The sequence below is a fragment of the Eublepharis macularius genome, chromosome 9 (genome assembly GCF_028583425.1).
Source record: "Eublepharis macularius isolate TG4126 chromosome 9, MPM_Emac_v1.0, whole genome shotgun sequence".
Classification (NCBI taxonomy): domain Eukaryota; kingdom Metazoa; phylum Chordata; class Lepidosauria; order Squamata; family Eublepharidae; genus Eublepharis; species Eublepharis macularius.
In genome coordinates this window covers 29,825,012-29,969,190 of record NC_072798.1, presented here as the reverse complement: position 1 = coordinate 29,969,190, position 144,179 = coordinate 29,825,012, and the positions used below count along the sequence as shown (strand labels likewise).

Below are 144,179 nucleotides of genomic sequence, written 5' to 3'. Positions count from 1 at the left end.
GTTGAAAAGAAGATTCCGTGGAACAAGGAGGCGACAAAGAAATACCCCTCCTTGCTATTTCCCTGAAACAGCCCCAGGGGGGCAAGTATGTGCTCCACTGGGGCAAAGTACTGACGCAGATACTGACTGAGCATGTTCTATACCATCGGAAATAGCCTTTAAAGGCATCTTTACATAGAATGCATTTCAACAGTGTAGGCCTGAGGTTACTAGACAGACCTACAGGAAGGTTCTTAGGTCTGAATCAGAAAGAAAAAAAAGTGATGTTCCCTATTCTAGAACTGAGGGCAGAAGAAGTATTGTGGTTACTGCTAAAGTCTCAGATGCCAGGCTCAGCAGTGACTCTCTGGAACAGAGTTCAGTGGTGGAAGGACAGGTTTGCCAGTCCTGAATTTCATAGGCAAGCAATCTAAAGAAAAGTCTTCCCTTGTTGGTCAGTCTGCCATTTAACCAACAGCATATGGTTTTTGTCTTGGAATCATGCAACATGTCACAAAGGAACTGTCTGAGAGTGGACAGTTACTAGGGAGCCTTTGTATGCTTTGGAGGGCAAGGGAAATGGTATTTTAATAGATTTCCCTGGAGACTTCTTAGAAAGGTAATCTAATTGCTTAAATCAAATTTTGAACCCCCATCACAAATAATTACCTTGTCTTTTCTCCATTTATCTTTCTGTTGTTCAAGCAAATAGCATAGGCACATAGACATCCATGAGTGCAGGGGTTTTTTTAGTGTGTGTATGTGTGTGTTTGTTTTAAACCTGTGTCTCTTGCTAATGATGAGTGACAAATTGTAAACAAAAAAGTAGTGAAAAGGCAGCTATTTTGCTCATCCTTAAAAAACGGACAAGGGCACCAGTATTTTTTTTATTGTTCAGCTTAACAAGGGTAAAAACTGAGTGCATGTATACAATTTTCTGATATTTTCTAATTTTGCAAATACAAGCAGAGGCCTGCAACGCCCCCGCCCTCAACACACACAGCAATCCTGTCCTGTTTGTACTTTCAAAGCTCTAAATATTTGTGATGATCAGACTGGCTCCATAGGATAGTCCCTAAAAGGCATGCTGCTCCAGCAGTGCTAACATTACATGGAACAGTCATGAAGGTCCATGTGAAAAAATCCTCAGTTTGTTTGCAAACCTGGCAGTTCTGGATTAAGAAGGCCCACTGCAGAGTCCAGTAATATAGATACATTTTTAAAGGCATTAGACTACTTCATGAAGAATGGATCTACCAGTGCTATATGCTATGGTATTTATGAACCTCTGTATTCAGAAGGTACGTTAGGCTATGCAAAAGGGAATGGCTATTTCCCAGTCTGTGTGCTACAACGGGATGTGTTCCTCTGCTTTGCTGCCACAATACGTTAGGGTTTACTGTTGGGTTCTTGGAAAAGCAGCTCTGTTCAGTGTAACTTCCCACTTCTTCTCCAAACAGGAACAGTGTCATAATACCATTGTTAGGGTCAACTGAAGGCTATACAATGTGTGACACAGGAGGATACATGTTTAGATCCCTAGACATGCATTTGAGGTATAAAATGCAGCCATGAGATGGGGGGGCGTAATATGGATGAGTGCCATGATGCCATCAAATCATAGCTGAATTATGTCAACCCCTGGTGGGGTTTTCATGGCAAGATACTAACAGAGGTGGTTTGCCATTGCCTGTCTCTGAAATCCTGGTCTTCGCTGGACGTCTCCCATCCAATTCCTAACCAAGGCTGATCCTGCTTAGGTTCTGAGATCTGACAAGATCAGGTTCTCCTGGGCTATCCAGGTCAGGGCTTAAAATGAAATTAAATCCTGCCCTCAAGACATAGCTGACTTATGGCGTCCCCTGGTGGGGTTTTCATGGCAAGAGACTAACAGAGGTGGTTTGCCATTGCCTGCCTCTGCAACACTGGTCTTTGTTGGTCTCTCACCCAATTCCTTCCAGGATCCAATGAGATCAGGCTTGCCAGGGCTATTCAGGTCAGGGCACTTTAAGCTGCAGGAGAGATGAAAACAGTGTAGGAGAGATGAAAACATACACATATTGTGTATGTACAGGGCTTTTTTTCAGCAGGAACATGGAGGAACGGAGTTCCGGCACCTCTTAAAAATGGTCACATGGCCGGTGGCCCCACCCCCTGATCTCCAGACAGAGGGGAGTTTAGATTGACCTTTGCACCACCAAGTGGTGTGGAGGGCAATCTAAACTCCCCTCTGTCTGGAGATCAGGGGGCGGGGCCACCGGCTATGTGACCATTTTCGCCGAGGGTGATTTAAACTTTAAAAAACTCCCCCCTTGTTCCAGCTGACCCAAAGTGACATCATTGTGTGGTCTTGAGTTCCACCACTGAGATCCACCACCTCTTTCCCCAGAAAAAAGCCCTGTGTATGTATGTCCTGCCTGGGGCTTAAAACATCCCCGAGCCATGTCTGACCTGGAACATAGTGTGAGAATAAAGAGTTAATGCCCCCCCCCCTCCTCAGCATGATGGTTCTGATTTATACCAACCCCCAGTTATCCAGATTTACTCCCGTCCACTCAGAATGTTACCAAGTTTTATTCAGTCCTAGAAACTGATCACGGACCAGGAAGAGCGCCTGAAATGAAGCTATCAGCTAAGCAGCGCAGAGAAAAATCTGATGAAATAAAAGCCAATAGAGCAGATCTTTGAGCAATTTTTTTCGGGGTCTTCCGGGGGAAGCATGAGCTGCCAAGCCATGGGTAGCTTAGGAGTTACCTGCCACTGAAAAAGACAATACTGACCTTGATAGGCTGATGGTCTGACTCAGTGGAAAGCAGCTTCATGTATAGCTTTCAGGAGCGACAGAACACTTGGGGCTCGATATGGAGCAAATGTGAATGTGAATATCAATATGAAAATGCGGAGGGAGAATTTGGTCCATAACCACAAGGCTCTGATTAGTCTAAAAGTCTGAGATAAATGTGTATGTTGCCCCACTAGAAACAGAATCATGGTTAGGACCGCCCAGAAAAGTGAAATGTGTTATTCCTGAGGATGCACTGGTTATTAGGAAAATAGGATATTTTTACATTTGGAAATTAAAATGTGAGATACAAAATATACCTTATAATAGAGGACAGCATTTCATCACACAGCAAGGATGGATCTACAGCATAGAATTTCTGCCACTTCTGTTTTGTTTCTAGGCATTAGAAGCATTAGAAATGTTAAGCATTGTAACAGAGACTTTTTTTCCTTTGCTTTTCTGTTTCAGGTCTGTTTTAGTTCCCCAAGTAGTACAGTAGACTGATGATTATTTTTGTACTGCCTGTATTGTTACCCACCTTAAGTCCTGACTGTAAGAAGAAAAGCAGACTACAGTAAATAAATGTACTAATAAATAAAGGGGGCGGCATTCAATTTGTTATGAATCAGGCGCAACTTCCTGCAAGCTGTTATTGAAGTCATGAAGTACATATAATTATTTATCCATTCATTTGAAGTCTTTTTTTATTATTTAGCTTGTGAGCCCTTGAAGGGCAGCCAGCAATTTTGTTTTCAAGCTTGTATCCTGCAACCTTGAAAAGTCCTTTTTAAATAAGCGAGTCTTTCCATATTTTATTATGAGCCTGATTTTAGAAGTAACTCAAAAGCTTGACAATTGGAAAGGGGGCAGTTGTGATTGTTGGGGGAGGGAGCTTTGGATTTTTCATTTTTTTAACTGTTCAGATGATACTGGTTTTTAATAAAAAGCTTTTCATTTGTCTCTGATGTTTTTATTCCCTCCACTGAGGTCAAATCCAGCGAAATCATATCCTCTTTTATTTCTGTACCAGATACCATAACATGAAATGGCCAATGGGTGCAGTAAATTGGAGAGGATTTACTGTCATCTCTGTGGAAGTGTTTGTTCTTGTATCTTTTCTACCATTTTTTTTTTAAATGGGCCATGGTGGGGGTGTGTGGATGGGGAGGGAACGAAGACTTCACAGTGGAGTAAACCTGAGACATAAATTCAAGAGCCAGACAGTTGAATGAACAGGATAATCGGGGTATTTTTGACAGGTGCGGCAGCCTGCCTATAGCTGGCATATAATCATTACCATTTTAATAAGGCTCTAATAGGGGGGCTGATAATTCAATGGGGTGTGAAGATCCTAATTCAACTCCCAATCCCACATGAATGTGCTAGAATTTGTGCTCTTTGTTTTCCTCCTTTGTACCCCTGAATGCCAATAATTACTGGCTATAGATTCAAAAAAATTCTTAGAACTGGATGCTAAATTAGCTCTCCTAATACTGCACAAGAATGTCAATACTCATAAAAAGGAGAGAGGCAAGTGGAGGTTTGTGTGTGTGTGTGTGTGTGTGTGTTAGTACACTTGTTGGTGCTGCAAAGGTTCTGCAGCTGAAGAGGTTTGGCTTAGTGCGTGAATAATACAACCCCTGTTTCAAAAAACCATCAGGGGCTCCCTTTTCTTCTTCCAGAAAGTGTTACACATGCATCAAAGTAGTTTGGTTGTGCAATAGTTCACATCTTATAAGAAAAAATGCAACTCAGGCTATTCCAAATGCCACTTTGTTTGGTCAGCTTTGATTCAACACCGCAGCCATTCGGAGAGTGTAGCGGGCATCTCTGAACTTCATGGTAAATCTATGCAAATCTTGATTGAAAGTGGCAAGACACCGTTTGTGTGGGCAACAGTCAGCCAAATAGAAGGACTATAAGAAATCATCCTTGCAAAATAAGCGTTTGCTATCCAAATAGGGTGTTAAAATCTATGGTGTGCAATTATGTTTCACTAGCAAAATGCCCATTATTATGATGGATGTGGTCTATGTATATTACAAGGATCCCTAGGGCGGTCTACTATGAATTCTTTGATTGTATACCCCTATGACATCCCTGCCAGTGAAGGTGGCTTGTAACTAAACATGGGCACGAACTCAAAACATTTAACGAAATAGTGGTTTGCGGTTCGATGCCAACGACGATCTCGAAGTCGTGAACCTCAATTAACATTTTCCGTTGCCGAACTGGTTTGCAGTTTGTGGTTCGTGGGGTGCGGAATGGCCCCCGTGGCACTTAGAGAGCCCATATTCCCGGGCAGTGTTTTGTAGGCTCTCCTACAGCCATCACCCAAGTTTGGACAAGATTGCAAAAGGGATCTTGGAGTTATACCCTCTCCAATCCAAGGCCCCCAGGAAGCTCCCAGAAAAATCCAAGCTCAATTACACTCTCTCTGTCTCTCCCCAAAGGCTAGCAAGTAGCAAGCAACAGCTCTGTCACCACTGCTTGCTGAAAGTGAAACCCAGCCTGGGAGCCCATGGCTATTTATAAGCACAGGTCCCATTGAGCAACGCAGGAGGTCTGTGTTTGGCCATCAGAGCTGCCTATCAGGGTTTGCAGGGATGAGATTGGAGTGCCCATGGCTACAGAACACCCCCTTCCCCCTCCTTCCCCTGGGTGTCTTCTCCTAACTTGTAACCGCTTTTTGCAGCTCCATGGTTGGAAGGAAGACCTGCCAATCAAGGTAAGCTGGGCTTCCATTCGGGTTTCCAGGGCGACGGAAAGAGAGCAGACAGAGTTCAGGCATTCCCCCGGCTCCGTTGCCAGGGGAATTGATTGCTGGTGCCTGACTGGAAGTGTGGGCAAAACCAACAAGGTGCAATCCAAATTTAATAGAAAGCACGCAATACATTTCTTAGATACTCTTTAAGGGGCCTTGGCCGAATCCACAGTTCCTTTTTGTTTCCACGCCTTTGTTGCAGCGCTGTTCAAGCAGATACTCACACGCTTTCCCATTCCGCGTGTTCCCTGCCATCAGCACTCCACAATTGCGTCTCCTTTCTGTACCACGTGATAATGGCAGAAATCTGTTTTTGCCCAGAGGCTTTCATAGCGCATTTGCACAATAAAGAAAGGTTGGTATACTGGAAAACCTACTTTGTGAGCAACAGGGTTTCTGGAGAATGTTTAATGTGACAAATTATTTTCAAATTTGCCCACCATAAAAACCAGCCAATCTGTTAGAAAGTGGTCTGTGACAAGCAAAAAATGGGCCAATCAAAGTTGAGGGGGAGGGGACCTTGCCATTTTTTAAAAGTCGGAATATCGGTATAGCGCAAAATTAACTTTTTTTTTAAAAAAAGGGAAGTGACATGCGCCATCAACGCTGACAATGGAGGAGGGAACTGTCCACTATAATGCTTTCCTCAGTGGCGTGTGGAGAACTGATTGCGCCACAAAGACGCACTGGGAGGGTGAATGTGATGATGCACAGCATGGTAGCGGAATGAACCCAACTGCCATGACTGCGCAAGATAAACAGATGGTGAGTGCATGTGGATTTGGCCTTTATCTTTTCTGGAGACACACATTTTCTATGACTTGCTGGAAGGAGAAGCAATGCATGTCTAAGTACTTGATAAATCTCCCTGAAGAAGATCTACAAAACACTTAGGGACATTTCTACTAAAGTACAATTTCATCTTATTGGCTTTACTCTTTGAAGTTTTAGTGTCCTCCCTTCTTTTTTGCACGTATGGAAAGCTCCAGGCCTCACTCATCCTGTCCAGTTCCAGAAACATACAAAAAAGGGATTATGGTTCCCTCAGTTGCAATGAATGGGGACCCTTTTATGCAAGAGAGAATTCTGTGACTGCATTAGGACTTACAGTTCCAAAAATAGCTGATTGGTCCGTAATAGCCTCATCTAACTGCACATGACACTGGAGTTCTGTGATTATGGTCTTTTCTGCACAGGTGATTTACTCCTCTCGTTTTGAGTGATCAGGTTCGTTTTGGCCACCCATCTTTCTACACACCAATTTTAATCCTGGTGTGGGTGCCATCTTTTTTTACCTGCAGTGCCATGAAATAAGGAGGGGTATGTGGTGAGATGTGGACGTCATTGCTGGTGTCACTCTCAGCATCACTGATGTGGTCACATCACCACCATCACCCTTTTAAAATTTTCATGTATGCCCAACAGCGTTATTATGTTATGATGTTATGACATTAAGATGACTAAAGGCGCCCAGCACTAAGGCATTAGTAGTAGGAAACAAACAAACAAATGAAAGCAAAAAGAAACCTAACATGAAGCACATGCAGTGTTGCCACAGTCACCCCAAACACAGAACATTTAACCCCCAAAGCATAGACACCTAAGAGATCCCTGTAACCACAACTCAAATTAACCGTCATTATATTGTTATGACACACTTTTTTGTGATGAAAACTTAATGATGTTATAACATCATAACATTGTGTTGTCCCACCCCCCGAGTTCCAGCCTCTGCCTCCCAACTAGAGATGGGCACGAACCAGAAAAAAAAGAACCGTGTGGTTTGTGGTTCATTGCATTTCACGAACCACGAACTTTCACGAACCTGCCCCAGTTCATGAACCAGTTCATTTGGTTTGTGAAAACGTCACATCCAGGTCAGCAAACCATCACTTCCAGGTCAACAGGAGGGCACTTCTGGGCCAGCAGAAGGCCACTTCTGGGTCAGCAGAAGGTCTGCAGGAAATCCATCCCCTGTTGCTTAGGAAACTGATTGATTGGCGCCAGGCTATCTGCAGTGATGAACCAAAAAAAGAACCAAATGAACCAGCCTAAAGTTTGTGGCAGTTCGTCAGAAATGGGCTCTGATGAACCGCCAGTTCACGAACCACAAACCAGCCTGGTTCGTTATGAACTTTGGTTCATATTTCGGTTCGTGCCCATCTCTACTCCCAGCTCTGCATTATAATGTCATTATGCTTGGTTAAAAAAAAGTTCCCCGCTATAGGACAGCTGTGCTCCCAGCATACATTTTTGTTTAGGATTTATGACACACACACCAACTTGTGGTCTAAACCAGAGAGCCCATGCAGGCTAACCCAGAGCTGGGAGGCAGAGACCAACCAACATAAATGTGATAACAATGGTGGGGTTTTTTTGTATTTTAATTTTTTATTAAGACAGAAAAGGGGATACAAAACAAAAGAGAGGAACAAAGGAAGGGGACAAAAAGAGTGAATACAAAGCTGCATGCTACAAGGATTATTAAAGTACAGAGTACACAAATCACATCCTTTAAAAATATTAGAATAGTATTTGAGACTATTTAAGGTATATATTTTCAAGTAAACCGCACATGCAGAATTCAAACCTATTTCTACTTATCTTTTAAAGGAAAAAAGAAAAAACTCATTATTACCCCTCGATAATGATGCTATGATGTTATAATGTCATTAAGTTTTCTTCACACACATAAAAAAGCATCTTGGGAAAGAAAGGGGATGAGTGGAAGGAAGAGGGGGAAGGGAGAGGGAGGAGCTGAGAGGAGGATGGAGAGACCAATCAGTGAGAAGTGTCCCACAGAGGGGGATAAGAGGGAGGAACAGAGGATGGAAGGGAAAAAACTGAAAGGAAAAATCTGCATGAATTGAAAAAGCCATCTCAAAACTGCATTGAGAAAAATATCAAGGAATAAGTGCATGCAGAAAAGCTAAAAAGTGAAATCTTGAAAACACCATACTGGGAAAAATGCCAGTTTTCTGGTACAGTCCCTTCCCCTGGTATGAAGAAGTTCAAGAGGCGAAGCTTCTTCCAATACATTGATGCAGCAATGAGGAAAACTCACCTACTGAACTTCTGTCTCTTAGGTAAGGAATGCTGCCTGGTGCATCAGAGGACCATTATATGTAAGTTCAACAATGGGATCATGTGCATGCTTCCTCAGAAATAAACCCACCTTGCTTCCAAATAAACATTATTGAGTCCCAGACTTACAGTGCAATCCTAAGCAGAGTTACTCCAGTCTAAGACCATTGATTTCACTATTAGTGCTACACTTGTGCAAAAATGCCCCAGGATGTTGTACCACTGCCACTGTAGCATGCAGTGCTTTGTATGGATTAGAAAGAGGTGGAGGAGGCATCTGAGAGAAAAAGGACACGGGTGTGGGGCTACTACACACTGTTTGCCTGAATGGTATCAAGCAATGCAACACCTCACTCACCAAATATGAGTATTAACTGCGCGGATATTAGCTGAAATTCATGTGCTAAGGATGTGGCAAGCGTGTACTACAACTATGCACACCAACCTATAGCTATAGATTCCGAGTGCCAGCCCACACAGTACCAATAAACAGTGATGCTATTTCAAATTCTGATTGGGCAGCATACCAACCAGGGCTGTGCACAGTTAGGGAGGGGCAGAAGGTCCCCGGTTCAGTGCCAGCATCTCCAGTTAAAATGGATAAGTAGTAGGTGATGCCCCTCCATTGTTTAATGCAGAAAGAACTCTGCTTGAGACGCTAGAGAGCTACTCTCAAAACAAGGCTGACATTTATAGACCAAGAGTCTGATTCCATATAAGGCAGCTTCATGTGTTTACTGGTCCAGATACCAGGGCTTTTTTTCAGGGGGAACGCGGGGGAACGGAGTTCCGGAACCTCTTGAAAATGGTCACATGGCTGGTGGCCCTGCCCCCTGATCTCCAGACAGAGGGGAGTTTAGATTGCCCTCCGCGCCGCTGAGCAATCTAAACTCCCCTCTGTCTGGAGATAAGGGGGCGGGGCCACCAGCCATGTGACCATTTTCTCTGAGGGCAACCCACTGAGTTCCACCACCTCTTTTCCCAGAAAAAAAGCCCTGCCAGATACTTTTCCATCCATGTGATCATGAGCAACAATGACAGTGAACGGGGAGCACAGGGCCCAATACCACAAACTCCAGGCTGGCTATCATAGATGAAAGGATGCAGAATAGATACGGGAAGCTGACCACGCGTGCACATGCCACCACGTTGGAGCCGACTTATATGGCAACCCCAGCAAGGGGCTTTCAAGGCAAGTGAGAAGCAGAGGTGGTTTGTCATTGCTGTCTTCCTTGGCAGTGCCACCCAAGCACCCTGTTTGGCTTCCAGGATCTGAAAAGATCGACCTACATTGGGCCACTTTCTCTCCCAGGAAGCTGATTAGCATCCTTTGCACCCCACAATAGTCCTTTGCACCACACAATATTGCATGCAATATGGCAATATTGCACATACCATTCAGGAAGATATGTAAAATGTTTGATTTTAGAGAGCATTTGGTGGAGGATAAATTCTTTTGGCAGATTTGGCCCCTTTAAAAAAATGTAATTCTGTGCATTCTTCCTAAATCGGTGCAAATTGAACTGTTGTGTTTTGTGTTTTTGCAGCCTGGTATTGCATTGTTATTGTGTCTTGAGTTTGAGGAGATAAGGCAGGATATAAATGCTTTCTATGAATAAGTAAAGACAATATGATCCAGCTGATAATCACTTGTCTGTCTGAATGGAGACGCTCTTCTGGCTATGTTAAAAAAACATTGTAATTGAGGGGATATGAAATTTATCTTTGGTACTGTAATTGTAATGGATCATTCTCATTGCTTGGTGCTGTTCAAGTGACAAAGAAAAACAAACCAGAAGTTTTGTTAACAATGGGAAGATCGTATCTGAAGAAGTGAGCTCTGTCTCACAGAAGCGCACACTGAATTTAATGTTGCCTTTAAGGTACCATTGGACTTTCACTTTGTTTGTTACAATAGACTAACAGGGCTACCCCACTGCAAGCGGTGAAGATGCAGCTGTTAGACATTCATTTCTCTAACTGCATTCTTAAAGATTTTCCCCATTACTAAGATTCTGGGATTTGACTGAGCTATCCAGCTACTTGCCTTGGTGTTTTCATCTGTAAAAAGTGCTTAAAGAGTTATACATAATGATTTGGGAGATAGCAGAATGATCAGTACAAATAGCATATAACAACGCCCTGGTGGCCTTGAAAATGCTTTGGGAAGGAACAGTTTGGAGTAGAAAAGCAACACAGAGAGAAAGAATTAAGTGCCAATCTCCCATGTGTTGTGTCTGCTCAAAATCCTCTCCTCTCAAAGCAGCTTCTCTCTTAAAAAAAAGCCGTCAGAGTGTTACTACCCATATTTTTATATAATCTTTAATTATTTTTGAATACTAATAATACTTATAATGTAAAGTGCCTTACATTTGACACTGCTTCACACTGAAACAGCCACATCGATACATTTTACTGTATGTACTTACCTACTTGGGATCATCCCAGTGTGTTTCCTTGTCACCATACATATGATGGAATGTAAACTTTTCAAACAAAATGTTGTGACCATGTGAATGCTATGCTTTTAATTCACAATGGCCTCCATCCTAAAGACACTCATTCCTAAGTACCTTTGAATTCAGCCACATTTATTCACAAATATGTGCATTGGAACAGATCACAAGTACCAGAAATAAAAGTTTGACCATTGAAGATACAAAGTGAATCAAAACTAACTATCTTCATTGTTTGCAGTACTAGATATTTCCCTTTGTTTGATGAATTTAGCTTATACACAGAAGGCTTTGGAAACCATTCACCTTGAAGATTGGCAAAACGGGCATATCGGTTGTGAAAAGTAGAACTGAAAGATGTGTTTTATCTGTGTTGTCCTTTGTAATTATGCTGCTGAATAAGAGAAGTATTATCACACCAGGGTTAGTGCCAGAGGATTACCCAAAGTTTTTTAAATGGGATGCTAAAGTGGTACAAACAGGTGCACAGACAAAGAGCAAAAAGAGAGGGAGAAAAATGAGAGAAAGAAAGCTTGGCCCTTCTACTTTCAACCACACAGTAAAATTAATGGTTTCTGTAAATGAATGGCATGGTTAGATTACCATTGAACTTGTAAAATTAGAGGAAGGAGTCAGATTCTTCATTACACTCCTATTTTAATTTAAGCAAAAGAGGCCAACCTTAATTGTGCTTTACCTCCAAAATCTTTTCATTGGCATAATTTTGCAGCAGGCAAAGTGACTCCTCAGAAGAATAGTGCTTTCTTAAATCTGTTCGTTCCCTTTTCAAACTGTATCCTGCTCACTGAGAGCTCTCTTTGAATAACCCACGTGCACAGAGAGAAAAAGGAGCGGGAGGGGGGGGATTTCTAATACTTGGTTTGAAAAAAAAACCCTCTATCTTTAAAAAAAACTAAGATGTGAAGGCAGACTCAAACACTGCTGTTGATGTTGTTACGTTTGTCAAGTCTCTGACAAGTTTTCATAGTGCTTTTTCCGATCAGCAGTATTTGCTATGAAGTACTAAATTTGTACACCTACATGGCATTGATCAAAACTATAAAACACGTGCTGATTAGATCTTTAGACATTTAGTTTTATATTCTAGTCAGAGACAGCCAAGCTGTTTGGTGATGGAGAGGGAAATGCGCTTTTGCACTTCATGGTTCTGGGTCAGTTCATCTCCACATTAAGCAATGGAGGGGCATTTTCATAATAACTTTCTGGAATGGGAGCAAACTTGATTCCTGTCTCCAGTGTTGAAAACTAGAAACTTCATCACTCCTTTCAGGTTGATAAACCCCTAGGGATTGATGATCATTCCTTCCTGTCAATATGGTTCCTTTTCCATACACACCTGCATAAACACATTGTGCACAATGTAAGCTGCAGGGAGGCATTGATACCTTAGGAAGACTCCAACCCTTCTCTTGGAGACCTTACTGCCTGTGAATTCTAATTATTGGGAGGCTCTATTGGTGGCACTGTTTTATTTCTTTGTAGCAGCCCATGTATGCATTATATGCAGGAGGGGATTTGACATCATCATGGTGCCCAGATGTTGCTGCTTTTTGGCTGATGATTTTCATGCAATAATAATGTGGGGTTATTATTGAAGACTACAAGACAGGCAGGCAGGCCAGCATCTGCCTTTCTTCCAGGCATCCCAGGAACAAGGTGGATGACAACAATGTAAAAACAATATAAAATGATATAATAAAACTAACACTGAAAAACCAATAATTTGCAGGTAACAAATTACTTTGAATATACATGCAAATTAACTTTTGTATGTGTTCTTTCTGCTTCCTATTTTCAGTGCAGTTTTACCCCTTGACAGTACATTCCCATAGTTTTGAACTCTGAGTACATATTTTTTCTATGTGCCTCTAGTATTAATGGTGGGGGGGGGAACAACTCATTTCCCTAGTATGAAAAGTTTAAGAAACATTGATTTAGAAAAGTATACAACAGTTAAATAATACAAACATGTAGTGGACCTCTGATTTGCAGTACATTTCACAATGGAACAAGACGGTTTAAAGTGTGAAGACCTGCCAGTAATGGGTAGTATGTTTTAATCTATATCAAATAGAAGCTTGTACCCCTGCAGTGACAGTTTCCTTGCAGAGGTGAACTGGTGACCTCAGCCTTAACATGGAGTGACCAGCTTTGGCAGGGGTGAAAGGTCAGATGAAGCCCTGGTTATGCTTGACCCTACTCCACCATGAGCTTCTGCACTTTCCTCCAGCCTAACAGCCTTATCCATTTCAGGTCCCCCCATAAAAAACTGGAGCTGCTAGGGAAGCAGAGAGACGGAGAGAAGTGCATTCAGGCATGAGCCGTATTTGCCTATTCAGACAACCAAGTTGGGGTCTGATTTCTTTTTCAGATCTATACAAGTTGCATTCTTTTTAAATTTTTAATATCATTTTAACAATACAAAGTAATTTTTAATGTAAGCCGTTCAGGGTAGGTTTGCAGGATGTTTCTCATCCATACTTCTTTGAAAGAACTCTAGAGAGGGTTACCCCATTTTATCCAGCATTTTCCCATTGCACTAAACTGCCTCCCTGGATTTTTTTAAAAAACTATAACTATGTAAATGAGACCCATGGGTCGAGTGGATATTGTGACAAACACACTAGAGCCCCTGGCTATCAATTGTTTGGGAAGGCTAGAAACCTTGGTTTGCCTTTTGCAGAGTGACCAAAGTTGCTGGATGTGCTTTGCACTCACATGGTGAGACCTGAGAAGACCCTTCCATGAGCATTAGCCATGAACAATAGCATCAGCCCTTTCCACACTGGCAATATCATCTGCAATGCTCTGTATGCTTGAAACCTGCTAACTAAACACGCCATTATTATTTTACAACATACACTAAAATATTCCTTTTCACTTCATTTTAATGATTTTATAGATGTGATTTATTTATCTTAGCTTACATAACTTTTTTTTAATCAAAAGTGCACTGTCTGTGATTTTCACTGGATCTAAAATACCTGCCTAATGCCAGTTCATTTTCTCTCTTCAAGTTCCTCCTCTTTTCCATGACTGTTTTGGCACAACCCCTTGGTCCCCGTCTCCTGCTGAACTTAAACTTGCCACTGAACTGAATACAAAACCTTCCCCTGTTCACTCCTGCCTCCATCTTCCTTGCCTCCCTTTGTTGTCTTCCCTATAACCAGGGCTTTTTTTCAGCTGGAACGTGAGGGAACAGCGTTCCGGAACCTCTTGAAAATGGTCACATGGCCAGTGGCCCCACCCCCTGATCTCCAGACAGAGGGGAGTTTACACTGACCTCTGTGATGCTGCAGCATCGCGGAGGGCAATCTAAACTCCCCTCTGTCTGGAGATCAGGGGGTGGGGCCACCGGCCATGTGACCATTTTCTCCGAGGGCAACCCACTGAGTTCCACCACCTCTTTTCCCAGAAAAAAAGCTCTGCCTATAACAAATTTTAGATTGTAAGCTCCTCAGGGCAAATACTTGACTTCTTGTTACTCTGTAAGGAACCTGCACATTGATGGTGACTTGGTGTGGAGATGTGCATGTTTATCTTGCTTCTGAATGCTTGCACGATAGGTGAGCTGTGCTGTTGATGAAGCTAAAATGGCCTTGCCATGTCAAAAATGTTTGTGAATATGAGAATAAAGCTCCAGGTTTCATTGGCAAGGAGGTACAGATCAGCATTCATACATGGAAATCCTGGACTAGGCAGGATTTCTTTGCAATACTTGAATTGAGTCTGAGATGCTGGCAAGTATATGGATGTATATTTGCTGTTCTATATTAGAAGATACTATTAGGGCTGAAATGTAACCAGTGATTTTGTTTAGGACTAAATGGCTGCTATATCCAAGCCAAAGCACCTTCACGCAGTCCTCTGCAGTGATAGACCCACGAGTTGAAACTCTTTCTGATGGCAGAGGGCATCAGCCAAGGCATGCATACAATAAAATATTGAAATATGAATAGTTAGTAACTATTCCCTGTAACTCTGGTCTGTAATTTCCTGGTTTTCCCCTGGATCCTTTTTTAAAAAATTAGTGTAACATATGCTCTTCTCCAGTGTTTTGGTACAGTGGCTGATTTTAGTGTCAAGTTACATATATGAGTGGTAGAGCTTATACCAAAGGATATCTGTATCCCATTTATTTTCCCCATCCCACCATGTTTCTGATACACCCACTATATCTAAATTGTCATTTAGCATCAAGCATTCCAGCAACCCATCTTGGCTCGGAGGCATCTAGCATTGGCATATAGACATCTATAATACATTTTTCTCTCCACAAACCCTTACCTCCCTCAGAGGCACACAAGCCTCCTTTGCCATTCTCACTCCCAAGCCAGCACGGGGTAGTAGGCTAGGACTAGGATCAGTTTTGCATTTCCACTCTGCTGTGGAAGCTTGCTGGGTGACCTTGGGTCAGTCACTCTCAGCCTAACCTACCTCACAGGGCTGTTGTAAGTATAAAATGAAGGAGAATGATGTAAACCACCTTGGGTCCCTATTAGGGAGAAAGGTGGGGGGTATAAATGAAGTATATAAATAAAATAAAAATAAATACAGTTTTATTATGCACCTACCAACTTTACCCTGAGTATTGTCAAAAGCTTTCACGGCCAGAGAACTATGGTTGTTGCGGATTTTCCGGGCTGTATAGCTGTGGTCTTGGCATTGTAGTTCCTGACATTTCACCAGCAGCTGTGACTGGCATCTTCAGAGGTGTAGCCCAACCCCGCCTTCCTGAGTAGATATAAATTACCTGCCAACATCTTTTCCACACTGTGACACTGAGTGATCTCGGTCTTTTGGTGCTACACCTCTGAAGATGCCAGTCACAGCTGCTGGCGAAACATCAGGAACTACAATGCCAAGACCACGGCTATACAGCCTGGAAAATCCACAACTTTACCCTGAGTGTTTACACGTTTGTCCCTTTGGGCTGAGTTGTCCCAAACTGGAGGCTCTCTCTAGCTCCTGTCAGCTTTCCCTCAAGGATTAGTTTAAAAGTTGCTCTGCCACCTTTTAGATATCAAGTGCTAGCAGTGTGGTTCCTTTTTGGTTCAAATGAAGTTTGCTTCTCCACCTGAAGCCTGCTGGGTGACCTTGGGTCAGTCACAGCTTCTAGGAGCTCTCTCAGTCCCATCTATCTCACAGGGTGATTGTTGTGGGGATAATAACATACTTTGTAAACCATTTTGAGTAGATTTTAAGTTGTCCTGAAGGGCAGTATATAAACTAAATGTTGTTGTTGTGATTGTTATTGTTGTTTGTACAGGTCCGACTTGTCCCTTAGGTTCCCCAGTGCCTAACAAAACTAAACCCTCCTGGTGCCACTTTCTCATCCACATTTTGAGACCCCTAATCTGTGTGTAACTGGCTGTGTGCGCGGACACCAGGGCTTTTTTTCAGTTGGAACGCGGTAGAATGGAGTTCCAGAACCTCTTGAAAATGGTCACATGTCTGGTGGCCCTGCCCCCTGATCTCCAGACAGAGGGGAGTTTAGATTGCCCTCCGCGATGCTGAGGGCAATCTAAACTCCTCTCTGTCTGGAGATCAGGGGGTGGGGCCATCAGCCATGTGGCCATTTTCTCCGAGGGCAACCCACTGAGTTTCATCACCTCTTTTTGCAAAAAAAAAGCCCTGGCAGACACATTAGTAATTCTGAGAGTGCTACATTTGAGGTCCTGGTATTTAACTTTCTGCCTAGTAACCTAAGTTTTCCCCCCAGGACCACAAAACTGCATTTCCACATGCAAATAAACTCTATCACAGTATACTCTATATCCATTGCATTTATTTATTTCTATATTGTTACAATGTTGGGTCTTTCTGCCTATATTTCTCCTTCTGTCCTTCCTCTACAGCTTCTAAAACCATAACAGGCCTGTGGAGAAAGACTTGGCCTGTTACTGGGAGTCAGTGTGTAATTCCTCACATATACACATTTAATCTCCAGACACTGCTAGATAAAACTGGTTATCTAGATGCATTTTAATTTGGTTTCTACCCCAGTTGTAAAGACGAAAGAGACAGGTGGAAAGTCAGCCAATTGATTCTTTTTTATCTCTCAGTGGTTTTTAAGACCATGTTATCCTTATGCATCTTCTATTGCATTTGAAAAATGAATTACAGAGGATTCTGGGGGCATGTTCTAGGCAAGGGCATGCAATTAAAACAGCACCAGCCAAAGCTATTGAGCTTCATGGTTCCTTCATTTGAACTGAGAATGTGTTTTAGACCACATTCAACATGGCTGTGGCTGTGTATCACAGGGGAATATTGTTAGTGGTGCATGAGGTGTCCATCACTATTTATTTCCTCATTGAGGATCCTCTGGTAAGTTTCAAAGAAATCCCAGGATTCTTCAAATTCTTCCTTTTGAATTTGTTACATTTTTATCCCATCCTTCCTCCAGAGGATCCTCAAAGAGGAAGACAGCATATGTCATTTCCCTTCCTCCATTTTATCATCTCAACAATCTTGTGAGGTAATTTAGGCTGAGTGAGAGCAACTGGCTCCAAGACAACCAGTGGAGTTCACAGCAGTGTAGTGATTCAAACCTGGGCCTTCCATATATGCCATACTCTTAACCACCTCACCATATTGGCTCTATAAATTAGGCTCTTCCTTTGGTGCCCATATTACTGGTATATGAAATCTACTGAGACCACCATGTTCAAGAACTATATACAAAGGAGAATCCAGAAAGAGCTGCTTTCAGTGATCAAATATTGATCTATTGACACTGCTCGCTAGTCATGTTCCTTTATCAGCTTCTTCTGTGGTGACTCCTAAAGTTGCACTAACTTTTGCCCTGAATTATCTCTTTTTCTACAAGCAGGTGGCTAATCTGTGACAAGGTGGGGATTATGACAGCAGACAGTCCCGGAAACCTTGCCATGCACCTGCCTTGAGCTATCAAGCATGTAGATAAAAAAAAAAGTTCAGTGCCCTGGCACTGCCACCGTTCTTTCGAAAACAAACACTTGAGCTGAGCTGTTAAATGAAATATAAAATAAGAGTTGCCACCACCCTTTATGGAGGACCGATTGAACTCCACACGCTCCTGTAAGGGAATAAGAAAGATTAAGAGATCAATTTCCATACAGGTGTTGCAAGCATTTTTTTATCCTTATTACAAGGTTGAGTAGTTGGATGCCTATGTGTAGTTTACTTCCCCCATCAAATGGGCTTAGCAAGGAGATGGCATTAGCTTACACTGTACATTCAAAGGGGGTGATTTTCAATCACCTGCTTAGTATTTCTAAAATGAAAGGTTTTTTAAATACTTATTAGAATGGTGGAGCGGGGAGGCTTTATAAGGATACGTATAACTTGAGAGGAAAGAGAACATCAAATGCTGAAGGGGAAATTATTTCTGAATATCTTGAAATTTGGAGAAGCAGACAGCATTAAAAGCACCAGAACGTAGGGAAATTAAAGCCACACAACCATTTTTTCTTCAGGATTCCTCTTCTGTAAGTAATAATCTTTTTCTAGTCACCTTGAGATTAGGAGTCTCTAACAATTTTGTCACACCAGTTCCATACATGCACATACTCTACAGGCAACATGCACAGGGAAAAGGGAGTTACAAGCAGAAGAAGGATGGTTGTTATTTCAAAGTGAAACCAGAGGGCCCAGGTATCCACAACCACAGTGTGTTGTGTTGCTATGCAAAGTTGGAACTTCTGGCCTCACTTTCAAATAACGTTCTCCAACCTATCCACTTTTTCTGTTTGTACCTACGTTTGTTTGTTTTACAAAATCTATACCCTGCCTTTTTGCCCTCATAAGGGCCACCAAGGCAGCTAACAAATTTAAAAGTTATATAATAAAAACATCTTAGAACCCATTGATACCAATTAAAAAACACACATCACTAAAACCACTTCTGCCAAGTGAGGGTAATATTCTATGCAAGTAGAAAAGTGGGGGGTCTGGCCCTTGAAAACATCCACCACTGAGAATCTGCAGGCCTTTAAGGTATATATATATATATTTAGCTGGAATATATATTGGACAGTTTAGGGTCCTAAGAACAATTAAGCCCTGTTTGATAGACCAGAGTAGGATTTTGAGTAGAATTAGAATTGCTCTCTAAATGGATGAGTAAATAAAATGAATGAATGAATGAATGAATGAATGAATGAATGAAACGTCTTGCTGCTCACAAGAGCGGCAACTTTGTAATGTAGCTAAATAGGAATAGTCCTTCAGAAGATTTCTCTGGGTATGTATTGATACCCCAGATTTGCAAAACTTACCATTCACTAGCTACTCACCTGGGAGGGTGCCTCCTTGCCCTTCCCTGAGCCAATGACTTCTCCAGTTCTGCCCAGTACTAAAAAGTTTTTCTGCCCATGCACACAATATTGCCTTTGAAGATACTTGTTGATGACATGCATAAGTATGGGTGTGAACATGCACTAAAATGTTTCTCTATCCATAGACATATCTTGGAATAATGGATTAGTCTTTCAGTTCAAAAGACATGGCTTTCAAAGAGAGCACGAGCTGTAGCACTTCTCTTTTTAGAAATTAGCTGCTACAAAAAGGCCATAGCCAAGAGGGACTACCAAGCCCACAAAACCTGCCTCCCAAGCCTTGCTTTCTTTGCCCTGCACTTGCAGAAACGAGGCAGGTGCATTTTCATTGGTGGTATCTCCTCTGTGGAATGCCTTTCCCCATTCAGCCTACCAGACATCCATCTTACTGCCCTTTAGGCGCCAGCCAGGCTTTTTATGCAAACTTTTAAGTAAGGATATTTTTTTTCTTTTTAGTTGTTTTATGGTCTGCTTCTGGACTGAGGATTGTTTTCCAGCTTTTTTTAGATTGCTCAATAGTTGCCTTATGCCCATTTGCTTGTTTTTACTGACTTGTTTTTATACTGATAATTTATGCTGTTGTTTTATAGTATTATGGTATTGTTTTTATTTGTGAGCGGCCTCAAGCAGGTCTCTGGAGAGGCGGAATAGACATTCCTAAATAAAGAAACGTTAATAATAAGTGACAGTCAGAGAAATCACATGACCCAGCATTGGAATCTTGTTAGAGCAAGTTCAAAACTGAATGGATGCTAAGGCCCAAATTAGAGGGCAAGGAATCTCAGGAATAATAAACAATAGTTTAGATATTTAATGGCACACCAAATGTGGGCCACTTTATTTTATTTAATGGGCTAACCAAAATTTCACTTTGTTGCAATGTAATGAAATGCAGTGTTATAACTGCAGCCTCTAACCAGGTAGTCAAATGCAAACAGGTTTATTTATTAACAGATCCTCAGGCTTTTGATTTTAAAAAAAGGTCGTCAAACCTTGAGTTCATAATCACAACCAGGGCTTTTTTTCAGCAGGAACGCGGGGGAATGGAGTTCCGGAACCTCTTGAAAATGGTGACGTCTGGTGGCCCTGCCCCCTGATCTCCAGACAGAGGGGAGTATAGATTGTCCTCCACGCCACTCAGCAGCGCGGAAGGCAATCTAAACTCCCCTCTGTCTGGAGATTAGGGGGCGGGGCCACCAGCCATGTGACCATTTTCTCAGAGGGCAACCCACTGAGTCCCACCTCCTCTTTTCCCAGAAAAAAAGCCCTGATCACAACCTAACACTAAACCTAACCTAATAGCAGGCAGATCCGAAGTCGAGCACTTCTTTGAACGGGACCCCGGTGCACTCGACACAGAACGGGTCGGAGACTTGGCCGGAACTGAGGGGGGCTTAGTCGGATCCGAGGATCTTGAGGCCACAGATGAGGCAGCAGGAGATTGCGGTTTCTCCCCAGACTGCTTCCCCGGTTGTTCCTTAGGAGGGAGAAGGTTAGACTCCCACAGAAAAGCCTTAAGGCGGGCATCCCTATCGTTCCTCGCCTTGGGAGTAAACCCCTGGCAAATAGAGCACTTGGGAACATTGTGGCCTTCGCCCAAACAGAAAAGGCAGAGATCATGACCATCCAACTGGGTCATTTTCGTGCCACAACTCTGGCACTTCTTTAAAAGGGAAGACTGAGACATTTTACCGATGGACGAACTTCGCTAGAAGGAACCTCTCTCGACGGCGGCGAAAGAAGAACTGAGGGAATGGTGGGGACGCTCCCTTTAACAACCGCGTTTTGGTGGGAACGCTACTGCGCGGGCGTGGTAGCCGCGAGCGTCCCCTTTAACATATCTAAAAGCTAGAAAAATCTCTCCATGGCCAGCCTGCGCGTGCGCAGTCCCAATGTGTGTCTGCACAGAAGATACTCGACGGACAACAGTTACAGGTAAGAAACTGTTTTTTTAGAGGTAACTGCAAAAGGCTGCTGCTGCTATCAACTCTTTCTGTGGCACCATCTAGATGGCCTTGAATTCCTAGTTAGCATCCTGTGGCCTGTTTGAGATGTGGGCTTTACTGATTATGTATTTTGGGGATAATGCATTTATATCCAGACTATTGTCTCATTGTATTGTCGAAGGCTTTCACGGCCGGAGAACGATGGTTGTTGTGGGTTTTCCGGGCTGTATAGCCGTGGTCTTGGCATTGTAGTTCCTGACGTTTCGCCAGCAGCTGTGGCTGGCATCTTCAGAGGTGTAGCACCAAAAGACAGAGATCTCTCAGTGTCACAGTGTGGAAAAGATGTTGGCAGGTCATTTATATCTACTCATTTATATCTACTTATATCCCAACCCCACCCCTCCTGAGTAGATATAAATGACCTGCCAACATCTTTTCCACACTGTGACACTGAGAGATCTCTGTCTTTTGGTGCTACACCTCTGAAGATGCCAGCCACAGCTGCTGGAGAAACGTCAGGAACTACAATGCCAAGACCACGGCAATACAGCCCGGAAAACCCACAACAACCATCTATTGTCTCATTGCCAATGATCCTTGACTCTGGGATAATTGTGCTCAGACACTTCTTCCATTTCTGCACCCTTGTCCCTCTTTGTCTGCCATGCAACCCCTTCCTCTCATTTAGCTACATTTTCCTGAGTTGCTGTGGTGGTCAGTCTCTTTGACCTGTTTAACACTGCAACTTGTGATGGTGCACTAATCATCGATCTTATCCACTGTTTGCCATGCACATCAGCTCATAGATTCATCTGTTCTTGTTAAAAAGCATAAATTTTTAGTAAAAGGTGAAAGATTTATGCAATCTGAAGAGAAACCAGAGTATATTCAAAATGAATATTATACCTCAAATTATATATGTTATATGTGCAATCCATTTTCATATACCTTGTATATAAAATACTTTGTTTTGGAAATATATGTGGGGTTCAACACCACCAAAGATTTCTTTAAAGAGGATGGAACCTTCAATGAAGGAGGATTTGGTCTTCAGGGCCTTAGCACTTATAATCATATTTGTTACCGTGTACAAATTATTGGGATCCCTCCCCTCAATTGGAGTATCCATCTTGACCTCTTTGGGGGGCCTATTTTTTGGAAACACTTTTTAAGTGGAATGCATTAGGATATACTTATACTAAAACGGATTTGGTTCCTCCAACAATTTCTGCAACTAGAGAAATATGGTGTATAATATCATGACTATTTCAATTCGACCCATTCTCACATGCTAAACTAACATTATGGTCAAATTCAGGATTAAAAATTGGGAAGAAATCTTTCTTATGGAAGCTTGGATAGATAAGGGAATTTTTATTTTAGATCAATTGATAGGTAATGATGATGAATTCTTGTCATTTTTTCACCTGAGGTCTAAATATGATTTGCCAACTTCTGCTGAACGACGTTATATGCTGACTGCATTGCCGAAATCCCTACCTCAAGCGATCCGCTGGCCTCAGCCTCCCGTGCTTAAGCACGGGAGGCTGAGGCCGGCGGATTGCTTGAGGTCGGGAGTTCGGCAATGCAGTCAGCATATAACGTCAGAAGACGACTGTATCGGTGAGTTGAAAGGGCCCAGGAGAAGTGGCCCGGCTCATACTAGCGGAGCGCAAAAAGCTCCAAGGATCATAAGGATCGCACTAGAACTTCTGCTGAATGGCATTTGTTGGTGTCCAAATATGGCCTAGCAGCTTTGAGGGCTTCAGAGGTTCTCCTGCTTTTAGAGATTCTTATTGACTCAATACAGCAAGTAAAATCTACAATATTTGTTTATAAATATTTGAGGCTTGTTAATAAATATGATACACAGACCCTTAGAGATAAATGGAATAACAATCTGGAGCATCTAATTTTGCTAAAGCAATGAGAGAAGGTTTTAGGTCATATCACCTGTTGCTGCTATGGATGTTAAGTTGCATTTTATTCAGCAAACAATTATGTTTTGGATATATTGGACACCACAACGTCTTTTTACTAAAGACTTAAGCACAGTGTCTAACTGTTGGTAGTGTAATTCACAAAGTATCTCTCTTAAGCATATGATCTGGAAATGTTTAGTCATTCAGCCCTTTGGGGGAGGAACTTATTAGTTATATTAATTTTGTGTTAGGAATCTCACTTATTTTTGAGGATATTAATGTACTGTTAAACTATTTGCCTGTCTCTTCGAATCTAATGGATGGTCAACAGAAATGGACCCTCCATGTCCTTACAGCTGCTAAAAGGCTTATACTTCAGCACTGGAAAGACAAAAACCCACTTTCTGTAAATCACTGGATTGACGACCTTATAAACTTATCAGTATTTGAACATATTGCATATAGAAAGTAATTGCATATGGACTTATTTTTAGATATGTGGAATTTTTTATAGATATCTATGTATAGATTTACTAATAGTGTTTTTGTAGCCAGCACTGTTTTCTTTTTTTCCTTTTCTTCTGTTTTATTTTTTATTTTTTCTGTTTCACACTAATAAAATAATTAAAAATTAAAGAAAGTATAAATCTTGAACTACTTTCTCTGGAGTACTATCTTGGAAATCCATCTGACAAAATGACATTTGAAAATCAAAAATGACAACCTTCAGTTTGCACATCACAAATCAGTATAACTCAAATTCCACTAAAGTAATTGAGGCTAGTTTAGAATTACTCCAGAATAATTCAGTTATGTTCTATCCCTCTTTGAAATATTCTCTGTAATGTCTGAAGTTTTTGTTTTTCCTTTCTGTGACACTGGAATCCAGTGTGCTGTCTGTGGTACTGAAAATGTCATGTATTAAATATTTAGTTATTCTATCCAAAGGCTTTTGGAGGCACATTGACAGATTATTCAAATGTTAAGAACAGCGTTGAAGGGAAGGAGAGAGGGGAGGAGAGAATCAAATGGAAATGAAATAATATGCCTATAGAACTATTTCAAATGACTTTTAATTATGTTTGTATAAAAACGTAAATTCAATTTCCTGTAAACATTTAGTAATAAAAATAGAAAACAAATTTTAATTTAATTGAAATGCTTTAATCTAGTGGAAAGCTCTATATTTCAGTTCTGATCATCATAATATGAATAATGAATAAGAAACATAAAAACTCCTGGTAATTGTTTCCTTATTTGAAAATTGCAGCTCAACATACATAGAAATTATTTGTATTACATATACAACCAAGTAATAGGTTCAAGATTAATTTATCCTCCTTTTTATCATCTTTACTGGACTGTCTATTGCTTCTTATGGACATTTCACTGATGAAGGCTTTCATACAAGCCATACCCTTGACTACTCAGGCCTGAAAAGGCGTTTCTACCTGGGGCTGTCTGTTGCTGCTGCTTGCCTGGGGAGACTATTCCGCCGGGGGGGGGGGCGTTCTTCCAGCTGCTCAGCCTACCTCCCTGACTGATACTTCTATTGCATTGTATTGTGATTTTGTACTGTATTGTGATTATAAGGTTTTTTTTTATTTTTTTGGTTTTTAAAGCCACTTCGAGTCTTGCTTTGAAAGGGAAAAGTAGGATAAAAGCAGTCAAACAAAATTAATAAATACATCAACAAAGGGGGGGCGGGATCTGCACACATTAGTGCACTCAGTCTGATGTGTGGAAGTAATGCCAGTACATGTTTTGCTAGGTGAACCCACTACCCACTTGGCTTCCCAGTGAACACCCAGCACCGTGAACACTCATGGGAACTCCCTTAGGGATGCTTGAGTACTCCCCAGTTTGTCTCACTGGATGTGACCAGGGAATTGATGTTCCACTGAGCAGTTAGGTTGTTCTTAAGCAGCTGGAGCCTGTTCAGCAGGTTACTTTCCACATATTTAAACAATGCAGTATAATGCAGTTGGTAGCCTTTTGTGCATATGTTTTCTAACACAGCCAGATGGGAGCCATTTCCCCATGTCATTGCTGGGTATCACTCTGCAGCCAAGAGTGAACAAACCACTCAGACAATTATTTATATATAAATACAGTATTTTAATGTTGGTTTCCTGTGTGTTTTATCCACATTATTTTGTATGTGCATGTTTTTGCACAGGCTTATGGGAGCCATGGTTTTCCTCCCCCCAGTATCATTTAATTACCTTATCCAACTATCCATAACTCTGGGAGAGAATTGATTCCATTTATTGTGCACATGTGAAAGTGTCCACAAGGCAAAAGGAAATGAAATGCCAACACCGCAGCTACTGCACAAAAGCAAAGCTGTTCAGCAGGTTGCTTGAGTTGGATGATCGGGCAGTGGGGAGACCTGAGGCTTAGGCTGTCCAAAATGGTATGTTTACCTGCTAACTTTGGTGCAAAGTTCTTAGTCTCCCTAATGTCTCTCTCCCTCTGTGTAAAATACCTTCAAGTTGCAGCTGACATGGCATTCCCACAAAATTTTCAAGGCAAGAGACAAACAGAGGTAGGTTTGCCATTGCTTGCCTCTGGCGTAGTGACCCTGGACTTCCTTGGTGATCTCTCATCTAAGTACGAACCAGGGCCAACCCTGTTTAGCTTCCAGGATCTTGTAAAATCAAGCAAGCCTGGGCCATCCAGGTCACGGTTTTTAAGGTCTACACATGACAGCATTTTGGAGGTTTTTCCTCCTATTCCAATGCAAAATTATATCTGTATCATAAGTGACGCAGCTCTTTCATATCTCATTTCTGTATAGTAAAAACAGAAGGAGTTTCAGCGAAAATGCTGCCCTCAGTTCAGGTCTATGGATATGAATCTAAGCACTTTAATTAATTAATGACTCTGATCTGCAGTATGTATCCCCAATCATGTGAAAAGACACATCCAATCATCCAATAGAGTCTGAGCTCGCACAAATACCTAGCAGCCTATGGTACTATTCAGGGGCCCACTCCTTCTGGTGTTTATATAACCAGGTACTGCCAACTGAATCCAATTGAGGTAACTGGAGAGTACAAAAAAAAATTGGCCTGTGAGCTTCTTTGGAACAAGGAGGACTGAAGACTGACAGTGGAACTACAAGTGACAAAAGGCACAAGTTGGACACTTGTCAGCTTCCCTCAAGTTTTGATGGGAAATGTAGGCATCCTAGTCTTGCAGCTTTGCTCTCTGACTGCTGTCCAACGGACTTTTCAACTGTCACTTGTCCATCATTCCACCAAGCTGCCTACATTTCCCATCAAAACTTGAGGGAAGCTGACAAGTGTCCAATCTGTGCCTTTTGTCACTTGTAGTTCCGCTCTGAGAGGGTTTTTTTGGGGTATGTGTGACTTTTTGTTTTATTCATTTAGTCCTCCCTACCTCATGGCTTCAAAGCAACTATAAAAAATCCTATTGATATCTATATTTAAAAAAGCCATGCCATTACAAGCACTTCAGAACTTTTCGAATTAAATTCATCTCCCTCCACCCAAGTCAGCTCAATAGAAAGGTCTCAAAGTTCCAACGTTGGTGGGTTTCATGGTAAAGGATGTTCCGTCTTTACAGGACAGCTTTCTGGGTGTCTGCTCCTGGCCCTCACGTTGCATATAAAAGATAACCTCAAGAAGAAAGACTGGAGAAATTTGGGGTAGTATGAATGAAGAATCTGCTACCTGTATAGTGATTAATTAGTTTCCCTTAGCTTATCAATACATTGTTCAAGAAGTGCTCAGGGAAACTGAGCCTTTTGTTTGTATTAGTAAATGAAAAGCTTCCATCCAGTCTATTGAAGCTAATCCTTTTTAAAGGATGGGACAAATTTATGAAGGAAAAATTGAGCTATACCGATTAATGATGATCTCTAAAACTGGGACCTCCGAGCCAGAAGACATTATGGGCTGGATCCAGTCAAAATGATCCACACATGCAAGAATGGGGCAATCCCCCCCTTACCATGCCAGCCCTCCAGCTCACCCTGATGCTTCTTTTTGGTGGGGTGCCCTGTCTCCCAGAGGCAGCATTTCAGGGAGCATTCTGAGCTACTTTGGAAGGGGGAGGCAAGGAAGTTGTGCTTCCATAAACAGAATATGAATGGGAACTGTAATGTTTTGCAATGTAAATAAGTTGGTGTGTTTTATTTCTGAGTATTCATGATGAAACTGAAGCAGTGCCAGCTGTGTCCTTGAGCTCTGGCATGTGATCGGCTCACTCACCTATGAGGACTCGCTCAGCTCAGCTTTGTCTCTAGGCATGCAGGCGCCTCACTCTGGCCTCCACCCTATGAATGCAGCTGCATGGCTTTCATTCACAGCCAAGCAGGAAATTTCCTGCATTGGCTGCCAAAGCTGGTTGAGGAGCACGGTGTCAGGCGCCCAGCCAGCACTACTATTTAACTGCCGCAGGCAGACCAGAGGGAAGACTTAGCCCTCAAGGTCTGCCAGCTGGGGCCTGCCCTACTGGCCAGCTAGCCTGCTGCTCATTGATTTGAACTTGGCGCTGAGCAGCAGCTCTGCTAAGGCACCAATGAGCCACTGGGCCCCCAGAAAGATGGAAGCACTATGAGTCCCTCCTCTCCCCCCACCACCACAAAGGCAGCCTCAGGTAAATACTTGGCTAGGTGCTTCTGCGTATTCATGGTGATTTTGAATATATGCTTACTGTGGTTAGAAATGCAGGCCTCTGAAGTAGGAAGGAGGGGGCTGGATGGGTGAGTGTGTCTGATCTTGAGGGAAAATATGCATTCTGGCTAAGTCAGGCAAACTGTGGAAGCCTGGGTCAGTCTTTGTGTATCTCAGAGAGATAAATTATTCTATCCAGGTCAGGCAAGCTGTGAGGAAAAGCCCAAGTGAAAATATATCTGTGTGTATGAGAGGAGTGTTTATTCTGTTAATGGAGATCTGGGGAGAAATTAGTCTTTGTGACTAAGTCTGTGAATATACCATTAAAAATATATAACTAATTTGTAACCATCAAGTTTATGAACCTATTCTGAAACCAATATGCTTATCAATACTCTGTAACCTTGCTTGTTGTTTTACACTGTTATCTTACTGTATTTTCATAGATTTTACAGTTTTAATAAAAATTTTCAAAAAAAATACTCTGTAACCTTCGCACATATGTACTTATAAATAAATTCTATTTCTGGCTAAGTGAAAAGCCTAATTCATCTGAAATATAGGATCCCTTTTTACCTCAAAGCCACCTGCCATATGCTGATCATTCTATCATACTACTATCTATAAATAAGCCTTCCTATAATGTCAGTGAAACTGAAAAGATCTAAGGCAAAAGCCTTTGGTGGCAGTGAAAACCTTTTGGGAGGCAGAAATATATAGGTCACACAAACAGGGCAAAATGTCATAGGTGATGTTAGCAGTGGGATTCAAACCCCAAATGGAAGGTATTTTTCATATAAAAGCCTGAATAACATAGAGAACACCTGAAACTCTGTCTGTGTATGTGGAGAAAAAAAAAGGTGTTAGTTGTGATCTGAGGCCTCCTGAGGTAAAAGTTTACGGTAACATAGAGAAGCTATAAAAAAGGTTCAAGGTAGTTTAAAATAAAATTGTTATAGGAACAAACCTGAGTTCTAGATGCTGGGGAAAGGAACAGTGTTGACAAAAACTTTCAAATCTGGCTTATGAATTTCTCAGGGGCAGCTGCCAAGAAGAATGATGGAATCAGTGGTCTGATCCATCAAAACGATTCTCATCTTTGTATGGAATCTTGGTTGCACTGAAGCCTAGACTATATGATAAACCTTTTCAGACCACACACCAACCACTGATCTATCAGCTTTTCCCATATACAAGAGCCTGTGCACATTAACCTCTGGTACAAACAAGTGCTTCTCCATAGCAGTTCTGTGTTGTGGCGACTCTGCATACAAAATGGCACAGAAGGCACATTGCTGTCCCTGACCATGAAGTGCATGGGTAGCTTTAAAAAAAAACATATAGGAAATTATTTGTTGGAAATCCCTGATTGCTTGGAAATGAGTCCCCTTTATTTTAGGGGAACTCCCTACCAAGTACATCTCAGATTGCACCCATTTGTGTCAAGCTAAATATAGCAATGCTGAGCCATGAAGGCCAATGCTGCCTCCTTCTCCTCCAGACTAGCCTCTCCACTTGCTTTTCAGGAACAAACAAGGCTTTGGCAGTGAGTCCCAAGTTCCAGGCTGAGACACACATCTTTTGCTTCAATATGGCCTCCTGTTCTTCGAGGCTCTGCATTGCTATTTGTGTGTCTACTTTCACTATTCAAATTCCAGGAGATGTCAATCTTCCTCCTCTCCCTTTAGTACTTTACTAAATGAGTGTAATTTCCCTCTCCCCTTAATGCCTCCCGACTCCCTCCAAGCTCCCTCTTCATCTACGAACAGCATCACTAATTGCTTTTTAGGGTCCCTTTTCTACTTGCTGTTCAAAATTCACAGGGCATTCCCTAGTTCTTTTATGCTCCTTTTCTGAACCTTTTCAGCTTCTTTTACAAACTTAGCACTTTCTGGGCCTCCCTTAGTTCTTTGGGGGGGAAAAAAGTTTGATTTTTTTTTTTTGGCAAAAAAGCACCCACCCTCATCCAGGCCTCCTCCTTTCCCCCCTCTCCAAAAAACACATGCATTGTCCCGCCTCTTGCTGAATGGGGGGCTTTGTGTGTGGAATTTCCGGAACACAGCCCTATGCCGAAGTCTCAGTGTGAGTGGAGGGGCTTTGGGCAAGCAGCCTCCCTTAAGCCCACCCCATTACCACGGTCACTATTTGCCCTGGACCCTCTAAAAGAACCATTGTTGCTTGTTGCCAGGTATTCCCTAGCAACATTTAAACCAAACGGCCTCCTCTATTTATGACCCAAACTTTTCAATGGTTTCCAAAACACGTGCTTGTCAACTCAGGAGAATACGTTTCAAACAGACACACAAGGGAGAGGAATAGCCCCCAGGGCCTTTGCTTGAGTTGAAATATGTGTGTTAGGAGTGCTTTCTTTTTTCTTTAAAAAAAAAATTTGTCATTTACCTAGGCTCAGCAGCCCAAACAATTGCAATTAAAGCTTTGCCCACATCTTTTCTCTCCACCATCCATCTCTAGTCTATAGCTTAATAACGAAGGCCAGGAACTTTAGATGATGAGGATACAGTAGGAAGAATTTTTTGGGGAAGGGGTGTATTGTTTTTCTTAAAGGCTTTATTGCACTTCTCAAGAGTTTTCTGTAAGAAAAGATGCTGCTTCGTTCTTCCAGGTTCCCTATCTTGGATCTCTGTCTACCTCAGATTTTCAGTATTTGAGTGGAGTTCAGTGCATAGCTTCTGACAAAGAGAAGCAGTTGTGCTCACTCTGTGGAGAAATTTATAATACAGCAAAGAGCAAGCTGAATGAATGAGCTATTTCCCTTGGGGCTGAAAGTGTGCCCTGCCAATCTTTCAAATACTTTAAAATATTAGAACTGAGGCAAGTATATTCATTAATCTCCCTCTATTTCTCCCCCCCCACACACACAAATGAGTGAACAAACAAAACCACTACAAGAATTGCTGCTGCATCTGCAGCTCTGGAAGCTGCCATGGCTGTTGGTACCCCAGAATTCTCCATACTGGGCAATGGCACCTATAAATAATAATAAGGGATTGTAAAGTGGCTAATAAGTGTCCCTGCTAGAAACCATGTGACGTTGCCTGTTCACATTTGACAAAAATCAAATTTCTAATATATAGCAAATAAAGTCATGGGCTTAATATAGTGAATCCCAGAATTTGCGGATGCTAAATAAAAATGCCAAATCTTTTCAGTGCCAGATTGCAAACCCCATTACATTTCTAGACATTAACAGTTGTGTCTATACAGCTCATAGGCTTTTAGTCAATACAAAGTTGCACAATTATATAAAATATTGAGCCTGTAAACCCCAGTCTTAAACAGTTATGAACAAACACTCCAAAGGCTCTTGTGTGAAGGAGTAAGCTGTTTTTACTTATTTGAATTTCCCCGTAACCTGGAATATGCAATTTCCATATTGCATATTTGTATATCTTTACCGTTGATTTCACACTCCAGTTATGAATATGTTGACCATTTCAAAATTCAGTACCCACTTGCAAAACTGTAAAAGCCAGTGCTCAAGACAGACAGCCTACATCACAGGGCCACAGGTATTGTGACTCTGAAATCACAGCACACAAATGAGTAATTTGAGAGACCTCATGATGGGGAGTAGTTAGTGATTGGGCTAAAATCCTCACGACTATCCAACTGAGTGACCTTGGTCTAGTTACTTCCTCCCAGACTAATCAAATTTTCAAGCTTGGGCTAAGGATAAAATAGAGACATGGGAAACTGTATGCTGCTGTCAGTTGCCAGGAGGATGTTAAGATACAGAATTTGGTACAGGATAGGAAGTGGTGTTGCATAGTAGCAAAAAGAATTAACTGTGAACTGGGAAGTCACTGGTTCAAGTCCCACTCCAGTCACAAACTAACATTGCATCCTACGTAGAGTTGCACCCATTTAAACTCATTTACTTTGACAGACTTCAAAGAGTGTGAGTTAAGACTGCACTGTAAGTGGCCTCCAGCAAGCCACTATATCTGCTTTGTGAAATATGGATACTAATATATAAGGACTATTGATAATATGGGCAAAGTACTTTGCATTTTAAAGCACTATTGACTGTTTTTTATGTTGATTAGAAGATATTACTTCTCTGATGTTCAGTTTATTACTGTTTTGATGTTTTGGTTTTGTTGTGCAAGTCCTTGAATACAGGTTTTTATACTCTGCTGCTGATATATTTACATATTTAAATAAATTATATTTTAAATATAAATAGATATTATTCACCCAAATACTGTGTGTCTGTGTCAGTCCATGTTTCATTCCTTGTCACTTCCTCAGATCCTCCTGCAATTCCTTTGTGTACCCCTTTCCTCATAGAAAGTGATCTATATGCCTATAATATATTACACTCTACATTTCTCCAAATGGTGCATTTTAACATTTTCTTTTTCTTTTCGATGTTCGAAGTGCATCAGCACTCTTCTTTGATGACTTTCAAGCTGTTACTTTCAACCCAGTACTCCAGTCTAGCAAATCAATGAAATATTGAATTGTCTAGACTGGTGTCTCCAACCTTTTTGAGCCTGTGGGCACCTTTGGAATTCCAATATGGTGCCACGGGCACTGCTACAAAATGGCTGCCACAAAATAGCTGCCACAGGAAGTGGAGCCAGCCATAAAATGGCTGCTGCAGCTTACCTTCACTCAGACAGTGAAGATCCTTATGCTATTGTAGCAGCACCTGTCAAAGCAACATTTTTAAAAATCTGCATAGCCAATCAAATCTCTAATAGCCCATCAGAAGCCTTGCTGGGCAAAGCCTCTTCTGACCCCACCTACTTTCTAAAAACATGTGGCGGGCACCAGGAAAAGTGTTAGTGACCACCATGGTACCCATGGAGACACCTAGTCTAGATTGCTGATTCTATCCAGATGTAGATCATCTTTCAAAATTGGAAGAATGTGCTTTTCTTCTTCCAAATCATGGAGCATATAGATCAATAACTATAGTACAGTCAGAGACAGTGGATTGTTTAATATCAGCTCCTGTGGGCCTGTGGGGTGCAGAGACAAAGAAATCTATTATAATAACCAGTGCAAAGAAATAGAAGAGAACAACAACAAAAGGAAGAACAAGAGATCTGTTCCAAATGATCTGAGAAATGAAAGGGAAATTTAAGCCATGGCTTGGGATGCTGAAAGATCAACAGGGATATACAGTATCTGACCAGGACAAAATAAAGGAAAGATGGAAACAATACACTGAAGAACTATACAGAAGAGATGGAAGGATGACAGATATTTTTGAAGAAGAGTCCTTTGATGAAGAACCAGAAATCTTAGAGAGTGAAGTAAAAGCTGCACTCAAGGCAATTGGGAGAAACAAAGCACCTGGAGTAGATGGAATACTGATAGAGCTATTTCAAGCTACGGAAATGGAGTCCATCGAAATCTTAACAAGAATCTGTTAACAAATATGGAAAACAAAACAATGGTCCACAGACTGGAAATGCTCTGTCTACATTCTGATTCCAAAAAAGGGGGTGCCAAAGAGTGCTAATTGTGTTAATTCCCCATGCAAGCAAAGTGATGGTCAAGATTCTACAGCATAGACTCTTACCATTTATGGAACAAGAAATGCCAGATGTTCAAGCTGGATTCAGGAAAGGAAGAGGCACTAGAGATCAGATCACAAATTTACAATAACTAATGGAACATACCAGGGAATTTCAGAAGAAAATCAGTGTATATTTTATAGATTACAGCAAAGCTTTTGATTGTGTGGATCATGAAAAGCTATAGAGAGTGTTTAAAGAAATGGGGGTGCCACAACATCTCATAGTTTTGATGTGCAATCTGTAATCTGGACAAGAGGCTACTGTTAGGACAGAATATGGGGAAACAGAATGGTTTCCAATTGGCAAATGTTTCAGACAAGGATGCATATCGTCTCCTTACCTGTCCAACCTCTTTGCAGAGCATATAAGAAGGAAAGCTGGAATAGATCTAGAAGAAGCTGGAGTAAAAATTGGAGGAAGGGAAATTATCAATTTGAGATATGCAGATAACACTATGTTACTGGCAGAAAATAGTGAAGACATAAAACAACTACCGATGAAGATTAAAGGAGAAAGCGCCAAAGCAGGATTACATCTGAACATCAAGAAGACAAAAGTAATGACTACTGAGGAGTTACACAATTTTAAATTTGACAATGAGGAAATTGAAATTGTCCAAGATTTTCTATTCCTTAGCTCAGTCGTCAACCAACAGGGAGACTGCAACGAGGAAATCAGGAGATTGAGACTTGGAAGAGCAGCTGTGCGGGAACTAGAGAAGATCCTTAAAGATAAAGATGTCTCTCTGGAAACCAAGATCAAAGTAATTCAAACAATGGCATTCCCCATTACGATGTATGGATGTGAAAGTTGGACAGTGAAGAAAGCTAACAGGAAGAAAACTGATTCATTTGAAATGTAATGCTGGAGGACACTTCTGTGGATACCATGGACAGCCAAAAAGACAAATAAGTGGGTACTAGATCAAATCACACCTGAATTCTCCCTAGAAGCTAAAACGACAAAACTAAGGTTGGTGTACTTTGGTCACATCGTGAGAAGACAAGATTCTCTGGAAAAGTCAATAATGCTAGGAAAAGTAGAAGGCAGTAGGAAAAAAGGAAGACCTAAAAAGAGATGTCTTGACTCAATAAAAGAAGTGATGTCCTTCCATTTGCAAGATCTGAGCAAGTCTGTTAATGATAGGATGTTTTGGAGGTCTTTCATTCACAAGGTCGCCATAGGTCGGAGGCGACTTGACGGCACATAACACACACACTTGTGGGGCAACCCCCAGGAAAAGCTATTGCCTTCAGGTTCTGGGGAGCATTCTCTGCTTGGCCACCATTTGGTAACACCATGCAGGACTGGATGGCTCCCCGGCTGGATCTAGCAGGGCTCTTCTCATGTTCTTAAATCATGAATTAAAATGCAGAACTCCCCCACATGCCATTTTCTTCCCATTTGATGAAGAGCCTCTAGTTCCTTTTGTCTAGACATTTATGGACAGGGTCTGTTCCACAACCCCTTGACCCAGTGAAATGGCTGGGGAAACAGAGGCTAATGTTGAAAGTAGCAGCAACAAAACATATACGGAAGGGAAGATGAGAATTTTGCCCTGACCTTCATAACCCAGGCTAGCTCAACTTCATCAGATATCTGAAGCTAAGTAGGGTTGGCCCTGGTTAGTCCTTGGATAGGAAACCACCAAAGAAGTCCAGGATCACTATGCAGAGACAGGCTATGGTGAACCACCTCTGTTTGTCTCTTGCCTTGAAAACCTCATGAGGGGTCACCATAAGTTGGCTGCAACTTAACAGCACTTTACACACACAAATTTAAGTTAGCTCTGAAAAACTGTAATACTGAGGTGGATCCTCCCCTTATTCTACCATACCAATGAGCAAAGTTTGTTTGTTCATTTGTTTATAATAATATACTTATATCCTGCCTTTACTTTTAACTCAAGTTTGAAATTTTCTGCCAGTCTCAGGAGGCTTCCTGCAAATTTAGTGGCTCTTCCACTGCAAGATCCACCCCACTGAAATTAGAACATCTTGGCTACAGCTAAGGAGACCTGGTATGAAAGCACTACACAGCCATGAAGTTGGTTGGGTGATCTGGGGCCAGTCACTTGCTCAGCCCACTTCACTTCACAGCTGTTCTAAGGATAAAATGGAGGAAAGAAGAACCACGTGTGCTTCCCCGAGCTCCTTGGAGGAAGATGACAATAGGCAGAAGCAGGAAGTAGAAATCTGAGGGAAGGGAAGAAGGGATGCAGAGTTGCCATACTCTTGGATAGGGCTGACCCTGAGATGCTCTACGTAGACTCATTGTTTGCACACACACGCATCTGCACACACACCCATACACACCACTGGTCTCACCCCATGCCAGTGTCACCTTTTTCTCAGCAGGAAAAAAACAGGTATCTTTTTTTTAAAAATCACATTTAAAATTAATACAGCTCTATGTTAACATTTTATTCCTCACCCTGAGATTCACTTGTAAATGTTATTGGATCCATAGTACTCCTTTTGCAAATACTTATTTAAATTTATTTAAAACATTTATTAGCCGCCTTTCTACCTTGCAGGAACTCAAGTTGGCTGCAGGAATTGAAACAGGGTCATCCCATTGTTTATGGAGTTTTGGACTTCAAATTTAGTAGGATCCTGACCAAAAAAAAAAAAGTTGGCAGCACTGCTTGTCAGAAGCCTGCATTGAGCTAGTAAGTATTCCTTGCTGATATTGTCTGGGGTGTTGGCTTCTTTGCCCCACTCTCCAGCGGGACTATCAACCAAATGATGGGTGTTTCTAGGGCTGTAAGGGAAGAGTAGGACTGGCCCACATGTTTGATTAAATTTGTCTGTCACTTGGACAATGAACAGTTATCTACTGAATGCCGTGACCCAATACATGAAGCAAACGGCAAACCCAAAGTCTTGAAATTATGGTTCACCCTGAAGTTATATTTTTACTGACCAGTGTCACTGCCTTAGAAAGAAAAGGGTTTAATCATTTATTACACTGAAACATAGCACTGATTTGTCAGTTTTTATGTGGCTCCCTCCATGTGTGAAGTGCAATTTTCACCTTCTCTTCCCTTTGAAAATTAGACCTGCTTGATATCCACCTCTGTTGCATCCGTGACAACCAGAACACCGAAACTCCTCCCTTCAAAGCAAGATGTGGGTTTAGGTGTGCTGCTAGAGAGGTACTAAATGGCAAACTGCTTGGGATATCCCCAGAGAACACAGATCAGATAGAGCCAAGAATAGCTGTGAGTGCTGAAAGTACTCCAGGAAAAAGCTTGGTTAGGAAGGCCTCCAGCAGCCATATATAAAAGAGTTCTGTGTAGGAATTGTTTTCTATCCATTTCCTGCAGCTTCCCTTCCTCAGTGGGAGTGAATAGTTGCAGGTCTCTGGCAGGGTAACTCCATGGGTTCTTCACTAGGCTTCTGAGTTGAAGGCAAGCTCTCCGTTGCCCCTTTCTACCCCCTGCAGCTTCTCTGCCCAAAGCCACAGGCTATGCTTCCCTGTCTGAAGACAGCTCTTTTGCTCCACTCCAGTCCTGAGCAGGATGTCAAGATCAGGGGAAACATACAAAGCAGAAAGCTAACTCTCTCTGTATGCAGAGGTGGTAGAAGGAGCCAGTGTTTCATCTTCTTCTCAAGAAAATGAAACAATATCTGAACTTAAATCACACTAAGACTCATAACATGCCATGAAACACCATACATAGTTATATTCAGATCGAAGAGTATGATTTTTCTTTGGACAAATATCTATCTGGCAAAAATGAGGTCTGTTTCTTATTTTATGTATTTTAGAGGTCTGTTTCTTATTTTATGTATTTAGTAGTTTAAAGTTTAGGGAATACAAAGATATTTTAAATATTGGTATCAGTCTGAAGCCTTCTGGGGTGCAAATGTTTAAACTAGGTAGGTAGGTAGGTAGGTAGGTAGGTAGGTAGGTAGGTAGGTAGGTAGGTAGGAAGGAAGGAAGGAAGGAAGGAAGGAAGGAAGGAAACTGTAACTCCTCATGCCTCCCTCTTTCCTTTTTCGGTAAAGCAAGTTCCGTTTTCCTGAACAAGATCTTTACAACTCAAAGCATTTTCATCTGATGGTACCAAAAAATGTAATGATATGGTACAATCCTTCTTTAAGATTCCTGGATTGTTTTTTTCATAGAAACAATATTTAAAAGCTGGTTGTTGATAAAATTAAATGAACATTTTAATGAAATTGTTACAACCTACTCAAGTATTAAAAGTGAAATTATAATAAAGCTCATGCATTTTGAAATCTGCTGAGATTTTCAGTTTCTGTTGATGCCACAGGCTTTGAAAGATTAACTTTTCTCTTTCAAATGGCATTAATAGCATTAGGCCTCAATTAATCAGATTTGAAATTTGGAAACAAAGACAGTATTTTGTCGGCATAATCACTAAGAGGCCATACACCGGGGTCTTTTCTTACCAGCCTTTTAAACAATTATTTCAAGTCCCGATTTTGTTGGGGTTTTTTGTGTGTGTTTTTTTTAAGCAAAAGAAAGAAACCACTGAAATCTGGGGCTTTGAATTTTGTAAATGAGCTTGCTGCCCAACACACTCCTCAGCAAGATAAGGGCAGAATGGCATTTGCTGAAATGCTTAGCTATCTCTCCAACAATCCGTCTGGGCTGTGGGCCCCTTGGTAACAGCTTGGCAAATCTGCAAAAGGAATGTGACTATATAGTTTGTGTGTGGATTGTCGAGTCATTATAGGCTCCAAATTGCACAGCGGATCATTAATCACAGGCCAAGATAGGCAATCTCTGCAGAAACCTGATGAAAAGCCTTCCCCGAATAATGCCTGCTAAATCATGTTTAACATGCAGACTCTGCCTGCACAGATATGGAAAGAGCTAAGGGGAGGAGGAGGGGGGAAATCATCCCTCTTTTAGGAAAGAAAACTTCTACTTATCTTTGATTTGCATTCAACCCTTCCCTCAATAGTCTTTAAGCCTGTTATTTAATTCATTTGGGTGCCAAGCCCCATCAGAACGCAGAAGCCCCACGCCAGGCCTATGCGCTCTTATGACCATCCCCCCTCCCTCCACAAACTGCCTGTCTTTTCTTGTCAGTTCTATGTCATTTGTGGCGTTGAACTCCACCAATTTGAAATGCTGACCTCTTCCATAGACAACCTTATTCTCCTTGAGTGAAAGAAAGGGCCGAGGCCTAGAAACCACTCAACCGAGAGATAGCCAGAAAAGAGGAAAGTGGTTGACTCGTAAATCAATTTCCACAGGCCACCCAAAACCCACACACACACTCACACACACAAACATGATGAGATGTTGAGCTGGAAAGAAAGAAGAAGCCTTGTGTTAGTGGCGGGGAAAAAACTTTTCATTTTGAAGATCTTTTGTGCAATTTCTTTAATACGGTAAATAAAATGGATATGTGAACACCCATTCTGTTATAGTCCTCAGGATATATGTATGGGTGTGGTTGCCTGCAGCAGATTCCACCTGTTGTCAGAAATCAAAAAGGAAGCAGTCATACAAAATGCATGAATGAGTCTTTGTTGAGCTCTGCAATGTTGCTAAGAAAGCAAAGTAAATCCAGTGCACAATGGTGCTGATCATAAAGGATGGGCTTGCTGGGGGCAGAGGATAGCTAGCTAGCAAAATAGACAGACAGACGTGCTAGACCTACATAGTAGTATATGGGCGTGTCACAAAGCCCCTGATGCTGATGCATCGCAGACCTCCAGCACAGTGCTGGCATAACCAGTTGGCATCCTACCTCCTGGGGCAGTGAATCCCACAAGTTCATTAACTGCAAAAATCCTTCTTTTTGTCTATCCTGAATCTATTGCTCATGAACCTCTGTGGGTGCCCACAAGTTCTAATATTGGAGGGGGAGAGAGAAAACGTACTCCGTATCCATTTTCTCCACCTCATGTATAATTTTATACATCTCGATCCTGACCTTCCATAGATATATTTTCTCTAAACTGAAAAGGCCTAAACTGCTTAGCCATTCCTCACAGAAGGTTGCCTAACCTATAAGTCATTTTGGTATTGGCCTTTTCTGTAACATTTCCAGTGATAAGATTTTATCATTTCCAATAATAAGGTCACTTTCCTGGTCAGTCACTCAATCAGTTCAATACCCATTAGCATATATTTAAAGTTAGGGATTTTTTTATGTGCCTCTTACTTACATTGAACATCATTTACCACATTGTTGGTTAATCGCCCAGTTTGGAGAGATCCTCTTTGATCCTTTTACCATTCTAAATAATGTGATATCATACACAAGCTTGTCTTAGTCTTTGCGCCTCATATCAGACTAACTTTGCAGAAGCTGCGTTCTCTTCTCCATCCTTCTGTCAGCACTCTCATTTTTATTCCTTTAGGCAAGGAGTATCTTGGGATAGCCTTGCCACCCCCACCCCTGTCAGGACCTGTCCCTTCTCAGAAGAGCCCCCCACACACACCAGACCAAATCACACCCAACACAGAAACCTCAGGGGTTCCAGGCACTCCAAAGGAAGCCCCTGCAGTAGACCACTACCCAGAATGAAGCTCTGCACAGGGAACCAGAATAATCAATGAATCAGGAGAACTTCAGCTGGACCCATCCACTTCCAACCCCCACATCCCACACCCAGGGCCTGAAGAGCAATGACAGCCATGTGTTTGAGCCAAGGCCTGGATTAGAAGATGCAGATGTCTGCAGCCTATCATGCTTGGGAGGAGGGTGTGACACACTGTCAGAATCCAGGCCCTGCTAGCACACCAAGAAGGGTGGAGCAATTTGACAAATTATAAGAATATTCTGAAGAAGCTGGGAAGTGCTAATGCAACAATAATAAACCAATTGTCTGGACAGCTCCTTTGCTAGCCCTTATTTGCCAGTGGTTAGCTTTGGACTAGCTTCTAGTACTATTGGACAGCTCCTGTGCTGAACCATGCATTGCTTGCTAGGCCCTGCCTGAGTCTACTACATGTGCTTGACTGGGGGGAACTGTATGGAGCAGGACTGGGAACGGAAGGATCCCCCTACCCTTCTTGCTGTGATTTGGTCCTTCCAGCTTTTTTCTCCACCTCCGAAACATGCCATCTGAGCTATATTGTGCTTGCAGTCTAATTCTGTGTTATCTTAGATAATTCTGTCAGACTTCTTAAGGATGTGTTTTCTTGATTGTTGAGGTCTTGTTTCTCTAGAACATCTTTAAATGCCACATGCCCAGACTCCTACCTACAAGGTAAGACAAGATATCTCCTCCATGGCTAAATATACTTGTCAACAAGAACTGCACATACTTTTCTAACCCTCTTAGAGTGACTAAGCAGAGCAGCCTCCCAAGCTCGATGCAACCTGTCCACACTATCCCTCAACCTGGTTGGCTGCTGCAAGCATACAACCAGACCCTCCAAACCCAGATTTCTCCTAGCTTTTAACAGATTCATTCACTTGCCCTCTTTTCACTTATACTCATCTTGCTTCTATCTGTATAAGAGTTATCCTGAAAATGACATTCAGTGCCCTGTTCTGCAGATACAGAACATTATTACATTCATTCCTAAATGAGAAAATACAAAATACCATTTAACAGCCTGTCATTATAGCAAGGTATAGAGAGACATTGTAAAAATCCTGCACCTCCTTCATTGCACTCTTTTTGGGATCCTTTTTGGTGAAGGACAGACCACCTAGTATTAGGGATGGAGGGTAGATTTTGTCCGTACTACAAATGTGTCTCCAAATATAGTGTTTGCAAATGAATTGCAACCATGTGAGGAAATAAAGGAGTGCACTGGGGTGAATGCCTAAGCCTGCTCTCTGGTGACCCAAACCTGCTCTTATCTGCATAACTACAACCTGAGTTCTATTTTGGTCACACCAGCATATAACAGAATGCAAGGAACAGCTTTAAGATATGTATAATGTTGTCATCTAGATAAAGCAAGGGACATTTATTTATTATTTTATAATTTTGTACATTTTTAGCCTATCATTCTTCCAATGAGTTCCGAGTGACATACATTTGTCTTCTGTCCTCCATTTTATCCTCCTAGTAACAAACCTGTAAAGTAGCCTTAGAGAGAGTAACTGGGCCAAGGTTCATGGCAGAGCAGGGGTTTCAACCTGAATCTCTCAGACTCTAGTCTGACACTCTAACCACTACACCAAGAAGGCTTTGTCACTGGCCTTGTTAATATTATAGTTCTGACTCTGAGTTGTTCTCTGAACAAACAGGTAGCCTTGCTTTTATTTTAAAATGTCATCCCCATTTAATTAGCAATGCTTTGGAACCGGAAACAAAAAAATTAAACCAACCAAGACCAACTGACAGAGTTTTAATGTACCCCCTCAGAGTTTAGTCCTGACAAAATGGCTTCCGTTTTCATTTACATCATTTCATGCTTTTCTTTTTTATCTTAGATAGAATACGGATAACTGAGCACAGTGAAACAGAACTTTTATCGGAGCGTGGGGAGAAACAAAAGCACAAAGACATGTGGGAGATAAGAATATTTAAAAAATAAATTCTAAACAAAAAATCAAGAGCGTTTTCTTTTGAAAATATTCACATGCTTCAGAGACAAACAGTGCAATCCTAAACTGAGTTACTCCAGTCTAATCCCATTGATTTCAATGGGCTTAGACTGGAGTAACTCTGTTTAGGATTGCATTGAAAATTCAGTTTGGTTAAGATTTCAGCATAACATGAACTTTTCAAAAGACGAAAGGCCTTGTTTAAATGCAGTTTTCCTCCTTACTACAGCCCCCATCCCACGCACTCCACACAAATCACATGAACCCCCAAACACATTTTCAATTGTCAAAAAGGGCTTCTTCCTTTTTTACCAGCAGAAAAGCTGGTAGGATTTAACCTAGTGACTTCAGCAAAATATAGACTGCACTGATTATTGTTGAATAGATTAAGCTGCCTTCTGTCAAGTCAGACCACTAGCCCATCACTGATTCTGACCAGCAATAGACAGACTGGGCAGTCAGAATGGCCCAAGAGCCGCTGTGCTGGAAGGAGCAATACTCATTATTAGTGCCACTGGCCAGGTTTGGGTCGTGTGGCCCCTGAACCACTGGCACAGCTACTGAGTCTTGGCTCTGCTTCATCCTGGATTCCACCAGCAGCCCTGCAGGACACTGCCCCCCGGGGGGGGAAACTTCCCAGAAAGATAAATGGCCAGTCTGCCCCTGGCAGAAGTTGACCAGACCTCTGGCAGGGAAGCTCTTTCCCAGGAGCTGCTACTGGAGACCCTTTCAACTAGAGATGCCAGAGACTGGACCTGAGGCCTTCTGCTCTATCTCTGAGCCACAGCCTCTTCCCAACTGGATAGGTAAATCTGTGCCACTGATTCTCCCATCTCTCCACCTGCACACTCAGCTCTTTGCCTCCGTCTTGCCTTCTAATGCTTCCACAGAGGTGGAGGCGCGATTTGTTATGGCAGTTTTTCATTTCCAGCATGCTTGACAGGCTGGGAGAGGAAGGCGTTAATGTTTTCTGACAAGCGACCCCTAATTGTTGCCGCTTTTCTTCTTAGCCTTTAATGTGAAATTCTGATGTAGACAAGGAACAGCATAACAAAATGCTCTAGCACTGAAATGGGAGACTCCTCATCTCTTCTACCAAGGGAAGGGGCACAGCACTATTTGTGATTTTTTAAAAAAACTGATTTTTGTCTTTTAACTAACCTTTGAGTTGGATCAGAAGACTAGCTGGGTTTTTTTCTCAACAAATTGCAAAGCTGGCAAGCAGACAATGGAACAAACTGTTTTATTCTATGAAAGAGATAACTTTCATCACGTTGAACATCAAGAAAATTAATCTTTGGACCTGTATCAGTGATGGGTGCACAACTTTGGGGGGTAATTGTTCAGATAGGATTATTATTAATCCCACAGTCAAAACATAATGGAGGACATTGGAGTGGGGGGGGCATCATTTTGAGCCAAATTCTTTCTTGAATGTATGGGAAAGTGTGACTCTATTATTTTTTAAAAAAGCAAAACTGAGCAAAGAGTCAGTTTAAAATCTAAAGACATAATCCAGCCAAAGTTAAGGGCTTTTAAATATCTCTTTGATTTCAATGGAAGGATTAAATCTGAGTTTAACTATCCTGTTTGTTTGTTTAGAACATGTCAATGCCACCTGTCCAGTGAATCTGCCAGAGGCAGCTCAAAAAAATCAGAACATAATAAAAGCATAACTATAACTATATATATATAACTGAAACCCAATAGTAGACACTCAGCCAGGGCATAAAACCAGCATAAAATGAGCAGCATAAATTGACAAACAGAGCAAAAACTCTTAATTACAAGCCTGCAAAATTTAGCACCTAGTTTGGAGAATATTTATTTCAGTGTATATATGCTAGCCTGGAGTAGTGTGGGCACTAGGCAAACCTCAAGAAGGGCATACCACAGGCAAGGGGCCACTGCTGAAAAAGGCCTGTCACTGGTTGTCGGCTGTGTCATCTCTAATGGTAGGGTACAGAAAGTAGGTCTTGGGAGGCAGATTATGATTGAGGGCCCTCAAGGTAAAAGCCAGCACTCTGGATTTTGCCTGAAAACAGAGAGCTAGCCAGTGCAGATCATTCTGCACCAGGGTTCTACAATCCCTGTAACCAATCCCTGACAGTAGCCCGTCTGCCACATTTTGAATCAGCGGAAGTTTCCAGACCATTTTCAGTCTCATATACAGCACATGAGAGTAATCTAACCTGGATAAAATCAGAGCATGGATCTCTGAGGCCAGATCATGCTTTTTGAAGAATGGCCATAAATGAAATATCAGTCCACGCTGAAAAAAGGGACTATGTGCCAAAGAGGAGATCTGGGCCTCCAAGTGTAAGCCAGGATCAAGAGCACTCCCAAGTTATGAACCTTCATGGTGAGTGCAACTCCCTCCAGAACAGGTGGACTCTTCAGTCCTTGAGAGGCTTCCCCATTGACCAATAGCACCTCAGTCTTCACTGGCCTGACCCTCAGTACCTTCCCATTACCTTTCCAAAGCCTTCGTTCAAGATTTCCACAAAACTACTCAACTCAGCAGTTAAGAAGAAACAGAATTAGGCATCACCAACAGGTTGGTTGCACTTTACTCCAAATCCCCTGATGATCTCTTCCAGTGGTTTCATACAGTTGTTAAACAGCATGGGGAACAAGATGGTTCTCCACAGGACCCCAAATGCCACAGAGCTGAGCAGCAATCTTCCAGCACCACCTTCTGGAATCAGCCACTCAAGTAAGAGCAGAACCACAATATCTCACACTCCCAGCTCAGCCAGCCTCTCCAGAAATCAGGGCAATTTAGAAATGCTTAACTTTGGCTGGTTCATCCTCAAACAACTTTCTTCGGGCCTAAATGATCATAAGACATAGACTCTTTCACTGAATGCAAACAGACATAGATGCATCTGACAAAGCTCAGACACAAGAGATGTCTTTATCTTTAAGATGCCACAAGTCTCTTGGCTAGTTGTGCCTCAAAAACTACCATGGATATTTCTCTGTAGTCTCATTTTATGGGATTTTGGATTAGAAATCAAGATATCTAATTCTCTACCAAACCAAATCTGAGGATACTTAAATCCAGAGACTGGAGCTGTGAACAAACAAGACAGATCTTTCTACAAACCTGAAAAATGCCCTAGGTTGTAGAAAAATCTGAAATTAAAAAAATGTTTTTAAAAGAAAAACTCAAAATAATAAAAGAAGCACCTGTAGTTTTAAGAAAAAGATGCCCTCAATGGCTTTTGCTAGGCAACCACAATAGCTTTGCCAGCCTTCTAGGCTTGGTTTCTGTCAGTAACAGGAAGGGGGAGGGGGCAGGGCCCTTTACAGGGCTGTTTTGGATTTTGAGGGAGGACTCAACAGGGCCAGGCCTAGCAGGAACCATCAGGCAGCTTGCTACCACATGACTTACCTGAGAAAGGTGGGTATAAATACAATAAATAAGTAATAAATATAGCTAAAGAAGGGGGGACAGATAAAAGTTAGGTTGGTGGATAGAGGGGAAAGCAGGGAGAGAAGGAAGCAGAGAAAGATGATGATATGTGGATTGCCTGGAAGAAGGAAAGAGGAAATGCTGTGGGGTGCGAGATATGCAGAAAATGAGTACCTCAAAAGTCCTTGTAGGTTCCCAGCTGCACAATTGGGTTGGCCAAGCAACTGGCACCATGCAACTAGGCCGTAGTTTTCCTAGGTAGAAGCTGCCAGAGCCTGAAGATGGGAGGGCAGGAGATAAAGGTTGGTTGACTCATGGGTGGGAAGGAGAGGAGGAGACAGGAAATGAGAAGCTATGAGGCCTTTTAGGAAAGGATAGAAGGAAACAGTGGGGAGGCACAGCCCACAAGTCTTTGTGGGTTCCCACTTGTAGAATTTGAATATTATAGAATTTGAATTCCGGATGATTAACTCCCTCTTCAGATTTCAATGCCCTGTTTCAAGGATTCTCTTCCGCAGGCAAAAAACTCGGAAGAGAACTCTTGAAACGCAGCATTGAAATCTGGTGGGAGAGTTAATCACCCGGAATTCGGAAGAAAACCCGGAGAGGTATGGGGCCAAACGCGACAAAAATGGCTCCTGCAAAAAAAGCCATAGTCCACCCTCCAAAACAACAATTTACTCCAGGGGAACTCATCACTGTAGTCTAGAGACCAGTTGTAACTCCGGGAGATCTCCAGGACCTACCTGGAGGCTGGCAAATTCGCTTCCGGCAGATGCGCCCTTCCCCGCCTTCTCCTCCCCCATGAATCCCGCTCCACCCAACAAAGGCAGCAAATCAAAGGCTGGACGGAATCCACTCGCACTGGGTCCGCGCTTTCCTAAAGCCCAGTGGCGCTACACGGCCCGTGCAAACTCCCAGCCTGGGCGCCTGATCGCGCCACTTCAGGGCGTGATGATCACCCGAGGCACCCTGGCGCTCGCGCGCTTCCCCATCCCGCAACCGCCACCTTCCTTTCTAATAATCGGGTCAACAGATCGCCGTTATCTGAAGGGCAGCACTTAGACGGGCGGGGCCGGGGCGCGCGCAGATGACAGTGGGCGCATGCCTGCAACCAATCAGCGCCGAGGACCGGCCGGGATGGGATACAGCGCGAATAAAACATTACCCACGACACGTGCTCTTGCTCTGCTTGGGCGCAGCGGCACAACCCGTTGCCTGCTGTGCCTGTTAACCTGCGCCAATTGACTGTTGCCACACAAAAAGAAAAGACCGAAAAGACCGTCCACCTGCATCAAAGGGAAGGGAAAGGGTGGGGAGGCTCGGAATCCAAATCCTTGTTATGATTCGGAGAGGCCGGGCCAGCCCCGCTGCCCATTGGCTCAGAAATAAGTCCTGAGCATCAAAGGAGCGCAGCCATGCAGTCTGTAGGGAAGGTAACGAAGTAATCAGGGTCTCCGAGAAGGCTGGCAAGGAAGTATTGCTGAAGGAGAGAGAAAATTTACTGGTGTGTCTCAGGCACCCGGTGGAAAGGTCCTGCACGGGCGGCAACGTAGCTTAGAACGTAGACACTTATCGAGCATCTCCAAGCGTTCTAAGGGCCAAGCTACACATGACGAATGACACTTGAATGGCAAGTGTATTTCTCCCTGTTCACTTGCCCTCCACTCAATCCACTTGCCGTTCAAGTGTCATTCATCATGTGTAGCTTGGCCCTAAATTGTAGCTTGGCTCCAAGTTGGGAAATTTCTGGAGATTGAGGGTGGAGCCCGCAGAGGGTGGGGATTGGGGGGGGGACCTCAATGAGGTATAATGCAATAGAGTCTTCCCTCTAAAGCAGTCGTTTTCTCCAGGGGAACATCTCCGAGGCCTGGAGATCAGGTGTAATTTCAGGAGCTCTCCAGCCATCACCTGGAGATTGGCAACCACCTCTGTTGTTATTAAGGTGGTTGTCAGCCACTGAAAGATGTAAAGCATCTCCATCAGATCATCTCCTGAAACATCACTGGAGACTGGAGCTGGTTCAGACACAGGGGAAAGTGCAGATGTCAGATCAGGAACAAAATTGGCTTCCACGTCCAAGTCTTCAACACATGCACTCCTTGCCTTCTGTAGGCAGGAGGCAGTCAGCTTTGTTTCTGCCCTGCAAAGCTAAGGAAGCCAACTAAAGAAAAAGCAACCTGCAAAGGAGGAAAGGCTGAGGCCTAGAATAGTTATTTCTTGTTTGTAAAGCACTGCCATTGTTGGGGGGGGGGGAAATGCTGAGGTGCACCAGTAACATGGGAGCAATGGATAGTATTCCCAGAAAGAAACGAGGGTCCCCTTCACCATTGGAGGGGTGCTTTGGTTCTTACAGGCCTTGATATATATAAACGATTTATTCCCAGCGCTGTGTAATGTGTTCAATGCGGCTTAAACTGTTTAACTAAAGCAATAAAAACTCATTAAATATATAATAATCTCTTTTAGGTTAATTCAGAGTGGCAGACAGCCTTCCTGGCATTTCCAGGCAAGCTGTCAAAGAAATGCATGAGAAAGGAGTGATTTCCTCATAACAGAAAGTTCCAGAACCCAAGCCTGCTTTTGATTTCTTTTGAAGGGTTAGCATCTGAAAGGCACACTCCAGACAGCTAGTGGAGCATACTGGTTAAGTGGCTGGGCTGCAAGTCAGTACTATACTAGATCCAGAGGAGCTAGCTGTGTTAGTCTAGTTGCAAAATAGTAAAAAGTCTAGTCGCATCTTTAAGACTAACCAATTTTATTGAGGCGTAAGCTTTTGAGAACCACAGCTGTTTGTCAGTCGAACTATACTAGTTCAGCTCCTACGTTCAGCTCCTACTACTGCCATGAACTCTGCAGACAGTTAAGCCACTCCTAAGTTGTATTGTGGGGGCAATAATAATAATATTGACTTTCTTCACTGCTCTGAGTGTGGCACTAATCTGTCCAGAAGGGCGGTATATACGCATGCTGCTACTGCTATTGTTATTATTACTACTAACTTCCAAAATTTGTATCCTTTTAGAATGAAGACATTCCCCAACTAAACAACTTCATTAAATTATCCCTTTACCCCCTTCCAGCATCACTGTCCTCTTAAAAACAACAACCCAGAAATGCTCCTATTCTTTTTAAAAGTTCAACATCTTTAATAAATCCCTATGACAAATGTATGTTGTGGGGTGGGGGTGGGGGGTTGACATACTCAAATGTCTTCCAGCTTTATTCACTACCTCAAGCCAAATTCCTACAGATCTCTGGGTAGTCAAATGTTTCATTCTAAAAAAAATGTTTCTGGTGACAGAAGTCAATGCCCATCTCAGATGCCTGGCTCCAGATGCACACTTTCACAGGAGGTGAGAATGTTTCTTTTGTTTAGATTCTCCCCCTCTTTTGCATGTTTAACAACTTCCATCATTCTGTGCAGCCTGGTCCAGTCATCTTAAGGGGGTGGGGTCTTCTCTCCCCCAGAGCACTTAACTCTGCTTCCCTGGGCCACCATTTTCTAAAGAAACTCGTGAGATATTTTGTCATACTTCTCCTTGACCTCCACCCCCATAAATTCTGTAAAAGTGCCCGAAATTACAAATTCGGTTGATTATGTGGGGTTATTTTATCGGCCTGGTGCTTCACAGAAAGGGTAAGAGGAATGACTTTGAGGACCTGGTTACTCATGCACAAGTAACAGTTTCCTAAGGGGGGGGGCAGAGCCACTTTATGCATTCTGCCAACAGCAACAAAGAGGTGAGGAGGAATTTTATGGCAGAGAACTGGTCCATGATGGCTCTCCGGGCACAACATAGGGAGAACCAGGTACCCACTCCGAGCTCCTTGGAGGGAGGGCAAGCTAAAAATGTAATGAGAACGGAGCTGCTTGCTTTCCCCAAACTACTTTGATGGCGCCCTGCACTCCACGCCCTATAGTACTGGGTTAATTTAGCCCCTGTTATTGCTTCAGGATTTATAACCAAGAAGAAGAGAGTTGAGATCCTTTCTTTGAGACCCCAAACTGTTCCAATCGGCTGAGGCTCTCTCTGAAGTGGTGTGTACACATCACCCTCCATATAACTTCTGTTTCGCTTTTGTCACACACACATACACACAAAAGTGCTCGGGACGACTCAGACACAACAAGCCATATTGCTTGGCTTTCTGTGTCTCTTTTCGATGGTCTCCAAAAGAAACGCACAGGGCTTTAGCCGCGTGCGGTGGCTCCTGTCGCCTATTTTCTAGCTTCGACTCGGATCCTGCACACCCAGTTATACAACCTCCGATGTCTTGTGTGAAACGCTGCAGCCTCTGGGCTTGCGCGGGATCGTGTTTTGTTCCTGCATTTCAAAGAGCATTTATTGAATTGCTCCATCTTTGTTAGCACAGCCATTCTTTAGAAACGGGATTAAAAAAAAAAAAAAAAACATGGTCAAGATGCATTGCCCGCCTATAAAAAGGAAAAAAGCACGGTTCCCCGTTAAACCGCCAAACAACCTCCACCTGCATTGCTGCGTTGCTGTTTTTTTATAGCACCGGTTGAGTGGTTTCAAAACTTAGAGCGTGATAAAGTAGATTCTCCTGATTTATGGAGTTTACTAATGCTGAATTCGGCTTGTCAGAGCCCCTGAATAGCTTGCCTCCTAGCACAAGAAAAGGTTTCGTGTTGCTAAGCGATTAGAGCAGATGTAATGAGATTTACCTCAATCCTGCTTTGCCCTTTCCTAGCTTCAGTAAAATTGCTCTGTATGTGTATGTGTTTCAAGCAACAGTCACCCCACAACTTTCTCCCTTCTTTCAGTAGCCTGGATATTTACTATGCACGGGATTGGGGGCGGGGGGCGGGGGGAGAACACCTGTACACACAAGGAAAGGAAATTCATCTTATATGAAAGATTATGCTAATGGTATATTCCAGCCATAAATTGCTGGTTAAACTTTCTTTGCATACCTTATCTCTACACCCTTGCAAAAGTGGGCAAACAAACAAAAAACAGAGCCGCCTTGGGAGAAGGGAGGGGGCGGCGCGAAGGGAGATAACCGTTATAATTTTCATAATCAAACAATACTTTCACGACCGGTTAAAACAGTGAGTATTTGTATTGTAGTAATGGGAGATCAAGGGATTTCTTTTTTGCTTCCCTTCCCAATCTTACAGCATATTATTTGGGGAGGCGGGCTAATAGTCTGAATGCATGATGACAATGGAATTCTGACAAATTAAATAAAATTCCGCTATAGTAAATGCATGGAGACGCTCTGCTTTAATTAATCGCGTGCAAATAAAAATAGGATTGCTTTTTTTAAAAAAAAGCAAACTACATTTGAAGATACGCACGATGCTTTTAGCTACCTCCTCGCTCTCTTTTTGTTAAGATTCATTTTGCGCTTTGCTTTCCGCTTGGTTTGGTGCACGCAAACTGAATTTGCAAGCGACGCGGGAGGAGCTAAGCACGGAAAGGGAGAAAACGGGGGGAGGGGGGATGAACCAGAGGCGAATTCTGGTCACGTCTTTGCTAACTGACAAGGAGGTTAGCCAAAAAAAAAAAAAGCCCAATTTCTTTTTGAATCTTGGTAATTGGGTACTTTTACAAGCAGATCACGCCATTGGGGAAGAGTAAAAAAAAAAAAGTCTAAAAGATCCATGTCTTCAATCTCAGACATACATTTCTGCTTCATTACTTAGTTGAGTTCATTTTTCCTTCCCGAACCACTTATCTTACAAGATTTTATGTGTATTGGTTCATAAACATTGAGAGTATGTTAGACAATTAAGCAGTTCAGTGACATGAACTATGTGCTTCCTCTCCCCATGAAACCCCTCCCTCTTCTCTTGTGTACACCCTACGCGATCAGGTGGATAGAGTTCTTAGAAGACGGGGGAAAGAGCGCCCTCTCTGTTAAGATTCATTCTTTAGGGGAAATTCTTCAAATGTGCAGCAGTTAACAGGAAAGACAATGAAACGTGGGCCTCTCTTAGTACCAGTTTGCAAGACAGAAAGGCAGGGACTAACCATTGCAGGCTTGCATGTATTAAATCCTATCCATCCAAATATACACACATAGAACAGGCCCTAAAAGTGGTTCTCTCCACCCTACATTTGGCTTCTCTTATATATGATTAATGAATGGCAGAAATAAATAGCTCACAAGACAAGCAGAAGAACCAGGAATACACTGTTTTAAATGAACAAGTTTTATTACCAAACTAGTTTGTATAAAACATGATTATACAGGATTTTTGTAAGTTTGTAATAAAACAGCATGAAAAGGCAGTGGCAAAAGTATTTTTTTTCTTCAAAAGGCAGCAGCTTGTAAAATAAATAGCTACCATTTTGCGTTTGGACAATAGCTGCATAAACTTTGTTCACTCTGAACATTGTTTAATAACATTATTAATACATTAGCAAAGTTTCTATAAAAAAGTAAGACACATTGGTGCTAAAGTACATCTGGAGGCATTTCCAAGTCCTTTACAAAACCATATAACAAAAACATGGCAATTGTAAGGTCATGTTGACTACGCATCTAGATATGAAGAGGTAATAAGCATTACATATTTTAAAAAGGTATCAAGATATACACATTTTAAACCATTTGTACAAAAAAAGTCTATAAATTTCTCTCTCTTATATACAAAAATAGCTTAATATATCCCCAAAATTGGTTAGGAATGATACAAATAGATTTTTATATAATAAAAAGTTCACAGGAAAAAATTGGAAGCATTTTCTGATGGGGGTGGTGGTAGGAGGGAAAGTCAAAGGTAGACAAAGGGTGAGGGAGACACATTAAAGGATTCTTTGAATATAGCATAAGTTTGATTTTCAAAATCTTCAAAAACGTTAGGCAACCAAAGCCACAATGATACTTGCGATTAAGTTCCACTGAATTTGGTAAGCATCATTAGAAATGGGCTGCATGGCTGCAATCCTAAAGTCACTTACCTCAGAATAAATCCCACTGAACTCAATGGGGCTTAATTCTGAGTAAACAAGCTCATACTGCAATTTCTGTTCAGAGAAATGAACAAACCAGTCTATCAAAAAAAAGATGGGGGGGAATACTGAATTTATTTCATCAAGAAGGGAAGCTCATCATTGCTACGTAGAAGATTTATACGATACAGGCAGTGCTGTTTTGCTTATGAGATTGGGACCAAGCAGATAGGTGCTCCCTCACTTCCTGGCCCCCTGCAGCTTCTAAGCCCCATTGTACAGCCTTCACCTACGTGTGTTTACATGGAAGTAAATCCCAATGCGGCTTACTACCAGTAAGAGTGCATAAGATTGCAGTCTGGGTCTCTTGGAATGGCCTGGAGTGCAAAGGCAGAATCAGAGTGCTTCAGTTTTCTTGGAGAGACAGTCCAACCTCTTGTGCTTTCACTGTATGACTTTTCCTTTTCCTTTCCATATTGGGAAGGGGGGAAAAGTAGTAAGAGGCAATAGTTTTGCAACCAGTCCTGTAACAACATAAGGAAGGGGAGGGGGAGAGAGAGAGAGGTCAGCATCACTGCTTAAAAGAAAAGAAAGGAGGCAACTTCCAGAGAGAGCAGTAAATGTCTGGCTAGCATTCAGATAGGGTCAACTGACTGGTTGGCAGGCACTGCCAGCTTCACAAAGGAGTTAAAATGAATTATTTGAAACTGTGTAAAATATGACACAACTTACTTAGAAGTAAAACTTCCACTGACTTCAGTGGAACCTATGACCAATGAAAAGCTTCAGTTCTATGCACAGCTCCTAGACTATAAATTAACTCACTGTTGATCAGCCAGTGTGCTTATGACCCCAAGTCTTAGCTCTATTGATGTCGGGTATGCCTGCTATCAGAACAGGGATGGAAACAAGTCCTCGTAGATATAATGTACGGGTCCAAAGTTCTGTTAAAAATCAATGGCACTTCCTTTGTAGTGAATGGGTATTGGATTAGGCTGCTAAGCTGGGAGGGATCCCAGTGTATCCGCTTATGCAGTTTAGAGTGTTTTGCTCTATATATGGTTTTTAAAATATTGTTGTGCAAGCAATATGTGGAAGAAGCAAGACAGAAATATTTGTAACAGATTACATTTACGGGGCCTTAAACCACAAGCCACCAACTAGTTTCTCTGAGATTCTTGTTAAAGCCTATAGAATTTTCCTGGCCTACTGTAGATTAAGTGCTTTCTTAAGAGCATAAATCCAACTTCAAATAAGGTTGTAACATACAAACCCATGAGATTAGTGCAGCCTCACTGATGCTCCCGCCAGTTGGCTGAATGGTGGGCTACTTCTAGAGTTTTTGGTGGTTTGCAGCCCCACCTCAAATGACAGTGTGATCCTAAGCAGTGTTACAGTCTAACAATCCTATCCTAAGAAGAGTTACTCTAGTCTAAGACCACTGAAATCAACAGGCTTAGCCTGGAATAACTTTTATGGATTGCACTGACAGTCTTCTGAAGTCAATGGGTGTAGAAGGATGTAACTGCTTAGGGTGGCACTGTAAGATTACTCCAGAACACTCCTCCCTTCCCTGTCCCATCATTCAGATGTCAGGAGGACAAGCTACAATCTAACCTACTGAGGTTAGTTTCCACAGGGCTATCCCAGAGAAGGTGTTCTGTGACTTGCTGCTCAAACATTTGGTGCACAGCCATTCCAATCAAGGGGGAGATGTGCCACTGCCTTCAGTGGGTTCTGGATCTCACCTCTCATTCATGTGAATGGAATATGGTCCTTAGCGCTTACTGAAACAGCCACCTACTTGCATCCCCTGACTCTTGCTTCTGCTGTCCTCTTTTTTTCCCCCTGTGGCTGCTGAATTTTAGACTGTAAGCTCCTTGGGGCTGGGACCTTTGCTGGTTTTGTGTATGTCACTCTTCTGGAGCAGCCCTGCGCAGCTGAGAGCGCCATTGTGAACATGCCACAAACTCTTCCTTCCTTTCCATCTAGAAAGGAGCCAAGATCCGTTTTCTCCCCCTCCTCTCCCCGGCTCCCAGCCCAGGGTGCACCCGCCCAGCACCGAAGCCAGTCCCACCTGCAGCAGAGCCAAGGCCAAAGGCCAGCGGGCCGCGCGCCTCTCAGAACCAGTTGGTGAAGTCCAGCAGCTCCTGCTCTTCGGGGCTGAGGGGGTCGTAGGAGCCTTCGTCGGACGAGTAGGAGGAGACCGGCGAGCCGGCCATGGAGTTCATGTCGTTGGGGTAGTTGGGCGAGATGGTGGGCGAGAGGACGCCGGCCTGGAAGGCGGCGCTGACGGCGTCGTGCTCGTCGAGCAGCTGCTGGAGGGCTCGGATGTACTCGACGGCCGAACGCAGCGTCTCCACCTTGCTCATCTTCTTGTTGGCGGCGCCGTTGGGGACGTGCTCGCGCAGCGTGGCGAAGCCCAGGTTGACGAGCTTGACGCGGTTCCTCTCCCGCTCGTTCCTTCGAGCCACCGCCGCCGGCTGCTGCTGAGGGAGGCTGTAGCCGAAGCCGCTGAAGTTGAGGCGCCTCTTGCAGCGCATCAACTCCGGCGAGGACGAGCGCGGCCGTTTGACCTGCGGCTGCTGCTTCGGCGCAGCCGCAGCGGGCGCTTTGGAGGCGCCTGGAGAGGGCTGGCCGCTCGCCGCCGCCGGGCTCAGCTGCTGCTGCTGCTGCTGCTGCTGCTGCGCGTTCTGTGAGGCGGCCACGGCGGCCGCCGCCGCGGCTGCAGCGAAGAAGCAGGCGGGCTGCAGGAACGGCGGGGGAGGCGGCGGCTGGCTGGCGCTGCTGTCCATCTTGGCGGGGCTGCCGCTGGCCATTGGGCGGCCGCGCGTTGGAGGAAAGGCGCGCGGCGGGGCTGGAGGGGGGAAAAAGCCTCGCGGAGGTAGCTCCGCTCCGAGGGCACCGCCGGCTTTCCCTCCTCCCCTTTCTTTGGAACCGAAGGAGGCTCGTGGCGCTCGCGTGTGCGCAGCCCGCTTGGCGAAGCCTCTTGTGCCAAAAAGGCGCGCAGAGCGTCGCTCTTATAAGGGGCGGCCGGAGCTCCGCTGGCGGCCCCCTCCTTGTCACACTATTTCCCCCCCCCCCGCCTTCTTCTCCTCCAGCTGCCACCGCGTCCCCTCACGCACACCTTGCGCCTTCCACACTCCCCAGCTTTGCGGTGAGTGGCCGCGAGCCGAGGAGCGCTGCTGCCTTTTCAACGCGCGCGGGGCGGTGGGGGGGATGGATGGATGGATGGAGGGGAGAGCGCAACGCGCACACCCGCAGACGGGGAGAAACCCCCACGCACACGCGCTGGACCCAACTCCGCCTTTGCGCCGCCCTCCCCCCGTCGCTCCCCTTCCAAGGTTTGTTGTTGCAAGTGCGTGCGCCAGGCGCGTGCCGTTGGCCCAGCCGCTGAATAAACAATTGGGCCGGGCCACCTCATGGGGCTGAGGGAGGGGAAAGAAACCAGACAGCGCGCAGCCAGCGCTGATTGGCTGAGCTTGGGAGGAGGCGGAATGGATGAGTGGGGTGCGGAGGAACGGGTGAGGGGCTAGCCTCGCGGGGAAGACGCGGGAAGGCGTCGCTCGCGCCAACAGTTAAGGAGTTGGCGTGAGGAGAACCCGTGGCCGCTTCTCCTAGCGCAGACGGTGGGTGCGGAGGGATGTGGCCGCACCTGAGGCTAGACTTTCTTGAGGAGAAACATTGGAGTAGGGAAGCAAAGAGGCGTCTAGGCTGGGGTGCGGAGGGAGAAAAGTCGAACCACATCTGAAAGCGCTGGGGGATATCGCAGGAATGTGCTGAGGTGGTGCAGCTGTTTGGAGAACTCTCCGCGGTTCCCAAGTTCAAAAATGAGGGATGCTTTGCAAGCGGAGTGGACTCCTTTAAGCTACAGTCTTTTCCATGAGTTGCATTTGTAGTTTTTCTAAACCTTTCCCAGGCTTGCTAATTCTAATATGAAACTAACGTTGGCTGGAAAATAAGTCTTTCCCTCCTACCGCTCTTGAATAATTCTCTGTTGATACATTCCTGCTTTTAAAAAAGAGAGGCTTCCTTAGCATCGCATATGAAATTGCTATCAGGAGGATTAGTTTATGTAGTGATGGTGACTTGCCTTGGGTGTGGAATTATCTGCTCAATATCTGATGAAGGGTTTGGAGTTTGTGGATGACATTAGGTACAAGAGAATATCAGGGTTACTACCAACCAATGAATGGCATTTGTAACAGAACAATCTTTCCCCAACCTCCATCTCTCCCACCCCCCATTCAGCCCTCTTCTTCTCTATCTTCCACTGGTTTCAGGTTTCTTTTTCCCCATACCATGCCTTTCTGTCTTTTCAGCTAGATACATACCATCTTACCCTTTTCTCTTGTCTGGTGCATGCCTATGCATACTTAATTTTGAATTACATCTTATTGAACTCAATAGAACTTATTTCTGAGAAACAGGATTGGAGCACCTCCTCAAATGAGACCCAGAGTGGCTTACATCCTCCTCCTCTCGTCCATTTTATCCTCATAACAACCCTGTGAGATAGGCTGTGTCTGTGTGTGACTGCTCCAAGGTCACCCAGCAAAATTCTGTGGCAGAGTAGGGATTTGAACCTGGAGTCTCCTGGATCCTAGTCCAAGACTCTAGCCTCTACACTTTGCTTGCTTTCAGATAAGTGACTGAAAAATAGTTACTCTCCCTCTTCTTTTGTAACCTCACTCATGATCTAGTAACAGCAGTATCATGAGCTAAGGATTTCCTTTGGGCCCAGAGGTGAGTTCTGCCAAGGATAGTATGGTGTAGAGGTTAGTGTGAAAAGGGGCAAGGGGAGGAGAGATTCACAGTGCAATCCTGGGTGGTGGGGGAGGTTGCTCCTTTCTATGGGGAAAAAATTCTTCTACATTTGAACTCAGTGGAAATGTTGGCATTACACCATCGTTTGCCTGAATATATTTCATGGAACTACTAGTTCTTTTCCTACTTGAAACCTATCACCTGCGCATACATTTTTGCCATCCCCTGCTTTTTAAATCTGGGGCTGGGGGCTGGCATACTGGGTCCAGGAGACAGTAACTGGCATCCTGAGAGAGGGAGTGGCCATTCCTGCCTTGAAGTGGGCAGTGGTGTGGAGGAGAGTTGAATAATTACTGTCCAGTCTCAAATATTCCATTCTTGAGCAAGGTGATTGAACAAGTGGTGGCTGGCCAACTTCAACGATTCCAGAATGAAGCCAGTTGTTTGGATCCATTCCAATCTGGTTTCAGAACTGGTCAGGGGAATCTAGAATTGCCTTCGTCACCCTGAGGGATGAACTATGCCAGGAGATGGATGGGAAAGTGCGACCCTGTTACTTCTGGATTTCTTGGTGGCTTTTGATACCATAAATCATGGTATCCTTCTGAACTGCCTTTCAAGATTTGGACTGGGAGGCACTGTTCTGTGGTGGTTTCAGGGTGTAGTGCTGGGGAATTGCTGCTCTGCCATGTGGCCTCTAGACTACGAGGTCTCACAACATTCTGTCATCCCCTATGTTTTTTAATGTGTACAAAAAGCTGCTAGAAAAGGTTATCCAGAAATTTGGGCTGAGTTGCCACCAATGTGTGGGTGACACTCAGCTCTACCTTGCACTTTCAGCAGCTCCCAGGAATGACATAGAAACTGAACGGGTGCCTGGAGGTGGATGAGGACTAACAAACTGAAACAAGCTTGATAATATGGAGGTGCTACAGGTAGGGCAAAAGTTTAATATCTCCTCTTTTAAATGGGCTTACACTCCCCATAAAAGAGTAGGTTCGTAGCTTAGGGGGGCTGCTGGACCTGTGCCTCCTGTTGCATAAACAGGTGGCAGCAATGGCTAGGGGTGCCTTTCACTAGCTTCATCTGGTGAGCCGGGGTGGCCCTTCTAGGGGATGAGGGGCAAGAGATACTTCCACTGTGGTACATGCCCTGGTCACATCTAGATTAGATTACTGCAGTGTGTTCTATTTGGTCAGCCCTTGAAGACTGCCTGGAAGCTACAGTTGGTACAGAATGGTGCAACCAGAATGTTGAGTAGAGTAGGTCATAGAGACCATATCACTCCAGTCTTGTTCCATCTACACTGACTCCCAATTTGCTTCCAGGATCAATTCAAGGTGCTGACCTTTAAAGTCCTATATGGGTTGAGGCTAGCATACCTGAAGGACTGTCTTTTCCCATATGAACCCTCTCATCTATTCAGGTAATCTTCAGAGGCACTGCTCGCCATCTGAGGTTAGACGGGTGGCAGCAGCCATTGAAACAGCCTTCTAGGTCATGGTGCCAAAACTCTGGAATCCTCCCCAGGGAGATTTTTCTATCTCCATCTATCATTGTCTTCCACCAGCAAATGAAAACTTTTTTTGGTTTGCTTGGAGTATCCCCAGTAACTGTTACTGGCTCTCCTGCCTGGTTATGTGTTTGTATGTTTATATATTTTTAGCAATTTGTTTAAATATTTTATATACACCTCATTTTAAATGCTGTTTCAGTGTTTTAAATGTTTTAACACTGAAATGTTTTGAAGTTTGCCACCTAGGGAACCCTATTTGGGCAGAAGGGCAGAACAGAAATGTTTTACACAAAACCTAAATAAAATAAAGAATAGCCTCAGTGTTATGGCAAGTATTGTTATGACTTAAAATGCACATTCCAATACGTTTCCCACCCTTGGAGAGCCAATGTATAATATCAGATAGTGTTGAGTGCCTGGTTATAATTCTAATTTTGTTATGAACCTTTCTGGGTGTCCGGGGTCCAATTACTTGGTGATTTTTTTCCTAGTCCTGCTACATGTCAGTTCTTTTTAATGGAAGAGTTTCATCTTGGGATCTTTTAGGTGCAAAGCATGTGCTATACAGCTGAACAATGGCCTTTCTCCACTATTAGAAGTGGAAGCACACTGTTAAAAATCCTACTTAAATGAAATGCTATTTGCTGCAAAAAAGATTGTTCAGTTTATAACTCAAGCAAAAATGCCCACTTTATTCTGGCACTTTAGAGAGCCAGTTTGGTGTAGTGGTTAAGAGCACGGGACTCTAATCTGGAAAGCTGGGTTTGATTCCCTACTCCTCCACTTGAAGCCAGCTGGGTGACCTTGGGTCAGTCACAGCTTCTAGCTCTTTCAGCCCCACCCACCTTACAGGGTGTTTTGTTGTGGGGATAATAATAACATACTTTGTAAACCACTCTGAGTAGATGTTAAGTCATCCTGAAGGGCGGTATATAAATTGAATGTTGTTATTATTTATTATTATTTTGTATAGATTCATTTAATCATTATTGAATTAGAATTGTCTTAAAGCCTCCAAGACAGGAGGGCAGGAGCCCCCCCCCCCCGGCAACATTTTGTGGAAGGCTGTACCAGAAGCATCAAGCAGCCTCTGAAAAAACCCAAGCCCAGACCATGATCGGACATGATTAGACAATGGGAGTACAAATAATAGACCTTGTTGGGAAGAATGGAGCTGCCACATGGTGACATACAGCAAGAGCTAGTTGTTCAAGTATATGGACCCCAAATCAGGAAGGGCTTTAAAAGTGAGCACCCACACCTTGAATTGGACCTGGAAAATAATCGCCAGTCAGCTAAGGGACCTTAGAATAGGAGTGGCATGGGCTTGTGGGTTAGACCCTGAGGTTCTGATAACAATTGGTCTGCGGCCTTTTGGACCACCAGCAGCATCCTGGTCTTCTTCAAAGGCAGCCTAGTGTAGTAATGTAGTGCAGTACAGTATTCTAGCTTGAGCTTACTGAAACATGAAGGAGCATAGCCAGCTAAGATGCCTGTAAATAGAGAGTCCGCCTGCTAACTAGATGTAGAGGGGGGAAAAACATAAGAAATATGTTGGAGAAATAATACTTGTCCTGTGCCAACACATTTGGCAAAAAGTCCCAGTTGTTGATTGTATTGACTTACATTGTGTAATCTGCCTTGAATCTCAGTGAGAAAGGTGGACAATAAATAAATAAATAAATAATCGCTAGTGTCTTTATTTGGAAAGCTCAAAAATTTAAGCTAAGTGAGATGAGCGAAGAATAATAGGTCAGAAAGGGAACAAGGTTTTCACAGAGCCAGTGGCCCCATAACTGTGAACCTAGCCCAAGTGTGCTGTATTTGTTTCCAGTTCAAATTTTCATTCATTTCCAATTAGAGGACATGATCATAAGTACAAATGTACCACCAGTCAGTAAACCTTTGTGTCTCACTCACCTGTCCGTAAGTATTTATCCATTCACTTCACAGGAAGAGGCAGGTCTCTGCTCATACTTAGGAATGTGCAAACTCTCCACTGAAGTAAATTCAAGGTTTTTTAAAAAAAGTTTGATTTAATTGGAACTTAAAATACAATGTTAAATATGTAATTCACATTTTAAAGGAACATTAAATATGTTAAGCCTTCTTTAGACAGTCACTTGGAAATGCTTTGCAATGCCTTACTTACCTGCATTGCTTACATAATCTAGGCAATGGGTACTGTGGTGTAATAACATAGAATTTTATCCAGCAAAAAGTTAAACCCTTTTTTTAGCCCATCAATTTCACTTGGAGAATTAATCATGCATTTAAGTAGCTCCAGTAGACCTAAGTAGTCTTTTTAACTTTGGGTAGACAAAAACTGTGTGATTTTTGACCTTATATTAGCCAAGCAGCACTGTCCTTTTGGCTCACCTAATGCAGTATCTTAAGAGTGGGTTATTTAGTTCAATCACCTTTTTAGGTTTTATCCCACAATGGCCACATTTATGTTACCTACTTCCTTTTTGCTTTTTGTTTCACACCTTGCTGATTTTAAATGGATTCAAACATTTAAACTCCATCCCCAACACACTTCATTTTAGCAAAACTGTTTCTTGACCATGATGGTAGATTCATTGGATTATCTTCAGTGGAATTCACATAACATTTAGGGCATACTTCAAACTACTTTAATAATAATAATAACATATGATTTATATACCACCATGTAGGACAACTTAATGCCCACTCAGAGCAGTTTACAAAGTATGTTATTATTATCCCTACAACAAAACACCCTGTGAGGTGGGTGGGGCTGAGACAGCTCCTAGAAGCTGTGACTGATCCAAGGTCACCCAGCTGGCTTCAAGTGGAAGAGTGAAGAATCAAATTCAATTCTCCAGATTAGTGTCCTGCTGCTCTTAACCACTACACCAAACACCATTGAGAGTAAGGTTGCTTCATATAATACAATTTCAGGCATATACCTAATATGTTTCCAAATGTAATATGTGAGTGCAACGTTTTTGGAAACGTGGATTTTAAAAAAATGTAAATACTCATAACCCACATTTGTCTCAAATGGGTTGCATCCTACACATTGCTAGAATTTAAAACAGTTGAACTCAACATCCTTTAAGCATCAAAATTGTCAGCCTTAACATAGGCTCACTGCCCAGTAAATAAATCCAAAGGATGGGTATCCATCTTAATGTCTATCACAAAGAGCAGTGAGCATAGGAATATAAGAGGTGCTTTGCTGAAATGGCTGTCCTGCCACATAGGCCATAGACCATCTATCCAAATATTCTGTTTGACATAGTGGCCACTCAGTTTCCCCGGAGAGCCAAGAAACAAGAGGCGAAGAACTGAATCGTATGATTGTCTTCCACCACTTCTTTCAACAAAAAATACTTTTCTCCATCAGAAAAAGTAATTCACCATTGGAGAAAGTGCCTGTCTTGCCAAATACTGTCATCTCAGTCTGATTAGACTGATGTTTCCAACTTGACCTTGGATTGGACTGGACAACCAAAGATTTCTTAACTCAGATAACTGCTTAAGGTGTTAAAGTCAAAATCCATGACAGAGGTATAAGGTTTCATTTACTCTTCCAGGCTTTTTGAGACATTTCCTAGCAGAAGCCTGAATCCATCTTGGGGCCAGCCTCAGAAAACAATTGACACAGTCCTGGGCAGGTCTGCCAAAGGCTGTGCTGCCAATGGGTTAGATGCAAGGAAGGAAGGTTAACCCTCAGCGCCTGCTTAAATATTAAGGGTGGGAAAGATAAAAGTAGAAGGCCTAGGTCAGACTAGGATCTGGGAGACCCAGGTTCAAATCCTCGCTCTGCTATGGAAACTCGCAAGATGACCTTGGGCCAGTCACACCCTCTCAGCGTAACTTTCCTCACAAGGGTGTTGTCAGAATAAAATGGAGGAGAGGAGAATGATGTCAGCTGCTTTGGGTCCCTGAGGAGAAAGGCGGGGTATAAATGAAGTAAATATATTAAAAATAATTTAAAGCTATCCCCATAAATCCAACATTCTGCAGTATTAAGCGTAAGTTTTTTAAAAATTATAACAGCTATGTGAAATCTGTTCCTTAAAAAAACCTGATCTTACTATTAGCTTAAAATATTTGATAAGGCTTAGAAATGTAATAGTGGAGCATCAGCCATATGATGGCAGGCAGTTCCCTCTCTCCCTCTGTTTAGAGGAGGCAGTTGCGGGAAGCCTCTGGCATCCTCTGCTTGGCTGTCACAGAGCCAGAAGTAAAAGGGGAAGGGCTGGCTGGCTGGCTTGTGGAAGATCAGTGGGGGAGAAGAGCGCCTGTGCGTGTTGCTTGCAAGGTGGCCAGTCCACCTACTTTTAATTTTTCTAGCGGCTCTGTTCCAAAAAGAAAAAAAATTATAATAAGGCAAGGAAGCATTTCTTCCTCATTCTATTTCTGCACCTGCTAAATCTCTTGATATCAGACTGCTTTTAAAAGGCACAGGAGCAAAGTAAGGGCAATCCTTTTCACAGGCACACACAGAATGTGCCCTTTTAACAGCCAGTTCATATATGATTAAACTGGTGTGCTTTGAAGGTGGGATAGTTGGATTTATGCTGCAACTTGCATAGTCCTCATAGCATTTTTATTAATTGTATTTTTATTGCCCCCTTTCTCCAAAGAGTTCAGAGTTGCATACATGTCCCACTCTCATTTTAACCCTTGAAACAATCCTGTGATAAAAGTCAGAGGGCAAAATAACAACTGACCCAAAGCCATTCAGTTTACTTTGTGATTAAACAGGCACTCATAGCCAACTCTCCTCAGTCAAAATCCAACTCTTGCAATGTATCCAGTACACATCTATCTTACAATTTTGCTCATGCTGGGTAATTAATTTTTCCCGCCCTCCCTGCAAGCAGGCTCAGGGCCAGTCACAACAGTAATAATAATACAATTTGATAAAAAATACAATACAAAATAAGATAAAAATATAATGACAATTCAAAAGTTAAAACCAAATTATCCAGGATGTGGCTTTCAGTATTCACAGACAATACACCCCAATTCACCAAATATCATGCGGTAGGGCAGGCAGATTACAAAGCACAATAACAGCAGGCGGACCAAAAGGTACTCCATCCACTTTGCCAAGCCATTGAAGAACCTGCCCCACTAGAGACCAACAGGTTTTTTAATGCCTTACCTAGTCAGTGGGAAGTTCTTCCCTATACTGTTCCCTGCTGAGCCTTGGAAAGTGTGTGCCAGGACATGGAAAAGAAGAAAAGACTCAAGCAGACAGTAACATGCAGTTCAAGGCCACCATCAGCAGCGACTCCAAATGAGAAGCAGTAAGGCTATCGGAGGAGGGGATGGGAATCTGCCCCAGCGGGCAGGGCCAAGCTCAGTATGTGAGAAGGCCCTCTTCTTCACAGGTCTGCAGGGCAGGTGGACAGGTGATGGGTAAATCCAGCTGCTGCTGCTGCATAAGATAGGAGAATCTCAGCCCAGACTTGAGGCTCAGTGGGACAGGCTCTTCATCTGGTGGAGTGCACCCCCTGTACACCCTTTATGCAGCAGACAGTTTTCTGGTGGAGGGGTTGATTTGCATGCTGGCAGTGTGCTGAAAATCTACGGAAAGCTATAATGTACTTGTTTTCCACTCCCAATGAATGATGACAAGCCTGGGGGAAGCCTGGGCATCTACCATCTGCTACTGCAAAGTAATGGCCAAGGGTGCTTGGGGATGCCTTGTGCTCATCTGTGTGGGCCAGTAATAGGTGGGGTATGCCCAGTGTTCACCTGTGCAGGGTGATGTTGATCCATGCCTTTGAAATGCCCTCCCAGATGTACCATCCCTACTGGCTTTTTTTGGTTGCTGAAAACAATTCTCTTTGGCCTGTAGCCTTTTAACGTTTGTTTGATACAACTGGGAAGTTGCTGTTTAACATTACTGACTTTCATTTTAATCTGCGGGAGTCTGTTGTTTTTAAAGTGATGTTTGTCTCTGCACCGAAATGACTGTTATATACTTTCACTAGCCTGTGTCTTATCTTGCAATTCCACTGATGGAAGAGCATCTGAACACATTAAGCTGCCTTATACTCAATTAGATCCTTGGTCAATCAAAGTTAGTATTGTCTTCTCAGACTGGCTCTCCAGGGTCTCCGATTAGAGGCCTTTCACATCACCTACTACTATGGTTGTTATGGGGAAGGGAATTTCTTTTTCCAAAAGTTCACTTTTTAAAAAAAATACATGTACCTACACAGGGCCATCAAAGTGGTTAACAAAATTAAAACATACCAATGAAAATCTCATCTTAAAAGTCATTAAAACCAACACATAAAACCATCTAGAACCAAAACTTAAAAATAAACGCAAAAGATAAAAACATCAGTTAAAGTATTGAGGAGGGAGGGGAATCACTGAGGGAATGCCAAGTGAAACAAAAAAAGTCTTTACCTGCTGGCAGAAGACGGCAAGAGAAGGAGACAGGCAAACCTCCCTGGGGAGAGAATTCTTGAGTTTTGCTGCCCCTACTGAGAAGGCCCTCTCCAGGGCCGCTGCCACCCACCTTACCTCAGAAAATGGGGGGTCCCAAAACAGGGCATCAGAAAATGACCACAGTGGTCAGGTATGTTCATATGGGAGTAGGTAGTCCTTCAGGTATGTTGGTCAGCACCAGCCCCTTAAATTATCCTCTGAAATAGATTGGGAACCGGTGTAGATGAACCCAAGACTGAAGTGACATGTTATTTACAACTCACTTCCATCAACATCCTGGCTGCAGCATTCTGCACCAACTGAACACATTTCAAGGGCATCCCCACATGGAGCACATTACAGTAATCTAATCTAGATTTGACCAGGGTGTGAACCCCAACTTCTTCCCTGCCTAGTAAAGGCCACAGGTGGCTAACTAGTCAAAGCTGGTAAAAGTCACCTCTGGCCACAGCTGCCACCTGCTTATCCAGCAGTAGGCCTGGGTCCAAGAGCACACCCAACTATGGACCTGTTCTTTCCAGAGGAAACCCACAAGGCTTCTGCACCATGAAATTTTCCTGATGATCACTCAGTTGAGGCAACAAATAAATGCATTCATGCATACACAATACTGGATCTACTTGTGATGCAACTTCTGAAGGGGGTGGTTACGGGACCTTTTCAGTGCATTAAAGATGTTTTGTACATTAATTTGGCTCATCTTCACAATATATCAGTCTGTGCATGTGAATTGAAAGTATATGGATCAGTTCCAGCTTTCGAATCACAGACTCATAGAGCTGGAAGGGTCATCTAGTCCAACCCCTGCACAATGCAGGAAATGCACCAGCTACCCCCCCTCCTCTGGTGACTGCTGCTTTATGCCCAGAGAAAGCCCCCCCCCCCAAACCCTCAGATCCCTAGCAGATCTGGTCTGGAGGAAAATTCCTTCTTGCCCCGAAGTGGCAACTAGCATTACACTGGGCAGCCTTTTTTAGGAGCAGCAACCGACACATGTTTAAGTGGAGTTTGAATGGGAGTTTCTGAATATTGAAAATGTCGGTGAGATAACCATCTTTGAAAAAGACCCTGAAATGGGACCCCCCCAAATGAACCTGTCTGCCTGTTAGATGGTATAAATTCCAACCTGCATGTACTTGGACCTATCCTTGAACTTTGATCCTATGAACTTTTTGAGTGATCTTAATGAATACTAATGGACTTTAAAAGTATCAACTGTTTATAGGTAGTATCATCATTGCTTTGCACTAGCACTTTATGTATAAGTCTGTATACTGAAGCCTGTGTGTATTGACATATATTAAATGGCAAATTGAACTATGCAATAAAAATAAGAATATTTTTGCAATTGTTGTGTTTATTTTGTTAGGTTGTCATGATTATTGTTCTCTATTGCTATCTCTTCTCATGATTCTCTGCAATTGGTTAGATTCATACTGAGTCATAGAATCAGCATTACTACAGATAGCCATTTAGCCTCTGCTTAAAATCTCCAAAGACGGAGAGTCCACCAACTTCCACCAAGTTCCTTCCACCAAGGAACTGTTACCCATCAGGAAGTTCTTCCTAACGTTTCTCTGGGCTAGATGTATTCCAGTAGGGATGTGCGTTTCGGCATTCAGAATGCCGAAAGAATGCCGAAACAAAAGTGTTTCGGCTTCTTTCGGGGAATGCCGAAACGTTTCGGGGAATGCCGAAATGTTTCGGGTAGCCGAAAGAAAAAAGCCGAAACGTTTCGGGATTCTTTTGGCTTTCTTTCGGCTTTTCAATGGGAAAATGCCTCCGTCTTCCCGGACGTCTGGGGGAGGCATTTTCCCACCGAATAAGCCCAGAACTGGTGGGGACCTTCCTCTAACCCTTCTCTAACAACCACCCAAGTTTCAGACAGATTGGACTTTGGGGGGCCATGTTATGGCCCCCCAAAGCAGGTCCCCCCATCCTCCCATAAGAAAGCGAAGGAGCAGCATATTGTTAGCATGCTGCTACTCATCTTCTTCATTATTTCCTATGGGGAAAAAATGAAGAAGCAGGCTTCCTTTGCCAGGGGTGGCATTTTGCATGCAAAATGCCCCCAAGCCCTCAGGGGCCCTTCTCCCACCCCTCCTCCCACCCCCCACCAAGGCTCAGACTGCTCCCACTTGGGGGGGCCATTTCATGGCCTCCCCAAGTAGGTGCTCTTTTCTCTACCACTGACAGCTGGGGAAGGCTTGTCTTGCCAGGGGTGGCATTTTGCATACAAAATTCCCCCCAGCCCTCTGGGGCCCTTCTCCCACCCTTCCTCCCACCCCCCACCAAGGCTCAGACTGCTCCCACTTGGGGGGGCCATTTCATGGCCTCCCCAAGTAGGTCCTCTCAGCCCCTAAAGTCCACCCCTTACAGCCCCACACAAACCCAATTCCCCCCCAGCTGCCACACACAGACCCAAATCCCCACATTAGCCCCTCACAGACCCAAATCCACCCCCACCTGCCCCACACCCATAACCCCAGGAACAGGCTGGCAAAGGCCAGCCCTCTCCCTTTGTTCCCTATGCTGGGAACTTCTAAACTCTCTTTCCCTGGGCAATTCTGCACAGCCCAGGGGTGCCACAATGGTGGGCACACTTCTGAGTGCCAGCTGGTCCCTGTGAAAGAGCACCTGAACCACAGACACCCTCCCTCAAATTCCCCCACCACCTACAGAGATGGCTGGCCAGCCAGCCCCATTGTTCCCTATGATGGGAACCAACTGCACAACAAAGAATAAAACAAGAACAAGACAAAATAAAGTTTTAAAAAAATATTTCTCCCTTCCAAAGTACAAGTAGGCAAAGCATTATGACACATTACACCAGCAGTCCCCCACACAGAAAAATAACACAACTCACTTAACATCAGAGAATCACAAAGCATGATTCCTGTCAAAAACACTTTATTTCTTGAACAGCTTTAGGTTACACAGCAGGGGGGAACACCAAAGGGCATGGCAGCACTATCTTACACAAAAATAACACAACTCACTTAACATCAGAGAATCACAAAAGCACAATTCCTGTCAAAAACACTTTATTTCTTGAACAGCTTTAGGTTACACAGTAGGAGGGCACAACAGGGCATGATAGCAATGTACTACAAAAAATAATACAACCCACTTCACCGTTTTTGACAGCAATTGTGTTTGTGTGATTCTCTGATGTGAAGTGAGTTGTGTTATTTTTGTGTAGTACACTGCTTTCCTGCTCTGTGGTGCCTTCCTACTGTGTAACCTAAAGCAGTTACAGAAATAAAGTGCTTTTGACAGCAATTTTTTGGGGTGATTTTTTAATGTGAAGTGAGTTGTGTTATTTTTGTGTAAGATACTGCTTCCATGCCCTTTGGTGTTCCCCCCCTGCTGTGTAACCTAAAGCTGTTCAAGAAATAAAGTGTTTTTGACAGGAATTGTGCTTTTGTGATTCTCTGATGTTAAGTGAGTTGTGTTATTTTTGTGTAAGATAGTGCTGCCATGCCCTTTGGTGTTCCCCCCTGCTGTGTAACCTAAAGCTGTTCAAGAAATAAAGTGTTTTTGACAGGAATTGTGTTTTGTGATTCTCTGATGTTAAGTGAGTTTTGTTTTAATTTTTCTGTGTGGGGGACTGCTGGTGTAATGTGTCATAATGCTTTGCCTACTTGTACTTTGGAAGGGAGAAAATATTTTTTTTTAAACTTTATTTTGTGTTGTTCTTGTTTTATTCTTTGTTGTGCAGTTGGTTCCCATCATAGGGAACAATGGGGCTGGCTGGCCAGCCATCTCTGTAGGTGGTGGGGGAATTTGAGGGAGGGTGTCTGTGGTTCAGGTGCTCTTTCACAGGGACCAGCTGGCACTCAGAAGTGTGCCCACCATTGTGGCACCCCTGGGCTGTGCAGAATTGCCCAGGGAAAGAGAGTTTAGAAGTTCCCAGCATAGGGAACAAAGGAAGAGGGCTGGCCTTTGCCAGCCTGTTCCTGGGGTTATGGGTGTGGGGCAGGTGGGGGTGGATTTGGGTCTGTGAGGGGCTAATGTGGGGATTTGGGTCTGTGTGTGGCAGCTGGGGGGGAATTGGGTTTGTGTGGGGCTGTAAGGGGTGGACTTTAGGGGCTGAGAGGACCTACTTGGGGAGGCCATGAAATGCCCCCCCCCAAGTGGGAGCAGTCTGAGCGTTGGTGGGGGGTGGGAGGAAGGGTGGGAGAAGGGCCCCAGAGGGCTGGGGGGCATTTTGCATGCAAAATGCCACCCCTGGCAAGACAAGCCTCCCCCAGCTGTCAGTGGTAGAGATGAGAGCAGAGCACCTACTTGGGGAGGCCATGAAATGCCCCCCCAAGTGGGAGCAGGCTGAGCCTTGGTGGGGGGTGGGAGGAGGGGTGGGAGAAGGGCCCCAGAGGGTTGGGGGGCATTTTGCATGCAAAATGCCACCCCTGGCAACACAAGCCTCCCCCAGCTGTCAGTGGTAGAGATTAGAGCACCTACTTGGGGAGGCCATGAAATGCCCCCCCAAGTGGGAGCAGGCTGAGCCTTGGTGGGGGGTGGGAGGAGGGGTGGGAGAAGGGCCCCTGAGGGTAAGGGGGCATTTTGCATGCAAAATTCCACCCCTGGCAAAGGAAGCCTGCCTCTTCATTTTTTCCCCATAGGAAATAATGAAGAAAGATGAGCAGCAGCATGCTAACAATATGCTGCTCCTTCGCTTTCTTATGGGAGGATGGGGGACCTGCTTTGGGGGGCCATAACATGGCCCCCCAAAGTTCAATCTGTCTGAAACTTGGATGGTTGTTAGAGAAGCGTTAGAGGAAGGTCCCCACCAGTTCTGGGCTTATTCGGTGGGAAAATGCCTCCTCCAGGCGTCCTGGAAGATGGAGGCATTTTCCCATAGAAAAAAGCCGAAATAATGCCGAAAGAATCCCGAAAGCCGAAAGCCGAAAGAGATTCTTGTTTCGGCTTTCGGCTTTAACGATAGAGAATCTTCTTTCGGCTTTCTACTTTCGGCTATAGCCGAAAATTTTTGGCTTGCACACCCCTATACTCCAGTATGCCCTTCCCTTACTAAACATGCCACCATGCCTCATTCACTGTATCTGCTCTCCCCGCACAACATACACACATGCACACCCTGCATAGCTGTTTCTAGGGTTGTGTGTGAGCTGAGGAGAGCAGAATGGGCCAAGATTCTGAAGTTGGTGTGTGACCTGTGATCAGGGCTTTTTTTCTGGGAAGAGGTGGTGGAACTCAGTGGGTTGCCCTTGGAGAAAATGGTCACATGGCTGGTGGCCCCGCCCCCCGATCTCCAGACAGAGGGGAGTTTAGATTGCCCTCCACACTGCTCCAGCGGTGCAGAGGGGAATCTCAACTCCCCTCTGTCTGGAGATCAGGGGGCGGGGCCACCAGCCATGTGACCATTTTCAAGCGGTTGAACTCCGTTCCCCCTGAAAAAAGCCCTCCCTGTGATGTGTAGATGTTCCCACCAGCGTGGCCCTTGATGCAGGCTTTAGGGAGAGCTTCTAATCATGCAAGATACATGTTTATTTAGAAACAAGTTACTCCCAGGTAAGCATGTATAAGATTGCAACCTAATTCTCAAAAATATACAGGCAAACAAAAAGAAACTGACAAATTCATTCCCCCTTTTCTTAAACCTATGGAGACTTTAAACCAGGAACTGGCCAAGCTCTCTCTTGTTAAATAGAGAAATATTCAAACTTACACTTTATGTTGGAGCCCCTACCTATGCTCATGTGTAATGGAAATCTTTTTAAGGGTGGAGGGAGGATGTCTACATTGGGATTATCGTTTTATAGGGCTGTTTGCTCAAATTACCAATCTGAGTATAGAAAGTTATAGATGCAAAATGTGATTCACCCACACACCCTTCTTTCATTAGCTCTGCACCTGCAGTTAAGAGTCCTTAATTTCCTCATAATGATAAATATTCCTTTCCCCCTCCTGCTTCTCTCCAGTAAAATCCCCTGCCATTATTTTATTGTCGTTTTCTGAGGGTAAATTGCAGTCCCAGGCCCGAGTTCTTTCGACACCCCCCTCCCCACTTTTAAAAAAATGTTCTCTGCTTTTGATTTTGTTTTGAAGGGCTCCCCTTCAACTTCTAGCGCCTTATGATGAAACGCTGGTCTTTCGGATAAGCAGAAAGAAAGTCGTTAATCTATATAGATCTTCAAAAGAATCAATACATTTGGAACTTTTTTGGGGGGGAGGGGGGGTACGATTTGTTACACTCTGTTTTGTTACAGTAGGCGATCTGGCCCGGGGTCTTAGGCACATGTGCTTTCTTCCCTTCCCAAATAAAGTAGAAGGTCTTTCATGGTAAACAAAACCAGCTTATTCTCTGCGCAGAAGCCCTGAATAGCTGGAAGGGTGGGGGAGAGGGAGACTTACAAAGCACGGGGCATTTTCTCCGTCCCTTTCTCTCTCTGCTGGGTATAGCATTCAAGACCGGGCCGGTATTCAAGCCGCAGTCTATTTTTTGCTCAGCAAGAGAGTTTAGAAAAGAAGCGTGGGGTCTATTCAGGGATCTTTCCCCCCTTCGCAATTGTGGGGCTTTATGAAACCTATCTTCCATGCCTTGTCAGGGTATTTTCTGGGACCAATTAGTGCTTTGTTGAAAAAGCTTCTTTGCCGAATTTTTAAGCAGGCAGAAAAGAAGGAGGACAAGAAAAGGGGGAGGGGGAGTGCTCTCTCGTTTCTCCCCCTTATTTTGACGATTTCAGTCATTACTCCGTGTAATAATTAATATGACAACTGGACGCTGAAGTTTGTATAGAAACACCTCGGTAACAGGAGAGAGCGTGCGGTGGGTGGTAACAAGCTCGAGATCAGACCGTCCAGGCATACACACACAAGGGAAGAATGGGCGCAAAGAAAAGAATAAAGATAAATAAATAGTTGGCACAACCCGCAGGAAGATAAAGAGGGCCTGGAAGGGCGAGGGGGTGGGGGTAAAAAAGAACTTCGAGGAAGGGGAGAGAGAGAAGGGACAAAGCCCACCGAGAAATTAACTTATTTTGAATCAGAATTCTGAAAAAAAGCAAGCCTGAATTCCAAAATAGTGTTAATTAAGTATATGTGTGTGTGTGTGTGTGTGTGAGAGAGAGAGAGAGAGAGAGGAGGGTGGAGAACTTTGTGACAGGCTTCTTGCCCCAGATTTAGAAGCAATTTTAATTCTAGGCAAAGTATTCCTCAAGTTTAATTTTTTTACACAGTCATTCTAAAGGGGCATATAAATCCAGGGGAGTTAGCCGTGTTAGTCTGTAGTAGCAAAAATAGAAAAGAGTCTAGTAGCACCTTTAAGACTTACCAACTTTACTGTAGCATAAGCTTTCGAGAATCACAGTTCTCTTCTTCAGATGCATCTGAGGAAGAGAACTGTGATTCTCGTAAGCTTATGCTACAGATGCATCTGAAGAAGAGAACTGTGATTCTCGAAAGCTTATGCTACAGCAAAGTTGGTTAGTCTTAAAGGTGCTACTGGACTCTTCTATTCTAAAGGGGAAGACTTTCAGTGCAATCCTAAGAAGAGTTACTCCAGTCTAAGCCCATTGAAGCCACTGGTCTTTGACTGGAGCAACTCTTCTTAGGATTGCATTGTTTGTGTTCCTGTGCAGCATTGGAATGGAGTGAGAAGGTGCCGTCCCCTAGTACAGTTAACTCCATTGAAGTCAACGGGATCATGAAGGGTGCAACTCCCTGTAGGATTGCAGGGGAAGTCCTCCTCTTAGGTCCGATTTCCAAGGGTTGTCGGGGAGAGACGAAGAAAGGGGTTAGAAGAACCAGTCGGCGAAATTATAGCAGCTGGAATTTATTTACCTTTGTACGGGCCTCAACAAATGTCCCTCTGTCCATTTGTACCCCGCCTTTCTCACCGAGACCCGCCTTCAAAAAAAAAAAAAAGAGGAACTTTCTCTGGGAGATATAAACTTTTTTAAGAAGTGTCTTGGGAGCTCTCCCTTCACCACCTTATTAGGCCATAATAAATAATTAGAGCGGTTTAAGCATATTAGCTACAGCTCATGCTAATGATCGGCCGCGGGGCTCAAGCTAACCCGAAGTGACAGTTTGCATATAAGGCTGCAGAGGGAGACGGAGGACGGGAGAGAGAAGGCGCTTCCTCCCATCTCTCTGACAGAGCTGGCTGCCACGAAGGAGGCGGCGGCGCTGAGACCAGCCGGCGAGTCCCTTTGACCGGTCCGGGCCTGTTCCTCCGCAGCAAGGCCTGCTGACTTTCCGCGGCTTTTGCGAGGTGCTCCGTCCTCGCAGCTGAGGCCGGACGGCGGTGCAATCGGGCTGGGGGGCAAAGCTGCCGTCCGGCCAGAGCCCTCCTTCCTGACGCGAGGGATGCCGGGACGGGGTCAGGGGCAGTTTGCCGACTGGGCCTGAGGTCAGGCGTGTGTCTCCATTGTGCAGCCACGTGTCCCGCGTCCATCAGCGGCCGAGCCAGGCGGGCTCCTGGCTGCCAGGACCGGCGTGGCAAGAACGGCTCGGCTGCCCTCGGCTGGGCTGGAGCCTTCGACGTTCCCGGACTCCCGCCAGACCCTTAGCAGGTCACAGGGGGGCGTTCTTTTCCAGGAGATGCCGAGGCACAAGGGGAGGTGCTGCGGGGGGGAGGATGCCCTAACCTTTTCATAGAGACAAATTTTATTTATTTTTGTCATTTATAGTCTGCCTTTCTCAGGGAGCCTCAAGGCGGATTACACAAAGTAAATTAGTACAGTCAATTTCAAAGGACATTTCAGTAAACAAAGTAATAGAATATATAAATGCAAATTTGTGAAGATATTAAACCAGCAGAAATCCAATACACACAATTGAAGAAATGCTGAAACAGAACAGTGGCAATTCTGACATATTAAACAACATAGAATTATCCAGTTAGGGTCATACTTAAAGCAGCAGATAGTACACAGTAGTAAAGTCTATGGTTACTGATGCATCTCTTTAAAGACTGTGTAGAACCAGGCAGTTGAGGCTTTTTGTGACATAGAGGTGAATAACCTGTTAAAAACACTGGACATTTTTTCCTTCAAGGGATTTTTATTTTATTTATTTATGTCATTTATATTCCACCTTTCTCACTGAGACTCAAGGCAGATTACATAGTGTGGGATTAGTACAATCAGTGGCAAGGACAAGGGCAGGCATCTCCATAGAGTGTCAAGAACATTTCCATAAACAATGTCATAGGGTAGATGAATACTATGTCAAGAATCCAGTATGGGGTTGTTTAATTGCTGAAACAGAACATAATCAGTTCTAGGACTTACACTAAACAACATGAAGCACAGGGAGTATATAGGAGTACATATTTAAAGCAACAGATAATATGTAAGGCAACATAATGGTGACATCTATGGTTCCTAACTCATTAGCGAAACATCTGGAACCCCTCCGCCTTCTTAGCTGAGAAAAAGGCCTTTTTGAATAATTCAGTTTTGCATTGTTTGCGGAAAGCCAGGAGGGTGGGGGTTCTCCTGACCTCCTCAGGCAGGCCATTCCATAGGGTAGGGGCCACCACAGAGAAAGCCTGTGTACAGGCTGCTGTTGATTTTGCCCATGTACAGACTGGCACCTGCAAAGACCCTCTTCAGATGAGCAAAGAATTTCGAGGTCACGTAGACTAATCTCCTGCTCTAAATCTTAAACCCTGTGCACAGTAACTGAAACCCACTTAGAAATTTTGGCCAGTGTTTTTAAACCTCATTTTTAGGGCTGCAGTCTGATTCATTAGGTAGCAGATTTTTAATTAGTCTAATTGAAATTAATACTGGTCAAGCATGCATGTGATTGGTTTGCATGCCAGTATGCCAACTCTGCCCCCATATTTGCTCCAACATCACAATCACTGGACCTAAAACACCAGCTATACTATCTTATGCTCATTCACTCATTCATCTTCCAATATTATATATGCTATCAGGGCTGGCACGCCCATTGAGGCCAGATAGGCAGTTGCCGCAAACACTGGGGTGCCGGAGGGGGTGCTGGGGCGGGGGTGTGCACCACGGAGCTGGTGGCGGCAGCACTGGTGGCTGAGCAGGAGGGATGGGAAGCCACAGCTGCTGCAGCCTCCCAGCCTTCCAGCTCCGCATCACTGCCAGCACACGCCCCCAGTTGGGCACAGCAGCTGCGGGCCAGGCGTGACAGGTGTCTGGGGCGGCGCAGGGCAACTGAGCAGGAGAGCTGGGAGGCCACCCACACACTGTTCCAGCTGCCCGCCGCAGCAATGGGGCCAGCTCACAGCGCACACTTGTGTGATGATGTCACATGTGATATCATCATCACGCAGTGTGGTGTGTGTGTGCCCGGCTGCAGGCGCCAAAAACCCTGGCGCTGCCCATGTATGCTATCACCTGTCAGCAATGCCCTTCAGCTCTCTATACTGGACAAACAGGTCAGCTCCTTTGTAAAAAGAATGAATGGACATAAATTTGATATAAAAAAATGACAACATTCAAAACTAGTGGGAGAACATTTTAATTTTCTAGGACATTCTATTGCTAACTTAAGAGTAGCAGTTCTCAAGCAGAGAAATTTGAAAGGAAATTTCAATGCAAGATTGCTGAAACTTAGTTTATTTGCAAATTTGAAACAATGGATCCCCCAGGGTTGAATTGGGACATAGGATTTTTCTCACATCACAGATGATAATTTTCTGTACTTTGTACCCCTGCTCTATTAAGCAAATTACAACACATATTGCAGCTAGCTTCCTGGCACTCTATTGACAATACCCCTTCCACCCTCTGCCTGGATTATAAAGACTCCTTCCTTTTTCCTCTCCATGTATCTGATGAAGGGAGCTTTGACTCTCAAAAGCTCATACCCTGGAAATCTAGTTGGTCCTTAAGATGCTTCTGGACCTAGAGTTTTCATACTTGCATTAGATCAAACTATTTGTAGGCAGTCCTATTGGGACCTCAATAAACATTCATAGGATGGTTTTAGGTGGGTAGCTGAGTTGGTCTGTGGTAGAACAGCAGGGTTTGAGTCCAGTGGTACTTTAAAGACCAGGAAGATTTTCAGGTTATTGAGAATCAAAGCTTCCTTCTTCAGATATCTGATATCTGAAGAAAGGAGATTTGACTCTGGAAAGCTTATACACAAAAAATCTTTCTGATCTTTAAGATGCCATTGGACTCAAATCATGTTATTCATAGGATGATGTTGCTTAGGGAATTCCTTCCCAACTTCAGTGTGATGATCCATTACCAGAGTAATGTACAGGTAGCAGCAGTGGCCAGGAGTGCATTTTATCAGTTCAAACTGGTTAGTTGACTGCACCCTTTCCTGGAGAAGGATGACCTGGTTCCAGTAAGTCTTACTAACAGGGCTGGTTCTCTGCTCAAGCCATCTTGCCATAGTGCAAGTAACACAGACAAAGACAGGTAAACTCACTGTGGGCACACTGCAATTAGTAATATACATGGGCAAACACTATTTTGGTCTCACTGCAGTCATGCATACAAGACAGACAAAACTTATGCTGAAATCAGGTAATTGCATACTGAGACAGACTGATTAATGAAACGGTGATCACTAAATGAGAGGGGGGAAGTTAGAAAAGCAGGGGTCCCAACATGGTTGAGTTTGGGGGGCACTTTGGGGGATTTTGAGAATGTGTGAGCTGGCCCCATCACCCTGAGAGGGCACAGCTAACCACGAAATGGCTGCAGAGGACTGAGCCACTGAGTCAGAAAGATTCCAAGCCAAGTGTTGTCCTGTCCTGTTTCTGAATGGGTGCTCCTTGCAGGCACAAAGATAACATCTCCTGGGCTCTTCTAGAGGGGGAGGAGGAAATGGGCCCCAGGAAACAAATTGGTGGGCACCACAGGGCCCGTGAGAGTCACTGAACCACACACTGGCTGTAACAAAGGGCTGGAATGAACCTGAAAATGCTCAGTGTCAAAGAAAACAGAATTAGTTCAGGCAAACCGAGAACCTGGAGCAACCATGGCTCCATGGTTTTTTATAGAATCAAGAAAGCCCTTTGCAAACCACGGAAATGGTCAGCAATGATAAATGGAAATACCGTAGAAAGACCTCAGCAGACTACATTCCTGTAGCAAGATCAGTTTCACTTCCAGGATGTCAATTTTAGATCTTCTGACTCTTTCCCCTCCTCCTTAATCGGCTCGCTTCTTGCTCTCCTTCTGACAGAGATATGTATAACATTCAATTTTTATTCCCCGGCCCCAAGTTTAAAAACAAAAGCTCAACCCTAATGAAATGGCCTCACACACCAAGTCTCTCCAGTCCAATTAAACCTAGTTTCATTTAAGTTCATTGAAATCACAGGGATGTGTAAGTAATGTCGAACTTAAACCCAGCAGATTTCAAAAGGATTTGAGTATGAACTTGGTTATGCCAATATACTTTTATTACCAGCTACTGTGAGAGGCCCACTTCTTATTGTCAAGAAATCTAGAAGAAATTCAAAGTGTGTGACTCTAGCAACCCCTGTGTAACACTTTCTTTTCTCTCAGACCTACCCTAATTATAACCTTTCAGGTAGCATTACATTTTGGCCTTGGTTGCTGCATGGAGTTGTGATGAGGGACATCATACATAGAGATGAGGGTGGCAAGGAAGGTTTTTTTTTCTTTTGGCCACACTTGTGTCTGCTAAATCTCGTCCAGCTCAATTGTTTAATGTTAATGATAACACCAAAATCCAACCCCACTAATGATATTAATTAGGCCCCTGTGTGTGTGTTTGTGCTGCCCTCAAGTCGTAACTGACTTAAGGTGACCCCTGGTGGGGTTTTCATGGCTAAAGATGATCAGAGGTGGTTTGCCATTGCTTGCCTCTGTAATCTTGGTCTTCATTGGAAATCTCCCATCCAATTACTAACCAAGGCCAACTCTGCTTAGCTTTTGAGATCTGACAAGATCAGGCTTACCTGGGCCATCCAGGTCACAGCAATTGGGTCTCTAGCTATGATGTTTCTGTGAGGAACTTTGCTGATATAATCTCCCTCAGCCATTCCAACTTGGAGGCCAAGTTGAGAGTAGATCCAGTATTTGAGGTATCAGAAGCAACTGCTTGTCCTTTTGTTATGGACAGATTGACAAGGGCTGACTGGATCCTGGGTGGGGTGGTGAGAGCCACCACTTGTGCTCTTGATCTGTGCCTTTGCTAGCTTTTAAAATCATTCTAGGAAAAGGTATTGGAGTGTTCAAATGAAGCCATTAACAGGGGCTGTCCCTAGACCTTTGAAGTTAGGAAGTATTAGACGTCTGCCTTAAAAACCTTCATAGGCTAAGGAGAAGGTGGCCAATTATAGGCCAGTCTCCAGGGAAAGTGGTAGAACATGTGGTGTGGAAGCAGCTCTAGGGATTCCTGGATGGCACATCTACCTTTTTCCCTTTTGATCTGATTCCAGATCTGGATTTAGAACCAAGATGGTTTTATTTGGACTGGTAGATTATTTAAAGCTGGTCAGGGGACAGTCATCCCTGAAGATACCATTAGATCTATCAGTGGCCTTTGACACAGGTGACCTCTCCATTGTTATCCATCAATTGCAATATGCAGTTGTGTTATGGGAGTAGCCCTTCATTGGTTTTATTCTCTTTGTTTCATTGGATACAAAGAATTTCTACTGGAGAAGCAGACTTCAGGGTGGGATTTGTCCTGTGCAGTACCAGAGGGCTCTATTTTCTCCTACATGCTCTTCAATATCTATATGAGGTCTTTAAATGAGATTGCCCAAAGCTTTGGGAGTGGATGTCATCAATATGCATATGACACTCAGTTCCATCCAGATCTCATTATTTAAGTCTCCAGCAGTGCTTGGTCAGCAGAACCAGCTGAATCCTGACAAGATGGAGGTGATGCTGGCTGGGAAGGCTGATGCTCTGGAAGGATTATATCTACTGGGTTTAGAACGAGTGAAGTTGGTGTTTGCAGAGCAAGTTAAAAATGTGGTGATTCTCAGTGATACAGCCTTGGTTTTTGAAAAGCCAGTTAGAGCACTGACCAAGAATCTTTTTTATCAGCTACATCTGGTTCACCAGCTCTCCCCTTTTGTAACCTCACAATTACACTAATGTTCTCTATTTTGGGCTGCCCTTGAAGACAATCCAGAATATGCAGCTGGTACAGAATATGGCCACTCTATTATTTTGCCTGTTTTAAAACAGCTGCATTGGCTTCCAGTTTGTTTCTGAAGGTGCTGGTTATGACCTTTAGCCTTTAAAAGCCTAAGGAGCCACCTTTCTAAAGGACTGTCTTGCCCCATGTGCTTCAGTGCACTAGGTGTGGGCTTCGGACTGCCGCCTATTGGCTGTTCTTGCACTTGGGATGGCCTGCTTGGCATCCACTAGAGCCCATACTTTTTCCATCATAGATGCTACTCCCATGGAACAGGAGAGGTGGTGCCTTCTCTAGCGGTGTTTAGGGGGCATTACAATATTGTTTTACTCGCTGTGGTTTTTAATGTGGGGTGGCGGCTGAATGTATTTTCATGGGGTGGGGTTTGGGAGGATTATTGTGTATTTTAAATTTGAGTGTGTAAACTAGCCTTGAGACCTGGGGAAAGGCAGAATATACATATTTTACTGAATAAATAAGTGCAGCCAGGAACAGGCAAGTGACAAGGATTATATCGACCAAATCACTTTTGGGATTTTTAGTGTATCTGGACCTGCTTTGCCCCAAACACACATATTGTACATTCTTTCAAAGTTTCCATTTTAGTCATTTGATTGACTTTCTCACAGAAGAAAAAAAGTTGTTCCAGAAATGGCCGTAGGACATACGCTTATGAATTGTAACCAGATATTTTGACTCTGTCTCTGCATAGAATTGATCCCCTCCCAGCAAGATTATTAAAAGTGAGGTCCAGAATTTCTGCATCCAAACATTTTTAAGGAAGACAGTGGTGTTGGGGTTTTATAATCTTTTCCTTTTTTGTTTTGTACCTGGTACCAGCCCCAGTATCCTTTGATGCTGTTTTCAGCATGTCTTTCATTCCTACGTGATCCCAGCCAATCAGGGATCATGACAACATCACAGCACCACATAGCCAATTTTAAGTGGCAACCATATGATAGTAAATGAAGCTTTTATATGGCTTTTCCTTTGAATCAGAGGGGGAGCCCATCCCTGGTCCAGGGTTGCCAACAACCTGGAGAAAATAAATGTTCTGTCCTTGCATTAGAGGCTTAATTTGTTGAAATGGGGAGTGGGAGCTTTCGCTATGATCTGGTTGTAGTCATGCATATTTATTTAATAATTGATACCTTGCTCTTCTCTCCAGAGAGGATCTAGAGAAGCCTACAACATCATTCTCCTCTCCTCCATTTTATCTTTACAACAACTTAGACTGAGAGAGAGGGACTTGGCCAAGCTTGCTCAGTAAGCTTCCACGGCAGAGCGGAGATTCAAAGCTGGGTTTCCAAGGTCCTAGTCTGACATACTATCCGCTACATTGCATTGATTGTGTACACATTGACTACACACAACTACTTACAGCAGAAGGTAGACAGAGAAGGCAATCCTAAGCAGAAGGAAGTTTCATTTTATTCAGAGGGGCTTACTCTCAGAAAAGTGGTCTTCTAAACGGGGTTGTCATTCATCTTCATTGAATTACCACTTGTAGGATCACCTTGAGAAGCTCATCCAGATATGGTCCCACTGCACAGTTTGCTGCAACAACACATGACTGGATTGGGCTGTCCTAGTAACCTTGCTGATAGAGATGCATTCTCTGTCTTTCTCTTGCCCCAATGTGAATACCGTTTGGCAGATTCCTGAACTGGGAAAGGGTCGGTTGTTCCAGAGATGAAAGAGCCTCCTCTTTCAGCTCTGCGTTATTTAAGTTGTTTATTTCTCTCTGAATGGGATCCCTTGCTAAGTAGTGAAAACAGAATCATTTGAGTATTGACCAAAATTCCTGGAGAGTAGCAGCACTTGGGGTTGTTGCTACAAATCAATCAAGTTAACTCAAGTTAACTAGAATGAAGAAAAGGGCAGGTGCTGGATCCAGGTGCAGAGGAGACGGAGTTCCCCATAGAAAAACTGCCTGCCTTCCATTAATTAATTTGCACTCGCCTCCCCTTTCCAACAGTGATGAGTCTGAGTGCTCGGAAAAAAGATAAAGCACACACTACACAGTCTGCAATCCCATGTGGAGAGACCGCCATCTAGTGGCTAGTTAATATGATGAAGAGGAGCAAGCTTAAAACTCCACTAAAGGAGACTGCAGAGGTCTGTGATGGGAGGTCTGGTGAAATATTTGATTTTCTTTCAAAGCAGTTGAAGAGGCAATTTGAATCAGGGCTGGAATGCTGAAGGCAGATTGGTCGAACTCTTCCCCCCCATTCATACTGTTTCATGTTTAGTAATCCTTCCTTCAAAAAACTATTATTCCAGGAGGAGGTGGAGCAAGGATGGAAGCAATGTGTAATAAAATAACAAGAATAGTACCTCCTATGTACTGTTTTGTGTAGGTTTGTTTGCTTGTTGAAAACATTTATATGCTGTCTTTCTACCCAAAGTAGGTGGTGAACAGCAAATATTAAAGCATTAAAATAACATTTAAAATGTATATAAAAATAAAAAAAAAAATATAAACACACACAAATCAGAGAGGAGGCCAATAAGAGTTTACTGGGGGTATGCCATATAAAACAACAACAACAAAAGTCACCTGCTGGTGAAAAACAATGACAGAGGGAGAAAGGCGTATCTTCCTGGGGAGAGAATTGCAAAATTTTGGTACCACCACAACCAAGAAGATCCTTTGGTTGCCACCCATCTAGCCTCACGTGGCAGGGACACCCAAAGCAGGGCTTCCCAAAGTGACCAGAGTGGATGGGAAGGCTCATATGGGAGAAAGTGGTCCTTAAGGAATCCTTCCTTCAAAAAACTATGACTCCATCCTTGCTGGTTCCAAGCTGTATAGGGCTTTAAAGGTTAATACCAGGCCAGCACCTTGAATTGGGCCCAGAAGCAAATTGGGAGCCAGTGTAGATGGAACAAGACTGGTGAGGTATGGTCTCTGTGACCCACTCCAGTAAACACTCTTGGCTGCAGCTTTCTGCACCAATTGCAAATTCTGGACAGTCTTCAAGGACAGCTGCACACGGAGTGCATTGCAGTAATCTAATCTAGATTTCGTCAGGGCATGCATCACAGTGGCAAGATACTTCCCATCCAGTAAAGGCTGCAGCTGGCTTACCAGCTGATAAAAGGAGCTGGCTACTGCTTCCACCTGTTTATCCAATAAGAGGCCGGAGTCCAGCAGTACTCCCAAGCTAGGAGCCTGCTCCTTTAAAAGGAGTGCAGTCCCACCTGGAATAGCAGATATCCCCATTCTTGGGTCACCCTTCTCCCCACTAATAGCATTTCTATTTTGTAAGGATTAACTTTCAGCGTGTTAGTCTTCATCCATCCCAAACTGCCTCCAGGTACCTGCTTATGCTTCCCACAGCCTCTCTGGGGTCTACTGGTAGCATGAGACAGAGCTGAGTACCATCCACACATTGGTGACAACTTAATCCAAATTTCTGGATGACCTCTCCCAGTGGCTTTACATGGATGTTGCAGAGCATGTAGAACAAGATGGAACCTTATGGAACCCAGAGGCCAAGGGATGGAACAGGCGCCCTCCAGAACATTCTGAAACCTACCTTCAAGGTAGGACTGAAACCACCGCAAAACAGTGCCTGACACTCCCAACCTCAAAAGGCAATCCAGAAGGATATCATGATTGATGATATCAAAAGCTGCTGGGAGGTCTAGGAGAATTAACAGGGTTGCCCTCACTCTACCAATTGTCCCAGCCAGGGCAGCCAAGGCCATTCCAGTTCTGTGACCAGGCCTGAAACCAGATTGGAATGGATCCAAACACTTGGCTTCATTCAGAAATCCCTGAAGTTGCTCAGCCACCATTCATTCAATAACCTTGCTCAAGAATGGTTCATTTGAGACTGGGCAGTAATTATTCAGCTTTCCAGGTCCAGAGTAGGTTTCTTTAGGACTGGACACACCGCTGCTCACTTTGAGGCAGGGGTGGCCACCCCCTCTCTCAGGTTGCCTGTCCGGTCCCTTTTTCATAGTGTTTTAATGTGTGGAAATTGGTAGTTTGTGCTTTTCATAGCACAGAAGTAAATGGCATCATTTGCTAAATGGAGAACCAAACGTCTAAAGTTTAAAAATATCTAAGACATTTTAAAAAAAATTTTTGGAATCATGTGGCAGATTGGACTTTAAAATAGAAAGTTCAAAGGTCATTGTCATGGGGCCTCAGCTATTCTTTAAAAAATGCCTGACCCTAAAAGCCAGTGTAGTATTTTAAATAGGATTTAAAAGGTGGTCACCTGATTTTTTCAGATGTTTTAAAACACACGCAGAGAGAATGAATCTCCTGGAGAGAAGAGAATGGAAAGAAACCATCCAGGTGATACCTGGACGGCAAACAAATGGAAGTTTTATTTACATTGCATGCTGATCCATTGAAAGTCAGTCCTCCTGCTCGAGCCAATAAGCACAGTTTGCAAAACTGGTGTCTGTGTTCATAATATTACTGCAGGCACTTCTGACGTGATGCTGTCATTTATGTTACAAAGACTCTTAAAAAGGAAAGAAAAGACATAAACTAGAATGGTGAGTGTTGATTTGTTTCATCTATATTTCTCCTTCTTATGTAAACATGTATTGCATTTCAAATATAGCTATATTTGCATATATAATCTCCCTGGATGAATTACAGCAACTAAAGCTCAATCGGTGATGTCCCTGGGCAGGCATTAGAACATGAAAGGGAAATGGGACCTGTTACCCTAAATGCTTATTAAGGTGTTTTATTTCTAAAATCTCTTCCTTGTTTAGGCTTGTTAGTTCCCTTATCTTATTTTGCCTATCTGCTAGTTTTCCTTTAGGGACATTTGGGAAAGTTTTTGTTGAGTTCTGGGTGAGATTCATCCCTCGAGTGTTTTCCTTTTGCAGTTTGAGTTAATTTTAATTCCCAGAGGCCTGCAGCTAGCTTCAACCTTTAGTCAGGAGTCTAAATGGTGTAGTTTTTGAAGTGCTTCCAGCCTCAATGGCAGAGACATCATTGCTGGAACCACACATGTTAGCAAGATGGGAAGACTGCCATCCAGGAATACCCAGTCTCTGCAATTGTCTTGGGTTCAGTGACAGACCAATGCACAGTTTCTATAACTTCCTCCCTTTGTGGTGCACCTCTGTTAGTAGTCTTCTCTATAACATTGGTTTTAACAGGCACTACAAGGGCATTTCTCACATACTCTGGATTATGGAGGTATTCGGCTAAGGCATCAGCAGGCAAGCTGGTCAAGAGTGTGGGCTCCGGCAAATCACTGAGATGGATAGAAACAATCAACTCTCTATGCAAATCAAGTTGTCTCTTTAGAGTCTCTATCCCAACATGGCTGACCTTGACCTTTTGGGTTTTAACTTGGGCGCCCAGAAATTTAGCAGCCTGTCTGGCTTCCTTTAATTGCTCTTTCAGGGAAGCTACTCTGTTCTGGGTGGCTGTTGCAGTAGCATTGGCCATTTCTAATTCTTCTTGGGTCTCTTTAAGATTGGAGGTTAAATTTCCCTTCTCCAAAACTAAATCATATTTCTCTCACACCCCAGCAGACTTGCATCTAACTTAATAATAATAATAATAGTAGTAGTAGTAGTAGTAGTAGTAATAATAATAATAATAATAATAGCACTTGTATACCACTCTTCTAGACAGATTAGTGCCTCACCGAGAGCAGTGAACAAGTTCGTGTTATTACAGCTGGGGATCTGGGGCTGAGAGGAGTGGCTTACCCAAGGCCGCCTACTGAGCTCATGGCAGTAGTGGGATTCAAACCAGTAGAGTGCTGATTCACAGCCAAATCACTTAACCACTGTGCTACAACAGCTCTTCCTTTTTACTCAATGTCAGCCACATGTCTTGCCTATCTCAGGTTCTAAATCAGAGTTTTACCAGAAAAAAATCAGTCCAAGATAATACAACGAATAAGACTTTGCTGGCAGCCACTAGGTCTGAGGACCTAGCAAAAGGGGGGGGGCTAGGATGAACTCTTAGCAGGGGAGCTGTTGCACCTAACTGTAATCATATTCACCCTCTAAATGCACACACTAACTTCCCCAGCTACTGAACTGATCAGAAGTTCAGAGCAGAGGGAGTAAATCAGTGCATAACTCAAGTTTCCCCAGTACCAGGGCTAAATCCACACGTCTCAAGTTTGCCGCTATTTTCCCGCCATTTATGCGCTTCTCAGAGGGCTGTTCACATACTCTCACCTCAATCCCGCCATTCTTTTGCATCTGTTGCGCTGCGCCTCAGGCGAGTTTGTCATGCTTTCCAATGCTTCTCTTGTGCAGTTCTCACCAGGGATGTGAACAAATAGAAGTGGTTCACAAAGAGACCACCCCCTCTTAACCACCCCCACTTCCTTGTTTCTTGCCTCTCCGGAACACCGTCCCTCTTTGCCAAGCAATTCTTATGGTCCCAACTCTGTCTGAGGCATGCCCACACCCTCGTCCAGTTTATTTTTTTTTAAAGGGTGCTTTCCTAGTGCTATTGCACAATCCCATTTCAATTCCCAAGCAGTTTGGGAAGTGGCATTGTAAAAAGCCCGTGGAGGCATAAAGGGGGGAGGTGTCATTTTTATTACAGTGAATAATGTTTTACTTCTGACGGACAGCCTAGGTAATTTCCAATAAGTGGATTGTGGCTGCAAAGGTTGACTCTTTCCGGGAATTTTTTAAAATTTAAAATTATTGGAATAGCGAAAAATCGCTATCCTATAAGTATAGTTGAGCAGTAGTCTGTGGTAACTGGCCATGCGAACACCTGTGTCCCACCAATGTCCGCAATCTTTTTCAGTGACCCTTTGTGTTCTCCTGGGGCTCTCCGACAACAGAAAATGCTACTTTGGTCTCGGTTGTCTATGAATCAAACGTATTTGCAATACAGCGGAAAACCGATATAGCGGAAATCTCTCATTAAATTAAAAAAAAAGTCATGCCATCATCGGCGACGGTGGATCTAGACCCACCCCTTATCCTGCTTTTCTCCCAGGGATTTGAACGAAGCATAGCGCAATGCTGACTCAGTAAGAAAGGGAATGTGAACACAGCCTGGGATATTGCAAGATAGAATCCAGCTCAATAAATGCACAGGAAAACCGGAAGGTAGGGAAGTGTGGATTCCGCCCAGGAGTTAGCACCAGGTTACAAACTGTGTCCTGGGCTGTCTGCCAGTCTACCACCCAGCCTGGAAATTGCCCACAAAGTACAACCCTTCTGAAGAAGCCCAGTGTGCCTTGAGGAGCAAGGGGCCCTTCTTACACATGGCTCACAAACACACACACAAACAGAGGGAAGAGATTGCAGCTGCTACCCCAGCTAGGTGGCAAGATATTACTTCCTACAGCTGTCCATGCACACAAATACAAAATTACTTACACAAAATCCTTTTTATTTCCTCTAGGTTTAAAATTCAAACAATACTCTTCAAAATTCTCCTTTAGGGTACCCAAGGGATCAAGAGTTCTAAAGCACTTAGGATCCCATGAGTTCTTTCCTTGCTGACTTAACCGTTTCTCCAGCTTTCCTACACTGTCATCTTTCCTTAGTTTTTCTTCCATGTTACTACTTTTATAAAAAAGGTTTACCTGTGCACTAGATATTCTAAAATCTAGGATATTTAAATTTATGCAGGGGATTCTACAGTCCATTAGGTGTGAACTTTAATTAAGTTTCCAAGCTAGGGCTTCGCTTGAACATTTTCACAGCTTTCCACTGGGGGTAGGTGGGCTAAGCTGGAGAGGACTTTTGCACCTGGCCAAGGAGTTCCTATTCTCACTCCAGAGAGTCCTTAATGGATCTGTACAACACCGTTAGTTAACCCCTAACCATAAACCTAAAACGGGGACATAGCTCAGGAGCAGGGAGGATTTGCCCTAATCCTTAAAGAAACTTTGGCTCTGCTATCCAGTAGAGTGGCAAAGAGGGGAAATGAACTTGCTGGAACTTACAACTGGCACTCTGTTGGGGATATGCTGAGTGGCAGGGAAAGGAGGGGTGAGGAACCATACTGAACTACTTCATTCAAATGCCAAATTTTTCAGAAGGGAGGGGTACCTTGCTCCACAATCCAGGAAAATTGCTAAACCCTAACAATTCTGTCACCACGGCAGATGCACAGAGTTGTTCTTCCAAGGGACACGAATCCTTTGGAACTTAAAGGCTGTGGCATGGGAAGGTCTCTCCCACTACCAAGCGTAAAATGACAGCTAACAGCCAATTCCGAGGACGGGGCAGGGGAAAGCTGGTCTTAACTTCCAACCGACCCAAAATAGACCAAAATATGGAATAGGTCCCAGGAAAGAACCACGTGTCGTGTCTTTGCATTCTACTTAGCCTCACGGTTGCAGGCGTGAGTAGTAAGTGCGGCTGGATGACACAGGCCAAAGAGTTGAAACGGGGGAAAAGATTCCAACTCAGATAGTTGCTCTTGTAGCATCAAACACACAAGATCTGTACTCACACTCACACATACTTCTGCGAGAGTTTCTGTCTGCACGCTAAGGCTTGTGTGTCGACTCACGATTAGACATGGGCACGAACCGCATTACGAACCAAAAAAACCCCACGAATTGCCTGATTGTCTGTTTGTGAACCGGCAGTTTGTGAGGGTCCATGACCAATGAACCAGCATTCGTTGGAAGCCCGGTTCATTGCGTTCACCCACGGTTCGTGAAGCCAGACAGTCAATCACCATCAATCAATTCCCTTGGAAACGGAGCTAGGGGAATGCCTGAACTCTGTCTGCACTCCTTCTGTTACCCTGGAAACCCGAATCGAAACCCAGTTTTCCTTGATGGGCAGGTCTTCCTTCCAACCATGGAGCTGCAAATTGGTTACAATTGGTTACATGGGAGAAGACACCTGGGGGGAGGGAGGGGGGAGGGGGTGTTCTGTAGCCATGGGCACTCCAATCTCATCCCTGCAAACCCTGATAGGCAGTTCTGACGGCCAACCCCTTGTACGCTGGGCCAACGTCAACTGGTGGCTCTAATTGTATTGAATGGGAGTTTCCTGGGGGCCTCGGATTAGAGAGGGTATAACTCCAAGATCCCTATTGCAATCTTGACCAAACTTGGATGCTGGCTGGAGGAGAGCCTGCTAAACACTCCCTGGGAATATAGGCTCTCTAAGTCCAACGAGGGCCATTCTGACGCCCATGAACCATGAACCTTGAACTGGTTCGTCAGCAGGAAATGTTCGTTGCGGTTTGCTGGTTCGGGTTCATCGTCGGCACTGAACCATGAACCGCTGGTTCATTAAATTTTTTTGGTTCATGCCCATGTCTACTCACAATACTCAAAGGTACAGGATGATGCCCGCATAATTCACTATTGATCTGTTACCATAAATAGGGGGGTTCCTTGTGAGTTGGGGGGAATTAGCATACAAAGAGAAGCTTTGAGATGGGGTAACTAGCAGGATCTCCACCTATGTATGCCAGGATCACTCCCTCAGAGAACTCTCTAGTAAACAGGCTGGTGTACAACAGGAAAGGTTTCATTATTAACAGAGAAGTAAAAGGCAAGCATACCGAAAACACATACAGCATACACATAGCTAACTAGAAAGCAGGGAGGAAAATGGAAAGAGTAATTGGGATGGTGTGATACTTACCAGTCCTGGAGAGAGAACAAAGTCCGCAGAAGTAGTAGTGAGGACAGCCAGTGTTTCATGGAAGGGGAAGAGGGGCTCAGACATAATCTGAGGGTGCGTGAAAGGACCTAGAACACACACTGAGCACATGGCTGAGAGCCCAATTGTATTGCCAAACATATTCTTGGGCAAAAATTATATCTTGTTCCCAAAGACAATGATTTGATGGCTGTCTCCAAAGGTGGGGCAATAAAATGGGAAAGGTTTGGTTGATTATACCTGGGTGGAACTATAGGTATAATGACCAGTGATTGTTGGATAGGAAGAGTTATCAGGTCCCCAATTAACTCTGATTAGGGAGGAGGAAGGGAGGTAAGATCGTTTCATAATTTTTCTCTGGCATGTATTCCACTATTCCCACATTCAAGTTTAATTTGGAGAGTTTCTAAAGCTAAGTAAACTGCAGTTTAGGGCCTCAGATTGTGAGGGCCTCAGAACACAAGAAACTTACTAAAATTGCTACATTATCCTTTTTATTGGGCCTCTTAAACTGGACATTGCTGAGAGCCTCAGAATGTTTTAATCCAGCCCCTGCAGAGAGGCCCCTTTTTGGAGAAGGGTGGAGCACAACAGGGAGAGTACTGCACAAACCTAAGAGCTACATGGTAAAGGAAACAAAGTTGTTGAGTTTTAAATGTGGAGTTGGAAAATGGGAGTTATGCCTAATGGTCATCATAGCCCGGAATTATCGTACTCCAAAGCTTCAGTAACCAGAATGTCTGTGTCAATCAAAGTAGGAACAGCATGCATGGTATTTCTACCAAACAACATGTTCTAAGGCCAAACTGTAAGAGAAACAGAGAGATCTATGAGTAGATTTCCTCAGCTATTTTTATTGGTAAAAAGCAGTTGTGGAGAGGAGGGGTGTTATGCAGTCCAGATCAGGATAGGGTTGCCAACCTCCAGGTGGTGGCTGGAGGCCTCCAGGAATTACAACAGATCTCTAGGTGACAGAAATCGGGTCCTGAGAAGAAAATGGCTACTTTGGACTGTATGGGATTATAACCAGCTGAACTCCAGCCTGACTCCAAATCCCACTCTCCCCAAGGCCTGCCCCCCAAATGTCCAGGTATTTCCCTACCCAGAGATGACAACCCAATAGATCAGGACTATGATATAGGTGTGGGGAAGTTAACTTGCCTCATGTGGCTGTTTTCCCAGTTTCAAGAACTCCCAGAAGCCACTTCAAGGCAACATAATTGCCAGCCTGAATTCTGACTCCCCCCCCCAACAGACGGATAACAATTTCAGATCCTTGGGTTGGGACAACAAAGCAGTGGAAGAGATTAAAGCTTCCTGTCTCTGTACTGTGGCTCAAATTTAAATCAGAGCACCTTCCCCCCCCCCAGCTACTTAAAGATAGAAACTGATCAAAACCAAAAACTGACCCATCCCCAGCTCTTCTTTTTTCGTTCAAAGTAGTTCTTGTTTCAAACTTGCATGCTGTTGTTCTCCACACCCTTCATCTGCTCTTTTATATTGGTTTGGGAGGAAGGCGCAATTCAAACTTGGACAGCAGCTCCATGCTGCCTTCACAATATTCAGAGGCAAACTCTTATCAACACTAACAGTACAATCCTAAGAAGAGTTATTCCACTAAGCCCATTGAAATCAATAGGTTTAGACTGGAGAAACTTTCCTTAGGATTGCACATGTTCAACTCAAGAGGCCAGAGGCCAACTGACATACAATTATCAAGAAGTGGCAATTCTATATTTATAAGACTAAGGCTGTATTTACAACTCATCTGTTTGTATCCTTCTGCACACAGGCAAGAAAATTAAATGCAGATGGAAATAACACAAGAACGTAAGGCCGAATGTTATTAATATTTGCTCACATGGGTGGGAAAATGCCAGAGTCTTCAAAGGGCTGAAATTATAATATTGCACAAAACAAACCACAATGGCTTAAAAAGCCATGGCATTCATCCCAACAGAATCCACATGTTGTAGCGAAAGGATGCTCCAATTCGGTGACTTCGTGCCACTTGACAGAAGGGGTGGAACGGGTGTGTGTGTAAGGAAAACGCCCCCTGTGTCCAACCTCTGCAAGAGACTGGGCGGGATCAAAGGAGGAGACTGATGACTCTTGTAAACTCAACTTGAAATATATGAGTACGATGTACACTGGGCAGCCTCCCAAAACAGAAAGGCTATCAGGCTACTGGAAGAAAAATCCTGTCCATGAGTAGCTTGAGGGGGAAATTGGATAAAGAGGTTAGCAGCATGAATGGAGATGCATTTCAAGTAAGTTACCACCTCCAGCGTTTTATTGTGGGGAGGGTAGAGTATAAATATTTGCAATAAATAAACAAGTAAGATCATCAGAGGCAATGGCTTCTACAAGGCGGCCTGTTTGTCATTAACTGATGTACTTTCATATTTGAACAAGTTTCCATTGTGGTTGGTTACTTTATAAAAAATATCGGATGCCATGAAACAATTACTACACCATTCTGTGGGGACTGCCAGCTTTTCAACTGGCCCTGAATCGGGGCTTCCAACAATGCCATTATCTGCAATAAATGTTGCATAATTCTGGAATTAATAATTTACTGCATAACAGACTGCAATAAAATGTACCTTTATAGAGACCAGTTGAAAAGTTGACAACTCTGCTTCATTCGTTAACTTTTTTTTAGTGAGTTTCTAGAGTTTAGAACAGTTAAACTCATGGCTGCATCATTGCATTTTAAATATGCAGCGAAGTAGGGTTTTTGTGTAAGTAGCTTGAACTGACCAGGAAAGCTCAACATATAAGGATTGCCACAGATAGCTCAGGTGTTTATGTTGTAGCTCAGTGAGAGAGCATCTGCTTTGCATGCAAAAGGTCCCAGGTTCAAGCCCTGGCATCTCCATTTAAAAGGGTCCAGTAGGAGGAGATGTGAAAGACCTGTGCCTGGTGACCATTGAGAGCCTCTGCTACCTAGAATAGTAGGTAATAATGACTTTGTTAGATCAATGGTTTGATTCAATGTAAGGCAGCTTCGTGTGTTCGTGGTGTTTTCAGTCACAACCACCGCTGAGTCACCTTGAGGGATCATGTAACATAGTGGTTACGTGGCTGGGCTGCGAATCTGCACTCTCCTAGTTCAGCTCCCACTACTGCCATGACCTCAGCAGGTGTCCTTGGGTCAGCCATTTCTCTCAGCCCCAGCTCCCTAGCTGTGCTGTGAGGATAATAACAGGACTGACCTTGCTCATTGCTCTGGGTGGGGCACTAATCTGTCTAGGAGAGTGGTAGATAAGCTCAGTTATCATCATCATCATCCAGTATGATGGTTCTGAAAGACCCCACTCAGCTGTGAAGCTTCCTGGGGGATCTTGGGCCAATCACTCCTCACAGAATTGTTGTGAGGATAAAATGGAAGTGGGAAGGATCACTCATGGCATCAGAGGCCCTTGGAGGAAGGGTGGGATAAAAATGAAACAAATTCACATGTCATATGGAGGTCTTTTACACAGGTGGGTATGTCAGAAACCTTGTCCAGATGTATGTACTGTCCTCATTGCATGCTTATTGTAGGGAAACACAGGTGTCACACTCATGTTTCGTGCAGCAATTTAATACATGAAGTTGCTTGACACCATGCCAGACCCTTAGTACTGTCTTCGCTGGTAGGCAGTGGCTCTCAGGTGGAGCTCTTTCAAATCACCTTTTACCTGACCCTTTTAATTGGAGATGCTTGGGCTTGAACCTGGGACCTTTTGCATTCAAAGCAGATGGTCTACCATTGAGCCCCAGCACCATGTGAAGCTGTCCTTAGTCCATTCAGTCATTCCCATGGTGTTGGTGAACACCTTGTAGGTCTTTATTATGAGGTGAAGAAAAATTATGTTCATGTGTCAAGACAGAAAGCAGAAGAAGGTACTAGGGAAGCCTTTACAGGATTTCGGTTTAGGGGGGAAAACATAAAGGGGGAGGGTGATACAGATGATAAGTTATGTAGCATAGCAACTGTGGGCAGAGAACCCCCCTCTCAAATACTAAAACTTGGGTGCGCCCAATGAAATTAATAGGCAGGCAAAGGAACAAGCAAAAGAACTTCTTCCAACAATGTATAATGAGCCATAGAATATGGGGATGACCCAGGGCTTTTTTTCAGCAGGAACGCGGTGGAACGGAGTTCCGGAACCTCTTGAAAATGGTCACATGGCTGGTGGCCCCGCCCCCTGATCTCCAGACAGAGGGGAGCTTAGATTGCCCTCCGCGCCGCCGAGCGGCAGGGAGGGCAATCTAAACTCCCCTCTGTCTGGAGATCAGGGGGTGGGGCCGCCAGTCATGTGACCATTTTCTCCAAGGGCAACCCACTGAGTTCCACCACCTCTTTTCCCAGAAAAAAAGCCCTGGGATGACCAATAGCGTAGACAGCCTTAAATAAGGATTTGGCAAATTTGTAGAGAAAAAGTCCATCAATAGTTCTTATCCATGATGGCAGAACGAGACCGCCATATTGGGAGGCCCCTGGCTGAACATCAGTTTTGGGGATGGGGGAGCAGCTGGAGATGGCTTTGGCCTCTCTACCCTATTTGGGAGTCTGCTGGGGTACCTGGTTGCTGGAGGAAATGGGATGCTGGACTTTGTGGGTCCCTGGGCTGCTTCTCCCTCCCCCTCCCCAGGTTGTTGCTTTAGAATCCTTAGAGATTCCAAGCAGATGACGAATATGCCAAAGTACTTGTTCTTAAAATGTGAGGAATGATTTGTATGGGGAAACTTCAAGATGGCACCACCCCCACCCTAAGAAATTCTGCTGTAATTCTTCTGTAATTTTTGCCTCAGGAGAAGCTCCTTCAAATGCGTTTTAAACTTTGATTTAAGGAGGGAAGTGGCAATGATTCTGCTGACATATGCAGCACTGTTAAGGAGCTGTGGGAAACAACGTGAGCAACCAGATACTGGCAAAAGAAAATTAGCATGAGATTGGGCAATGTTTCGAAGCAGCACTGAAATTTTCATGGATACAGTTCTTCATTTTAGAAAGTGATTAAAAAAAGAACCCAAAAAGATCTGCCAAGGAATTCTGTAATTTAAATCAAAGCCTTTATTTCCCAGCAGTACCGGGTAGGGGAGGGCTGAAAAAAAAAAGCCTTTATTTTCCTTTCTCGTCTACATGTCAGATTTTGTATGGTATTGTTATCCACTCCCAACTTCTCCAGACAATGAGAAGTTCCAGGGACAGCACTTTGCCTGGATTGGTTTCCTGAGGGGAAGGGTGTGTGCACTGGAGAACTATGTTATTTTTGTAAATTTTCCCTTATTTACAAACATGCAAGTGGAGCACAGGTGGAGGTTGAAACACTGCCCCAGATCCCCAGAAGGAGAGGCCTTGTACTTTGTACCTATCTGACCTCTTACAGATAAACATCTGCACTCTGCAGTTACATCAGCTATACCTCTGTAACTTCATATTGTGTCTGCTTTTGTCATTTCATCCTACCTAAGATTTTACATTTTGCATATCTAACAATAGCCGAAAGTGTCTTGTACCCATGTTGAATGAACTGATTACTCTTTGGGTTGGACTCTGTTTTGTATCTTTGTGACACTCCACTCCACCCCCACCCACACAAACATACACTTTCTTTGGTATATGTAAATCTAGCTTGATGGATGTACACTCCAATCCATCTGATGAAGAGCACTCTTGTTTACAAAAACTTGTACTGGAATAAATTTTGTTTGTCCTTAAACTGCCACCAGACTCCTGTTTTATTCTGCGGCTACAGACTAATCCATCTGGAACTGTCCTCTTGCTTAAGCCAACGTAAAGTTTCTTTCTCTGTAGATTTCCAAACGCAGACCTGTTGTTTCTTCACATAAGCAGACTTTCTCCCTCCCCTCGGCTGGGAAGCTTGCCAAACTCTGATAAGTACTTTAACCAGAGCCATTTGAAACCAGGTTCGGACAGGAATGTTAACATGGATGATCACATGCACTTTGGAAGTGCTTTTTTCTTTACTGATGGCCTTCCATCTGTTTTTGTGGACCAAAATGTTGTATTAAATTACAAGACTGCAACCACGCTGGCATCTGAGTAAAGGACTTCTGTCCTTTCCAGGGACAAAATTAACTGGTGTAGAAAAGAGCAAAGTCACATGGTACTCTAAAAAGTTCTTTTGTTGATTTATTCAAGGTTTTCCTAGTAAATTGTGCAACCTCCCATCTTTGACGCCCGTCACTGTTTCTATCTTCATTAGCAAGGTTATTAGTAACAAATGGCTTTCTTTAGCTTGTTGTTCCCCCCTCCAAGAACCACTGATTAGAGCCTAGGCTTACCAAGAACACAGAGTTTGTTCCAGACTGTGAAATAAATATTTATGGGGGAAAGAGTTCTGGCAGGATTTTAGTCCATGAGTCCACCTCACAGCACAGTTTTGGTGTGCATCAATTGTTGAATGACATGAATCCTAGAACAGAAGTGATCCCTGTAGGAAGAACTGCTGGCCCTTAATGAGGGGCTCTCATCTCTATAAATTTAAGCATACTTGACACATAGTTAACTGAAGTCTTGATTGTATGGGGAAAGTTTCTAGTCAATGTTGCAAAGAAAAAATCAATAAATTGCAAAATTTAACATCCGTGCTAGATGAGAAAGAGACTCTATCTGTGGCTTACCCCCTCCACTCAGTACAGTGTAAATACTATGAAGGTTGTTGCACAGAAGGCAACATCTTTCAAAGAGCTCTGAGTTCTATAAAATAGATTTATTATATTTCTTCTGAAAAAGTGTGGAGGAATTTCAATATACTTTACAGATCTAGGTGTTTCTGAAGTACTGCTTACCTGAGGCAGTACTGAGAGCAACCGTGTTTAGAAAATCTCTGTGGAAAAATAAACATTTTCCGGAAAATTGAGATAAACTACCTCCTTCCGAAAAGCCAACATTGGAGGAATGATTAATAGGACTTAATTTAATGCTGGCATGGGTGGCACTTAACTGGAATTTCTATTCCCTGAATTTTAGGGTACAGGACGGAATCACAAGAAACACACATGAATTTTGTAAGCCTGGTATGGCTGGAAAGCCTGGCTTACTGAACCAATTTTTAAAAGTTGCCATTCATATAATATGGTACCAACTTACAGGATGCAAATCTCACTGGCCAAGCAGGATGGCCCTCTCTGGATGCTTTTCTCAGATTCTCCAAGCTTGCCATGCCCCAGAGCAATCTCGCTAGTATTTCTAACCTACGGCTATATAAAATGATGGATTACTACATTGGTAGCCCTCCCCAGCAAGAAACGTTCTTCGCACCAGGCAAAATAGAAACTATACCTCTGAGTCTATACACAAAATCATTCACCTATGACATGGACGGTTTGTCCTGTTTCTTTACGGCAGTCAAGTTTGCAATGGCTTGAGCCTGGTCCAAGTGTAGACTCGGCTGCCGGCCGAGTCTATTTGTGGAGATGTTGGTGTGCTGACAGACAAGAGTAGGGAGTGGGGATTTGCAGCTTGTACTTGGCTGGACACACTGTGTGTTGTTTCCATTGATTGTCAGATTATTTGCTCACATTAAAATACTCTCCAATCCACAGAATGTTCTGCCATCCTCTTGATGGCTGCCTTAAACCTGTTTCTGATTAGAGACACGAGGCTAGTTGTTGGTTGTCATCAGACATGATTCTGAATTGAACACCATGATTTTATCAATGCATCAAGAGCTTGCTTCAGATCCAACTGATGGGTTACTCAGATTCAGAAGGTGACAATGTATATAAGCCACGCCGGTTGCCCCCTCGCACGCTGCCATCATCTGAGAGCAAGCAAAGCTCCAGCAGCCTTCAGGAGTTCATTTTAGTTAGGGCAGGGAACTGGTCCTGGGAGCAACAACTAAAATGGACAATTGAATAAAGACACAGCTAACTCCATTCAATGTATATTCTTGTAGGAATCCATGTACATCGAAGAAAACACTTTCAAGAACAGTGCAATCTCTTTGATCTTCTCTCTCAAGGAAGAAGTCGGAGCTTTGGCTAAAGTTCTACGCATATTTGAGGTGTGTATTAGTAAACTAAGTATATAGGGAGGGAGAATCCAGAATCCTGTTGTCAAAAAATGCAATTCTGATGTATTACATTTTGCTGTTCATTGACATTTGAATTATGCTGGAGCAGTGATAACCAGACACCAGTCAAATGTGTACAACATATACCGTAACACATACATATAAAGCATGAATTGATTCATGCAGACATGCTCATTATAGCACTGGGTGGTCAATAGAATATGTGAATTAGCCAGCATGTATCAGACAACAGTGATCATTTTAATGCCTAACGCTTCTAACGGTGGCTGATGACGTCACAACATTCATATTAAAGTGTGGAATGTCATCATGATGTCATGACGTGGAAGGCTCTACTAGACGTTGCAGGGTCAACAACTAGACATGCAGTTGCTGCTTTCAGAAGTAGGTGTACATTTACCGCCATGTCTTGTTTGACTGATAGTTCCATCTATAACCAACCGCTAGGAAGAATGCAATAGTTTCAGTGTGATGCATATTTTGATGTTCACTAGGCCACAGTCAAAATTTCCAAAAATACCACCGTTGTCTTTTTGATGAAGAATTAGGAAGGCAACAACAATGGCCCTGCCTGTCTCCCTATAGACACCAGCCTTATTCTGAAAGTCCAGGCCCTAGGGTTGCATTGTTTGTTCCCATTTAAGAGTACCAGGTCTGTTCTTAAAAATATCTCTTTGGGGCAAGAAAAGTATTATAAGCAAAAAAAATTGCACAATAAACTGTGACCCACAATTTTATACCTGGAAAGAATAAATAAATTAGGAAATGTGGAGGGAAATGCTAGTAGAAAACCCAGTTGTTAATCCTGGCAAAAATGTATGATTATCTATAAAAAGTGTGAACGGCAAACTCTCTTTTCGTTGGACACAAGGGGAGACACTGACTATCCATCCTCTCTCCAGTCCTACTTCAGTTCATATATTTAACTCAAAACTAACCATATATATTAATGATGAGAGAATGCTTCAGTTTGCCTCAAAATTGCAAAAAGTTTATTACTTTATGTATTATAAATATTTGTATCCTGCTTTCCTGATAAAGCAAAGGATATTTTAGGTATTTTTGATGTAGTCAGCCTTGGTATCTGCTTCTGTTTCCCTCTCCATCTCTGCAGCTTTGCCTGTTAGTCAGCTAGTACAAGCAAACTGTTTCCCTCTGTTCCCCCTGAAAGACATGTGGACTGGCTGGCACCGCATTTCTATGGGAGAGGGAGGGGAGGTGAGCTGCAGCTTCTGCTGTTCTTGAGTTTGTCTGGCTTCCAGCAGATACAAAGTACAAAATTCCTGTTAAATAACTTATAAATCCAAAATTTCTTACACAATGATCAAAGATGACAAAAATCTTTACAATAATAATGAAGGGATAATAATACGTAACTTTAACACGTACAGAAAACATTTTTAAAAATTGAAAATTGTGTCTGAATAAATTTCTTTGGTGCTCTAGCCCCTTCTGTCTTCTACTGCTCAGGAAACTGAAAGCAGAAAGCAAAGTTCAAGAATAATTGTCAGATCAAAAGGTTTCCAAATAATATCAGGAATAATTTTGAAAGCAGACAGCAAGATTCCAAAATAACTGACAAATCCCCTACCAAATAATTTAGTTTTGATTGAGAACATTTCTGATATTTACAAATGGCAGTGTTTGGATTGGGTTTTGATTAGTAAATGCTAACATCAAATCTGTTCTTTAAGAGGAGTCCTGCTGGATTAGACCTGTGGCCCATCTTTCCAGCATCTTTTCTTACACAGTAGCCAACTAATTACTCTGGAGGGCCAACTACAAGGCATAGAGGCTGAGGCACTGGTGTTGGTATTCAAAGATTTAGTTGCCATGGCTAGTAGCCACTGACAGACCTATCCTCTGGGAATCTGTCTGATCCCCTTTTAAATCTGTCTTTGCTTGTGGCCATCACTATACCCTCTGGCATCAAATCCTACCTTTTAATCACTTGTTGAGTAAAGAAGTAATTCCTTTGCCCATTCTGAATCTACTGCTTATCAACTTCATTGATGCCCCAAAGTTCTAGTATTTTGGAAAGAGAGAAAAAGTTCTCTCTGTTCATTCCCTCATCCCTGTGCACAATTTTATAAACCTCTACCATGCTCCCCTTTAGCCATATCTTTTCTAAACTGCAAAATCCCAGACCCTTTCCTAATAGGAAAGGTGCTCCGACTGCTTCATCATCTTGATTACCTTCTTCTCTACTTTTTACAGCTCTGCAATGTCCTTTTTGAGATACGGTGACCAGAATGGCACACAGTGTTCCAAATGAGGCTGCACCATAGATCTATGCAGGGGCATTCTAATATTGGCTATCTTATTTTCAGTCCCTTTCCTAATCCTCAGTGTTGAGTTTGCCTTTTTTTCCACCGCTGTGTCACACTGTGTTGAGACTTCCATTGAGCTATCCACTCTGACCCCAAGGCCTCTTTCCCTCAGTTCAGAGCTTATTAGCATATGCTGAATGTTGGGGGGGGGGAGTTGTTCCACAGTACATCACCTTACACTCACCTACACTGAAATTAATTTACCTCATTGTTGCCCACTCACCCAATTTGTGGAGATTCTCCTGAAGTTGGTTGTTGGGGGTTTTCCGGGCTGTCTTGCCGTGGTCTTGGCATTGTAGTTCCTGACGTTTCGCCAGCAGCTGTGGCTGGCATCTTCAGAGGTGTAGCACCAAAAGACAGAGATCTCTCAGATCTCACACTGAGAGATCTCTGTCTTTTGGTGCTACACCTCTGAAGATGCCAGCCACAGCTGCTAGCGAAACGTCAGGAACTACAATGCCAAGACCACGGCAAGACAGCCCGGAAAACCCCCAACAACCATCGTTCTCCGGCCGTGAAAGCCTTCGACAATACATCTCCTGAAGTTCTTCACAATTGGCCTTGGTTTTCACCAAGTATGATAACAATGAGGGAAAGTGGTCCCCAATACACACTAAACAAAGGAGGAATTTCCTAAGAGACCACTAATACAATAATGAAGATTGTCTCAGTATAAATAAATACGATTTATAGGTCAAACCAAGTGTAACAATATTTTGGTCAAAACATATGTAATACTGTAACATCCTTCTACTACAATTGAGCAATGTTTTTTTCATATCACAACCAGAGCCTGTGGAGAAATCACATTACTAGTCAATTCCCTTTCAGGTAAGTATCAATCATCTGTTGATTTCAATAATTGTCTCGTCACAATGTCCCTTTCAGGTAAGTATTAATCATCTGTTGATTTCAATAATTGTCTCTTTGATATGTTTTTCTGTTTTTAGGCAGGATTTCCGCTGATATCCAACATGGGTGAGTATGCTCCAGGAGGAAAAATTCCCAAATCTCCTGGGCAGTTGGCAACAGGTGCACCAGCTCTTTAGACAGCCCGTTTCACAGTTGCTTTTTCAAGCCAAGAATTCTACTGCTCCATTATTCCAGGTCTTTTTATGTGCGGCAATGGTGATTCTCTATGCCATTTTATCAGATATTTGGGAATTTTCCCCAGAAAAACATATCAAAGAGACAATTATTGAAATCAACAGATGATTGGGAATTGACTAGTAATGTGATTTCTCCATAGGCTCTGGTTGTGATATGAACAAACCATTGCTCAATTGTAGTAGAAGGATATTACATTATTACATGTTTTGACCAAAATATTGTTACACTTGGTTTGACCTATAAATCGTGTTTATTTATACTGAGACAATCTTCATTATTGTATTAGTGGTCTCTTAGGAATTTCCTCCTTTGTTTAGCTTGGTTTTCACCATCCTGAATAGTTTTGTGTTGTCTACCAACTTGGCCACTACACAAGTAATCTCCAGTTCCAGATAATTTATGAACAAATTAAATAGCACTGGCCCCAATTAAAAGTCATTGTGGGACCCCACTACTTACTTCCCTGCATTGTAAGGACTGTCCATTTATACCTTCTCTCTGCTTCCTTTTGTTTGGCCAATTTTTAATCCGCAAAAGGGCCTGTCCTCCTATCCTGGGACTGCTAAGCTTATTAAGGAGTCTTTGATGAAGTGCCTTGTCAAAAATCTTTTGAAAGTTCAAGTATATAAAAAAGTATATTGACTATAGCCCAGGAGAGTCTGATCTCATCACATCTCAGAAGCTAAGCAGAGTTGACCTTGGTCAGTAATTGGATGGGAGACCTCCCATGAAGACCAGGGTTGCAGAGGCAGGCAATGGCAAACCACCTCTGTTAGTCTCTTGCTGTGAAAACCCCACCAAGGGGCGCCAGAATTCAACTATGACTGGAGAGCAGGATTTCATTTCATATGCCTATAGTACTACAATGTTTCAGCACTATAGCAATTGCTGTTTTATTTCTTTAAAAACCCTTTGGTGGGATGGTGGGGGAAATGATGGCACTGAGGGGCTGATGGCAGGAAAATGGCATGGATTTGGATGGCACCTTTGAAAACATATGCTTTCCTGCTCAAACGGTGTGATAACCTGTTGGGACTGCATTCTCTCCTAAATGTTTGAAATGAAGCACATACTGTGGACAAGGGCAATCTGAAAAGAGGCTGGCTAGAGTGAAATGTCATATGGATGCTTTAAATAAGTGCTCCACTTTCAAAGCAAAGGAAGGTAAAGACCTCCATGTGTGAGCTACTGGACAGAGGGAAAAAGAGAGAGATCCTGCACCCCAATGATGTTCCAGAAAACTCACAGCAGGTTCTGAATCTCCTCTGTCTCAAAACCCAAACTTGCTATTTCTCCTCTCACATACTCACCTGTTCAACTAGGAGAAGTCACCTTCTCCAAGCTCCAAAGAGCAGGGATTTGAGTCAGGGTCTCCCAGATCCTAGTACAAAACTTTAACTTCCACCTATCCATTAAGGTCCATCAAAGAAGCATCCACAGGTCTTAAAGACCTTTCATGTTGTTTTGTCATAAACTGTGGTTCGAGCCCCTTCAGACCAAACCTATCTACACTGACAAGAGTGCTATTTGGCAATGATATGATAACAAGGTTAACTTGGGTGCATGAGTGCTGGATAAATTTAGTTGCAGAGTAGAGAATTTGCACAGCAGCTTAAGAATCACAGACTCATATGTGTTCAGCTTCTAAAATAAATGTTTACTACATATAGGGAAAAATAATAAAGGTTACATTGGAGATAAAATAAAAAAGAGCTAACTGAGTTTCTACATCCTTACATCCCGGAGATAACAGTCTAACTAACTGGAGAGAAATGGCGTCCTAAGAAAGGGAAAGAATGTTAATTGCCCCCCAATAAACCTGGTCAGCCAATAATCAATCCTAGATCTGTTCATTAAGCATGCAACTCCCCTTTACCCTGGCCGGAAGAACAACTGGACATCTAACTGGCCTTATGCTAACTAGTTGTCTCTAACCAAACACAAACAGATTAACTCTTCCATGACTGAAGAGAATAACACTTGTAAAAATCCCAACAATGAGGACATGTTTAAATCTATTAATTGCTCTGGCTAAATGTTCTGTAGGGCACTCTGTTCATTATTCACATTAACATTTCTGAATGGTCTTTTAAAAATGTCGAAGTGTTATTGTATATGGATTTCCCTGTTAGAAATGTTGGCGCGCGGAGGGGGGGGGGTGAAGTAGGCACCCTTCCTCTAGTCCCACCAATCCATAAACCTCTTGTGAATCAGTGTTAAACTTCACAAGCACTCTGGCACCTGAATACTGCCAGTATTTCTCATGGTCTACAGGGAGCTCCTTAATGAAATCAATATACAGCAGTTATACATTTCTGTTTCAGTGGGAGATACGTTGAAATAATGCTTAAGTTTGCTGGCTTTGTTATAATATGTTTTCCTTCATCCTGCACTTGTCAATGCCATGTATGAACTGGATTCATGCACTGGGCAGATATGGCTGGCAGCAGCTCTGGTGTCTGCTGTGATGAGGTAAAGTGCCTCTCTGCCTTCATGTGAACTGCTGCCAGCAATACCTGTGGTAATCTGGTTCACAGCTTTCTTTTATTCATGCACATGTGTTCCCTAGGAAGTTCAGAACTGCTTGTGTGGATATAGAGAGGGTTGGGCAGATTGTGTCTCTGTTCTGTAAAGTTCTGGTGGAGGCTGGAAAGCTCTGGTGGAGGCTGGGCCTCACATTCTGCTTCCAAACTGGGCCCAATGGAATGTGAAAGATCCAGGCCCACTTCAGAAACTTGTCCATTCCAGGGGGTTCAGTCCAGATTTTGTGCTGGATGGAATTCAGCTCCCTTGTTAATTAAAAAATGGTTAGCGTGGCGTGGTCTCTCTCTAAAGCCCCTCATATGAGCATGACTTTTTGAATCCACAAAGATGACTCAGCTTCTCCCTACCCTTTCTGTTAAGCAAACAGAACTTCAGAGCAATTGTTATCTCTTTCACTGTCTGGAATGTACTTGACCTGACCAATGTTTGCTTTAGTTAGTGAAACCGTTCCAGATATTTTAAAAGAGTCACATTTAGCAGAAAAGTTAACATCATTCCCCAAGGGGAGTGGTGTTTGTATATTGATGCAACTGCCATAGTCATTTGCTGTCAGAGATCTGTTTTGGATGGCGCCAGCTTAAAAATTAACCAGTTCCTTTTGCATGGAAAATGCCAAGTGGTGTAAAGTTTCATCAGACAAAAAGAAAGGAAGAGAAACAAATTGGATGGAGTGAATATTGCTGAGAATTCGGTTGCCTTACAGCTTGGACAGCCCCAATTTCCAATCCCGCTTTATACCCAAAATGGATTTATTTAGTACACTTTTATCCTGCTCTTCTTCCAAGGAGATCAGGGTGCTGTACATCATTCTCCCCTCCTCCTTTTTTTTTTATTTTCACAGCAATCCTGTGAGGTAGGTTAGGCTGTGAATATGTGTCTGGCCAAGGTGACCCAGCCAGCTTCTGTATCAGAGTGGGAATTTGAACCTGGGTCTCTCTCATCCTAAGCTGATGCTCTATCTGTTATACCGTGCTGGCTCATTTATTGTGAAATTATCATGGTTTAAACCATTGACTACTTTTGGTTCCGAACAGGGTAGGAGTCCCTCTGGCTTTACAATAGGGTGGCAGAGAAAGTTATTATTTTGTTCCATGGCATGATGGGGGGAAATGCAAGAAAATCTGAGACTAAGAAGTATTGAAAACTCTTTAACTGAACAGAGATCAATTTTAAAACTGTTGCTATTTCCATGGTTAGTACTAGTAGTAAGATCTAAATGGCATTTTAAGGTGGTAACGGATAAAGAAATATGGTTGGTATCACTGTGAAACTATTAAATGGCATGGAGATGTCGGCATTCATTCCCTACTTTTACTCTAAGGTAGCTGAGGGTAGAGTGGTCCATTTTTTCCCTCACAACAATCCAGTGGTGTAGGTTAGGCCAAGAGAATGTGATTGGCTCAAGGCCATTCACCGTTAGGGTTGCCCGGTCTTCCATTATAACCTCTTGACAACCCAGCAGGAGGAGTGTGAAGAAATGGGGTTTGAACTGACATTACACAGCACGCTGGTGTCATTTGGTAGCCCTTGTGAGTGCAGAAAGGTGGGATATAAATTTTGCTAAAAGGAAATAAATAAATAAGTTCCCAGTGACAACTGGAACTAATGTCATGGATTTGCAAAAACTCTTTGGTTGTATCATAGAGTTTCTGCTGAACCCTAAAGCTGTGTGACATCACTTCAGGGTTTGCTCTGGGAAAATGACATCGCACTGATCTCTGTAATCTGGAGATGTTATAATTCCAAGAGAATTCCAGGCCCCACCTGGAGACTGGCAGCCTTAAGGCCCAGATATAACCAGTGAAGGGAGCAGTCCTCTGTAAAAACAGTGAGCATTGTTTCAGTAAGCAGGGTACTGTGCCCATGAACTCTGTTAAAGGGAGACGATGTCAGTCACTAAATGCGACACCTGTGTGTCTCAAGCATGTTCAGATCTCATGATTCTATGGTGGCAGGAGGACAGAATCCGCAGGAGAGGAAGTGATCCCTGCCACAGGGAGCTTCACAGTACCAAATATATTTTATGGGTTGGCTGATTTTATTTTAAATTTGCCTTTCTCCTTCAAGGAGCTCAGAGCAGTGTACATGCCCCCCTTAATTTTATCCTCAAAACAACCTAGTAAATTAAGGTGAGAGATACAGATTGGTGCAAGGCCACCCAGTATGGTTGCCAGTCAGTGGCTGGTACCTGGTGGGAGACTGGGGTGCAGGTTGATGGAGGGCGCCATCATCGTGTGTGACGTGATGTCACTTCCAAGGGGAACCAGAAGTTACATCACATCACTCTAGGAATTGCCAGAAACTCTATGGTAAAGCCATATAGAGCTGTAAGAATTTTCAAAAAAGATCAACATTTGATAATATAGGATGACCCTTGATTGTGGCACTTTGGAGTTAGCAATGTCATCTCTCATTCTCCCCGTGCTAATTCATTATTTGCATGAACTATTTCAGATGATGATGTTTTGTTGGTAGTTAAATAGTAAGCTAATTTATAGCCAAGCAGTCAAAAAAGCTAGCAGCAGCAATGGAGTAAGAAAGATTCTGCTTAGTTTTCACAGATACAAATTGTGTGTGATACTAGAGACGTGCACTAGGGAGCCTTGTAGAGTAGCATCTCATTTCCTGGAGAAGAATTTAAGACACTCTGCCAATGCTTTTTAGTCTCCCAGTATCCACCAGATAAATAAATGCAGGCTTCCAAGCTGGAATAACAAAGTCTAAAGGTGAGTAGAATGCACATATTTTAAATCAGTTGCACTTCTACCATTACACACTAGGTGGAGCATTAGTACTGAAATGTAATTATGATTTGTAAAGTGCTCTGAGTATTTTTGATTAAAACTTTTAATAATAATAATAATAATGAAGAAATTACTTGGGCACATTCTCATAATTCAACAGCCTGGGGGACTAAATGAATATTATTGAATTTCTGCATAGAACAGAAAAGGCGAGCCCCAAGGCTCCCTTTAATTTTTGATGAAGCGACAGCAAAGATCAAACAAATGGAAGCAATACAGCAACTTAGTTGTAACTGTTTTGGAGGAGTAGGGGTTTACTCATGGCAAAAAGGTTGTGCAAATTTTTGAAAACATGTGCCATATATATGCATAGAGAGGTGTAGGACTGCACTTACTGCTTCCATCACCTGATGTCTGTGACTGAGTTTGAATGTCTGTAGACAGCACTCCATAGGTTTGAGTGTTCACACGTCGACTCTTCCATGTGGCTGGGAAGAAAGTAAGAATCAGGGTCCTGATGGCATGTGGAGAGCCTCATATGGATAGACTCATATATGCATAGGGTTGTCTGCAGATGTTTGGCTGAATGTAAATTCTGGAGCTGTGGTACGATCCTTCTTCCCTGTACACAGTTACAGTCTTCTTTTTGAACATCTGTGTAGCTCTTACTTTTAAGCCCAATTAGAACCAGTTCTAGAAGAGCCAGAAAAATCTATGAGTGTCACGTTGTTATTTTGAGGTCTGCTGCTGACCTGGAAGTCACTATTATTTGACAAACAGACTTCAGAGTAAGACTCCTGCATGGAAATGTTGAAACAGAATGCATTAAGAAACTCAGTTCTGTTTGTTTAGGCTTCCCTTGTGACAATAGCTTTCTCTCGCATGAATCATGTTAAATTGGCTTTGCAAGCCCATTGTTTACATTTCCCCCTATATATTTTATATATACTGAAGACACACTTCATGCAGCTGATGCAGTAGGTCTAATCCATGCAAGCATATGTTACAATAAATCTGTTAGTCTTGAAGGTGCCTGTAAAGAAATGTAATACTATTAGTTTACATGATGAGCTGTAAACCTGCTCTATAAAAAACTTTCTAATGATGTCCAGTGAATGAATTAGAATGGGACACTTAAATCTTCTATGGACAGAAGCTCAAGGGGTAGTTGTAACAACTGAAGGTATAAATGGAAGCAGGAAGAGCCCAGGGGTGTGGCTGAACAGACATTTTGGTTCCCTCAGAACAATGCTTGGCAACAGATTTAAGTTGAGCTGTGACAGCCCAATTAGATGTTGATAGCGTAGATTAGTATTGTATTTCAACTTTATCTTCACTATGTCCTTTATGCGTAACTATAATTTTACTGGCGGTGGCTTTACTTTTTAAAGCTTTTATTGGTTTAATCCATTAATAATTAGATCTCATGTGATCTCTGCAATCTCATGTGATCTCTCCCTATCATGGCCACTTAATACAATGACCATTGTAAAGTGAGGGGCACTGAGGTATACTTGTAGACAGCATGATACGGGCTGTAGGTAGGGAAAATCCCAGGAGGGTCAGCTGATTTTGGGGGTGGAGCCTGGAGAGGGGAGGGTTTGGAGAGGGGAGGGACCTCAGCTGGGTATAATGCCATAGAGCTCACCCTCCAAAGCGGCCATTTTCTCCAGGGAAACTGATCTCTGTGGCCTGGAGACCAGTTGTAATTTCAGGGGCTCTCCAGCCAACATCTGGAAGTTGGCAATTTAAATGCCTCAAGAATACCCTTAGCTCATTCTGAGCTAATCTAGTAGGCACTTAGACCCACTTAATTAATGAACACAGACTTTACAGCAAATGTCATGTGAGTGAGATATGTATGTAACACCATGTGTTACATATGCATCTATTGCTACCACTACCCATCTTGAATGCCATGATAGAAAGGCAGTGTGTAAGTGTATCAAATAAATAAAGGGCTGCTTGAATAACCAGTTTATCAATTGGAATTTTCAACTCAACTTTTAATACTTGAAGTGCTTTTCACAGATTGACACTTGGCTTCACAGTAACTCTGTGAGGCAGGTCAAGAAAGCCACCCATTGGACCAGTTTTTTTTGTTGCTTTACTGGTTTGATGCCGCTGCCACTGCCTCCCTGGTTGTTTCCTGCTGTTCTCTGGCAAGGCAAGAAAGGGCTAAATGTGGTAGGACAATGATGTGTTCCTTTAGTGCAGAGAAGAAGTACGCAACTGGGTGAACCGTATGTGATCCCCTGTTCTATGAGAACAGTGGAGTATGGAACCACAGGGAGAAAGGCAGCCATTTTGTTCCTGTAGCTTATTATTATTTCTTCCTTCATAGAACTCAAATCTATGTATTAAGTCCTTCTGATTTATTTGTCCCCTAACATAGGCCTGCTTTCCTGTCCTCTTTTGCCCTGTGGCTTTTTGAACTTTAGCAGATACTCCTTTAAGCTGCTCATTTCCACAGCTGTATTGGCCATCTGTCCCCTTGTAGGGTCCCCTAATCACTCACTCTCTTCTGCAATGAGACCTTGAGTTCCTGTATAAAGAGGTCACTTGGGGTCTGGCCTTCTTCCCAGCCTGCCATTATTTAGGAAGGATGCCACAGCTCTATACTTTATACAGCCCAGAGATCCCTGAAAACCATTCCTAGGGCTCCAGCTGAAAGCTGAACAGGAGAGAATAGTGATGTTTCCTTATGTTGTTTTCCAAAGCTGTGATCCAGCCTACCTTCATTACCAATGTGAAAAGTCAGTGGAGAGCTTCCTGGCTGTTAGAAGTCCATCTCCACCTTGACCCATATAAATCCAAAGCCTTAATTTCAATGATGCGACCATTGAAGCCTCGCTTAAAGCAGATTGTGACTGGCTGTGTCTGGTCTCTATCACTATCAATCTTGCTTGGAGTAATTTTAACTTTTCCTAATGCTGGGGTCCTCCCATGATTTGTGAGCACCTAATTAAATAGCAAAAACAAAGACTTGTCTGTGTGTGATGCAGATCTTTAGGGAACTAAAACAACTTGACCTTAGGGCTCAACTGAGTTAAATGCATTCTTGGCATGGAGGCAGGCTCATTTAGGGGGGACGTCTTTCCTGAGCCACAGGATTTGAATGTGCCTCTGACCTTTTCAACTTATTGGGCTGGTATCTGGCCAAACAAGTTCATCTGCCCACTATTAAGAACTTAGGAAAGTGAACATCCAGCAGTGCTCCTTGTTTCTCTCTTACAAGAGGACCATTTCAGATTTCCCTTTCTCCATCTGTGTGTTTGAAAGAGAGTTTGTCAGCACTGTCTAAAGGCCAATTTCAAAAGAGGGTATTTTAACAGCATTTATTATGAAGCTATCCTTACTTGCTATCTTCATATTACGTAGCGATCTTTACTTCCTGAGCTGCTGTTTACAACTCTTTTAGTTAACCAGTGTTTATAATGGTGATCAAAACAGATTTATATAGTTAACCCCTCTTCTTCTATAGGCAAAAGGTGCATACTTAGAACCCATTTAATTGTTTACAACCATAGTCATTTATATACAATACTAAATTTGGCTTCTGCAGAATCATCACGTGAGGTGGGAAACAGGGAGGGACGGCAAGAATTGCTCCCCAGAAATGGCACCCCTGCATGCTGGGTTTCCGAACAGGCATGTATCTTTTGGGGGGAATCTTGCACATCATCTGTATCCTGCCTCCATGTGCCTGTTCTGTGCATATCATGGGCAATTAATGTAGGGTGGCTTTCCTTTGTTTCTATTCCGCCCCCCAGCACCTGCCTTCCAGACACTGGCCAACAACGTCTTCACCACTCTCCCCTGCAGGCATCCTAATAATCTGTCTTTATCCTCCCAAGTCATGCAGCCCTGCCTGGTGGTAGCTATAAGCAAAATTTTGCCCCTAGTTCAGACACAGCCCCAGAAAAGGAAACTGCTAATGCTAACAGGACTAGAATCAGAAGGCCACCCCACCCCCCCAAGCTACTGAGACAGTGCAGTGGTTGGCAGAAAGTGGAAATCTTATGCACAGAAATACCTATGGGGACAATCCTGTTTGGCTGTAATATCAGCCAGCTGTTGTGGTTGGCTAATGACCTTGTTTCACACAGATTTGCTAAGTCACTATCTCCTTTTGCGGTCCTTTCCATCAGTACTGTCCATAAAACTGAAATTACTTAGGGAGGTGAGAGAATAATTGGAAAGTTTTTGTCTATTCATTAATGTTATAAATAATCCTGTTCAGATATAGGATATTGCAAATTACTAGAGTGATTACTGATTGCACACTCCTATAAAATGGTGCTCTGAGCTTGTTAGAAAAAGGGTAAGATGCATATGTAAATATTTTACAAATAAATTATCCTCAGTAGAATTCCTTTCAAGATTTGTTGTGCACTCTGGTAGGCAGGAAGAAAGGTGGCCATTAGAGATGGACATCAACTGGGGAAAACCTAAACCATGTGGTTCGTGGTTCACCAAATTTCACGAACCACAAACCATGAACTTTCACAAACCTGTCCCTGGTTTGTGAACCGGTTCATTTGCTTCATGAAAACGTCACATCCAGGTCAGAAAATCATCGCTTCCGGGCCAGAAGAAGGTCACTTCCGGGCCAGCAGAAGTTCACTTCCGGGTCAGCAGAAGGTCTGCAGGAAGTCCATCCCGTTGCCTAGGAAACTGATTGGTTGGCACCAGGCTGTCTGCAGTGACAAGCCAAAAAATGAACCAAATGAACCAGCCTAAAATTCATAGCGGTTCGTCAGAAATGGAATCTGATGAACCGCTGGTTTGTGAACCATGAACCCGCCTGGTTCATGCTTAATTTTGGTTTGTATTTCAGTTCATGCCCATCTCTAGTGGCCATATTCATTTCTCCATTGCCTTGGTTCTATTACCAGTCAACCAGCTTTTGCAGGATCCACAAAGCAATCTCACTATATCCGTTTCTTTTCCATGGGTCTTTAAAGTCTTAACTACAAAGGTATTTTGAATGAACAATATGAATATTCATTTTTATGAACAAAGATTCTTGTCCTGAAAATACTGTTTCACACAGAAGCATACATGGAACATTAACTGGCTATTTTCTAGGTTACTATAAAAATAGTGTTATATATTTATTATATTAGCATCTTTCTTCTAGGAAAAAGAGATAAACCTGACCCACATTGAGTCTAGACCTTCCCGGCTCAACAAGGACGAGTATGAATTTTTCATAAACTTGAACAGCAAGAATATCCCTGCTCTGGAGGACATTGTCAAAGCGTTGAGAGACGATATTGGAGCAAACGTTCATGAGCTTTCACGTGAAAAGAGGAAGGATGCTGGTAAGAAAATGTTGCTTAGAATAAAGTTGGCTATGTATTAATTGTTAATAAGACCTTTCAGTCTTATTGAGTCTTTTCCAGCAAGTAGCTATTTCCAGTTTCTCTTTAACTGCTGCATTTCTTCCAGTTTATTATGAGTAGCTAGAACACGGTACAGTAACATATGAGAGTTGAGTCCATACCTGCTTAATTGTGATGTTCTCTGGGAAATGCTGTGGGCAAGTCACCTAAAGGATTGCTGTGATGATAAAGAAGCTAAGAACTAAATCAGGAGTCCTGTGGCACCTTAAAGACTAAGAAAATGTATTCCGTCATAAGCTTTTGTGAGATGCAACACACTTTGTCAAATGCATTGAAGTGTGTCTGATACAGTAAGTTCTGAGTCAGGAAAGCTTAAGCTCAAATAAAATTTCTTTGTAAGGCCCCACAAGATTCCTGTTCTACTAACATGGCTACCTATGTGGAACAACCATCGAGCTAAGAATGATAAAAAGTTCATTACTGAAACACATTCTGGCTCTGTGTATGTTTCCTTCTGTGGTATACCTCTTTCTCTTTCGTTGCTGTTAACGCAGCTCTGGGGAACATATATGTCTTCTGCCCAGGGCTTTTTTTCTGGGAAAAGAACTCAGTGGTGGAACTCAGGACCACACAATGACGTCACTTTGGGTCAGCTGGAACAAGGGGGGAGTTTTTTAAAGTTTAAATCGCCCTCGGAGAAAATGGTCACATGGCCGGTGGCCCCACTCCCTGATCTCCTGACAGAGGGGACTTTAGAGTGCCCTCCACGCTGTGGCACGGAAAGCAATCTAAACTCCCCTCTGTCTGGAGATCAGGGGGCGGGGCCACCAACCATGTGACCATTTTCAAGATGTGCCGGAACTCTGTTCCACTGCGTTCCTGCTGAAGAAAAGCCCTGCTTCTGCCCATGAGAGCAGAGAGGATTGCATGGTGCCACACAGACAATATCAATCCCAGTGAAGGTAAGTCTACAGGGGTCTTGAAATCTTGAAAATACATAGCCTTGAAATCTGCTTTTTGTGTATATGGGGGATTCACACACTAGCATGGGATCAACCACAAAGAGTTTACAGCTATGGTACCACTAAACAGGAAGAAAAGAAAAAGTTGTTACCAGCTGGAAGGGGAGCAAAGCTCTACCATCACTGTTGAGGTTGCAGCCGTCTGTTCTGACTTTGCTAGTTTGTTTGCGTTAATAGTGATCACTGCAGGGAATGGGAGAGGGTGAGGTAGGATGGGACAATGGCTCAGTGGCAGAGCATCTGCTTGGCATGCAGAAGTTTCCATCCCCAGCATCTTTGGGTTAAAAGGATCAGGTAGTAGATGTACAGTTGGAATCATGGGTAGCTACTTCCAGCCAGAGTAGACAATGCAGACCTTAATAGACCAAGAGTATGACTCGGTGTAAGGCTGTGTCGTGTGTCCCTGTTTTTCAGAGCTTGGAGAGGTAATTGGCATAGATAACTTCCATGTGCTGGTTGGTGGCCAATATTTTCTCCTAATCATGGTACCAAATGGTTTGAATATGTGCTGACACAATAAATTACAGGAGTCCATAAGAATATAACTCTCAGAGCCAGGCTGGATCAATACCGGTGCCTCTAATCCCACATCCTGTTCCCGTCAGTGGCCAGCTAGTAGCTTCTGGCAAGCATGGCCCTCAGATGATTAGTTTGTTTTCCAGTATTCGTTATTTATGAATTCCCTGTCCATTAGAAACACCACACATGGGTAGAACTACCGTCAGAGGGTACCGGGACACTTAGAGTGTGCTATTTCATGAATACGAATTCCCTTAATGCTAATGCTTGGTTCCACATACACATGTGTACACATCCCACTCTTACAAATACCCACACGACCCTTCAAATAGCAGATGTGATTCTAACAGGATTTCTGTTAAGGATGGTTTTAAATACTTTAGGTCTGCTGCTTCATCTAACTTCCTGGGAGCAACATGAAAGGGCATTAAAATCTTCCTGAAATAAATCCTGGTAATCTCCTTATGCTTTCCTTTGTGTCCTATCCATGGCATTGTGGGGGAGGGGGGAATCGGGAGGGTTAGACCCCCTCCATTCAGAAAAGGGACATGCCAGACAAAGAGTTATGGCTTAGCGGGGAATCACAATCACGTAAAGAGGAACGTTTAATTACTTTTTAAGTGTGGGTTGGGGGAGCCTGGATTAATCTTTCTCAGTTTTGCCCTCTTCTTTGATTCTTTCCATCATGAAGGCACTTCCATTATCCAGTTTTGGAAGTATGTCCCATTGAAATCAGTGGCACTTCCTCCCAAGTAAATGCAGTTAAGATCAGGGTGTAAGGAGCCATTTTGTACGTTGTGAAGCTATCCTTGGCTGGAACAAATTAATCACAAAACAATATGGAGAGGTTATGTTTGGCAGAAGATCTCACATAGATTCTGTTTTCCAACCTCCAGTCCACATCTCTATGAATGAACTTCAATCCAGGAGGAAACATCAATAAACCTTTTCATTCCAGGCTTGGTCAAGTCAACCTTTTGGGTGGTTTTTGCATTGAAAACTGGTTTAATGAAAGTGCTGTCACAAGTCTGGACTCTGGATATATTAAAAATGGCTGAGAGGATTGACTTTAGGAAGGAACGTGTTGAGAAAATGGAGGTGGTGGGGAAATGGCCATCTAGTTACATAGACCTGAAAGCCTTCATGAATGACTAAGGAAAGAAAGCCAGGATGGCCACAGAGGGCCAAGCTACAAGTGACGAATGACACTTGAACGGCAAGTGTATTTCTCCCTGTTCACTTGTGCTCCACTCAATCCACTTGCTGTTCAAGTGTCATTCGTCACTTGTAGCTTGGCCCTGAGTTTCCTGACCTCTCAAAGTACCCAAAGCGAAACAGAACTTGTAGGTCAGCAGGGCCATTCTGTGATAATCTTGTTTGGGCATGTCCTCATGGTTGCTTTTAGCCTTAAAAATAAAACAAGGATCCTGATCACAGATTGCTGAGTTTTACCCACACTTCCCTCCACAGTGTAGCAATGATACCAACAGAAAAGGCGGCGGGGGGGGGGGGGGTGTAACTTGTCCTCTTTCCTGTGTTTTAGGCCTCATTTTGGAAAATTTCTCAGGAGTGTCTGTATTTCTGACTATAAAAAAATAAGCACAGCAGATGTCTCAATATGTACTTGGTGTTCCATGATGGAAGGACTTACTTCTGGCCTTTGGCAAACCCTGGGAGCATTGGAGGGAGTGATAGCAGCATTCGAAAATTACTAGAGCATCACGTGATACTATGACATCCCTTCACACGGGGCTTTTTTTCAGCTGGAACGTGGTGGAACAGAGTTCCGGAACCTCTTGAAAATGGTCACATGGCTGGTGGCCCCGCCCCCTGATCTCCAGACAGAGGGGAGTTTAGAGTGCCCTCTGTGCTGTCGTGCAGAGATCGGAGATCGGGGGCGGGGCCACCAGCCATGTAACCATTTTCTCCGAGGGCTACTCACTGAGTTCTACCACCTCTTTTCCCAGAAAAAAAGCCCTGCCTTCACGTACCCAGAAGTAGTAGATAACTGGATTCGAAGTCAGGCATCAGGCAATGCTGTTCCCCCACCCCCTTTTGATCCCCATTTTGCAACCTTGAACTGCAGTGGGAACTTGGAGGGCAGGGACAGGAGCAGGAGCAGGCAACCTGGCATCCCTAAGTGCGATCCTAAACCAAGTCACACCTTCTAAATCCATTGATTGCTTAGGATTGCACTGAAGGATTGAAGTCCAGTGACACCTTAGAGACCAACAAGATTTTCAGGGTATGAGCTTTCGAGAGTCGGAGCTCCCTTCTTCAGATATGTATCTCTCAGGTGCCACTGGACTCAAATTCTTCTGCTCTGCTGCAGATCAACAGGGCTACCCACCTAAAACTAGGGCTGCACTGTTGGTGACCTCTGTGGTCTCTTCCACCTCTATGACCTATGTCCCAGAATATGCCTTTGAAGCCTGCTGCAGGTCTTGCTCCCCCCTGCCAAAACCTACAGTGGTGGAGGCCCTATATAGCAAAGATCCAGATGTCTGTAGTCACAAAATAGTAAAGAGTCCAGTAGCACTTTTAAGACTAATCAACTTTATTGTAGCATAAGCCTTTGAGAACCACAGCTCTCTTTGTCAGATGCATGCATCTGACGAAGAGAGCTGTGGTTCTTGAAAGTTTATGCTCCAATAAAGTTGGTTAGTCTTAAAGGTGCTACTGGACTCTTTACTATACAGCAAAGTTTGTGCTCCTGAGCAAGCGGCCTGCTTCACGTAAACACAAGTTTGAGCAAGGTCTCTCCTCCAGCTCTCTTTGTCCTTCCTGCTTAAAGCTCCCGTGATTGCAGGTCAGACCAGACCAGAAAGCACCCATTGGCAAGCAGCCCTGCACCTTCTGTTTGGCACCCCTGGTTTTGTAACTGCAAAGCCCATTGCCAGCCATGTGCAAGCTATTTACTTGTTAAAATAAGGGTCCCAGTGATTAGCCATGAACACACCATGTAGTTCTTTCATGAGGCTTTCCGATTTGTACAAGAAATACTGTCTTTAGACTCCTTGGAGCCTAGAATAAAAGAATTAAATATGATTTCATTTCAGTGGAAAGGGGGGAAATACAGACAATTTATTGCCATTTGGAGACATGCTGGAGGCCGAGGGTCTGTGGAGGCCTTGTTTGCTTGGACCCTGGGGCTGACCGGAGCAGTTGGCTGTGTTTAAAAAGACCCAAACCTGGGCCCAGAAATGGCAATAAATCTCACGATCCTGTCTCTGACCCCTCCCCAGAACGGGCAGAATGTTTGGCAGAACCTCCAGAGCCCTTCTGTTTTGTTGCCTCTCATATAAATAGCTTATTAGCATCCCATTAAGCCCCCTGACCCCATGTTAAATTGGTCACCACTTGGGTGTCCACCGCAGGACCATAAAAAACTGCTGTTCCTCCTGCTGACAAATCAATATTTATTACTGATCAGCTCTGCAGAGCTTCACAGAGGGTCAGTGTTGCAACAGTTTGTTCTGGACATTTATTAACAGCAGTGTGGATAGACAGCAAGGCCGGTTAGCCGAGAAAGCAGGTGGCAGGTCCAAGTATCTCTGGGTTTCAGTGAAGGGGAAATTAGATTTCATGCTTTTCGAGGGTTGCTTTGGAGGGTTGCCAAGGTTTTTTTCTTAAAGGCATTGCCACTGGATCAGGCAAAGGGAAGGCAGTGCAATCCAAAGTTGTCTTCAGAAAATTACAGTTAGCCTGCTGGGTCAGACCAATGCCCGTCTCTAATCCTCTGTTTCCTGCCACAGCTATCCAGAGGCCACTATGATAGCCGACTGGCCAGGACTGTCCCTTCCCTCTAATAGAAGCTTAAGGTGTGCAAATGGACAGGTGAAGCTTTTCATGGCATAGAGGTAAATAGCATCACCACCACCCTGGATTAATAACATCTATTAAAGGGACAGGACATTTCTTTCCAGACCAGCTGGCATCCCTAAACTCACTAGCATGGCATGAGAGCGAGGGCCACCCTCTCTGGTTTTCCCCTGGTGATAGTGTAGTGGCTAAGAAAATGAGCTGGAATCCAGGAGATCCTCAGTTCAAATCTTGCCTCTTCCCCAAACTCATTAAGTGTTCTTAGGCAAATCATGCTTAGAGGCTCTGCCCCCTCTCCCATCTGCAATACAGGATTAATAAGCGAGGGGGCCTACAGAACTGTTTTAAGGGTTGTCGCAAAGTAATGTATGTTAAGTGCTTTAATCACGGAAACAGCTGTCTAAGGGCAGACTCTCCCTTTAACTTAGCCAGACAATTCTATGGAGGCCCACAGAACCAAGTAGCCGCTGTAGTGCTGGCTGAGCCTCAGCTTGAAGCTGGGCTGCAGCTGTGACAACAATGGGTGTAGATTTGCTGGTGGCAGAGTCCGACATTTTTTGCAGTTGTTGCTGCAGCCTTTGGGTGCTGCCTGGACTGCAGGGGCCACGTCACTCAGCTTGCTCCATGTCTAGCATCCTCATCTACCCCTGCCACTATGTAAATGCTCAGTAGCAGTAGTACAATCTGGGATGTTGCCTCTGTGCATTGTAATTATTATGGGCAGGGCTTTTTTTCAGCAGGAACGCAGTGGAACGGAGTTCCGACACTTCTTGAAAATGGTCACATGGCCGGTGGCCCCGCCCCCTGATCTCCAGACAGAGGGAGTTTAGATTGCCCTGCACGCCAGTGGTGCGGAGGGCAACCTAAACTCCCTTCTGTCTGGAGATCAGCAGGCAGGGCCACCGGCCATGTGACCATTTTCACTGAGGGAGATTTAAACTTTTAAAAACTGCCCCCTTGTTCCAGCTGACCCAAAGTGACGTCATTGTGCGGTCCTGAGTTCCACCATCTCTTTTCCCAGAAAAAAAGCCCTGATTATGGGTAATAGTCATTGACTGAGCTATCGTTTATAAGTTTGTCCAGTCCTTTTAAGAGCCATCTTAGCTAGTCGGTCTCCGCTAGTGAATTCCCTAACTGGGCATCCAGCTAATTAACTGTCAGGTCTCTTGTTGTCTTGACATGACAAGTGTTTGACCTCACCTCTCCTGTCCTCTCTTCTCCTCCTCCCTGCTCCTCTAGTCCCACTGAAATCACTGGGCTTAGACTGGAGTAACTGCAGAGGATTAGACTGTGAGGGCTTGTCTAAGCAATGCAAACTGAAACAATACAACTGCCCCTTCCTCAGGCTTCATGTGCCCTCGATCACATGATCCCAGGACAGAAGGGGCCTGAGGAAAGGTCAAATACCACCCCCCCCATGGCTGATTCCACTGGCAAAAATGGCAAGGCGGGGGAGGGGAGCCTGAAGCCCCTCCTCCACCCTCACAGGACTCAGAGCCACACCAGCGCTTTGAAATGGTGCGTCTCGTATACATGCATGGCTGAGTCATGCTGGGGGACCCCTGATACGACTCCCATCAGTTGTATCATTTTACCGTGGTTAGTTCCTGTTCTAGTAATGTTCACAATGGGCTGGCCCACCCTGTCCATTTCTTCCATTTCATCTCCTGTCCAGAAGAAAAGACAGAAACCAAAACTGGGCAGCCTCTTTTTGCTTGTATCAGAAGGAGAGAGGCCGGAATAAGCCAAATTGGACATTTGGAGTGGAAGCGTTTTCAGAAATTGCCAGCGTCGTTTTCAAAGTAGCTGTTATCATGGAGATGGTTGTTGCATCAACTCTGCCATCTTTCAGAACGGACCTGTGCATTCCTCTGTGAAGCTACCCTGTGAGTGTTTTTAAAGCCCCTGGAGTAGCAGCATTTGGTTCACTTCCGTGGAGGGAAATGCTCCCGGCTTGCTCTGGGAAATCCATTTCTCAAAGAAGAGATGGGGAAGCCCACTCAGACACCAGACTCCTCAAGGGCTCTGTCCCAACCTGCAGGATTGTGGTTGCTGCTTAGAATTCGAAGGGCCATGCAAGGAACTTCTGCATATATAGCAGAGATTGGGAGTCCATACACCACTCAGAAATGTGACCCCAAAACTCTGGAAACTTTAGGAGCAGCAGTGGTTATAACATGAGGACCTGCGGTTCTTTTATTGAACCTGGGTTCTTACGTTCTTATGAGGGAAATTCGGCAGATTCATGGAGCAGAGCTCCATCAATGGCTCCTGGTCATGGTGTTACCTCCATATTCGGAGGCAGTAAACCTCTGAAACCCAGTGCTAGAAGGCAACACTAAGGGAAGCCCTTGGCCTCTGTGACTGTTGGCCCCTCCAGGGCAACTGGTTGGCTGCTGTGTGAAACAAGAGGTGGACTAGGTGATTCATTGGTTTGATCCAACAGAGCCCCTTTTCTTAGGAAGTCTGACAAAAATATTGAAAAGGGCCCAGTCTGCATGGACATTCCTGTCCAGGGGCTCTTTTGGATGCTAGCTCCTGACCTGACTGCAACTCCAGAGAGACGCATGTTGCTAATTTACGGGAGGAAAGGAATTTTGGGGACTTACTAATACCAGACCTTGTTTGGTCCCCAAAAACCCAGACAGGATTCATAGTAATTCAAATAATAACGCATGTTGGACGAACAGTAATGGAAGAATTCAACTTGCAAATGATGCTTTTGTATGAAGAAGAGTTCTGTGTAGTGCATAAACTTCTAAACTTAACCCACATTTCCGGTGGTTGTGCCCCACCGCCATATACTCTACCTTGACACTGTGGTCAGAACTGGGCATGGTGCCGTATCACCATAGGCAGTAATATGAAAAAGTATACTAGACAGAACAAGGTATAGGTAACACACATTTGAGTAAAATAGTAAAGAGTCCAGTAGCACCTTTAAGATTAACCAACTTTACTGTAGCATAAGCTTTCGAGAACCACAGTTCTTTTCATCAGATGCATCCAATACAGTAAAGCTGGTTAGTCTTAAAGGTGCTAATGGACTCTTTACTATTTTGCTACTACAGACTAACACAGCTAACTCCTCTGGATCTATAACACATTGGAGTGTGTAGGCTGCTATGGTGGAAAAATCCAGCCAACATGTGAAGGGCAGTCATGCTGAGGGGGCTGACCCAGCAATGTAACCATGATCTGTACCCGCCCCCCCTAAAAAAACACATACAAGTGTAAAGAAGAATCTTTGCACAGAGCTCTTATCGACCATATATGGGAACATACTGGTTTGTTGCAATTGTTCTATTCATTTCAACAGGTGAAACTTTGTATAGAACAAGCCCAGTGTATGATTTGGGGGGGGGGTCTTTTGGACCACAACTGCAACTCCCAAGAACATAGTCATATCTTTCAGAGGTGTTGTCTGAAGGAAACTGAGTTAGACAGAGAGAGAGAGAGAGAGAGAGAGAGAGAGAGAGAGAGAGCGTGAGCGAGCTCAGGCATCTAATATTTTGCTTCTGCTGCCCTCTAGTGACAAATTGTGGTAGATTTGAAGGGAACTAGAACACAGAAATACAATTGCTTTTTTGCCCTCTGCCAAATGAATGAGGTTGTCAAAGACTCCCTCCACCTTTAACAAGTACATAGGAAGTATATGCAAGGGTGTAGACTCTTCAGTTTCCTGGAGGGTGAGTGGGCACAGTGCTGAACCTGACCCACACCTATTCTATTCTATTCTATTCTATTCTATTCTATTCTATTCTATTCTATTCTATTCTATTCTATTCTATCACCAGTTGTATTAGCAGCACAAAATGAAGCACACATTTTTTGCTTTTTGATTACAAATCTTTCCACAGTGGTTTTAATAGTCTGAATCTCAATCAAAGAAGGAGGGGTAAGTTTAAAGGAAAGATGTCATAACTCCTTCAGTGAGACAATTAGATAAAATATTTCATTTCTGTATGAAAGGAAATACTTTCTCCCCTCTCTTTCCCTCACAACTACCCTATGAGGTAGGTTAGCTTCCATGGCTAAGTGGCGGTTTGGTTTCCACAGTCTCAGACCAACATTAAAATAAATATCTGTAATTTTGTGCACTTTTCCCCTTGTATCTCTGGAACAAAAAGGACTAGTATTTAATTCAGAGGAACTGCTAAGTCATGACAATTGAACATTATAATGTTATAATGCTATAGTAAAATAGTAATTGCCAATTTTTTTAAAAAGCTAGGAAAAGTCACTTTGCATTCAAAGCTCTTTTGTAGATGCTCCATTGCCCAGTGCAAATGCCTCTGTATTTGCAGCAGTAATTGCAGGAGAATGGAGAACCCCTGCCACTTGGATGCAGCCAGAGTGAGAGTAAAACTTCATACCGTGCAGCTAGATGTCTCCGTGTACATCACACCTATCATTTTTCCCACCAGGAAATGTCAAAAGCAAACCGAGGTAAGACGCTCACAATCATTCCTGCTTCTTTTCTGCTCTCCAGTTCCATGGTTCCCAAGGACTATTCAAGAGCTGGACCGATTCGCCAACCAGATTCTCAGCTATGGAGCAGAGCTGGATGCCGATCACCCTGTAAGAAAAACAACAACAACCGATTAACACCATTTTTAATGTCCTGAAACTTCCCGCTTCTTATATATTACATTTGGGGTCCTCATTGACACAGAGAGCAATCTGAAAATGTATCAGTTGGTGACAAATGTTCTGTAACCCAAGTTTTCAAGATGGCCCCGTGATTCATAGATAGGGTTGCCAACCAGCAAGTAGGTCCTGGAATTCACCCAGAATTATGACAGATCTCCAGCTTACCGAGCCCTGTTCCCCTGGGGGAAAATGGCAGCTTTGGAGGGTGGTGGACAGTGCCCTCAAGTCATAGCTGACGTATGGCAACCCCTGGTGGGGTTTTCATGGCAAGAGACTAACAGAGGTGGTTTGCTGTTGCCTGCCTCTGCAACCCTGATCTTCACTGAATGTCTCCCATCCAATTACTAACCAAGGCTGACCCTGCTTACCTTCTGAGATATAACAAGATCAGGCTCACCTGGGCTATCCAGGTCAGGGAGCTTTGGAAGGTCTACCATAGGTTCTAGGCAAAATCCTGCCCCAAATTCCCCCTTCCACAGGCATCACCCCTAAATCCCCAGGAATTTCCTAAGCCAGACTTGGCAACCCTATTTCATGGAGGGTACGGTCCATATGTTCTAGCAGGTGACTATGAAGTTATGAGAGGTAATATGGGGATGTTTTTAAAACCTAAGGATAAATCGTGGCATTCCTTTCTTGCATCCTGAAATATCACCGTCTCAAAGAAGCTCACTTTATGCAGCAAAAGTCTTTTGAGGCCATTAAAGGGTCTGACATCTACCTTTATGGATGCAGATAAAGTTTTTGTGCAGATGAGCACATCACCCCATGAGCACACAGGGACTGATAGGAAAACAGCCTTCCAGTGAATTAGCATTTTATTTTTATATTAGGAGATTCAGTATAGTCAGAAATTACTGCTATTAATGTAACCAATGCTAGGTGCTTTTAAATAAACCACATGCAGTGGAGCAAAAAAATTGCTGCTATTACACTAATTGAGGCAGTGATTAGCCCTTCAGCAGTTCCAGCTTAATCTAAAATGCACCACGTTTCCTGTGCTATTATTTGGCAGCATCCTAGAAGAAAACAACATGAACGGAGACCCCAGTCGCTCTGAACAAGGGAATCAAAGCTCCCTCTCCTTGCTTCTGTCAGGATAAAGCAGGATAAAGCACAGTGGCTGTGCTTGAAAACACACTCAGAAAAACCCTCATGAAAATGAAAGATGCACCCCAGATCTAACTCCTAGTATTAATTAGATAATTATCCTTTTCCTCTTTTTTGTTGATGGGGAATACAATTAGGCATAGCTTGTAATAGATATGAAGAAACAAGTGATTTTGGAGCCTCCTCTCTGTAGTTTTTTTTTAAATTGCAGGGCTGTGAAACTTCTGGCTCCTGTGCTCAATCAGGACCCTTGCATCCTTCTAACCGACCCTTGGAACTAGGTTTGCCAATCTCCAGGTGGTGGCTGGAAATCTCCTGGAATTACAACTGATCTCCAGGCCAGAGAAATCAGTTCACCTGGAGAAAATGGCTAAAGCCGCTCCCTTCCCCAAACCCTGCCCTCTCCCGGCTCCACCCCCAAATCTCCAGGGATTTCCCAACCTGGAGTTGGCAACCCTACTTGCCACTTCCCTGACTCCACTATTATTCCCTAATTCCACTGGCTCAGGCCCTAGCTTCATATTGGGCTGTCTTCCCATTTATAGAGTCTAAGGCCTCGGCTCGAAGTTATTTTTCTGTCACATAGAAGCAGTACATTTTTCTTTGAGCTTCTGAAATTCTGGGGCACATTCGTGTCTTTTGTTTTTGAAGTAGGGTACCTACTTCCTGGGGATGTGATGCCTTAGAGTCTACCCTCCACAGTTCCCATTTCCTCCATGGGAACTGGTGATAAGTTGTGATTCCAGGAGAATTCCAAGTCCCATCTGGAGCTTGAGAGGTTGTTGGTACCTAACCTTACAGATTCTAAAGTCAGAACTTCAGTGACCTTTAACCTTTTCACCCCCTGCCATATTTCCATTGAAAAAAAGCCACCCCTGAGCCACTTATACCCTTGCTAGGGAAGGGGAATGGTTTCTATAATTTACAGAAATTAAGAAGTAGAGAGTTAGCTCCTTTATACTCACCTGGGATGAGTATAGCCACGGAGTCTCAGCAAAGCACAGAATAACTGAAGGGAAACATGCCACTTCCCAGGGCATGGCACATGAAAAAACTTGCCAAAGACTTACCATAGGGTCAACACATGCTTTTCCTATTGGGGAGTCATAGCAGTATGGAAAATCCTGTCTTTGGAAGTAGCCTCCGAGTAGCTGCCCCTTTAGAGAACCCTGTATAAGGCCACTTAGGATTAGTCCTTAGGAGGACCTTTATCGCTGGTTATTCTGAGGTATAAAAAGCAGCCAAAAAGCTCTTTTAAGACATTACTGCATCTTAGCGATTGCATATTGTATACGTGTAGAAGCAGACAGTTGAGCCTTGCTATGAATCTTGTCCTGTCCCATTAATACCCAACATGGCAGACCTAAGTGGCCTTAAGATAACTTGAAATATTTTACTTTTTTTCAGTAATGCGTGTGTTCAAAATGGCTCACTACAAGTCAAAGTAATATATTTTATAATGTTTTTTCAGGGATTCAAAGATCCTGTTTACCGGGCCAGAAGGAAGGAATTTGCAGATATAGCCTATGACTACAGACAGTGAGTGTATAAAGATAGTAAGGAATGAAAAGTATTTTAAACCCAACATCTTCTACTCCATGAAGCTGGTGGGGGTGGGGGGCATTCATTCTTGGAATAAGGTAGACCAGGCAATCCTCAATCTTGTTGACCGTGGAGGTAACTCACCATGACCAGGAGACATTATAACCACTGCTGCTCCTAAAGTTTCCAGAGTTTTGGAGTCACATTTCTGAGTGGTGTGTGGACTGCATGCAGAAGACTCCTCTCCCAATCTCTGCTATATATGCAGAAGTTCCTTGCATGGCCCTTCGAATTCAAAGCAGCAACCACAATCCAGCAGATAGCTTTCATATGTAGTTTCTGTTTGCATGCTCTTGGGCCTGGATTTTTAGGGCATTTATTTATTTATTTATTTGGTTATTTTAAAAATTCTGTGCTGCTTTTTCTCTTAATATTAGGTTAAAGCCAGCTCACCCCCCCTCCAAAAAAACTGCAAATAAAACAGAACTATAAAATAGCATTTAAAAACAGAACTCCCCAATATCACAACATACCAAGAGACTAGCCAACGAGCCATCAAAATTCAAAGCCATCATAGCAGATGCCAAGCCTAACAAGTTGGGGCCAGCCAATAGGCCACAGAGGGAGGACAAGGTTAAATTAATGACATCTGAGATCACACAAAGGACAAAGCCTGCACGTGGCCAGTTTTTAGACACATAGGCTTGTCTATACCCAGGTTCTGCTAACCAGAGGCCAGCTGAGCCGGATGGCATGACCCTGCTCTCCCTCCGCACATTCCCTGGACATATTTCTCCTGAACAGGACTTCATGTCTCACCCATGTGGCAATCCCTTTGCAGCTCAGGAGATATAAAGGAGGGAGCACTTTGAGTAATATGAAAATAGTAAGTGAGTACATTGTACCATTTCCTGCCATTTCTTGCCCTGTTCCAGCATTGGACCATTAAAAAGGTCATCAATGGGGGTATGGCTGCAGAGGACAAGGTAGATCTAAAGGGCTGAGATAAGATACGGACCTGGAGGAGAGGGGAGAAGATGGGGAAGAACTATGGGCTCAGGACCACCTACAGGATCAAAACCAGACTGGCTGGCTCTGTGCTAGGGCACCCTTTTCATCCAGTGGATTCTCTCCCATAGCATTTAGTTTCTCCATGGTGGCTTTCTTTCTACAGTGTGCTTAAATCCTTCTTGGACTGCCTTGATCCTAAAATTACAGCTTAAGAGAAATAAATTGCATTCAGTTGATGACCTCTCCAAAACGCCACAATGCTTTGTTGTTTAATTGTGCTGCCGTATCAGAAGGAACTACAAAGCCCTGAGCATTGAATAAAGTAGCGCTTGTATGCTTCCCATTGAACAGGAGAGAGGAGGGTGCGTGTGGATAATTTACATGAAAGCAGGATCCGTAAACAATATTGAAATAATTCACTACATCTGGTCTTGATCTTTTGCTCTTGTGTGTGTTGTTTCAGGCCCAGTTGCGTTGTGTGATTCCGCCCCCCCCCCCGGTTGTTTTGTTATTAGTTTGCATGGAGGACGGAATAAAATGGGCACTTTAATTGCGAATTTATTTTGATGAGCAAAATCTACTTAATAAGCTCTTGGGACTATAAACAGACAAACAAATCTCCTAGTTGGTTATATAATTATTTATTGTCCATGGTCCATTTCATGTTTCAGTCCGAGTAGAGACTAGTACCCGTGATAGGCAGTTTCATGAGTATGTGCCACTTGTTCACAGGTTACCTCACAACTACAGGACTCCTTCCCATGAAGGCTCACCCAGAGAAGAATTTGACTGTCTTTCAAATTCAAATTCTGATGGAGATGCAGCTGGAACCAAACTTGTTGTGCCAAGTTGCTTCTTCTCTTAGGACTAGTTCCCAGTTGACAGAGATCCCTGTGTTTTAATTGGAGTAAAAATTGGCATCCTCTCTAATCTGGGTAGCAGCCAGAGGAAGAGAGACTGATGAAGGTCTTTCCCATGCTGAGCTTTTTTGTGAGTTCTGGCCCCATACTGCATCAATTTCTCTCCAGAGTTCTGCATGCATGGTCAAAATAGCCCGATTCAGTCTCCAAATTGCTTGCTGGACTTTATTGCATTCTGCATGGTGAAAGACTGCATCAGCTGCAGAGGCGATTTCCTCACCCCTGAGTTTTGTAAAGTTTTTCTCCCTGTGCACATACCCCCCCCCCTTTTTCCAGCAAAGTCAAACCAGGGCTTTTTGAAGTGCAGCATTCTTTCTTCAGTGTGAGGCCTGGCTTTGACTCTGCCTTTCATCCTTCCCTTTATCTCCCTGCATCCTGATTGGTTGAAGCAGCAATCAATCCAGTTTTTTTTCTTTTTAAAAAACGTTTTAAAAACAAAAGTTTGCAATGTTGCAACGGTACATTTTTTTAAAAAATGCAAGTTTCCTAAGTCTATCAGCTGCAATATGGCTAAGAGAAATTTTAGGAATGGAAGTAAATCCCTTTTCAATTTTTTAAACAACAATGTTGCAACATTGCATTAAAAAACATAAAAAGAAAATCTTGCTGACTTGTCCCCAGCCAATGAACTGACAAAACTGACCTGTCCTCAGCCAATCACCTAAGGAAACTGATGTGTACTTAGTTGATCAACTGATGCAACTGACGAGTCCTCAGCCAAGTGCCTAGTGCAAAAAAAAAAATAGACACCACTTCAATTGGACTCCCTGAAGTGCAGAATTAGAGACACAAAGCAGATCTGATTCTTATGGACCAAATACCCAGAAAGCCCAGTGTAAGTGTGCATGCAGAAAGCACCCAAAGCTCTCTGTGTCCATAAAAATGAGGACAAGGCTGGGATGGAGAGAGCCTGAAACATCCACACTGTGCAGGTGTAGCCATAATGACCTTACCAGTGCATTTGTACCATAAGACGTATCTGTACAGTTGCACCCTACATGCTTTTAACCACCTTCTCCTTAACCATCATTCAGAGGGGGGATTCCAATAGTTCTGGGCCTTTTCCAGCATTGAAGTGAGAATTTTGTATCATGTTTAGCACCAGAGCTTGGCCATGGCTAACAGGGCCCATCTGCTGCCATTTTCATTTCATGGGGAGCTCCCAGGAAGCTTGGAGTCTAGAGTTTTGCACATAATATATCAAGGGAGACTGAACCCATTGATAGAGGGAAGCAGAAATGTAGCTGCAAGCGCTGCCCCTGATGGATGTGCTGCCACACAATGGTGAAAAGTCCTGTGTATGTCAAAGCATACATGTACAGGGCTCTCCCTCTGCCATCAAGAACCCTGATATTTCAGGGTCCCTAGTCTGATGCCTATGTATATATGTTTGCATATGTGTGGAGTCTTCATATACATTCCAGAGAATGTGCATGCCAGCTCATCCCCCCCACACACACACACATACAATGTCTCCATGAATAAAATGTGTGAAGAGGAATTCTCTTACTGACTTCAACTTTCTCCAGTGTGAATTGAGATTCCCCATTTCCTCTCCTAGCCCTTCTGTGCATTGCAGATGAAGGAAAGGCAAGGGGTTTGTGTCTTTTGTACGTATCCCAATCCCATGTTAATATCGCAGTTTAGAATCTGCCTCGTCTGAGAATGCAGATTCCTGGCCTTGGCCAAGTTCAGCATCCCCTCAACATACATATGTGCCTACATACATACATAATACACACACAGAGAGAGAGAAACATATATGAGAGACAGGGAGATTCTACCCAAACCTCAGAGTGGCAGCCGCTTAGAATACCACATTAAAATAAACTGTAGGAATGAAAAAGAAATGTGTAGCCTTATCAAACTTATTCTTCAGAAAAGGATGGACATTTTAAGATAGCACTCCGAGAGACTCATTTTTTTAAAAAAGCAGCTGTTTTTTTTTAAAAAAAATCTTTCCTCCTTTTGCGTTCCTATTTTCCTCTCTCCCCTCTCACCTGCCACCCTGAGCCCCGGTCTATTGATCTCAGCTGCCTTCAAATGGGTGTCTGACAGTGCCTTAAGCCCCTGCTCTTTTCTCCAGGCCCATGAAGGTGGCCTAAGGATTAATTAGAAAAGGTCAATGCTATAGAAACCAAAGCCATCCCACTTCACCCCCTCCTCTAATTCAAAATCATGTTTAAAGCTCCATAGATCAAGGAGGACTGGTGCAGAGACACAGAAAATTGCCCCATTATTGGGGGGTTGCCACTAGGCTGAGGCTAAAATGAAGGGGTGGGGAATGGTGGGGTATCACTCGTATTTCAACAAAGAGCCTGCAGCTTTGGAAATCCCTTGTATTATCCCAGCAGTGTCACAAACCTTATTAAATTGCTGGAAAAGACTCTTTGATTTGGAAAAACCGTGGGGGAGTCGCCTGTCCATTTTTTTATTATTTTCCTGAAGAATCGGCCTCCCCCCGTTTTAATGTCAAGGCAATAAAGCATAACAGGTCAAAGGACTCCCTTCTGGTCCGAAGCGGACAGTGCTATAACTGTATTTAGGTAGAGGCAGATTTGCTCTTCCTGCTGAGCCATTAACGTAGCTGAATCACAGGACTGCAGAATTTTGGGGCCCACAGAGATCTAAGGGGTTCTCTAATCTGAGCCCTTATCCTATGATCAGATCCTCTGGGGCTACCATATGTGCCAGATTCACTGTTAACCAGATTACAGAATTACAAAGCCAGAGCAAAATATGCTGGGCCATAGTTTGCAAAATAAGAAATCAGGAAGGAAAGTTTTAGAGAACTGAAAGTGGTTTGAAAGAAAGAACTGAATGTGATTTGAAAGAAAGATCATTGCCCACAGTGCATTAGAGTTGCCAAACATCTGCTGGCAACCAACAGGAGTCAGGGGGGTGGGGAAATGGGCTGGCAGCCATTATGAGACAGTATTACATCACTTCTAGGGGAAACCTGGAAGTGACATCAGTTTGCTCTATGAATCACCAGAAGCTCTGTGATAAAACAAGCGATTCTTACAGTGGATTGACATCACTTCCTGGTTTTCCTCAAAAGTGATATAACACTCTCGTGCCAATGATAATTTTTATTTTTTTTCTCCCTCTGGATGCCAAAGTGGCAGCAGGAAATAGGAGCTGGGGGCAGAAGATCTGCTACCCCCAGCGAGAACCCGGTAGCCTATAGTGCACATACTCATTCATTCCATTTTCATCTCTTGTAAATGGGTTCCCTGTGAGTGTAACATTTGGAGGTCCTATGGTAGAGTTGCCTACACTGGCCTGAGAAATTCTTGGAGATTTGTGGGCAGTGCCTGTGGAGGGGGGAATTTGGGGGCCTAGGGAAAATGGCAACTATTTATATGGGGGGAAATGTTTGGGATGTTGCCTTCTCCTCCTTATTGTTGCTGCCAGTTAACTGTTTGCGCTTCACTGTGTTCCATAGAACCTAATGTAAAAGATAGTCCAGTTATCCCCAGCCTTTCAGAGTGCTTCAAGGCACCCTTTATTTCTTCCTCAAAATGCCTCTCCTGCAAAGCAAAGAGGTGGTCCTCCTGATTGCTTTTTACATCATTTGATCAGGAAGGTGTTTCAGAAGACTTCAGAAATAATCATCTTCTTGTCTTCAGGAAGTGCCCCTTCAAAAAAATAGCTGCCCCATTGTAAGAGAATACTTTTAGAATTTCTCAACGTTTTGTAAATTTTTTCTTTTTAGTGGACAACCTATCCCCAGGGTGACATATACAGAGCAAGAGAAGAAAACATGGGGCGTAGTCTTCAAGGAACTGAAGACCCTCTATCCCACCCATGCCTGCTATGAACACAACCATGTCCTCCCTCTCCTGGAGAAGTACTGTGGCTACCAAGAAGATAACATTCCCCAGCTGGAAGATGTCTCAAATTTCTTGAAAAGTAAGTAATGGTACAGATAGGTCAAATGTCTGACCTATCTGTACCATTATTGACAAACATACTGTAATTAATTGTTCTATATCTGAAGTAGCAGGAAGGATGCATAGACCAAATATAAACCTATCCAAACATTACTTTAACAATATTGTGATATGCATTCTTTCTGTATGCAAAGGCTGCACTGGATTTCGCTTACGTCCTGTGGCTGGACTGCTATCATCTCGGGATTTTTTGGCTGGTTTGGCTTTCAGAGTATTTCATTCTACACAATACATTCGCCATTCATCAAGGCCAATGTACACTCCAGAACCGTAAGTATTTTGTCTTGGAAGGCATGTATAGTTGAATTATTGCCTGAGATTCAGAATATAATATGAGGTCAGCAGATAGGGCTGAACATCACTCCCATCCTACAGTCTCTCCATTGGCTACCTACCAGTTACCGTTCTCAGTTCAAGGTATTGTTTCTTCACGGACTTGGTACCTATGGGGCCACCTCCCTCCCTATGTCCCTCCACTCATCTGAACAGGGTCTCTTGCAGGTGCCAGCCTGTACATGGGTGAAATTAACAGCAGCCTGTACATGGGCTTTCTCTGTGGTGGCCCCTACCCTATGGAATGGCCTGCCTGAGGAGGTCAGGAGACCCCCCCCCCACGCTCCTGGCTTTCTGCGAACAAGGCAAACTGAATTATTCAAAAAGGCTTTTTTCTCAGCTAAGAGGGCAGTATTGTAGGGAAGGGGTCCCAGATGTTTTGCGAATGAGTCAAGAACCATAGATTTCACCATTATATTGCCTTACATATTATCTGTTGCTTTAAATATGTACTCCTATATACCACCTGTGCTTCATGTTGTTTAATGTAAGTCCTCGAATTAATTATGTTCTTTTTCATCAATTTTCAACCCCATATTGGATCCTTGCTAATACTATGTCTTTGTAAACTGGTATTCATCTACCCTATGACATTGTTTATGGAAATGTTCTTGACACTGTATGGAAATGCCTGCCCTTGTCCTTGCCAGTGATTGTACTAATCTCACACTATGTAATCCACCTTGAGTCACAGTGAGAAATGCGGAATATAAATGATATAAATAAAGAAAATATTTTGGTGCCTGAAGCAGAAAATGCAAGTGTAACAATAAATTAATTCATAATTTTCTACTCTTTTGTGGTATCTAAAATCTGCTGCTCATGGTTGATTGGGCCAACCCTGTTGGCTAGTATATAATGGTTAATACCTTTATAGAGTTGTTCCCCTTTTATTTTCTCAAGATCCAATGGAAATAGTGTCGGCTGGTTTTTAGTTCCCCCTGCCCACCAAGTATTCAATACATATTGAATTAGAAGTTCATGATGGAGAGGTTGGGACATGTAAATATTAAGCAGTCAGTCTAGATCTTAAATTTTTTGGCAACATAAATAATATTTGTCACAAAAAAGAATTTGTGCATATGCCTTCTCTTATAGAGATGTTTGCCATGAGCTCCTAGGACATGTTCCTCTGTTTGCTGATCCCAGTTTTGCTCAGTTTTCCCAAGTAAGTAAAGACTTTATATGATTATGACAATATCAGTAGTAGTGTTGCCAATCTCAGGTGGTGGCTGGAGATCTTCCAGGAGATCTCCTGGAATTACAATTGATCTCCAGACCATAAAGATCAGTTGCCTTGGAGAAAATGGCTGTTTTGGAGGCTGGGCTCTATGCTATTATACTCTGCTCTCTCCCCTCCCCAAACTCTGCCCTCTCTAGGCTTCACCCCCCCCCAAATCTCCAGTAATTTCCCAACCTGGAGCTATCAACCCTATTCAGAAGATCACTTACAAAATAGACAATGATGTCTAGATAAGCTCCAAACCTCCAGATATTGTTATCAGAAAAAAACTAAATTTGGGGACATAATTTGTTTTTAGTGCCCTAAAAAACATCTTATTAAATGATTGGTCGCAATACAGCATACAACTGTCCTTCAGAATTCACTGCCACAGAATGTGGTAATGACTAACTGGGTAGCAGAGCTGTGAAGGGTTCATGGGCCTAGGTGTATAGCGATCTATTGTTGTTGTTTTTAAGATCAGGATTTAACTGTGCTGTCCTAAGCGGCATTATACCCTTCTGAGTCAATTTAAGTCAACTCTACTTAGAATCACTCTAGAAAACCCAAGAGGGGGCCCGTCTTGGTCACAATCCAAAATACTGCTACTGCCCAAGTCCAAAAAAGTAAAGCAAAGAGAAGAAGGCAAGAAGAAAAGAGCTTACAGTAGGAACAGGTGAACTGATGGGTTCTGGGTAGGTCAGAACTGGTACCAAATTAGGGATGGAGGAAAGGAAATCAAAGGATGAAAGAATCTAAGTATGAAACAGGAAGGCAGGTGACATTAGATAGGAAGCAAAGGCAAGATAGAGCCTATAAAAGGAACTCACCATTTCTATATATTTTGTTTTGAGCATTGCATATACCGCTTCTTTTTCTCAACACTGGACCCAAGGTGGGTAACAACGATGATTACTATTTACTATGCAAACATAATACTCTATTATACCATCATAAACCACTTTATTAAACAGAGTAAGCTAGAGCTCAAATCTACCTTCAAGTTCCCCTATAATCTCAAGTATATAGCTCTTGCTGCAAGGCCCCAGGGGTAGATGCTTGCCACCTCATCCCTTCTAGAAGGCTGTCGCACAGTCCTGTGGCATTTTCCAGACAGTGAGCTGTTGTGGGTGAGCCACCTCTATCTGGAAATGGGTCAAAAGAAGTTCCATATTTACTCAACCTGTTCGTGGAATTTTTCTGGCCTGGAGAGCAGGTAGAAGAAGAAAAAGAATGAAGAAAATGGTTAATTTTTGCGGGGGGAACTGGTTGTCTGAGCAAAGCTTTTGAATAGAATACAAAACTTCTTACTTTGAGATGCAGTGGTCCTTTCAGTGGGTTTATATTACTGAGGTGGGGATACTAAAATCATGTGAGAGAAGAATAACACAACGATGTATCTTCATTGGCACTGACACACTTTGTCTGAGCCTTAATAATATTCCACCTAGGCTTGTGTACCTGGCTTTTGTGTTAAATATGCTCCTGGACAGACAAACAACCTCTCCTCTCCTGCCTGCTCAAAAACACCTTTGCAGTTAGTGCCAGAAAAAGCTGAAAAAGTAATGTTCATGAATCCAAAATGTAATAATATTTCTGAATTTTATGTTTGAATCTTTTAATTTAGAAATGTAATTTTACCTTTTAAAATATGCCAAATCTTAAATGATGCATTTTACAGTTTTCCTTCTTAAAATTAATGTTTAATATTAAGGGATAAATAGGAATATATATGTAAATATTTGCAAAAGAGAGACAGAGAATTTGCTTGATATATACTCCTGAAATTCAATTCAGCACTAGTGCCAAAGTAAAGATGAACTGTATTTTGGGTTTTTTTAAGTGAATGATATCCTTTCATTTTTTAAAACAGGAAATTGGATTGGCTTCCCTGGGAGCACCAGATGAATTTATTGAGAAACTTGCTACAGTAAGTCTAGAATTTTATTGGGATTATCAAATTGGCCCAGTAATGAACTCAGGCTGGCAGCTCTGAGCTACTTAGATACAGATTGCTTTAGAAATCCTACGGTGAAATAGTAAATCTATTATTTTGTATAGTTATAAAATTAACATTTTTGTTATACATTTTTACAGGTGTAACCATGTTATTCTGCTGTAGCCAGAACAACAGATCTTTTAGAACTTAAAAGAATAAAGAACGTATTGTGACATAAATATTAGTGAGTCAGAGCCAACTTCATCACATGCATGAAGTATTACATTCAGCAGGCAGAGAAATTTATATCCAGAGATACAAAGAGGAGAAGACGAGGAGAGAACACACCAACCTGGGGAAACTCCTTACCAGCAACAGTGGACCACCCAATGGAGATATGAGCCCAAGGACTGGTCCCTGGGCTTTTCCAACTCTATCACCATATCCACTCAAGGGACAATACCACAGGACCATCAACATTAGCCATAACAAAACCTCAGAATGGTCCTTTAAGTTCCTACAACGGAGTCTTCAGGTGATAGAGTTGCCAACAACCTGGAGGAAAAAAGTCCTGCCCCTTGAACAGAGGCTTATTGGGATGTTATTTGCCTCCATGCCATAAAACCTTCAGCTGCCCTTTCCTACACATTAACAGTGCAATCCTAAGCAGAGCTACTTCAGTTGAAGCCCATTGACTTCAATGGGCTTAGAATGGAGTAACTCTGCTTGATTGCACTGAAAGCCTCTGTTCATTTTTTTCTTAATTTTTTAAAAATCTACATTTTTAAATTACAAGTTAACCATAAACTTGTATGCATAAAACAATATATATTCAAAAATAATTATCAAATTCAATCAAGATCATAACAAGCCTTCCCTTTTATTTAATCCACAAAAGTCATTTCCATGCATCTTAATTTTGGATTCCACAAATATTCCAATTGTTCTGTTAAAGGGAGAGGACAATTTTCTCCAGGACAGCTGGCAACCCTGTCAGGGGGTGTCATTCCTGTACTGTTCCTTAGTACATTAGTCTCACTCATCATAAGATCACCAGACTTTATCTATAGATGCTACGAATGATTGTACTTTTATCTTCTACCAGGTTTACTGGTTTACCGTGGAGTTTGGACTGTGTAAAGAAGGCGATGCCATAAAGGCCTACGGGGCTGGGTTGCTGTCATCATTTGGTGAACTACAGGTAGGGATCCATTACTTCTGCAAAACAGGTATATATATATATATATATATATACAAATCACATATATATATATACAAATTGTGTATATATATATACAAATTGTGTATATATATATACAAATTGTGTATATATATATACAAATTGTGTATATATATATATATATATATATATATATATATATATATATATATATATATACAAATCACAAATTGCACTATAACTGGTGGTTGCGAATGTGAACTATAAAAGTGGAAGTGAACTCATTCATAAGGTAATAGAAGACCTTAGGCACACCACCACTTCTCAGCCCTCCCCTATCTTTATATGGAGATAATTATATTGGCCATCTGTATAGGGTTGTTGTTACAAAAAATGGTTGCAACGAGCTGGGACCACTTGAGAAAATTACTATGAAAGTACTTAGTATTGGCTTTACAACCAATCTGGGACAATAGATAGTGTTTTCCTTCTTTTTCAGAGGCCAGACTAGATTAAATATTACTCTAAATAATTTGTAATGTAGGATCCCAGCTACAATGTTGTTATCTGGGATATTCCTGATGAAGAAAGAGTGAGCATCACAGGTTGCAATTTGTGCCTGGCAATGGCTGTGATCTCAATGGGAAAAAAGCATTTTGAAAGACCAGCGACATGGAGAGTGGAGGGAATGCTATCGAGCCAAGCTTGGGTTAAGATTTGGGGATGGCTGCATTTATGTGGCAGAGGAAAAAGCATGTCTTATGGGTCTGAGTGGCATGGTACCTTGAAATATGTTCAGTAAGAGCTCTTAACTAGCCCTAGATAGGAATACCAGATCTCTTGTCTCGAATATTAGTTGCCTCTGCTTGTCTGGTTATTGCTGGGAATTGGCAATCCCTCAAAGGCCCATTGCTAAAAAAATGGTATCAGAAAATCTGGGAGCAATATTTGATGGGTAGGATTATGCATAATCCATTTTTTGGGAACTTGCATATGGCAGTCCCTTTATTTGAATACGATGAAATATGGAAACCAATTTTAGATGTTTTAAATGCCCAAGGAGTAATTCCCCCAATGCAACAAAGTTTAAATGCTTGTTTATTGTAATTCTTGGGTTTTTAACAATTTGCCAAGAGTGGTTTTGATAATGTCTTTTATGGCTTAGTTTTAATCCCTTTCTTGTTTGTACTGTACAGTTTTATCATTTCTTGTATTAAATAATAATAAAAATAATAAAAACCAGCCCTAGGAGGAATCCTGGGTGGATTCAAATCCCAGATCCACCTTGAGTGATATGAGTTGTTTTGGACAAGTCACTGTCCCGTAGTTCAATGTCATAAAATAGAAAAAAAGAATAGACTGCATTTCACAGGTCTGTTGGACAGAAGAATGAGGCAAGGATATGTTTTCTGTGGCTGGGCCAGTACTAGAGTTGCTGACTTTCAGGGGGGGGGGCTCTTGAAATCACAGCTGATTTCCAGGCTACTGAGATCAGTTTTTCTGGAGGAAATTGCAGCTTCAGAGGGCAAACTCTATGGCATCATATCCCTGGTAGGCTCCCCCCACCCCGAACGTCACCATTCCCAGGCACTGCCCCCAAGTCTCCAGGAACTTCCCAAGCCCAAGTTGGCAACTTTGGTGAGCACAGCAGCATAAAAAGGAACTTCTTAACCTTTGCCCTCCTTCTGCAGCCTGCCATCGCTGCCCCACCCCCACTTCAGCTATTGGGAATTAATGAAACATTATAGTATGGGAGATAAAAATGAGCATCTGCAATGGAAATGAAGAATATTGCATGCCCCGTTCTGTAGACAAACATGGAAAAGGAGGTTAGGCTCTAAGCCCATGTCATTTCATTCTAGCAGGAGGGATCTTTGTGTGCAGGGAGCCTTAGATGTACACAGCCAATTCAGACTGTGTGTATCTGGATGTGTGAATGCATCACAAAGCTGACCAGGGGCCCATTGAACTGGATGGATGCATCTTTTGATCAAAACCTCTCTGTCTTCCCTTCAGTATTGTTTAACGGATAAACCGACCATTGAACCTCTCAGTTTGGAGAATACAGCAGTCCAGAAATATCCTGTCACTGAATTCCAGCCCAAGTACTACGTTGCTGAAAGTTTTAAAGATGCAAAGCAAAAGTTAAGGTAACAACTTCCTCTCTTTTAGGCTCTAGTTCAATTATTGGAGGTCCTTTTAAATGTCCATCCTGAGGAAGGGACACAAAGATCAGAGCTGAATCCTAAAACTCTCCTACACTTTATCCAAGCTGAGATTAAATACAAGGAAACACCTGAAACATGTATGAGGAGAAGTCTTGGAACTCCCCAAACTCATCTTCCTTTCCAAAGCAATGAACGAACACTGGCTCTCAGTACCAATAGTTTCACCCATGGATCTCTTTCTATGCGACGCCTCAATGGCTGAGATGGGGAATTCATAGAATCATAGAATCATCGAGTTGGAAGGGGTCATGCAGACCATCTAGTCCAACCCCCTGCCCAGTGCCGGATCAGCCTAAAGCATCTCTGACAAATATTCATCCAATTTATTTTATTATAAATAAATTATGGAATATAGGTGCCATTTTAAAGCTGTGGTGTAATTGCTCTACAAATCTCTCTGCTGTAACATGGTGTGTCCACAGGTGAGGACTGGAAACAGACAGAAATACAAATATATACATATTGATATGAAATATATAGAGCTTTTCATATCCATTTTGGGCATCCAACTATAATTACTGGAAATTTTAAATGAGGTTTGAAAATGTCTGAAAGGATCTTATCCTCCCAAAGACCTTGAAGCACTGGATTTTTCTTATTTCATTTGTACCCCCATCTTTCTCCCTAAAGAGGACCTGAAGCAGCTTATATGAATCTCCTCTCCATTTTTCTCTTTCAACAATCTTGTGAGGTAGATTAGCCTGAAAGTGTGTGTCATTCCCAAAGTCACTCAGTGAGATTCCATGGCAGGGCAGGGAATAGAACCTGGGTTGCCCAGATCCTAGTCTGCCACTCAAGACACTGCACCATACTAGCTCTCATTTCCCCTGTTGTGTCATTGTCTGCACACCAGGGACCTCGAGACATTTTCGCATGCTGTGCTCTGACCCAAGGAGTGTGGGTTGGGAAACTTGGAGCTGCAATTAAAGTTCTGTGCTGCCCATTCAAAGGAGAACTATGAGTACATCTGGAGGAACCTTTGAAATTTCTGCTTGCACAGCCTAATGAGCAAGACACTTTTCAGTGCAATACCTGTCCACAGAAACACAATGAATGCAAAGAGGGTACACAGATTAACGGTGCAAATCCTAAAATCATTTTCTTGGGAGTGAGCCCCACTGAACAGATCTGAGTAGGACCCGATTTAGATCTGTTCAATACTGCTGTCTAAGGCTTTCTAGCCAATCTCAAAGATATCCCTAAATCTTGCAATTTTTTTAGCTGTCTGATCAGTGGTTCATTTATTTTCCTCTTTAAATTTTACACAGTTTGTGAAAGGATGACATTGCTTACACATAAACATTTGGAAGCACTTGACATTTCTGTCTTCTTCTTCAGGAAATATGCTTCCACAATTCCCCGTCCATTCTCAGTCCGCTACAACCCATATACCCAAAGGATTGAGGTCCTGGATAATGCAAAACAGCTGAAGAATTTAGCCGATTCTATCAGCAGTAAGTAGCTGCATTTACTAGTCTTTGATTTCCCTTTCAAATAAATGCTCCAATTCTGATGCACTCCAATGTTGGTTTATGCACCCCAGGGAAGGGGGCAGGCTGCCATAAATAAAGTGCTAACACAGGCTGACTTTCTTAATTTCTTTGTAGATGAAATGGGACTCCTTTGCAATGCTCTCCAGAAGATAAAATGAAGACGCTGTCACCTCTAACAATCCTACTGGTGGTTCTGAGAGTTTTGTGGCATTGAAACAAATATTTAGAAGAAAAATCAATGCACCAATCATTAATATTCATGTAATCATATTTCATATTCTTTTCACTGTAATGTCTATAGCCAAGTAATTTCTAAAAAGCTTTACTGTCTGATACATAATTATCTGTAACACAAGTATAAAAACTCATTTCCATGAATGAATGAATGACTCTTCTTATCAGAATTACATAATTTCTAAGAATAACAATGTTCTATTTATATACTGCCCTTCAGAACAACTTAATGCCCGCTCAGAGCAGTTTACAAAGTGTGTTATTATTATCTTCATGACAATCACCCTGTGAGGTGGGTGGGGCTGAGAGAGCTCTGGAAGAGCTGTGACTGACCCAAGGTCATCCAGCTGGCTTCAAGCAGAAGAGTGGGGAATCAAACACAGTTCTCCAGATTAAGAGTCCTGCCACTCTTAACCACTACACCAAACTGGCTCTCTCTAGGTCTTAAGATATGCCTCAGGTAATGCACAAGGAAGTTATGTTTGAGCCAGTAGTTCTTCCCTGAGATGCTATATTAACACAAGGATTTGGAGGGAAAGTAAGGGGAAGGAGTCAGAGCCAGGGAGCAGCAAGAAGGATCTCAGTCTTATATAAGAGATTCTTCCCATATTTTTAGTAGTAAAGACACAAGATCTTGAAGTCCAGGACTATCAAGTTCATTGGAAAATTTAATGTTTCATCAAGCACCCTATTTAGAGGCAGCCAAGTTGCATTATCTCTATATGATTTAAGGAAAATAGGGCAAGAGCATTCAAATGATTGTGTTTTGATTCAGGCAAAGAGTACCATGGGGCACTTTTCTAAAGCTGTAGATGTATTGTGACTATTCTTTATCACAGATTTTTTAAAGGAGAGGTCACATAGAAATTATAAATGCATACAAAAATCATAGAAACAGTAATACCCGTCATGGCAAGTTGATGTTTACATCTTGAAACATAGTTGCAGACACTATTAAAGAAAGGGACAGCTAACTTCTTCAGCCTGGGGGAGGTATCATCCACTTTAACTCTGAACTACTTGTGACGTCTCCCCTGCTTTTATGAACAGAAGCAAACAGCACAGAGATTGTAAACATTCATTGTATATGGTAATGTATTCAAAAACATTTTTATTACTGCTAAAATACAACCTGCCCAAAATTCAATATATTCCCCAAGTCATTTACCACAAGCAGAACTTTAAGAAACAGTCTTTCTGAATCTGTTTACCCAAAGAATCATTCTACTATTTGCCTGTACTGAAAACAGACAACTTTCAGAAATGGGTCTCTACCAGTGGGCAACTCCCAACCACTTGAGAGGGAGGAATCTCATCTCCCCCCACCCCCACACACAATTTCCCCTTTCCCTGAAAGCCCCCATACCCTTTCCCTTTTTTCTGCTTCCTTCTCTCCGTCCTACCCTATAAACTTTCTCTGCCCCCCCTTCAGCTCCCCACCTCCCCTGCAGCTGCTTCCTAGGAAAGATTTGCCTATTGGCCCATTCACATAAAGTGAAATATTTTGAGTGATATTAAATGCAGCTATACTTAAATGCTTTGTAAAAATAGAGGTTAATTTACAGAACTGTATTTTCTTTCAAACATATTGTAAAAGCTATAATATGTTATGTAAATAAAAACATTGATTTCACAATTGTGTAGAACATGTTTATTTTTAAAATAAATACCATGCAATAAGCCCCACATCATTCTCAACATCTGACATCAATGACATTTTTTAAAGCCCCTCCCCAAGGGAAACTTATGACAAAATCCCATTCTCATGCATGCACTGGAAGTTGCTTTATGATCTCTTGGGGTTTGAAAACTGAGCCCTAGAGTGTACTAGAGTTTAAAGTAGAACGTCCAGTTTGATGTTTTTGAGACTGTGATTTTCTATTTGCATGTTAAATTTGAAAGGAATTATTCTAACTATAGAAGTGAGTCACACAAAGACTCAAAGGAGCTGTGTTCAAAATTCATTTGTAGACGTCTAATTCTAACTCTAGGAACTGTGTGCAATGTTTTTCACAGTGAGCCTTTATGTTAGTAATTTGGAGGGAAGGACGATCCTTCCAAAACATGCATTCAGAAATGAAAGTTTGATGGGATATTTCCTAGTCAGCTCCAATTACAAGATTAAATTCAGTTTCTAAATGCAAGCTATTAGCAATCAGTTTCAATACTCTATGCTTTCTGTGAGATTTTCATTATTTCCACCCTTCCATTTTGAGGGTTACTGGAGATCTTATTGGACAGCATCCATCCTGAGTTAAATATTTTTCCTATTAATTTCCATGGAAGAGACGTAAAATAGTAAAGAGTCCAGTAGCACCTTTAAGACTAACCAACTTTATTGTAGCATAAGCTTTTAAGAACTACAGCTCTCTTTGTCAGATGCATGGAGGGTATGGAGAAACTCCAGAGATATATAGGTGGTGAGGGGAGGAAGGAGAGGGTGCTGGGAGTGAGGGTCATGTAAATGTAAATCAGTTACAAAAAGTCATGAAAGAGGTGGAGTGCACAATCCAGGCTGGGTGTGACCCCTCCCCTCCATAATCTGAATGGAATGCCTGAAGGCAGTTACTTCTGGTAACCATTCATAGTCTCTAGTCAATCCAAGTCTGACTGAGTCAAATTTACATATGAATTCCAATTCAGCAGCTTCCAGTTGGATTTTGTTTTTGAAATGTTTCTGTTGAAATATGGTGACCTTTAAGTCCTTGATGGAATGTCCTGGTAGATTAATTCTGAATGTTTCTGGATATTGCCATTTTTAAAGTCAAATTTGTGTCATTTATTCTTTTGTGCAGAGGCTGGCTGGTTTATCCTATGTACAGAGCAGATGGGCATTATTGGTATATGAGGGTATATATCGTATTGGAGGATGAGCAGCTGTAAAAGCCAGAGATTGTGTCGTTGACACGATTGGGTCCTGTAATAGTATTTTCTGGGTAGATACATGGGCAGAGTTGGCATCTGGGTCTGTTGCAGGGTCTGGTACTGTGTTGGTGACTCTATTAGCTGGTTCATGGTTGTTAGTGAGATATGAAGAGAGGAAAGAGATGTGAGCATGTGCTTAAATCAATAGGGACATAACAGTGTTTAACATATTTTAGATCTTTCCCATGATGGGCAAAGTGATAGAAAGAGCCAGGACAAATTAAGGGAGGAAGGCATCTTTAATTAGAGCTTTTGTTTACAGTTAAAGTAGGGACATCCAAAACGACCAGGCTATGTAGCCTTCTGACATCAGTTTCAGGTTTGGGAATATGTGAAGGGTATATACCATGTAATCTGCCTTGAGTGTCAGTAAGAAAGGTGGGCTATAAATAATGTAAATAAATGAATTAAATTAATATGAATTGAAATTGTTAGATAGATGGGAGCAGCATGGGACCAGATAACTCTCCCTGAAAGGGTGGAGGGCTTTGCTTTTAATATATTTGTTTCTCCTGGAACTGACCAACTGCTGGAAATTCAGTCTGTAGCAGGCAGCTCAGTTTCCAGCAGCATCAATCAATATTTCTTTCTTTTTTTAAAAAATGTTGCTTTTTAGGGGTATGAAACTTGCAAAATGCTGTGTTCATTACCACCCTCAGTTCTTTCGACCTGCTTGATGAGTGTGGATTTCGTCATGTCAGTTTCTTTCTGGAGATCAGCATTCAGTGACGGGAGATGGACTGCAACGCTTTTCTCATACTGGAATTGTCATCTACATGATCACATCTTTGAAGTACCGATATAGCACTGTGGATGACACTTAACAATCTAATGACACTTCTGTTCCACAGTTAACATTTCAAATTTCTGCACATTCACCCATCTATTGCAGCTGTTTGTAATGATAGCAAAAAAGAACTGATAATTTAGAAAGAAATAACATACATGAAACATTAGAAATAAAATATGTTATTTCCCACTCGTTGTCTTTAGCTATCTTTTTATACAACCCAGCTTGCACTTAAAAATTACAAAATGTCAGTGGTTCTCTCCACAATTTCTAATTTTCCTCTGTGATGAAGAGCAAAGGTTGTGTTCGGTTAAAGTATTTTGAAATACCCAAATCTTGATTCCAGGCTCAAAGGGACTTGCAGAAAATACTGATGGACCACATAATACTATTGAGCTGTTTGTTGAATTCCATAACTCTCAAACATCATCCCAGCCCCGAGTCAACTGTATATTTGTTTATTTTATAAGTTATTTTTCACTGTCCAGATGATTTATGGCAAATGCCAGTAGCTTTAAAAACATAAAGACAGTAATACTAAAATAAAGTTTTTAAAAATTGGAACAAAAATGTACAGAAACCCCTTTACTCCATCCTGCTTGATAGTTAATAGCTTAATAAATCTCTACGTAACGTATCTAGAACATATTCATCAAGAAAAGCTCTAGGAGTTAGCTCTCCTTCTGCAGAAAATGGGTTTAACAAGTTTCATAGCATCAGCAACCTGCCAAGCAAACCATCACGCTGAATTATATCAATCTGACACGGATACGGAGCCTGGAATGGTGACAAGGAGAAACCGAAGATTCAGCACTACGGACAGCAGCCCGTCATAGGAACAGAGAAGGAAATGGAATGAAGTCTTGAGTCCTCGAGAGAGATGCCTATTGGGATCTCGAGATAATGGTCTTGACTCCTTCTTGGAGAAAATGTATTGTATTCAAGTGTGCCCACGCCCAGAGAATGATAGGAATAGCAATATACTCCGTGTGTATTATGGATTGTGGTGATTATGAATAGTATGGGTGATAGCAGGATAGAAGTGGAATTGAGATCAATCGATAAATTACTTGGTATAGAGGATAGGTACATTATTAAATTATTCAAATTATGTTTTGATTTTGAAAGTAAATGAATTTATTGTAAATGAATTAACTGTAAATGAATTTATAGAGGAAATGACATGATGTATGATGTAGGATACGATGCTGAGTTTTGAAATGTTTAGTTCAGCCTATAAAGTTTTGAGAAGCATATAAAATATTTTTAATTAAAAAAAATAGCAATATACTCTATGACTTCCCACTTTTCCAGCCCTTAAAAAAATACATGTTAAATATTAAATCCTTTCTGCCTTTTCTATTTATTTCCCGGACAAATTACATAGTTATCAGGCATTTTTCATCCGGTTTGTTTCTTTATGATACTAGTGTGTTCACTATACACCTTTAAAAAACAAAAATAGTATTTTAGCAGACTATTGCTAAACATAAATCATGAATATAACATGAACAAACTGGGAAATGTCAACAACCTTGTTCTAATCAAGGAGGCAAGTTAGAAAATGTTTGCTAATACTAAACTTTCATGAATGGCTCTTGATGGATCCTGTAAATCACAGATGGTGTTAGAGAAAATGAAGGGACAGCCTTAGAATCCATTTCCTCCTTCCAGAGGAGTTAGCCGTGTAGTAGAAAAATAGTGAAGAGTCCAGTAGCACCTTTAAAACTAACCAACTTTATTGTAGTGTAAGCTTTCAAGAGCCACAGCTCTCTTCATCAGATGCATCCGATGAAGAGAGCTGTGGCTCTCGAAAGCTTATGCTACAATAAAGTTGGTTAATTTTAAAGGTGCTACTGGATTCTTTACTATTTCCTTCCTCCTTTTAAGTCTTTTTTGTCCTAAATTTTGTTCTGGTGCTTGGAATTCCATTTGCGCTCTTACTTTCAGGAGATTCTAAAACCAACCCCAGGAAGCGTAGGTTCTTTCGGGGGACAAATGCCGCAGCGGTCCTCCTTTCCCCTCCCAAATGAAATTGCACTAGCAGAGAGAACTCGGGGGACAATCCTCTGCAGGTCTATTCAGAAGTAAGCCCCATTTTACTCAATGGGGTTACTTCCAGGAAACTGTTCTTAGGATCCAAGCTCGGTGAGTCCCAGAAGAATGTAACCAATGCACCTAACCAAACCAAACGGAAAGGATGGGCGGGTCGTGTGATCGGGCTATTCAGAACTGTTAATCCGCGTTCGAAACCAAGCTTTAGTTGAAGCAAAGATCCAGCGGGCTCCTTTGCAAAAGCCATGCCCTGCCGTCCAAATGCAGGGTTTAGAGATTTTTTCATACAACAGTTCGTGCAAAGGGACATTTTTATATTAAACTGCTTAGCTTTTTAAATATCTAATTACCAGACACACAAGGAAGCTT

The 144,179-nt window shown here is 43.0% G+C and overlaps 2 protein-coding genes across 3 annotated transcripts; one reads left to right on the top strand and one right to left on the bottom strand.

The window, feature by feature from the left end:
• Positions 1-54,434: 54,434 nt before the first annotated feature.
• Positions 54,435-55,133, bottom strand: ASCL1 (achaete-scute family bHLH transcription factor 1). Its single transcript, XM_054989336.1, has one exon. It carries the CDS (start codon positions 55,131-55,133, stop codon positions 54,435-54,437), a length of 699 nt encoding a protein of 232 aa, XP_054845311.1.
• A 28,294-nt stretch (positions 55,134-83,427) lies between these two features.
• PAH (phenylalanine hydroxylase) lies at positions 83,428-139,676 on the top strand. Of its 2 annotated transcripts, none has more exons than XM_054988810.1 (13): positions 83,428-83,644; positions 96,643-96,750; positions 110,652-110,835; positions 120,712-120,800; positions 123,454-123,521; positions 129,174-129,370; positions 129,546-129,681; positions 130,843-130,912; positions 132,840-132,896; positions 134,011-134,106; positions 136,102-136,235; positions 137,652-137,767; positions 137,921-139,676. In XM_054988810.1, the coding sequence occupies exons 1-13, from the start codon at positions 83,642-83,644 to the stop codon at positions 137,962-137,964; spliced, it is 1,302 nt and encodes a 433-aa protein (XP_054844785.1). In that variant the 5' UTR covers positions 83,428-83,641; the 3' UTR covers positions 137,965-139,676. The 2 variants fall into 2 exon arrangements, with proteins under 2 accessions (XP_054844785.1, XP_054844784.1); XM_054988809.1 differs by lacking the exon at positions 83,428-83,644 and adding an exon at positions 90,881-90,996.
• Positions 139,677-144,179: the final 4,503 nt, after the last annotated feature.

Coding starts and splice junctions, on each gene's coding strand:
- PAH (XM_054988809.1), top strand. CDS start 90,934: ATGAGTAGCTTGAGGGGGAAATTGGATAAAGAGGTTAGCAGCATGAAT. Junction 96,751..110,651: donor AAGTTCTACGCATATTTGAG/GTGTGTATTAGT, acceptor TCTTTCTTCTAG/GAAAAAGAGATAAACCTGAC. Junction 120,801..123,453: donor AGCTGGATGCCGATCACCCT/GTAAGAAAAACA, acceptor ATGTTTTTTCAG/GGATTCAAAGATCCTGTTTA.
- ASCL1 (XM_054989336.1), bottom strand. CDS start 55,133: ATGGCCAGCGGCAGCCCCGCCAAGATGGACAGCAGCGCCAGCCAGCCG.